We start from the raw sequence: 140,613 nt of genomic DNA, 5'->3' as shown, positions 1-140,613 counted from the left end.
CCTAATTGATATCTATAGGACATTTCACCCCAAAACAATGAATTTCACCTTTTTCTCAAGTGCTCATGGAACCTTCTCCAGGATAGATCACATCCTGGGCCATAAATCTAAACTTGATAAATTCAAAAAAATCGAAATCATTCCAAGCATCTTTTGTGACCATAATGCATTAAGATTAGATCTCAATTACAGGAGAAAAACTACTAAAAATTCCAACATATGGAGGTTGAACAACACACTTCTGAATAACCAACAAATCACAGAAGAAATCAAAAAAGAAATCAAAATATGCATAGAAACTAATGAAAATGAAAACACAACAACCCAAAACCTGTGGGACACTATAAAAGCAGTGCTAAGAGGAAAGTTCATAGCACTACAGGCATACCTCAAGAAACAAGAAAAAAGTCAAATAGATAACCTAACTCTACAACTAAAGCAACTAGAAAAGGAAGAATTGGAGAACCCCAGAGTTAGTAGAAGGAAAGAAATCTTAAAAATTAGGGCAGAAATAAATGCAAAAGAAACAAAAGAGACCATAGCAAAAATCAACAAAGCCAAAAGCTGGTTCTTTGAAAGGATAAATAAAATTGACAAACCACTAGCCAGACTCATCAAGAAGCAAAGAGAGAAAAATCAAATCAATAAAATTAGAAATGAAAATGGAGAGATCACAACAGACAACACAGAAATACAAAGGATCATAAGAGACTACTATCAGCAGTTGTATGCCAATAAAATGGACAACGTGGAAGAAATGGACAAATTCTTACAAAAGTACAATTTTCCAAAACTGAACCAGGAAGAAATAGAAAATCTTAACAGACCCATCACAAGCACGGAAATTGAAACTGTAATCAGAAATCTTCCAGCAAACAAAAGCCCAGGTCCAGACGGCTTCACAGCTGAATTCTACCAAAAATTTCGAGAAGAGCTAACACCTATCCTACTCAAACTCTTCCAGAAAATTGCAGAGGAAGGTAAACTTCCAAACTCATTCTATGAGGCCACCATCACCCTAATACCAAAACCTGACAAAGATGCCACAAAAAAAGAAAACTACAGGCCAATTTCACTGATGAACATAGATGCAAAAATCCTCAACAAAATTCTAGCAATCAGAATCCAACAACACATTAAAAAGATCATACACCATGACCAAGTGGGCTTTATCCCAGGGATGCAAGGATTCTTCAATATCTGCAAATCAATCAATGTAATTCACCACATTAACCAATTGAAAAATAAAAACCATATGATTATCTCAATAGATGCAGAGAAGGCCTTTGACAAAATTCAACATCCATTTATGCTAAAAACTCTCCAGAAAGCAGGAATAGAAGAAACATACCTCAACATAATAAAAGCTATATATGACAAACCCACAGCAAACATTATCCTCAATGGTGAAAAACTGAAAGCATTTCCCCTAAAGTCAGGAACAAGACAAGGGTGTCCACTTTCACCACTACTATTCAACATAGTTCTGGAAGTTTTGGCCACAGCAATCAGAGCAGAAAAAGAAATAAAAGGAATCCAAATTGGAAAAGAAGAAGTAAAACTCTCACTGTTTGCAGATGACATGATCCTCTACATGGAAAACCCTAAAGACTCCACCAGAAAATTACTAGAGCTCATCAATGAATATAGTAAAGTTTCAGGATATAAAATCAACACACAGAAATCCCTTGCATTCCTATACACCAATAATGAGAAAGTAGAAAAAGAAATTAAGGAAACAATTCCATTCACCATTGCAACGAAAAGAATAAAATACTTAGGAATATATCTACCCAAAGAAACTAAAGACCTATATATAGAAAACTATAAAACACTGATGAAAGAAATCAAAGAGGACACTAATAGATGGAGAAATATACCATGTTCATGGATCAGAAGAATCAATATAGTGAACATGAGTATACTACCCAAAGCAATTTACAAATTCAATGCAATCCCTATCAAGCTACCAGCCATATTTTTCACAGAACTAGAACAAATAATTTCAAGATTTGTATGGAAATACAAAAAACCTTGAATTGCCAAAGCAATCTTGAGAAAGAAGAATGGAACTGGAGGAATCAACTTGCCTGACTTCAGGCTCTACTACAAAGCCACAGTCATCAAAACAGTATGGTACTGGCACAAAGACAGAAATATAGATCAATGGAACAAAATAGAAAGCCCAGAGATAAATCCACACACATATGGACACCTTATCTTTGACAAAGGAGGCAAGAATATACAATGGAGTAAAGACAATCTCTTTAACAAGTGGTGCTGGGAAAACTGGTCAACCACTTGTAAAAGAATGAAACTAGATCACTTTCTAACACCGCACACAAAAATAAACTCAAAGTGGATTAAAGATCTAAATGTCAGACCAGAAACTATAAAACTCCTAGAGGAAAACATAGGCAAAACACTCTCAGACATAAATCACAGCAGGATCCTCTATGATCCACCTCCCAGAATTCTGGAAATAAAAGCAAAAATAAACAAATGGGATCTAATTAAAATTAAAAGCTTCTGCACAACAAAGGAAAATATAAGCAAGGTGAAAAGACAGCCTTCTGAATGGGAGAAAATAATAGCAAATGAAGCAACTGACAAACAACTAATCTCAAAAATATACAAGCAACTTATGCAGCTCAACTCTAGAAAAATAAACGACCCAATCAAAAAATGGGCCAAAGAACTAAATAGACATTTCTCCAAAGAAGATATACGGATGGCTAACAAACACATGAAAAGATGCTCAACATCACTCATTATCAGAGAAATGCAAATCAAAACCACAATGAGGTACCACTTCACACCAGTCAGAATGTCTGCGATCCAAAAATCTGCAAGCAATAAATGCTGGAGAGGGTGTGGAGAAAAGGGAACCCTCCTACAGTGTTGGTGGGAATGCAAACTAGTACAACCACTATGGAGAACAGTGTGGAGATTCCTTAAAAAATTGCAAATAGAACTCCCTTATGACCCAGCAATCCCACTGCTGGGCATACACACCAAGGAAACCAGAATTGAAAGAGACACATGTACCCCAATGTTCATCGCAGCACTGTTTATAATAGCCAGGACATGGAAACAACCTAGATGTCCATCAGCAGATGAATGGATAAGAAAGCTGTGGTACATATACACAATGGAGTATTACTCAGCCATTAAAAAGAATTCATTTGATTCAGTTCTGATGAGATGGATGAAACTGGAGCCGATTATACAGAGTGACGTAAGCCAGAAAGAAAAACACCAATACAGTATACTAACACATATATATGGAATTTAGAAAGATGGCAATGACGACCCTGTATGCAAGACAGGAGAAAAGACACAGCTGTGTATAACGGACTTTTGGACTCAGAGGGAGAGGGAGAGGGTGGGATGATTTGGGAGAATGGCATTCTATCATGTATACTATCATGTAAGAATTGAATCGCCAGTCTATGTCTGACGCAGGATACAGCATGCTTGGGGCTGGTGCATGGGGATGACCCACAGAGATGTTATGGGGAGGGAGGTGGGAGGGGGGTTCATGTTTGGGAACACATGTAAGAATTAAAGATTTTAAAATTAAAAAAATAAAAAACTATTAAAAAATAAATAAATAAAAGTAAAGGTTAACTTGTAGAACTGAAAAAAAAAAAAAAGAAAGAAATCTGCTAACCTGGTTCTATAGAAGGTTTATTACGCCCTAAGCTGATAGAATTTTAATGTTAAAATATTACTGGGGTTTAAAATTAAAATTTACTCAATGCCAAAAATAAATAAATAAATAAACTACACGCTCACAGAGCGTATTTCCCAGTTTGGACGCTCGGAGGCGCCAGTACAAACACCGCGCCAGTAGATTTTCTAGAAGATTCGGAAAATATTCCATCACCCGAAGAAAAAATTAAAAACCACACAATCTGATGATGGGAAACATAAAAGCAAGCTGAACAAAACAAAATCAATAAGTATTTGAATTAATTGTCTTCTTAAACTCGTAGGACATCGGTTTCATTCATTGCTGTCTTTAACACCAGGGCTTCCCTGGTGGCTCAGACGGTAGAGAGTCTGCCTGCAGTGTGGGAGAACCGTTTCAACCCCTGCGTCGCCCTGCAGAAGGAAATGGCAACTCACTCCAGTATTCTTGCCTGGAAAATTCCATGGACAGAGGAGCCTGGCAGGCTACAGTCAATGGGGTCGCAAAGACTCAGACACAACTGAGCAACTTCACATTCTTAACATTCCTACAAAATGTCCCTAAGTTGGAAAGTTACTTGTGGGTTAGGAGTGCTCCATTTGCAAGAATTCCTGCAAATACAGGATGAATTATGCTGGATAGTGGTCCTGAATGTAAAGGAAATGAAGAACTTTCATTTTGCGTTCATTTTTACCTTCCAAAAACTTTTTAATAATAATTATTAGAGAATGGACAAAGACTTGAACACCTGTACACGTCACCAAAGACAATACACAAAGAAGGACATGAGAAGATGTACAACATCGTTAGTCATTAGGTAAATGCAAATTAAAGTCACAATGAAATGCCATTACACACCTACCAGAATGGTTCAAATAAAACACTGACAAAATCAAGCATTCACAAGGATGCAGAGTAATCAGAAGTCTCATAGGTTACTGGCGGGAATGCAAAATGGTTTGGAAAAGAGTTTGACAGTTTCTTACAAACTTACATCTACCATATAACCCAATAATCTTAATCCTAGGTATTCACCCTGAAGAAATGAAAGCTGGTGCATATGAGTATTCAGAGCAGCTTTATTTGTAATAGCCAAAAGCAGGAAACAACTTGAATGTCCTCCAACAAACAGCTGTTCATCCACACAATGAAATGCTGCTTGGCATTAAAAAAAAGATCGAACTACTGACAACATGTAATGACCTGGAGGATTCTCTAGGGTATTTGCTGAGTAAAAGAAACCAACCTCAAAGGTCACAAGTCTATACAATATTATTTACATAGCATTGTCAAAATGACAAAATTGTGGGGGTTGTGATTGCCAGATTATGGTTGCCAAGGATTAGGAAAGTGTGGGAGTGTTGATTACAAAGAGGCAGCGTGAGGGAGTTCCTTTGGATGATGGAACAGCGTTGTGTCCTGATTGTGGTGGTGGTTACTTGAATATACACAAGTGACAAAATTTCAGAGTGTTTCAAAGCAGTTGCGTGAATATTAAAATTGGTGGATTCCAAATAAGGTCTTTAGTTAATTAATAGTATCAATGTCAATGTCCCAGTGTTTATAACTGCCTATGATCATGTAACTACACATGATATTTATATGTAAATATATAATGCATTATTGTATTTAAATTCATTATATGTAAACATATGTTGTGGTTGTTGTTTCAGTTGCTAAGCTGTGTCCAACTCTTTGTGACCCATGGACTGTAGCTCCCCAGGCTCCTCCATCCATGGGATTTCCCAGGCAGGAATACTGGAGTGGGTTGCCATTTCCTCCGCCAATGTATATGTATATGTATATATATATATATATATATATATATATATATATAAAAAATGATATAATTGTAACAAGTTTTATTGTAGGAAGCTGAGTGAAGGATACATAGGACCTCTCTGTATTATATTTTTGACTTTCATGTGGGTCTAAAATGATTTCAAAATTAAAAGGTGTAAAAAAAAAATAGTATGTATTTTACTAGCATTTTTTATTTTTGATAGACTGATTCTAGCTTTCAGCCTCTTTTGGTATGCATAACAGTTTCCATGTGCCCAAACAGGTAGACCTATACATTGTATTATCCATTTTTATCTCAATCAATCATCAAAAATAACTCCTGTGACATAAAAGAACACAGGTGGACCCTAATGCCGGCCCAAAAATGTGGGCAGAGACTTATCAACCCCTAAAATGTCTTCTCTCTACGTTAGACACATTGTGAGGAGGAAAGGCAATGACAAAGAAACCAGCAGTGACCAGAAATAGTCAAACAATTTTCAATTGTCAAAAAGCATATTTGTAATAAAGATTTCCATCCATGACCCTTAAGAATGAACTTTGTCCCAGGATACCTTGAAGTATTAGCTAATATCAGTGTTGCTGTTGGGCTTCCCAGGTGACACCAGCAGTAAAGAACACGCTTGCCAACGCAGGACTCACTAGATGTGGATTCGATCCCCGGGTCTGGAAGCTCCCCTAGAGGAGGGCACGGCAACCCACTCCAGTATTCTTGCCTGGAGAATCCCATGGACAGGGAAGCCAGGCAGGCTATACTCCACAACTTTGCAGAGTCAGACATGACTGAAGCAACTTAGCAGGCAGGCAGTGTTACTGTTAGGGTGCTTTGAAGCAACCATGAGTTTATTTCATTCTAATAGCTTCCCTTTTTCACTTAAACTTGGGAGCCCTGTTTTATAATGTTGATAATGCTGCTGCTAAGTTGCTTCAGTCGTGTCCGACTCTGTGCGACCCCACTGACAGTAGCCCACCAGGCTCCGCCATCCCTGGGATTCTCCAGGCAAGAACACTGGAGTGGGTTGCCATTTCCTTCTCCAATGCATGAAAGTGAAGTCACTGACTCGCGTCCAACTCTCAGTGACCCCATGGACTGCAGCCTACCAGGCTCCTCCATCCATGGTATTTTCCAGGCAAGAGTACTGGAGAGGGGTGCCATAGCCTTCTCTGCTTGATAATGCTACTAGTTTTTAAATCTACACATTGTCGGGGGTATGTGCCCAAATATATTTTATCAATAGATATGCAAGTTCAAAATTATTTGGAATATAAAAGATGGTCAAAGTGATTATTCATCATGGAAATGCGAGCCACAACCACAATGAGACACCACTTCATACCACCCATTCACTTCAGTTCAGTCGCTCAGTCGTGTCCAACTCTTTGCGACCCCATGAATCACAGCACGCCACGCCTCCCTGTCCATCACCCACTCCCGGAGTTCACTCAGACTCGTGTCCATTGAGTCTGTGATGCCATCCAGCCATCTCATCCTTGGTCGTCCCCTTCTCCTCCTGCCCCCAATCCCTCCCAGCATCAGAGTCTTTTCCCAAGAGTCAACTCTTCGCATGAGGTGGCCAAAGTACTGCAGTTTCAGCTTTAGCATCATTCCTTCCAAAGAAATCCCAGGGCTGATCTCTTTCAGAATGGACTGGTTGGATCTCCTTGCAGTCCAAGGGACTCTCAAGAGTCTTCTCTAACACCACAGTTCAAAAGCATCAATGCTTCGGTGCTCAGCCTTCTTCACAGTCCAACTCTCACATCCATACATGACCACAGGAAAAACCATAGCCTTGACTAGACGGACCTTAGTCAGCAAAGTAATGTCTCTGCTTTTGAATATGCTATCTAGGTTGGTCATAACTTTTCTTCCAAGGAGTAAGTGTCTTTTAATTTCATGGCCGCAGTCACCATCTGCAGTGATTTTGGAGCCCCCAAAAATAAAGTCTGACGCTGTTTCCACTGTTTCCCCATCTATTTGCCATGAAGTGATGGGACCGGATGCAAGGATCTTTGTTTTCTGAATGTTGAGCTTTAAGCCAACTGTTTCACTCTCCTCTTTCACTTTCATCAAGAGGCTTTTTAGCTCCTCTTCACTTTCTGCCACAAGGGTGGTGTCATCTGCATATCTGAGGTTATTGATATTTCTCCCGGCAAACTTGATTCCAGCTTGCGTTTCTTCCAGTGCAGCGTTTCTCATGATGTACTCTGCATATAAGTTAAATAAGCAGGGTGACAATATATAGCCTTGTCGTACTCCTTTTCCTATTTGGAACCAGTCTATTGTTCCATGTCCAGTTCTAACTGTTGCTTCCTGACCTGCATGCAAGTTTCTCAAGAGGCAGGTCAGGTGTTCTGGTATTCCCATCTCTTTCAGAATTTTCCACAGTTTATTGTGATCCACACAGTCAAAGGTTTTGGCATAGTCAGTAAAGCAGAAATAGATATTTTTCTGGAACTCTCTTGCTTTTTCCATGATCCAGCGGATGTTGTCAATTTGATCTCTGGTTCCTCTGCCTTTTCTAAATCCAGCTTGAACATCAGGAAGTTCTTGGTTCACGTATTGCTGAAGCCTGGCTTGGAGAATTTTGAGCAATACTCTACTAGCATGTGAGATGAGTACAAGTGTGCAGTAGTTTGAGCATTCTTTGGCATTGCCTTTCTTTGGGATTGGAATGAAAACTGACCTTTTCCAGTCCTGTGGCCACTGCTGAGTTTTCCAAATTTGTTGGCATATTGAGTATAGCACTTTCACAGCATCATCTTTCAGGATTTGAAACAGCTCAACTGGAATTCCATCACCTCCACTCTCTTTGTTCATGGTGATGCTTTCTAAGGCCCACTTGACTTCACATGCCAAGATGTCTGGCTCTAGATGAGTGATCACATCATCATGATTATCTGGGTCATGAAGATCTTTTTTGTACAGTTCTTCCATGTATTCTTGCCACCTCTTCTTAATATCTTCTGCTTCTGTTAGGTCCAGACCATTTCTGTCCTTTATTGAGCCCATCTTTGCATGAAATATTCCCTTGGTATCTCTAATTTTCTTGAAGAGATCTCTAGTCTTTCCCATTCTGTTCTTTTCCTCTATTTCTTTGCATTGATCGCTGAAGAAGGCTTTCTTATCTCTTCTTCCTATTCTTTGGAACTCTGCATTCAGATGCTTATATCTTTCCTTTTCTCCTTGGCTTTTCGCTTCTCTTCTTTTCACAGCTATTTGTAAGGCCTCCCCAGACAGCCATTTTGCCTTTTTGTATTTCTTTTCCATGGGGATGGTCTTGATCCCTGTCTCCTGTACAATGTCACGAACCTCATTCCATAGTTCATCAGACACTCTATCTATCAGATCTAGGCCCTTAAATCTATTCTCACTTCCATTGTATAATCATAAGAGATTTGATTTAGGTCACACCTGAATGGTCTAGCGGTTTTCCCTACTTTCTTCAATTTAGTCTGAATTTGGTAATAAAGAGATCATGATACCACCCATTAGGGTGGCTGTAATTTTGTTTAAAATGAGTGTTAGTGAGGATAGGAAGAAATTGGAACTCTTGTGCACTGCCAGTGGAAATAGAAATTGGTACAGCCACTGTGGCATACAAAATTAAAAATAGAATTACCATATGACCCAGCAATTCCACTTATGGGTGTATATATATATATATATATATATATCCAAAGGAAGTGAAAGCAATGTCTTGAAGAGATATGTGTATGCTCATGTTCATAGCAGCATTATTTACAATAGCCAAAATGTGAAAGCAATTGCTACATGAACCAGCAATCCTGGTTCTATGAATGTACCCAAAAGAACTGAAAACAGGGACTCCAACAGATGCCTGTAAGCCAGAGTTCACAGCAGCACCAGTCACAGTAGCCAAAGGTGGAAAGTACCCAAATGTCCATCAACTGCTGAATGGATAAACTATGTGTGGTCCATTCATACAATGCAGTATTTTTCAGACATAAAAAGGAATGTCGCATTGGAACGTGCTACAGTGTAGATGTGGAGAAGGAAATGGCAACTCACTACAGTATTTTTGCCTGGGAAGTCTCATGGACAGAGGATCCTGGCAGGCTACAGCCCATGGGGTTGCAAAGAGCTGGACGGGACTGAGCACGCACACACACGTAACGTAGATGAACCCAAAAACACTATGTTAAGTGAAGGAAGTCGGTTGCAAAAGGTTACACATTGTATGATTCCATTTATGTGAGATGTCCAGAATAGGTAAATCCACAGAGATGGATTCTAGGGTCGGGGGATGGGAAATGGGGATTGACTACTCATAGGTATGAAGTTCCCTTGTAGGAGGGTTAAAGTGCTTGGGAACTGAACAGAGGTGGTGGTTGCCCAACATTATGAGCATGCTAAATGTCATTGAACTGTTTACTTTTTAATGGTTAATTCTTTTTTTTTTTTTTTTGCAAGAAATACAACTTTATTTAGAAAGCTAGGCGTCCTAGAAAATGGCAGGCTAGTGCCCCAGCATGTCATCTTATCTGGGTCTGAATGCCAGTTTCTTTTATAGACAGAAGAGTAGGAGGTGAGGAAAGTGAAAGTGAAAGCGACCTCGCTCAGTCATGTCTGACTCTTTGTGACCCCATGGACTGTAGCCTACCAGGCTCCTCTATCCATGGGATTTTCCAAGCAAGGGTACTGGAGTGGGCTGTCATTTTCTTCTCCATAATGGTTCATTTTTATGTCATGAGAATCTCACCTCAATTAACAAGTAACGTTTGCAGAGAAGGAGAAATCACACATAACACAACTTATATGTCGAATCCAAAAAGAAATGATACCCATGAACTTACTTACAAAACAGAGAGAGACTCATGGACATAGAGAATAAATTTAGGGAACTGATAGTTGCTGGAGGGGGAAGGGTGGTGGGAAGGGATAATTAGGGAGTTTGGGACAGACACACACACACTGCTATATTTAACATGGGTAACCAACAAGGACCTACTCTACAGCACATGGAACTCTGCTCAATCTTATGCGGCAGCCTGGGTGAGGGGAGTTTGGGGGAGAATGGATACACGCATATGTATGGCTGAGGCCCTTCACTGTTCACCTGAGACTGTCACAACCTTGTTAATTGGCTTACTCCAATACAAAATGAAAAGTTGTTTTTAAAAAAAGAAATAATATCTGCAAACCATTGTTCCCAGCAGTGGGAAGGCAAGGACGTATGATAGCGGTCAGACAGGTCCCCTAGAGTGGGGGGAAGTCCTCTGAGCCCAGAACTTGCAGAGTTCCCCCAAAGAGGCCCAGAGTCACCTTGATCCTGAGCTCAGGGGTAAAAGAAAAAGCCCAGAACTAGACGTGGTCGCCCTCTTTCCCAAAGAGACGAGCCAGCAGGGACAGGGTGTGCAGCAGACAATTAGCAGGCACCCTAACAAGACACGGGGGACTGAGCCTGAGGGGTGAGGATGGCCGGTACATTGGGCTCTGCCGGCTTCTCCTGCTCCCTTCTGTGGGGCCAAAGACCTTGCTCCATGTGGCAGGCAACCCAGGAAATTCTCCCAGCAAAAGCTGCGTCACCTCCTGCCAGGCAACTCCAAAGCCAGAGGAGACACCTGCCACAGGTGAGTGGGGAGAGAGGGAAGCAGACAGAAAAAGAAACCAGCAAGACGGGGGCTGTGCCTCTCCAGCCAGGCTGCTGAATGACCTTGGGAAGTGACTTTGCCTCTCTGAGCCTCCGTTCACCAGTCTGGATAACGAGTACAAAAAAATGGGAAGCAAATGTTATGTGGCAGCCTGGATGGGAGGAGACTTTGGGAGAGAATGGATACATGTGTAAGTCTGGCTAAGTCCTTTTGTTGTCCGCTTGAAACTATCACAGTATTGTTAATTGACTATACTCCAATACAAAATAAAAAATTAGGGAAAAAAAAAAAAAGGAAGCATCCTGTGTGCACAAGGCCTGCTAAGAGGTTCCAAATTCTGGGTCCTTCATTGCAGAGTTTTAAGAGCTTTGGAACAAGTTCAGTTCAGTTCACTTGCTCAGTCATGTCCAACTCTTTGCGACTCCATGAACCACAGCACACCAGGCCTCCCTGAACATCTCCAACTCCCAGAGTCCACCCAAACCATGTCCACTGAGACGGTGATGCCATCCAACCATCTCATTCTGTGTCCTCCCCTTCTCCTCTTGCCTTCAGTCTTTCCCAGCATCAGGGTTTTTTCCAGTGAGTCAGCTCTTCACATCAGGTGACCAAAGTATTGGAGTTTCAGCTTCAGCATCAGTCCTTCCAATGAATATTCAGGACTGATTTCCTTTAGGAGCGACTGGTTGGATCTCCTTGCAGTCCAAGGGACTCTCAACAGTCTTCTCCAACACCACAGTTCAAAAGCATCAATTCTTCGGTGCTCAGCTTTCTTTATAGTCCAATTCTCACATCCATACATGACCACTGGAAAAACCATAGCCCTGACTAGATGGACCTTTGTTGGCAAAGTAAAACTGAAGTCGCTCAGTCGTGTCTGACTCTTTGCGACCCTATGGACTGTAGCCTACTACGCTCCTCCGTCCATGGGATTTTCCAGCAAGAGTACTGGAGTGTGTTGCCACTTCCCTCTCCAGAGGATCTTCCTGACCCAGGGATCAAACCCAAGTCTCCCACTCTGTAGGCAGACGCTTTACCCTCTGAGCCACCAGGGAAGTCTGGCAAAGTAATATCTCTGCTTTTTAATATACTGTCTAGGTTGGTCATAACTTTCCCTCCAAGGAGTAAGCGTCTTTTAATTTCATGGCTGCAATCCCCATCTGCAGTGATTTTGGAGACCAGAAAAATAAAATCAGCCACTGTTTCCACTGTTTCCCCATCTATTTCCCATGAAGTGATGGGACCAGATGCCATGATCTTCGTTTTCTGAATGTTGAGCTTTAAGCCGACTTTTTCACTCTCATCTTTCATTTTCATCAAGAGGCTCTTTAGTTTCTCATGTTCTGCCATAGGGATGGTGTCATCTGCATATCTGAGGTGATTGATATTTCTCCCAGCAATCTTGATTCCAGCTCGTGTTTCTTCCAGTCCAGCGTTTCTCATGATGTACTCTGCATAGAAGTTAAATAAGCAGGGTGACAGTATACAGCCTTGATGTACTCCTTTTCCTATTTGGAACCCGTCTGTTGTTCCATGTCCAGTTCTAACTGTTGCTTCCCGACCTGCATACAAGTTTCTAAAGAGGCAGGTCAGGTGGTCTGGTATTCCTATCTCTTTCAGAATATTCCAGTTTATTGTGATCCACACAGTCAAAGGCTTTGGCATAGTCAATAAGGCAGAAATAGATGTTTTTCTGGAACTCTCTTGCTTTTTTGATGATCCATTGGATGTTGACAATTTGATCTCTGGTTCCTCTGCCTTTTCTAAAACCAGCTGGAACATCTGGAAGTTCATGGCTCACGTGTTTGGAGCAAGAGAGACTGTGAAATGCTGGGTAATGGGCTATTCTCTCCAAGCCTCCTCATCCTATAAGAGTGCCTATCTTGGATTAAGCAAGAGGAAACAAGTAGAATACCTTGTCTTGGTGCTGGGTGCAAAAGGAGCATGTGAGAATGTTAGTTGGGCTTTCCCAGTGGCTCAGTGGTAAAGAAACTTCCTACAATACAGGAGACACAGGAGACCTGGGTTGGATCCCTGGGTTGGGAAGATCCCCTGAAGGAGGGCATGGCAACCCACTCCAGTATGCTTGCCTGGAGAATCCCTTGGACAGGGAAGCCTGATAGACTACAGTCCATAGGATTGCAAAGAGTGGGACCCACTGAAGCGACTCAGCACACATGCATGCAAGAAATGTTAGCAAGGGACTCCGTGGCAATCCAGTGGTTAAGAATCCACCCGCCAATGCCGGAGACACGAGTTCAGTCCCCGAGCCAGGAGGATCCCACAGGCTGCAGAGCAGCTACGCCTATGCACCACCACTTCTGAGCCCAAGAGAAGCCACAGCAGTGAGAAGCCCATGAACGGAGCTAGTGAAACCCTATTTACAGCAAGCAACAAGGGCACAGTAAAGATAAACAAATCAATAAAATTTTAAAAGGACTGGTAGCTACTGGTAGCAGAGTGATAGGGACCCAGTGCAGGCTTTTAAGCTAGGGAGAAGCAGGTCATCTCATCCTGGTAGAGGCCATTGCGGAGGCTGAACCCAAAGAGCCAGCCTGGAGCCAAAGTGACCAGAAAAGGGCTGGGTTTGGAATCTAACAGTGACAAGATGAGAATCTGGTAGGGTGCTGGGCAGGAGGGGAGGGGTTGGGAAAAGAGCGGGGCAGGTTAAACTGTCAGTTTGATGCGAGTGGGGTTGAAGGAGACCTGGCTGCCGCCCAAATCTCTGGCCCAAGTGACTGGGTGATCAGCAGGGTCACTGCTAAGCTCGGGTACAGTGAAAGAACAGGACTGAGGGTAGACACTGAGCAGGGTTTGCTACAAGGTTTGTGGGGACCTGGGCACACTCAGCAGAAACGGACACCCAAGAGGTGTGTCTGGACCCTTGGGATGGGAGTTCGAGAGACAGTGATCTTGACCAGAGAATGGGGTGGAATCCATCATTACTTGCTCACTCATCTAGGGCCTCTCTCTCCTAGTGAGTTCCTTGAGGATAGGAGGGGACCATGATAGGTTTCCCAGATGGCTCAGTAGAGAAGAATCAGCCTACCAATGCAGGAGACGCAGGAGACCCTGGTTGGATCTCTGAGTCAGGAAAATCCCCTGGAGGAGGAAGTGGCAACCCACTCCAGCACTCTTACCTGGAGAATCCCCTGGACAGAGAAGCCTGGCAGGCTACAGTCCATGGGGTTGCAAAGAATCAGATACAACTGAGCAACTGAACATGCAGACAGTCATGCGTGTGTGTGTGTGTGTGCATGCGTGCATGTGTGTGTTGCATGTAATATATCAGGCATGCAAAACAAAAAAGCGTAGGTCATAAGTCATGCTGGGATACAGCTATATTCATCACTCACCTTAAGAAGTAGAGCATCCATGTGCAACTCCCTACACCCATGCTCTTGTTTGCCCCCTTCTCCCTCTTCTCCCTCTCTGCTTGTCTGTCTCTCTCTCCCCTCTCCTCTCCCCATCGCTGAAATAACCAACACCCTAATTCAAGTCTCTATCACTCCCATGCACATTTTTCATCTTTACTACACAGGATGTGTCCACCAAAAACATATAGAATTGTGCTGCACGTTTGAAGCTTTACATATACATGGCATTCCCTGGTGGCTCAGATGGTAAAGCATCTGTCTACAATGCGGGAGACCTGGGTTCGATCCCTGGGTTGGGAAGATCCCCTGGAGAAGGAAATAGCAATCCACTCCAATACTATTGCCTGGAAAATCCCACGGACAGAGGAGCCTGGTAGACTACAGTCCATGGGGTCGCAAAGAGTTGGACACAACTGAGCGACTTCACTTCACTTCATACATGCCATTATTCTGCGTGGATTCTTCCGTGATGGTTTCCTCATGCTTGTGACATTCATCCAGGTTGGTGCGAGCTGTCCCACGTTTGCCCCCTTTCTGTGACTTACAGTGTGTGCTAAGCACCAAGTCGTTTCAGTCATGTTCAACTCTTTGCAACACTTTGGACTGTAGCCTGCAGGCTCCTCTGTCCATGGGGTCCTCCAGGCAGTGATACTGGAGTGCATTGCCATGCTGTCCTCCAGGGAATCTTCCCGACCCTGAGACTGAACCCGCGTCTCTTTTCTCCCGCATTGGCAGAGGGGTTCTTTACCACTAGCACCACCTGGGATTTATAGTAGCATCCACCAAATGGGAACATGGTAGCTGATGGATGTACCTCTATCATGAACGGATGCTTCTCTTTCCAAACTTCCTTCAGCATGCCTTAGAGTGCACCTTCAAAATGATTCCTCTGAGGTAGAATTGCAGGTGGAGAGAGGTACTCTGTCTTTGTCACCGTCTCAGAATCACTGGCCACATCTTGGGGAACACCTCAGTGAAGATGTGCAACAAGTGGTCGGTGAATCAACAAAAAAGTGAAATAGGACATGTAGACTCCCAGGGCAGGAGAGGAGAGGAACAGGGCAGCAGGCAGACGGGCTCAAAGGGAAGGTCCCTCCCCAGGTCCAGAGAACACAAGTCATCAGAGGACCAAGGAATGAGCAGTCACTGCACACTGATCTACAGGAGAGAGAAGGATCTGAGATGACTCGTGGAAGCTGGAGCAAAGTCCTGAAGGAAGAGCCTTTGAGGCAGAGAAAACAGCAAGTGCAAAGGGCCTGAGGCAGAACCAGTCTTGGACCAAGAGACCCGTGTGGCTGGGAGACAGCGAACAAATGGAGATGGCGGAGGTCAACAGGGGCTAGACTTCACAGAAGCTGAGAACTTTTTTTAACTTTTTCTTTTTAAGATTCCACATATAAGTGATACCATGCAGTATTTGTCTTTCCCTGTCCAGCTTGTTTCAGTTATCATAAGGTTCTCAAGGTAGATCTATGTTGTTGCAAATGGCAGGATGTCCTTCTTTCTCATAGTTGAATAATATTGCATTGCATATGTGTGTGTATATATATATGTGTGTAAAACACCACATCTTCTTAATCCAGGTCAGGAAGCAACAGTTGGAACTGGACATGGAACAGACTGGTTCCAAATAGGAAAAGGAGTATGTCAAGGCTGTATATTGTCACCCTGCTTATTGAATTTATATGCAGAGTACATCATGTTAAATGCCAGACTGGATGAAGCACAAACTGGAATCAAGATTGCTGGGAGAAACATCAATAACCTCAGATATGCCTCAGGGATTGACCCCATTCCCCTGTATTAGAAGCATGATGTCCCAGCCAGCGGACCTCCAAGTCCCAATTACCCATATTTTTATTTTTAAAACATTTTTTTCTTCTAAAAATATAAATTAAGTGTTATAGTTTCTAGTGAGTCTTACACAGTCACAAAACTGTTCCAGGTTGCCCAGTCTTCTGCAAGTATCAGATGTTCCAAGACTGCTATTCACTGGGAATGTCATTTCTTCTCTGTCCATCCACAAATACAGCAGAGTACTGTTTGCCATATTTGATAAGAACATTACCCATACCCAATAAGAATATTTTTGCCTCTTCATTCTGCATGCTTTCTTTTCATATTTTCTTCTAAGTTTTTGACTTTATAATCATCAGAACATTGCACCTACGAGTTAGGCAAAAACTACAGGGCACAAGCAATCAAAACCAAAGTAAACCTTAACTATTTGAAACCAAGACCAGCCTCAAAAGTCGAAGGTCATGTTTACTCAGACTGAAGAGGAATGAAAGTGGGTCATTTGTAGAGAAGTGGATGGATCTAGAGTCTGTCTTACAGAGTGAAGCAAGTCAGATAGAGAAAAACAAATGTTGGCTATTGTGGCATATATGTGGCATCTAGAAAAACGATGCAGGTGAGCTTAGTTCCAGGGCAGGAATAGAGGTGTAGATGTAGAGAACAGATCCGTGGACACAAGAGGGGAAGGAGAAGATGGGGCAAACTGTCAGAGTAGGATTGACGTATATACACTGCCATGTGAAAAGAGCCAGCTAGTGGGAAGCTGCTGTGTAACACAAGGAGCTCGGCTTAGCTCTCTGTAACCATCTAGAGGGGTGGCATGGGGTGGGGGGTCGCGAGTGGGAGGGACGCGGGGAGGGGGCGTATATGTATACATAGAGCTGATCCCCAGGTGGCGCTAGTGGTAAAGAATATACCTGTCAATGCAGGAGATGCAAGAGACACGGGTTCAATCCCTAGGTTGGGAAGCTCCTGTGGAGGAAGGCATGGCAACCCACTCCAGTATTTTTCTTTATTTTATGCTTATTTAATTGAAAGATAATTGCTTTACAGAATCGTGTTTGTTTCTGCCAAACATCAACATGAATCAGCCATAGGTATACATATGTCCCCTCCCTCTTGACACTCCAGTATTCTTACCTGGAGAATCCCATGGACAGAGGAGCCTGGTAGGCCACAGTCCATAGCATCGCAAAGAGTTGGACACAACTGAAGTGACTCAGCACACACGCATAGCAGAGTCACTTCTTTGTACAGCAGAAACTCATACAATCTTGTAAAGCAGTTATACTCCAATAAAATAAATACCAATAAATACAAAAAATGAAGATAATGATAAATGGGTACATCTTGTATAGCACAAAGCATGTTCTAAGCACACAACACACTGCTTGCAGTTGTTGTTGCTGTCTAGTCACTAAGCTGTGTCTGATGTTTTGTGACCCCATGGACTGTAGTCTGCCTGGCTCTTCTGCCCGTGGGATTATCCCAGTAAGAATACTGGAATGGGTGGCCATTTCCACCTCCAGGGGATCTTCCCAACCCAGGGATTGAACCCGCCTCTCCTGCAGCTCCTGCATGGTAGATGGGTTCTTCTCCACTGAGCCATCTTAATTTGAGTTCTCCCCAAAGCAGATTCTGAATCAAGAACTTGAGTGCAAATATTTATTTGGAAAATAATTCCAGAAGACTCAGTGAGTGTTTGGGGTAAGAAGGTGTGGATGAATAGGGATCCTTGTGAGAGCACACCCCAGAGCTGCCTCACTCAGAAGGGATAAAGTTGGGACACTCACCCAACAAGCCCAGTCCCTCACTAGCCAAAAGTCCTTCTTGGGATGCCAACTGCCAGCACGTCCTCGTTACACCGTGTGCAGGTTAACCCTGCTCCAGTGATCAGATAAAGCCTTGGTGCACAGAGACACGGGTGGGAGAGGTAAGAGATGGTCAGTGTGCTTAGGAGCTGTCCACCAAGTTGTGAGTGACACCCTGCAGGTGGGCTGTGAAGAATGAATGGTGTGTTTACTGATGGAAATGATCCAGCAAATGGGTGGGGGGATTCAGCGGCAGGAAAGAGTGGGAAGAAGTGATGAACAGCTGAACTAAGGAGAGGGGATGAGATCCAGGGTGCAAAAGAGGGGCTGGCCTTGACCAGGACCCGGGACAGCTCCTCTGTTTCCTTTCTGATTGATTCAGGATGGCTGAAACTGGGGCTAATCTCACCCTGGTCTCTGAGTTCCTGCTCCTGGGCCTCTCGGAGGACCCCAAGCAACAGCAGCTGCTGTTCATCCTCTTCCTGAGCATGTACCTGGTCACGCAGCTGGGGAACCTGTCCATTATCCTGGCCATCGCCAATGACGTCCAGCTCCACACGCCCATGTACTTCTTCCTGGCCAACCTGGCCTTCGTGGACATTTGCTTCACCTCCACCACTATCCCCAAGATGCTGGCCAACCACGTGTCAGGACACAAAGGGATTCCTTATGCTGGCTGCCTGGCCCAGATGTTCTTCTTCATCTGGTTCGCCGGCATCGACAGCTTCCTGCTGACCGCCATGGCCTATGACCGCTATGTGGCCATCTGTCACCCTCTACACTATGCCCTGTCTGTGACACCACAGCTCTGTAGCCTCCTGGTGGCAGCGTCCTGGACTGCAGCCTTGGGGAATGCCCTGACCCACACAGTATTACTGACCCGTCTCTCATTCTGCACCCACAACCGGATCCCCAGTTTCTTCTGTGACCTGAGCCCTCTGCTGAAGCTCGCCTGCTCTGACACCTTTCTCAACAATGCTATGTTATACACTGTGGGCGCCCTGCCTATCATCGCCCCCTTTGTGGGCATCTTGGTCTCCTACACGCACATCTTTGCTGCCGTGTTGAGGATCCCGTCCACGAGGGGCAAGTGGAAGGCTTTCTCTACCTGTGGCTCTCATCTCTCTGTGGTGTCCCTGTTCTACGGCACCATCATTGGGGTTTATTTCAGCCCCATGTCCTCCCACACAGCCCAGAAGGACACAGCTGCTGCAGTGATGTACACTGTGGTTACTCCCATGCTGAACCCCTTCATCTACAGCCTACGCAACAGCGACATGAAGGGCGCCTTGGGGGCCCTCATCAGCAGGAGGCCACTTTTTATTCAGTGACCACAGCATTGCGACTTCTGAGTGTCCAATTCAGCACCCATCTGTCCTGAACTTTCCTGCACAGTCCCAATCTTAGATAGTTCCTACATTTCACTCTTGGTTCATTGGTTTATTACTTTATCCTTCCAACAGATATTTATTGAACATCTGTTACATGTTACTATTGGTTGGTTACTATTTAAACTCTTTCAAGAGTCTGGCAAGGGACAAACAAACTCTCCAACCTTGTGGCGCTTAAAATGAAGTCTAAAGAATGCATCATGGTTAAAAGGAGGTGCTCTAGAAACCAGAGAGACCAGGATTCAAGTGCTACTTTGTGTTAAGGTCAGGTTAAGCTGCTGTAACACAGAGGCACCAAGGCAAAAACTCAAAGGGTGTAAAGTTTTGCAGATTCTCGGATTTTTTAGCAATAGAGTTCCTTCAAAAAACAGCAGACATTTGGTCTAGTACTTCTAGTTGCTAGGAACCATATACAGTTTTTTTTTTCCTAGCCAAACTTCTTAAGTCTATTTAATTTACAGTATTTGGTTTCTTGAACTACCTACATCTTTGTCGTTCTCTGTTAATAGTCATTTGAAATAATAGCCTCGGGGATGAGGCAAAATTCCTATTTAAACTGTTTGAGAGAAGAGAAAGTTGCTGGCTCTTCTGATCATGTGGTATTGCTGACTTTCAAAACTGGCTTGTTCTTGGGCCAGATCACCTCTTTCCTGCGATTCCTTGAGGCAAGCAGCAAGGAGCAGCCAGCTTATGGTGGTGTTCTCACTCTTCCCAATCACTTCGAGAATCACAGACTCAGTAGGCCTACGGTCTACGTTTCCGGTAGGTTACACCAGGTGACGACATTGCCAAACACTGGTCTCTGGCATAACAAGGCTCACCAGCTTTCCAGTCTGCAATCTCTGTGTCCTTGCCCCCGGGTCACTAGACGAGTGCAACTAATTTTTTATTTCTGTGATTAGAACACTCCACTTCTGATACTAATTTTTGTATTAGTTAGGATGCATAGCCTATTTGCTATATTAGGGTTTCTATAACAAAATACCACAAACTGTCAACACATGGCTTAAATAAAAGAACTTTATTGTCTTGCACCTCTGGAGACCCTCAGTCTGAAATCAAGGCACTGGCAGGTGGCTTTCTTCTGCGGCTTAAGCCAGCATCTCTTCCATGCCTCTCTCCCCACCTGGTGGTTCACTAGCTCTCTTTGGTGTCCCTGCCCTGTAGATACCTGCTTTCATCTTTACGTGTCGTTTTCCCTGTGTGCGTGTCCGTCTCTAAATATTCTCTCTTGATAAGGACACCAGTTACTCTGGATTAGGAATCTGTTGTACTCTAATATGAGCTCACCTTAACCCTTATATCTGCATGCATGGGCGCTCAGGCACTCTGTCATGACTGACTCTTTGTGACCCCCTGGACTGTAGCCCGCCAGGCTCCTCTATCCATGCAATCTTCCAGGCAAGAATACTGGAGTGGGGTGTCGTTTCCTACTTCAGGGGATCTTCCCTACCCAGGGATCGAACACGCATCCCCTGTGTCTCCTGCATTGCAGCCAGATTCTTTACCGCTGAGCCTTCAGGGAAGCCCCTTTATATCTGCAACAGTCTTCTTTCCAAATAAGGTCACATTCTGAAATATTGAGGATTAGGATTTCAACAGATGAAAATGGGAAATGGACATAATTCAATCTACGACATCTGCTAAAAACAAACCAAAAAATGACAAAAAGTAATGACTCAAACAAAATAGTTTATTTCTGTCTCGTGCAACAGTCAGAATTCTAGGTCAGTGGCTGATTCTGCTCCTTTCAAGCTCAGAAACCCAGGTTCTTTAGATCTTATTTCTTGCCTATTTCCCAGGACAGTATTATTGTCTGTAACATTGAAGCTGTGAACCCTAGGTATCAGGGGAGACAAGCCCATTATCTTGAAGCGCCCTGTACTTCTCACGTTCCACGCTGGGTTATGAAAGCGAAAGTGTCAGTCACTCAGTCGTGTTGACTCTTTGCAACCCCATGGACTGTAGCCCACCATGCTCCTCTGTCCACAGGATTCTCCAGGTAAGAATAATGGAGTGGGTAGCCATTCCCTCCTCCAGGGGATCTTCCCAGCCCAGGGATCAAACCCAAGCCTCCTGCATTGCAAGCAGATTCCTTACCATCTGAACCCCCAGGGGTAGCTGCAAAACAAGTAGGAAGGTTCTTTACCTCTGAGCCACCAGGGGAGCCCAGGGCTGTACATCAAAATGATGTGTGGTTGACAGTTACATAATCCCGATATGTGTTATCATAGTGGGTCTTGTGACCCCTGATAAGATCAAGAAGGAATGCAATCTTTTAAGGAGTTGTCTAATTAATGCTAGGAGTGTGTTGCTCTCTACAACTGAGCAGGTCCTCCTATCAGTGGGGAGGTTTGGTGTATAACACACAGTTGCGTTACACAGGTACACAGTCACAGTTAAGGGGAGAGAGGAGGTCAAAGGGCAGAGATGACTTTTTATGTTTAAATTTTTATTGTCTTGTCATAAAATATGAATTTTACTTCACATCACATTTCAAAAGAAGACTCTGAAGAGTCCCTTGGACTGCAAGGAGATCCAACCAGTCGCTTCTAAAAGAAATCAGTCCCGAATACTCACTGAAAGGACTGATGCTGAAACGGAAGCTCCAATACTTTGGCCACCTGACCCAAAGAACTGATTCATTGGAAAAGACCCTGATGCTGAGAAAGATCAAAGGCAGGAGGAGAAGGGGACAGCAGAGGATAAGATGGTTGGAGAGCATCACCAACTTGATGGACGTGAGTGTGAGCAAGCTCCAGGAGTTGGTGATGGATGTGGAAGCCTGGCGTGTTGCAGTCCATGGGGTTGCAAAGAGTTGGACATGACTGAACTGAACATTTCATGGAAGGAGCTATCCTTCTTGGGAACTCTACAGCCATCATCGTCTGATTCCTCTGGTGTGGTTTAGGGACCTGGGCATTACTTTAAGGCTCAAACAGGCATAAGCTCAGTACATGGTTTCAAGATAATTCTCTGCAACACTCAGCAGGCTATTTGCTCCCAGGCAATAGCCATACCCAAAGCTTTTTCCTGGCCAAAGTATTTGTATTGCTTGATTTACCCAGGTCTGTTTATCACCTGGTGGCTGGACCAGCCCTTGTGGTTCTTATGATTGCAAGACACACCTTAGCAACAACCACTGGGCAACTTTGTAAAAATAAGATTTCTTGCTCACAGGTCCTCAAGGGTATAGGATGCACTAGGGGCCACATAGCGAAATCACAGGTAGAGAGACAGCACAGACATGGTGCTCTGCCTTTATCAGAGTCCAAGGAGGAGGATGCCAGAGGTTTTTCAAGTTCACTCTTTATTGTCTAAATTAAAACCTAAGAATGAGGGCACAGGAAGGGAGAAGTGGGGCTACTCAAGCGGTCAGTTATCAAGGTTACCCAGAACTTTCGGAAAGGAGAGCTTCATGGAGCTGATACCCACCAAGGTTGTTAGCCTTTCCCAATCAATAGAAACTTAAAGAAAAGGGAATAGAAATTCAGGCAAGGCTTTACTGGGGCTCCTGCTGTAGCAAAGAGGGGCGAGAACAAGTAACAGTTTCCCTTGCTTGCTCAATCCCTTCATAGGTGAGCTTGCTTGGGAGCTTGCTCTTTGTAGAGGGTGCAGGAAGAGGTGCACCCAGTGGCTGGCCAGAGGGGTGGCTTAGGTGGTTTGCCCACCCTTTGGTGGTGTTGAGTGCAGGGGGCATGCACAGTGCCCTGGCTTTGCTCCTGACACCCACTTTTTGCTCCGGGCTCTTCAGAAGTGGCAGTGGGGGTTCTTTGGTCTTTTTGTACTTCTGTTCATTTGCTGCAGCTGTGCTTCCCTGCAGTCGTTCTTAACCCCATATAGCTTTGTTTGCTCTAGGAGAGGTGTGTCCAGTTGCAAACATTGCCCGCTGCAGCAAAGGGTCCCAGGCCCCAGCCTGTCTCAGGGCAGCCTTATTCCTCCTCTGGTTGTTTATCTTAGTAACTGTGTCATACAGTTGCCAAGTTATTCAAGATGGATGAATTACTATCAGGCATAGAAAAAGAGGAAAAAAAGCATGCCATTTGTGACAATATGGGCCTTGAGGCCATTATGCTAAGTGAAATAAGTCAGACAGGGAAAGAAAATACCATTTGATCTCCCTTATACAATTATGCAATATTGGGAACTTCCCTGGTGGTCCAGTGGCTAAGACTCACGCAGGGTCCCAATGCAGGGGACCAGGGTTCAATCCCTAGCCAGGGAACTAGGTTCTTCATACTGAAACTAAGACTTGATGCAGTCAAATAAAGAAATAAATATTTTTTTAAATTAAAAAAAAATCAACAAAATGAACTCATAGATACAGAGAACAGATTGATGTTTACCAGAGGCATGGAGTGAGTGGTAGGGAAAATGGATAAAAGTGGTCAAAAGGTACAAACTTCCAGTTCTAAAATAATTAAGTCATGAGATATAATGTACAGCATGTTTCATATAGTTAATAATACTGTAGAGTATATTTGAAAGTGGCTAAGAAAGTAGATCTTGAAAAGTTCTTTTCAAAAAAAAATTTTGTAAGTATGTCTGGTGATGGTTGGGTCTTTTTGCTTGTTTTTATTCTAGCTGATCATGTTAGTTTCAAGTATACCACAAAATGATTCCATTATACACGTATATGTATGTTACGTATCTGTTATGAGGTAGGAGATAGATGGGCTCCAGGTTGGACACTTACAATCAGCCAGTCTCCTCCTTGTATTTCCTGAGGCAAGAGATAGGCGGGCTCCAGTTGAGGAATTTACAACCAGCCCCTTGTTTGCTTTCAGAAATGGAAGTAACAACAGAAACAGGGTAAATAGCCAGTAAAGAATCTTTACGGGTCTCCTGCAAACATCTCAAGCAAATAATTATGGCAAAGATAAAGAGAGGGAAAAAAACCTGGTCTGAGTAAAGGATAAGGGAGACACACAAGGGCTCCTTGGAGTCAAAAGTCAGGGGATAACTCCAGACCATGAAGAGTCTTGCTCCTCCCAGAAGCCTTCACTTCAAGATCCCTCTTAGCTGAGGGGCGTGTGTGTGCCCCAGGAGAGGGTCCCAGGGTAGAGCAGGTGTGGAAGAAGAAACCAGATAACCAGCCTGAAGGAAGACAAAGACCAGAAGAACCGACCTATATAAATGGCTTAACCGCCCCTTTGCTGTGCGCCTCCTCACCAAGGGGAATGCCCCCACCCTTTCCGTCTGGCTGTGCATCTCTGCCTTGCTTCTGTCTCAGCTAAACAAGCTCTTTCTCTCTGTGCTCTCCCACTTGTTGTGCTGCTGCTGCTGCTGCTGCTAAGTCGCTTCAGTCGTGCCCGACTCTGTGCGACCCCATAGAGGGCAGCCCACCAGGCTCCCCCGTCCCTGGGATTCTCCAGGCAAGAACACTGGAGTGGGGTGCCATTTCCTTCTGTGCTATGTCTCTAATAATAAACTTTGTATCTGCATTCACAGTTCTGCCTCCACGATAAATGCATTTGGGGACAAATATGCAGAGAAAATTGTCTTTTAGCTTGTAGCCTTTGCTGGTCTGGTGGCTAGGATTCCCGGTTCTCGTCCAGACTACCCAGGTTCAATTCCTGGGCAGGGAATTAAGATCTTGCTTCATGCCACTCCTCCCTGCTGCCTCATTGAGATCAGTAATACATGTATATCTATATTGTTTTAATTCTTTTCCATTATAGTTTATGGGGATGGTTGTTAACTAGACTTATTGTGGTGGTCATTTGGTAATACATACAAATATGAAATCATGATGTGCACCTGAGTGTCACCTAGGATATGTTATTTCACCCTCTAAGCTCCGGTTGTCTCACATATAAAATAAGGGTAATAACACCTAGTGTACAGGGATGTTGCTGCTGCTGCTGCCAAGTCGCTTCAGTCATGTCCGACTCTGTGAGACCCCGTAGACGGCTGCCCACCAGGCTCCCCCGTCCCCGGGATTCTCCAGGCAAGAACACTGGAGTGGGTTGCCATTTCCTTCTCCAATGCATGAAAGTAAAAAGTGAAAGTAAAGTTGCTCAGTCGTGTCCGACTCTTCACAACCCCATGGACCGCAGCCTACCAGGCTCCTCCATCCATGGATTTTCCAGGCAAGAGTACTGGAGTGGGATACTGTTAGGAGGAGTGAATGAGATAATATGGTTCATGAATGACAGGCAAGCAAGGTGATTTTAGGTGTGGAATGAGGACTTTCTTGGAAGTCCAACGGTTAAGACTCCACACTTCCACTGCAGGGAGCAAAGGCTTGATCCCTGGTAGAGGAACTAACATCCCACGTGCTATGCATCTTGGCCAAAAAAAAATTTTTTTTAATTTTTTAAAAGTGTGAAAGAGATAAACATATTTTACTTAAATGTAAATCAGGAGAAAACACAATTGGCACCTAGAGCCTGCACTATGTTGAGGCCAAAGAAGTTATGTGAGATTATTTTTAATTGTCATATGGTAATAATATGGTGGTGGTTTAGTCACTAAGTCGTGTCCGACTCTTGCGACCCCGTAGATTGTAGCCCACCAGGCTCCTCTGTCCATGGGATTCTCCAGGCAAGAGTACTGGAGTGGGTTGCCATTTTCTTCTTTGGGGTATCTTCCCAACCCGGGAATCACACCCAGGTCTTCTGCCTTGCAGGCAGATTCTTTACCAACTGAGCTACAAGAGGAAATCAAAACAATGTAAACAAGTGTTTTACAACCACAGTCCCAACAAAGAATACCTAAAAAGACAAATTTCATTCCCTTCTCAACAGTTTGTCACTTCACTAATCATTTCTAGTTGGAGACACTTTTTTTTAAAACTTTTTGAAAGACGTGTTTGTTGAAATGGGATTTGCATTCAGTAAAACTTGGTTGAAGTTTGACAAATGCAGTCATCATCATAGTTAAAATGTAGAACAATTCTTCAGCCCTATAAACTTAAAAAAAATATTCACATCCTAAAAGCTGAGAACTACATTTTACTGGGTGTGAGTTTTTAAGATAGCATCTCAAGTAACCCTGAGAGAACTGCTGTGAAGAAGCGAGGGGGGAGCCAGGATATATAGAAGCTTTGCAGTGACGGATAGGTAGTCTGAACATCAAACGGTTATTGTTGATGAAAGAAAACCAGGCATGTCAACTTAAGGAACTTAGAGCTTTTCTTTGTATGGGAAGATGCAAGAGCCTGAGCTCACTGAAGTCATTCATTTGATAAACACCTTAGCTATCGAGGGCCAGGATCTTGGGTTTTCACATCCTGAGTTCCTCAGGGCTCACCGTAGGGAGTGGCTGCGGTCTGATGGCTGCTAGATGGCAGCTATTCTTTCCTTCCTGAGTTCCCTTAGAGCTCACCAGATCATGTTGGAGGGCTGTAATTGCTGATGACTGTGACATCCTTTGTTTACCGATATGGCAGGCAATATTCCATTTATAAGCCCCCCCCAACCCCCACCCCAAAACCCTATGCAACCAACTCTTCCCTGCTTCTTAGGAATCCAAAGAATTTTTGACAAATCCCTGATTTGTCAAAGGCATCAAGTTTAATCATTAAACTGATCTACTACAGAAAAAAAAATTGTAAGCACAAAAAACAAGTTTTTAAAAGGATCCTTTGAAACATACAATCCTTAGCATAGTCAAAAGAATGGAATTTAAATATAACCTTTGTAAATTAAAGCAGGTGACAGACTTGTCTTAAGACAGTGGTGGGATAAATAGCTAATCTAGTTATTGCATCCTTCTTCAGGCTGGGGTTGGTTGGTAGAGAAACTATTTTAACTAATGGAGTTGAATTCTACAGAAATTCTCTCAGGGACAGATACACATTCTTAGATATTTGGCACCTTCTCAAAAGTTCACCCTGCTACCACCGTGAAAGGACAAATGATAACAAGCGGGGTCCTGTGGGGTTCCTGGGCACGAAACCTTTCTGCTTACAGGAAATAGCCTTCATTCAGCCTCCAGCACCTTCCCCGAGGTCCAAGGTGCAGATTCAATCTGTTTCTAATTAGGGAAGAGAGGAGAGGCAAGACCAGAGAGAAATAGTCAAGAGAAACTACAGTACAGCTTTGGGGAAAGGCCCTGTCTCTCCATCAGTGGATACACACACAGTATCTTTGAGCTGCTTTGCAGATACTGAAATGCCCTCCAGGTGGGAGAAGTTAAGAATGGTTTGCTGCTCACAAGCACATAGACCCCAGACCAGTTGGAACCTGAAGGTTGATGATGCTGAGTTCTACTTACCTAACCCCCAACCAATCAGAAAAATGTGCACACAAGCTGATCACACCCTCTTTGAACCATTACTGTAAAACTTCTCATTATCCTCTCCAAGTTGGGACACATGATTTTGAGGGCACTAGCTTGCTATGGCCCCCTTTGTGTGGCAAAGCAATAAAGCTGTTCTTTTCTATTTCGCCCAAAACTCTGTCTCCAAGATTTAATTCAGTATGGGCTTACAGAGGCCAGAATTGGCTTTACAAAGAAAGCAAATCATCTATTCTATATATATCGCTCATCACATCTTGAGATACACCTCATCTCCTTGGAAAGCTTCTTTCAAGCACCAGCCTTGAAGTTTGTCAGCATCTTAAAATTAGACTAAATCAAGTTACAAGCCGCTGCCGAAAAAGATCTAGCTGAAGCTGTTATGTTAAGCTTTGTTTTAACGTTATTGAAGTGTGAAGGTGAAGGTGAAGGTGAAGTGGCTCAGTCGTGTCCAACTCTTTGCGACCCCGTGGACTGTAACTTACTAGGCTTCTCCGTCCATGGGATTCTCCAGGCAAGAATACTGGAGTGGATTGCCATTTCCTTCTCCAGGGGATCTTCCAGACCCAGGGATCGAACCCGGGTCTCCCACACTGGAGGCAAACGCTTTAACCTCTGAGCCACCAGGGAAGCCGTTGACTTATAATCCTGTGTTCAGTTCAGCTCAGTTCAGTTCAGTCACTCAGTCGTGTCCGACTCTTTGCGACCCCATGAATTGCAACATGCCAGGCCTCTCTGTCCATCACCAACTCCCGGAGTTCACTCAGACTCAAGTCCATCGAGTCAGTGATGCCATCCAGCCATCTCATCCTCTGTCGTCCCCTTCTTCTCCTGCCCCCAATCCCTCCCAGCATCAAAGTCTTTCCCAATGAGTCAACCCTTCGCATGAGGTGGCCAAAATACTGGAGTTTCAGCTTTAGCATCATTCCTTCCAAAGAAATCCCAGGGCTGATCTCCTTCAGAATGGACTAGTTGGATCTCCTTGCAGTCCAAGGGACTCTCAAGAGTCTTCTCAACACCACAGTTCAAAAGCATCAGTTCTTCGGCATTCAGCCTTCTTCACAGTCCAACTCTCACATCCATACATGACCACAGGAAAAACCATAGCCTTGACTAGACGGACCTTACTCGGCAAAGTAATGTCTCTGCTTTTCAACATACTATCGAGGTTGGTCATAACTTTTCTTCCAAGGAGTAAGCATCTTTTAATTTCATGGCTGCAGTCACCATCTGCAGTGATTTTGGAGCCCCAAAAAATAAAGTCTGACACTGTTTCCACTGTTTCCCCATCTATTTCCCATGAAGTGATGGGACCCGATGCCATGATCTTCGTTTTCTGAATGTTGAGCTTTAAGCCAACTGTTTCACTCTCCTCTTTCACTTTCATCAAGAGGCTTTTTAATTCCTCATCACTTTCTGCCATAAGGGTGGTGTCATCTGCATATCTGAGGTTATTGATATTTCTCCCAGCAATCTTGATTCCAGCTTGTGCTTCTTCCAGTCCAGCGTTTCTCATGATGTACTCTGCATAGAAGTTAAATAAGCAGGGTGACAGTATACAGCCTTGACGTACTCCTTTTCCTATTTGGAACCAGTCTGTTGTTCCATGTCCAGTTCTAACTGTTGCTTCCTGACCTGCATACAGATTTCTCAAGAGGCAGGTCAGGTGTTCTGGTATTCCCATCTCTTTCAGAATTTTCCACAGTTTATTGTGATCCACACAGTCAAAGGCTTTGGCATAGTCAATAAAGCAGAAATAGATGTTTTTCTGGAACTCTCTTGCTTTTTCCATGATCCAGCAGATGTTGTCAATTTGATCTCTGGTTCCTCTGCCTTTTCTAAAACCAGCTTGAACATCTGGAAGTTCACGGTTCACGTATTGCTGAAGCCTGGCTTGGAGAATTTTGAGCATTACTTTACTAGCGTGTGAGATGAGTGCAATTGTGTAGTAGTTTGAGCATTCTTTGGCATTGCCTTTCTTTGGGACCGGAATGAAAACTGACCTTTTTCAGTCCTGTGGCCACTGCTGAGTTTTCCAAATTTGCTGGCATATTGAGTGCAGCACTTTCACAGCATCAGCTTTCAGGATTTGAAATAGCTCTACTGGAATTCCATCAGTTGCTGTCATATAGCAAAGTAATTCAGTTATGCTTATATATATTCTTTTTCATGTTCTTTTCCATTATGGCTTATCACAGGGTATTGAATATAGTTTGCTGTGCTGTGCAGCAAGACCTTGTTGTTTATCCATTCTTTATATAACCTTTACCTCTCCTGACTCTCCATCCATCCTTGCCCCACTCCTCCCTCTTGGAAACCACAAGCCTGTTCCTACATCTGTGGCTCTATTTCTGAAAAGTTCATTTATGTTAAAATTTAGGTTCCACATATAAGTGATATCATATGTTTTTTGTCTTTCTGACTTAATTCACTTAGTATAATCATCTCTAGGTCTACCCTTGGCATTATTCTATTCTTTTTATGGCTGAGTAGTGTTTTAATATTCTAGTTAGAGACACTTTGGAGCAGAACAGAATTACTTCCATTAAGCATCATCCATCCCAGTTGGTTTTTTTTTTACTTTGTTTTAGAATGACTCCCTCTTCATCATCTAATACAAGGTTTTTGTGGTGCTGGAAAAGACTCTTGAGAGTCCCTTAGACTGCAAGAAGGTCAAACCAGTCAATCCTAAAGGAAATCAACCCTCAACATTCATTGGAAGGACTGATATGGAAGCTGAAGCTCCAATACTTTGGCCACACTGATGCATAGAACCAACTCATTTTAAAAAGACTCTGATGCTGGGAAAGTTCGAAAGCAAGAGGAGAAGCAGATGACAGAGGTTGAGATGGCTGAGTGGCATCACTGACTCAATGGACGTGAGTTTGAGCAAACTCCTGAAGATAGTGAAGGACAGGGAAGCCTGGCGTGCTGCAGTCCATGAGGTTGCCAAGAATTGGACACAACTTGGCAACTGAACAACAGCAAAGGTTTCTATACTCGTCAAAACCAATGCCACAGCCCTCTGTCTGTACACTCACTTGCTCATAAAGTCACACATGTACCTGAGACCTCTTTTGAAGATGATGCGCTGCGCCGTCACTTTCTGCGGGTTTTGGCTCTGACCGCAGCACACGATGGGCTTCCCTGGTGGCTGAGACAGTAAAGAATCCCCCTGCAATTTAGGAGACTAGGGTTCAATCCCTGGGTTGGGAAGATCCCCTAGAGAAGGGAATGGCTACCCACTCCAGTATTCTTGCCGGGGGAATTCCATGGACAGAGAGGAGCCTGGCAGGTAACAGTGCATGGGGTCACAGGGTCAGACACGACTGAGCAACTAAGACACACACAAAAGCAGTACATGATAGTTTAGCTCAGTTCAGTCGCTCAGTCGTGTCCGACTCTTTGTGACCCCTTGAATCGCAGCATGCCAGGCCTCCCTGTCCATCACCATCTCCCAGAGTTCACTCAGACTCATGTCCATCGAGTCAGTGATGCCATCCAGCCATTTCATCCTCGGTCGTCCCCTTCTCCTCCTGCCTCCAATCCCTCCCAGCATCAGAGTCTTTTCCAATGAGTCAACTCTTCGCATGAGGTGGCCAAAAGTACTGGAATTTCAGCTTTAGCATCAGTCCTTCCAAAGAAATCCTAGGGCTGATCTCCTTCAGAATGGACTAGTTGGATCTCCTTGCAGTCCAAGGGACTCTCAAGAGTCTTCTCCAGCACCACAGTTCAAAAGCATCAATTCTTCGGCATTCAGCCTTCTTCACAGTCCAACTCTCACATCCATACTTGACCACAGGAAAAACCATAGCCTTGACTAGATGGACCTTACTCGGCAAAGTAATGTCTCTGCTTTTGAATATGCTATCTAGGCTGGTCATAACTTTTCTTCCAAGGAGTAAGTGTCTTTTAATTTCATGGCTGCAGTCACCATCTGCAGTGATTTTGGAGCCCAAAAAAATAAAGTCTGACACTGTTTCCACTGTTTCCCCATCTATTTCCCATGAAGTGATGGGACCCGATGCCATGATCTTCGTTTTCTGAATGTTGAGCTTTAAGCCAACTTTTTCACTCTCCTCTTTCACTTTCATCAAGAGGCTTTTGAGTTCCTCTTCACTTTCTGCCATAAGGGTGGTGTCATCTGCATATCTGAGGTTATTGATATTTCTCCCGGCAATCTTCCAGCTTGTGTTTCTTCCAGTCCAGCGTTTCTCATGATGTACTCTGCATAGAAGTTAAATAAGCAGGATGACAATATACAGCCTTGATGTACTCCTTTTCATATTTGGAACCAGCCCGCAAAGACTAACCCACGTGAGTGTTTCTTTTTAATGGTAGATTTCAAGAAAAAGAACAGAGAAGGAAATGGCAACTCACTCCAGTATTCCTGCCTGGGAAATCCCATGGACAGAGGGGCCTGGTGGGCTGCTGTCCATAGGGTTGCACAGAGTTGGACACGACTGAAGCGACTTAGCATGCATGCATGCATAAAGAAAAAAATATCAAAGAGGCCTTGCCTGGTGGTCCAACTAAAGCTCAGTCATTCAGTCATGCCCAGCTCTGTGACCCTCTGGACTGTAGCCCACCATTCTCTGCCTGTGAAATTTTCCAGGCAAGAACACTGGGGTGGGTTGCCATTTCCTCCTCCAGAGAAGCCCAGGCACCACAGCATAGAGTAGCTCCCCTTCTGTCAGGGAGAGAAAGCCTACACACAGGAGCAGCCAATAAATTAATAAATAAAATTTTAAAAAATCTTTTAAATAGCAAGGAAGTGATAGTACCTTTGGTAGACAGACATGGCCTTAGCAGCCACTGCTGATGACCCCTCTCTTCAACCCCTTCAGACACTTCCCATCACATGCCAACAGCTTCTGATACAGAGTGTTCTTGTTCTCATGTAGGGCTGACCAGACACACTAGGGTGTTAATGTCCAGATAGTAGCCATCAATCACTGAGGGTCAAGCGTTGGTGGGCGGGGCTTCCCTGGTGGCGCAGGGGTAAAGAATCCGCCTGGTACTGCAGGAGACCCGGGTTGAATCCCTGGTCCAGGAAGATCCCACATGCCGCAGAGCTACTAAGCCTTTTCGCCACAGCTGCTGAGCCCGTGCTCTGGAACCCCAGAGCCACACCTGCCGAAGCCTCCTGTCCTGGAGCCTGTGCTCCGCAACAAGAGAAGCTACTGCAACGAGACGCCCGTGCACGAGGAGGACGAGCCCCCGCTGGTTTCTCTAGCCAAAACTAGAGAAAGCCCAGGCACAGCGATCAAGACCCAGCACGGCCAAAACTAAATTTCAAAAAGTAAATAACTTAAAAAAAGAGTTGGCAAATACTCCCAGCTTCCTGACCCGTCAGCTGGATGACTCTCAGACGTCTTTAGAGCAGATGCCAGAAGTGGTTCAGAAGATCCTGAGTGGAACCAACCCCTGGCTGCCCGCAGACTAGCCTCTCATGAACATGCCTCCTCTCCCTGACTTCTTTCCCCACCCCCTCACCAGACTTCCAGAAACTGTTGCTGGCCAAAATCCTGGCCTTCTCTGCCGGCAGAAGCCAAAGAAAAGAATAGGGAGACAAGAGTTTGGAGGAAATAGAAAGGCACTTTAATCCTCAGCCGGCAGGGAGGGGAACACAGCAGGCTCATGCCTCAAGAGCTGTGCCCTCTTCCATCCCTGAGGCCTCTAGGGGCTTATGTAAGGCAAGGGCTTGCCGTAGGAGTCAGTGAAGAGGGAAAAAGGTGATAGGACCTTGACCGCTTCCTCTTGCCTTGTTTCAAAGACAGTCATAAACTGGCATCAGTAACCCAGTAACTGAGCCTGGCAGTTCAGGGCCTCTGCACCTTCTTTCTGATATGTAAAGGGTGTTGCAAGGGTAAACACCAGAGAGGGGATGTACTTAGCACAGAGTCAAAGGGAAAAAATGTGAATTGTAGCTCCTGTACAGTTGGGGGACAGAAAAGCAAACATGGTTACAGATATGCAGAGTTAGGAGCAGTTAAAGCAAAAAAAAACTAGGAATGTTCAAGGCTGCTTCTTTGTTCTCAGGAAAGGGAAAGAGAAAAACTCATTCCTCTTTTTTGCCTTTCACTGCAACAGAACCACCTCCCACACATCCTTACTTTGGGTCTCCTTTGGGAGAAACCCAGAGTAAGGCATGGACAAAAGCGTAGAGGTGACGTGGGAATGACTGAAGTTTGTAAACCCTGAAACAGCGCGTGGAAAACACTCGGTGCCGGGTGCATAATGAACACTCCACTGATGCTATTAGTTGCTTTGTTGTTAATTTTTAAAATTGGGATAAAACACACAAAACGTAAGATTGACCATCTTTATCTTTTGTAAGTGTACCGTTAAGGAAGGTTAAGTATCTTCATGTTATTGTGCAGCCATCACCACCAACCATCTCCAAAACTCTTTTCATCTTGCGAAACTGGGACTGTCTCCATCAAAACCTTGCTCCTCATTTCCACCCCTTAGCCCCTGGCACCCACCATTCTGCTTCCTTCCATCTCTGAGAATTTGACTATCTAGGAGCCTCGTGGGCTTCCAACACGGCGCAGGAGTAAATCCACTCGCCAGTGCAGGAGATACAAGAGACCTGAGTTTGACCCCTTGGTCGGGAAGAGCGTCTGGAGTAGGAAATGGCAACTCACTCCACATTCTTGCCTGGAAAATTCCAGGACAGAGGAGCCTGGCGGGCTACAGTCCATGGGTCACAAAGAGTCAGACACGACCGACTGACGGAGTGCGCGCACACACACACAGGGACCTTTTATAAGATGAATCAGGGATTTCCCTGGAGCTCCAGTGGCTAAGACTGTTTCCACTGCAGGAACCCAGGTTCAATCCTTGGTCAGAGAACCAAGATCCTTCATGAATCATACCATACTTCTCCTTTCTTTGACTGGCTTATTTCACCTTAGCATAATGTCCTCAAGTGTCATTTACATTGCAGCAAGTGTCAGAATTCCCTTCCCTTTTTAAGGGTGTGGCTTCCACTGTGTGGACGAACCACGTTTTGTTCATCCATCCATTCATCAGTGGTCACTAGGGTTGTCCCCACCACTTAGGCCTTGTGCATCACGCCGCCATGAAAGTGGGTGTACAGTTCTATTGTTACTTTTTATCACTTACCCATTAACTCATTCATTCATTCAAAGTTCCAGGACTTCCAACATGCCCGTGTTCAAACTGAGAGTGTTGTAAGTATTCCATATAATTGGGGAGTAAAACAAACAAACTAACCCCCAAAAAACAGACCCCCTAAGACAAACGAAGGCAGCTTTTCAGTGGTAAAGAATCCGCCTGCCGATGCAGAAGACACGGGTTCGATCCCCGATCTGGGAAGATCCCACAGGCCTCAGAGCAACTAAGTCAGTGTGCCACAACTATTGAGCCTGTGCCCTAGGGCCTGGGAACCACAACTCCTGAACCCTCATGCCTGAAGTCTGTGCTCCACAACAAGAGAAGCCACCACAACGAGAAGCCTGAGCATCACAAAGAAGAATAGCCCTGCTCGTGGCACCTAGAGAAAAGCTGACACCACAACGAAGACCCAGCACAACCAAAACTAAATAAATATATTTTTTTTAAGAAGGCAGATTTGCTTGATGCCCCAATGTCAGGCCTTCCTAAAAGGAGTGATTCTCAACGAGCAGGAGGATTTAGCCCACCGTGGCTCAGACAGTAAAGAATCTGCCTCCAATGCAGGAGACAAGGGTTCGATCCCTGGATTGGGAGGATCCCCTGGAGAAGGGAGTGGCTACCCACTCCAGAATTCTTGCCTGGAGAATCCCATGGACAGAGAGGATCCTGGCAGGCTACAGTCCATGGGGTCGCAAAGGGTTGGACACAACTGAAGCAATTTAGCATGCGTGAAACACGCACACATGCAACACGCACGCACAAGGAACATTGCCAATGCATGGAAACATTTTGTGTTGTTAGTCCTGGGGGTGAGGGGCTAATGGCACCCAGTGGGTGGAATCCAGGGATGCTACTCAACATCCCACAGTGCACAGGATAGACTTATACTATAAAGAATTCCAGTCCAAAATGTGAATAGCACCAAGACTAGGAAACCAACCTTAAAGGATGACATGTGTTAACTCTTTACCACCCCATTCTTCATGAGGTCAGAAAGACAGCAGCAGAGGTGCTTAGACAGGCTAAATCCAGGATCCCAGGTGAGACATCTTGATGTCAGGTAACATCACAGAGAGAGAGTAAATAGGTATCTAGAAATGTAAAGGGTCTGAGACTTTACTTACAAGCTCACAGTTTTTTTTTGTTTCAGTTTTTGAGACTTGGTAATTTATAAAGTACCATATAGGCTTCCCTGGTGAAAGCGAAGTCGCTCGGTCGTGTCCAACTCTTTGCAACCCCATGGACTGTAGCCTACCAGGCTCCTCCGTCCATGGGATTTTCCAGGCAAGAGTACTGGAGTGGGTTGCCATTTCCTTCTCCTGGTGACTCAGTAGTAAAGAATCCATCTGCCAAGGTAGGAGACTCAAGTTCAATCCCTGGGTCAGGAAGATCCCCTGGAGGAGGAAATAGCAACCCTCTCAAGTATTCAGTTCAGTTCAGTTCAGTTCAGTTGCTCAGTCGTGTCTGACTCTTTGCGACCCCATGAATCGCAGCACGCCAGGCCTCCCTGTCCATCACCATCTCCCGGAGTTCACTCAGACTCACATCCATCGAGTCCGTGATGCCATCCAGCCATCTCATCCTCTGTCGTCCCCTTCTCCTCCTGCCCCCAATCCCTCCCAGCATCAGAGTCTTTTCCAGTGAGTCAACTCTTCGCATGAGGTGGCCAATACTCAAGAATACTCAAGTATTCACCCCCAGGGAAATCCCATGGACAGAGGAACCTGCAGGCTACAGTCCATGAGATTGCAAAAGAGTTTGATCTTCCAGACCCAGGGATTGAACCCGCATCTCCTACGTCTCCTGCATTGCAGGTGGATTCCTTCACTGCTGAGCCACCAGGGAAGCCCCATATAATTATGCATGTATCTTCCTAATCTTGACTATATGTGTCTTTTAAAATTGCTCACTTATTGAATTTTATTTTGAATTATATTGTAAATATTATGAATATATTTCCTTTAACTTTATTGATTATTTAATCTTTATTTTCCTTTTTTTTTCCCCAAAAAGCTTAAGCTTTTTATTTAACCTGCCAGTTTCATGGATGTTGACAGAAGACATAAGACTCCAGGGTCAGAGATCAAGGACTTTTATTTCTCACAGCACAGTAGGCGGCATGAACTTCATGTTTTTGCTTTTCCCTTCAAGTGCCCAACAGGGACGGCCCAGGTGCACACTGGGTTTGCACCATGGCTGAGTAACTCTGAGTTTAGAAACGTCTGTCTTTTCTGTGGACTATGAACAAACCTGTCCTACATTTATGTCAGAAGGAAGCATTAACCTTATTATATGGACAGCAAACAAACCTGCTCTCTGCTCCAGAGCAAGAAATCCTGTCTTCCAGGGCTGTTTGCTCTACAAACATCCTTGAAGATAGCCAGAAGGCAAGCCATCCACATCCTTGCTCACAAGCTGTATAGAAATACCTGGGACTCACAGAGGATCCTCTCCCGATAGCGGTAGCTCTGATACCCAATGGGCAATGGTTGTTGTCTGTGAAGGTAATTTGGGCTGGACACCAAGCATATGAGGTGGCTCTTCAGTATAGGTGATCAGCATGGAAACTCTGCAGTCAGACAAGCCTAAGTTCAAATGTTGCTTCTGCCGCTTTTCAGCTGTGTGACCTTGAGCAACTCTCTTGCCCTCTCTGTGCTCCAGTTTCTCCTGATGTAAAAATGGGACTAATAGCAGCCCCTATCATAGGTTTATTGTGAAAATTAATATATGAGCTTATATATGTGAGGCACTCAGCGCAGGCAGATTGAGGGCCATGTCAGTGTTCACTGTAATTATGATTCATTATTATGACGATGCCTTAACGCTTGTGGTCATGCCTGTTTTTCAGCATTTGTGGGCAAGCTCTGTAACCCACACAGTTCCCTTAGAATCAGTCTCCAAGAATTTGGGGAGGACCCAGAGCCCTTTGCTCCCTCCTCCCCATACTGGCTCCTCCCCCAGTGATTCTTAATGAACAAGGGAGCGGGCCCGAAGCAGTGTTGGTTTTAGAGCCCAGGGAAATCAGACAGACTCAAATTCAGATCCTGACTTTGGGATGTGAAAGCTGAGCAGCTTCTCTGCTGAGGGGACTCCAAGTACACACCGCACAAGGCTCTCAGTGAAGGGTGAATGAGTCCTCCATTTCTGCCCACCCCACCCCCACATGCTGGACACGACCCACTCAGCACACGCTCTGGGTCGTCTTTAGCCAGCCGTCATTTCAGTCATTAACATTTTCATGTTACTATTGAACGAGCAAGACTCCATCGGATGCAACCTAAGAACATCTTTGCTCTTTTCCTTCAGTAGTCCCTAAATTCAGTCTAGCCTCTCACTCTCTCTGTGTGTCTCAAACTCCAGCAGAGATCTTGGGAGGAGCAGGGGCAACCCCTTTACAGTCCTCCTTCAGACCTCACCTCTACCGCCACCTCCTCAGGGAAGCCTTCCCTGATTTCCACCCAAAACTAACCAAGGTTTCAAAAAGACACATGTCTCTCTATGTTCATCAGAGCACTACTTACAGTAGCCAGGACATGGAAGCAACCTAAATGTCCAAAGGCAGATGAATGGATGAAGATGTGGTCCATATATATACAATGGAATAGCACTCATCTATGAAAAGGAATGACATCGGGTCATTTGTAGAAGATGTGGCTGGACCTAGTGTCTGTCAAACAAAGGGAAGTAAGTCAGAAAGAGAAAAATAAATATTGCATAGTAACAGATGTATGTGGAATCTAGAAAAATGGCACAGATGAATCTATTTCCAGGGCAGGAACAGAGACACACAAACAGACAGGTGGACAGGGTGGGAGGAGAGAGTGGGATGAATTGGGAGATTAGAACTGACATAGATACACTACCATGTGTGCAATAGACAGTGGGAAGCTGCTATAAACCACAGGAAGCTCAGTCCGGCGCTCTGTGATGGCCTAGATCGGTGAGATGGGGGGCAGGGCAGCCGGGTTCAAGAGGGAGGGGATATACGTATACATATAGCAAATTCACTTCACTGCACAGCAGAAACTAACAGAGCATTGTAAAGCAATTATTCTCCAGTTCTAAAGAAAAAAGAATGAGAAAAAACTAATCAGGTTCCTACACCAAGGGCTTCCTTCTCCCAGCACTTATGCAGGGGCAGAGAAGCAAGGGAAGGGTCTTTCTGCAGCTGCTGAAGCTGGAGGTGGCCCACACAAAGGCCAGATAGAAGGCTGGCATATCAGCACACCCAGGGGCTGCCTTCAACTGATGAGGACGGGAATTGGATAAATGCTTCACCTCCTTCCCCTGTTGGGTCCTCAAACTCCAAAAGGCATGCTCTCTGCTTCCCTCTAGAGGTCCATTGTGGGACTGTGCCCCAATCTCAAGAGTGGTAACTGGCTTCCCCATAAAGGAGACTTTATCAGCCTCCTTCCTTTCTGTCCACTTTCCCACCCCTTATCTGTGCGTCTTTGCATAACCTCCCAAATAAAGTAATTGCTCTTGACTTTTTGTCTCAGAATCCGCTTCTGGGGAATCCCAACCTAAGACAGAAGTTTGCCCTATCCTACCTAACAAATTCGGCAATGGTTTGCAGATATTGGTCTCTCCCCACTGGGCTGAGTCATGTCCTTGTCTCCAAACCCTGCACAGTGCCTGCATGTAGTAGGTGCTCAATAAGCGACCCCGAGTCTCAGGGATGTGGGGTCACCAGGTGGTAGCATGGAGCGCTGCCCCCACCCCGGTCCTCAGGACCCCCAGTTGGAGAGTGAGGTTCAAGAAGGGAGCTCACTCCTTCTAAGCTACAAATGTCAGGTTTCATCCACCTCATGCCCCAGGCCACACAGTCTGGAGAGCTGGACCACGGCCTCCAGGGGCCAGGAACCCCAGATGACCCTTCCGGCCCTGCCCAGGACTTCTGGGGTGTCCCTGGGGCAGATACACAGAGAACATGTAAGTCCAGTCTTAAGACTGCAGGGCAGGGGCCAGGGCTGGGCTCTAACACCATTCCTGACCGCCTTGTCCCTTCCTTGGCATCGGATTCCACCTGCGGGAGCTCCCTGAACAAGTGGCTCTTCCAGGGACAAGGGTCTACCCTACAAGGCCATGGAGCAAGCCAGCGTCTCCTGGGGGAAGGATCCCTTTTTGAAGTCGGTGGTGTCAGGACTTAGCCTCAGCACCTGCGATGAGGCTGGGTCCCAGGGTCTCCCTGGGGGACATCAGGGGTGTAGAGAGCTGAACTCTGATGACCTGCCCTGAGACAGTCAGAGGATGGGAGCTGGGGCATTTGAAGATACAGTGGAAGGTTAGGGTCTTAGGACTTCAGAGTCAGTGGGATCCAGTGACTCACAAGCTCGAGGACCCTGCATGGGCCACTCTGGGCCTCAGGTTCCTTTTCTATAAAACGGGAATAAAAACAGTCCTCTACTTCTTAAGGTTCGGGGAGGCTGACATGTACACACTGCTGTATTTGAAATGGATAACCAGCAGGGACTGGCTGTGTGGCAAGGGGAACTCTGCCCAATATTATGTAACAACCTAAGTGGGGAAAGGAATTTTTTTTAATTTAATTAATTATTTATTTATGGCTGTGCTGGGTGATTGTTGCTGAGGGCTTTCTCTCATTGTGGCGAGTGGGGGCTACTCTCTAGCTGCAGGGGCACAGGCTCCGTGAGGCGGCTTCCTCCGTTGCGCAGCACAGGCTCTAGGCGTGTGGGCTTGGTAGCTGCAGCTTATGGGCTTAGTTGCCCCACAGCATGTGGGCTCTTCCCAGACCAAGGACTGAACCTGTGTCTCCTGCACTAGCAGGTGGATTCTTAACCACTGGACCATCAGGGAAGTCCAGGGGAAAGAATTTGCTAAAGAACCGATACATGTATATGTATAACTGAATCACTTTGTGGTACAGCTGAAACTAACACAACACTGCTAATCAACTCCAACATAAAACAAAAAGCCAAATTCTACAATTCTTAAAAAAAAAAAAAAGTCAGTTCCCTAACTCTTAAGGTTCAGGGAGGTTTCAGTGAGACACTGTGAGTCTGATGCTGAGTATGGCGTCCGGCACGTGGTGTACAATTAATGAGCGGTATTCCGTGCTTTATCTAGTGTCTGTCAATCGCTACTCAATTTTTCAAGATGCAATTATGACGGTATGCTTCTATCATAAGGGAAAGCATTCGGCACAGCCAGGACATAGGGCTGGGTGAGATAAGGGAGGTGGATGAAGAGAGTTGGGGAGGGGTCTGGGTTGAGCATCTCAGCTCCTGAACATGGGGAGAAACGTGTCTTTGGAGCATGAGAAAAGTTCTAGAATATTCTGTGTGCTACCATTTTGGCCTTTGTGCCAATGGGGGTGGGGGGTGTATGCAGGGAAGATGGTCTCACCCTGATTTCACCATGACAAAGAAAAGAAAGCTGGTTTAAGGGGCAGTGAAGGAATCAGGAGGTGGCAGAGAAGTGCTGGGGACTCTAGATATTAGCCTGACCCCCACACTCCCCAGTGGTGCTGCCTACTGCCCCATGCCTTTATTTCACTTCCTCTGCAGTCCTTACCTCTGCTCAATCCCATATAGAAGTCTTGATGCTGGGCTGGCGGTCCAGAGCTCTGTCTAGAGTACAGGAGGGCTTCCTGGAGGAAGGGGCCATCTGATCTGGGCTTTGCAGGATGAATAGAAGTTTCCTAGTTAGAGATGTGTCTGCGTGTGAATGTATGAGTGAGTGCATGACTGTACAGAGGGAACTGCTCATTTGAATTAATAAGGACTTCCTGATCTTCCAGGGGTGCATTCAGAGGGCCACAGACAAGACTCAGGCAACAGGACTGCCCCAAAGCTGCTCACAGTCCAAAACAGATGATCAAATAATAACAATAATAAATGCCCTGCTGGGGAAGCAGTGGAGGAGCTGAGTTGAGTCGGGGGAGAGCCAGGGGTGGGAGTGGGCAGGAGTCCTGAGTGAGAGGCTGAGGAGGTAAGCCACTTCCTGTCCCTGCCAGTGCTGGAGAGCCGTGGCCAGATTCTGAGCAGGGGAGGGAGAGGGCGAGAGTCAAGGAAGGCGTTCAGAGTCTGGTCTGGGCCTGCCGTGGCCTCCCAGAGATTCCTAGAGAAAGACAGCCCGGGTCCATCTAGCCCTGGTGAGTCAGATCCACAGGGGCAGGTGAGATGACAGAGAGAGAGAGAGTCGGAGAGAAAGAGACGGGGGGTGGGCGGGGAGAGACAAAGAGATGCAGAGAAAGTCCAAGGAGGGAGAGACCCAAAGAGACGGGGAGACAGGAAGAGGAAAACGGAGAAAGACACAGAGAGACAGAAAGACACAGAGACAAAACGAGATGGAGAGAGACACAAAGGCAGGAGAGGGAGACACAAGAGACAGTCACCAAAAGGAAGACGAAAGACAAACGCAAGGAGACAGACTGGGCAGACAGACGTGGGAGTTATCCAGGGAGGCCTCCAGGGGTGGCAGAAGACGGGGTGCAGCCCTGATCCCCAGTACCTGGAGGGACCCGGAAGGAGCGGGGAGAAGGGAGAACAGGAGCCTCCTCTGCCCACCTCACTCCAACTCTTACCCACCCACCAGCCCTCTTCAGCCCACCCAACCACAGATGGGAAAACTGAGGCCGGTACACAGGCCAGCCTCATCCTCCTGGGCCAGCCCTGTGCCCGCTTGCCCACACGGGACCTGTATCACCAGGTTAAAAATGGAAATGGGTCTGGCTTTTTTTTTTTTTCCCTTTGAGAAAATCCTAGGCCCAAATAAGGCGAGGGCTGCAGGGAGGCCGGTGAGCTGGCCAAGTCCTCCTGAGCAAGCAAGCAAGTGGCGGCTGGCCCAGGCGGCCTGCGTTTGGGCCTCCTCCAAGACTCACCCCGCAGCAGGGCGGCGCACCCCAGGAGCCTATAAGGGCCTCTCCGCCGCCCTGGCTGCTCACTCGACGCCACAGCCGCCGCAGCCCCTCTGCACCCACCGCCCCCCACCACCCAGCCATGGAGGCCATCAAGAAGAAAATGCAGATGCTGAAGCTGGACAAGGAGAACGCCATCGACCGGGCCGAGCAGGCGGAGTCGGATAAGAAAGCTGCCGAGGAGAAGTGCAAGCAGGTGATGTACCTGCGCTGGGCCGCGCCAAGGCTGCCCCGCACCCTCTCTGAGCTGGTGAAGTTCTGGGGTGGAGGGTGGGAATCTCAGGAAACCTTAGGACTTGGGAGACCGGGGCTGAGACAGGCGGTGATGCTCTGGCTAAGAGAGAGTAAGGGGACTATAGTCTTCCCTGGAGGGGTTCCTGGGCTGGGAGAGAGGGGGCCGACTGCACCCACTTCCAGCAAGGCCAGTGGAAGCAAAGCGAGTGAGAGAGAGAGTGGGAAAGCGTGTAAGAAAGGGAGGGGCATTTGTGTGGGCTGCTTGTGTGTGTGTGTGCAAAGACGAGAGTCTGAGGAGGTGTGTTGGGGTGAGGGGATCACCATGCGGGGTGTGTTAGAAGGGGTGGCTTAGGGCTGCTGTGTGTATGTGAAAGGTATTTGTGTGCGTCTGAGCATTTGTGTGTCTACATGTGTTGTGTGTGTTCTGGCTGTGTGGAGACCTGAAGGTGGCTGAGAATATGTGCCGAGGAAGGCCTGAGTGTGTAGCTGTTGACAGTGGGTGTGAAAAAGTATGGATGTGTTTGCGAGTATTGATGGTGGTATTGCCCTGGGTTTTACCAACAGGGGAAGAGACTAGCTGTGTGTTCTTGTGAAAATGTTGACATGATGTTGATGAAATTGTGTGTGTCAGGATGAGTGTGTGTGTGTTGAGGTGACTGCATCTGGGCTGGCATGGGTGCGTGTGTGTTTGTCAGGGTATGTGTGTGCCTATTGCATGGTTGTGTTTAAGTTGGGGTATCTGTGTGTGAGCGTGGGTGACAGAGTGGGAAGTGTGGCCGAAGGTATGGGTGTGTGGTGGGGCAGCTGTGACTGGCTGCAACAGCAGCTGATGAGGGTTTGGGGACTGGGGTGGGTAGAGATTTCAGGGTGAACTTGAGAATCTCAATGTGTCTCTGAGAGTGCCCTTGCTGTGAGCCTGGCAGGGGAAGGTGGGGTGACTCTGGCAGGCAGAGGCCCTGGATTCAGAGCTTTGGGGATAAGATTCCCAGGAGCCAGGACAACAGGGGTCCATCAGAGAGCCAATGGAAGGGAGCTGGGCTGGACAGTCCCAAGACCTTGACTTGGGGCAGAGAACAGGAGTTAGTTGTCTGGGGTCTGGGTGGTCAGAGCAGCCAGTAAGAGGAGGGAAGGGAGTCTTGATCCCTCCCACAGTAGCCTGCCCCACCTGGGGTCAACTGCCAGGCCCTGGGGAGCTTCAGGGTCTCTGATAAGCCCCAGGAGACGCCCAGGATGGTGACACCAAGTGCCCAGCCCTGCCCATCCTGGGCGCCAGGCCAGCTCAACAGGTAAAAGTGCAGGCTCTGAGCTCAGATTGGCCAGGTTCACAGTTCAGGCATTGGGCATGCTTGCTGCATGCTAGGTCACCTCAGTTGTGTCTGACTCTTTGTGACCCTGTGGACTGTAGCCCAACAGGCTCCTCTGTCCGTGGGATTCTCCAGGCAAGAACACTGAAGTGGGTTGCCATGCCCTCCTCCAGGGGCTTCTTCCTAACCCAGGGCTCAAACCCAGGTTTCCTGCATCGCAGGCAGATGCTTTGCCGCTGGGCCACCAGGGAAGCTGGCTTCACCTCTCTGTGCTTCTGTGGCTACATGTGTGAAATGAGGAAGTGACAGTGCCGCTTCCCTTACCACCACGGGAGGACTAGAGGTGACGAGGCAGGTGGAGCCCTTGGCGTGGTACCCAGCGCACTGTGAGTGCTCCAGTAACTCAGGATTTTTTCCTACCCCACCCTACTTCCCCTTTGGGCTCCCCATCCCCCAGTGTCCCGGAGCTACCCTAAGTGCGCCATAACATATCCGCACAGGACAGCCCCACCCTCAATGCTCCCTGCCACAAACCCTCCTCCCTCCCTGGCAAACACAAACGCCCATCCTGTGCTGGCCCTGAGCTGCGGCCTCCATCCATCATTTAGCACTTACCATGAGGGCTTTGCGGCAAGGCATGGCAACCCACTCCAGTATTCTTGCCTGGAGAATCCCCATGGACAGAGGAGCCTGGCGGGCTACATTCCATGGGGTTGCAAAGAGTTGGACACGACTGAGCGACTAAGCGTTCAGCATGAGGGCTTTAGCCAGGGATTCAGATAAAAGCAATTTAATGGCTCTAACTCGCACTAAAGTGTGAGTGACTGATATAGCATATTCTACCAAAGCAGTTGTTGTTCAGTTGCTCGGTCCTGTATGACTCTTTTGTGACCCCATGGACTACAGCCCGCCAGGCTCCTCTGTCCATGGGATTTTCCAGGCAAGAATACTGGAGTGGGCTGTCATTTCCTTCTCCAGGGGATCTTCCCAACTCAGGGATCAAACCCAAATCACCTGAATCGCAGGAGAATTTTTTACCACCGAATCACGAGGGAAGCCCCAGGGCAGGCACAATTCCAAAAGGGAAGGCTCCTCCAAGCATCCCACCAGCTGCACGGCCAAGGAGGTGGGGATAGGGTCTCTGATCTCTAATTGGATTTTCATTCTGGTTTGTTTGTTTGTTTGTTTGTTTTGCCCAAAGCTGCCTACTAGGGTGGTTCACGCATGCGTGCTCAGTTATGTCCAACTCTTTGCTACCCCATGGACTTGCACTCACATCCAGTCCAGATCATCTAACTCTGTAACCAGGGCACGTTGCTGCTGCTCTTTCACTGAGCTCCTTCAGTGTTCTCATCTGAGAAATGGGGGCAAATGATGCCTTCTGATAGAGGGTACGTAAGATGCCAGAGGTGCAAAGCAGAAGCCTGAGCCCTATAGAGCAGATAGCCCATTCTGCCTGGGAACAAAGGCAGGAGATCACGAAAGGCTAAGCTTATTCGGAGTGCCTTATGCTTCAGGAGGCCAGAGAGAATGGGTCTTGGGCCAGCCTGACCCTCAGGGATCCTGCAGCAAAGCCCCCATTCCAAACCCTCTCTGCCCAGTATGGGAATGGGCCGGGCCTCCCTGGCCTGCTTCCTGCCCACGCCCCTCGCAGGGCAGTGACATCAGCCCCAACTGGCCTTTGACCCCACATCCTGCCTCAGCCCAGCCCAAAGGCTCCATTTGCAGGGACTAAGGTCTGCCGTCCACGACATTCCTGGCCATTTTACAGGCAGAGAAACTGAGGCTCCAAGAAGGAAGTGACTTGAGGGAGACCTTGGAGAGCCAGTGCGAGGCTCAGCCTCCCCAGCAAGACACCACACATCCTAGGTGCTTTGTGTGTGTGCAGTTCAGAGGGACAGGAACCTGACCCGTGTCAGCTTTATTTTTTCAGACCTGGCTCCAACCACTGAGGGACTTGCAATTGTATCATTGATTCATTCTGCAAACTTCCCCCGGGGTTCCATGGTGAACATTGAGCCCAGTTCTGTGCTGGGCGATACTGGAGCCCAGAGTGACACAGGCCTGTTTCACTAAGGGCTCCAGCAGCCCCAGGGGGTGTGCAGTGCTTAGTCACTCAGCCGAATCCGACTCTTTGCAACCATTTGAACTGTAGCCACCAGGTTTCTCTGTCCAGGGGATTCTCCAGGCAAGAATACTGGAGAATTTCCTCCTCCAGGGGATTTTCCCAACCCAGGGATTGAACCCACATCTCCTGGGTCTCCTGGACTGCAGGTGGATTCTTTACCAGCTGAGCCATCGGGAAAATCCCTAAGGGAGACAGCGCCAAACACAGAGGCGTTCCCCTGCCCCAGGGGTCAGGGTGGGGCCAGAGGGTGGGACAGGGACTAGGGGCCCGGTGCAACAGTGCAGACCACCCAGGGGAGGGACCTGGGTGGGGAGGTCAAAAGGAGGAGGGCTTGCTGGGCCGTGCGCACAGCCTAGCCTAGAGGTCAAGCAAACCAGCTTTGAAGTCAGTCTGACAAGGGTTCAAATGCCCTCTCTGAAGGGCCTCAGGCAGGTCCCATTTTCATTTAGGGACTGTTTACCCTTTTGAGCTTCCCTGGTGGCTCAGATGGTAAAGTGTCTGCCTGCAACGCGGGAGACTTGGGTTCGATCCCTGGGTTGGGGAGATCTCCTAGAGAAGGAAATGGCAACCCACTCCAATACTCTTGCCTGGAGAATCCCACAGACGGAAGAGTTTGGTGGGCCATAGTCCATGGGGTTGCAAAGAGTCGGAGACGACTTCACTTTCACTTTCCCCTTTTGTGACACTGGCATTCTAACTGCTTCATAGCCCCCTGCCCAACTTATCACAGTCCCCACCCTTTATTGTCCAGAAAAAGTCATCAAAAACAATCTTGACACCCACCAAATGAGCCGGACGCTGTAGAATCTGCCCTCAGTCTTTCCTGTTAAGAGCATTGCGCCTGGCACACAGCACCAAGGAAATGCTGCTATAGAAAAAAATTCTTTTGGCCACCACAGGCAGGACCTTAGTTGCCTGACCAGGGATCGAACCCATGCCCTGCAGTGGAAGCACAGAGTCTGGACCGCTGGACTGTCAGGGGAAGTCCTAGCACCTAGGAAATGCTGCACTGTACAGGGCTGGAAGGAAGTCAGGTGGATGTTGGGTCAGGCTGACCTGTTTCTTTAAGGAAACTGGCTCATTTTCTCCGTGACAGCGGATGTTCAAAAGCAGCTGCCAGGGTGCTGGGAGACCACCAGGTCAAGGCTTCCATTTTGCAGATGACGACAGAGACCAGAAAGGGGGACAGGGTCAGACAACGGGGATTTGGAGCCTTCCGGGCTCCTTGCCTAGATGTCAAGGTCAGGGTTGGTGAACCCTGTTGTAGGCGGAAGCTGCAGCCACCCTCCTCCTCCTCAGATCCCCCACCCCTTTTCCATTCCTCAGCTCATCAGTAAGACTCTCAGAAGTCCTGGGAATGGGAGGCTGGAATAGCAGCCCTTTTAAGAATCTGCATGTGCACACACACGCATATGTGAAACACGTACACAACACACACAGCACCTGGCACATTTTGCACATCGTCTCAGGACTGAACAGGAGCAAGCCACGGGAGGCTGCAGAAAAGTAGGTCGGTTAGGAGGGCTTGTTCAGATGCGGATGCAAATCCAGTGCTGTGTGGTCCACGGACAGTCACTCCACCTCTCTGGGCTTCCTGCTATGAGGAAGGAGGAGGAGGATGCAGGGCCCAAGAGGGCTGCCTGCTCACCTCGGCAGCATGGATAGGACCAGGGCTCAGACCACCTGAGACATAAAGTCAGACCAAGACTTGAGCGGGACTGAGCACCCCAGCCCAAAGTTAGGGGCAGGAAGGGGAGGTGCAGAGGGAAGGAAGGTGACAGAGAAGCTTTCTGAGTTGACCCTTGACTGGTGTGGTGGGGGGGTGATGGAAAGGTTAAGGGGTCTTTGTAGTCCATAGGACTTCTCAAACTGGGAGTGCCGGGAGGGGGCAAGGCTCTCTGGATAAATGAAAAGGACTGAAAATTTGGGGAGTGCTGGGGACATTTTTATTAAACACAAGCCAGACTGCAAGAACTGAAAAGCCCTAACCTGAATCTTCCAAGAAAGTGATCTTTAAGGAGTAGCTCTCTTCCAGTAAGCTTCACACAGTCCCAGGAGTGGGGGACAGGGGCAGGGGTTGAGCCTTTCAAACCTTCAGGGTATTTTGTGAGAACCACTCTCTTGGGCAATAGGGAACCATGGCAGGTTCTCCCCAGAGGTAGGGTCTGGCTGCCAATGTTGGGAAGGTTGATGGTCCAGGCCAGAGTATGACACTCCCCTGGGGAGGCTGCAAAATTGAACCCGAGTTTCTAGAAAACGTGTCAGGACTTGTTCCTCAAAAGCTGTGATAGATTCTGCAAGAGTACTGGGGGGCCCCCCAAAAAAGATAAACACAGCTGGTTCCAGGACAAGGGAAGGGTGTGAAAGCCGTGTTAATAGGTATGAGTGTTGCATTTAGTGAGTGGGGCAGAACATTTTTCTCCCTGTTTCACAGATCAGGAAACGTGGATTCTTGTGAGTGTGGAGGGCGCGTCTGCACCGCGAGGACGGGGCCCCCTAGGCTGATGCGTCTCCCGATCTGTCCCCAGGTGGAGGAGGAACTGACCCACCTCCAGAAGAAGCTTAAGGGGACCGAGGACGAGCTGGACAAATACTCCGAGAACCTGAAAGACGCGCAGGAGAAGCTGGAGCTGACAGAGAAGAAAGCCTCCGACGTACGTGCCCAGTAACGGGGGCGCCCGCGGCCGGGCCGGGCCGGGCAGGAGCCCGGGGGCCGGGCGGGCGGGAAGCGCTCGAGGAAGAGGAGGAGGAAGAGAAGGCGGTGCCTCCCGGCGCTTTCTCCAAATAAGTCCCGAAAAGGGGCACTTTCCAGCAGCTGCGGCCAGCGGTGCCGACGTCAGGCCCTCCCCCAGCGGTGCTGACGTCGGCTGCCCGGCCGGGTGACCTCATCGCCCCGACGGCGGCCGGGCCGGGGGCGGGGAGAGGCGGGGGCGGCCCGGGTGCAGGCAAAGGCTCGGGGGCCGGGGCGCGGCAGCTGCAGCTCTTGCCGGAGCCGAGCCGAACCGAGCGCCCGCCGCTGCCCGCCGCCCGCTGCGTGCGCCTCCGCGCCATGGCTGGCCTCAACTCCCTGGAGGCGGTGAAACGCAAGATCCAGGCCCTGCAGCAGCAAGCAGATGAGGCGGAGGACCGCGCGCAGGGCCTGCAGCGCGAGCTGGACGGCGAGCGCGAGCGGCGCGAGAAAGTGAGAGCCCGCGCCCTGGCCCCGCGCGCCCGGGCTCCCGCACCCCCGGCCCCGCCGTCACCCTCCTTTCTTCCCTTTTCCCGGGGCCACCCGCTTCTCGCGCTCCCCGCCCGCCATCCGCTGTCGCCCCCTCCCGATCCCACTTTCGCACCCTCGGACCCCAGCGCTCCGGATCGCGGACCGGCTGCAGAGACCCCATCCTCCACCGCCATTCTCCTTCCCGGGCCCGGGACCGGGGGAGGGGGCGCCGCATCCGGGTCGGGCGGGGCTGGTGGAGCGGGAAATGGGGGAGATGTAAGGGGCGGGGGTGCGCGATCCAGGAGTGGGGAGTGGAGGTAGGGGGCACCCTGCTGCCTTCCGACTCGCCGCCGCCGGCGCCTGGGTCCGGGCGGGAGAGGGCGGGGAGCTGCGGCTCCACCTAGGAGCGGGAAGTGAGAGTGAAAACGTTGAGCTTCCATTGTCTGGGGTTGGACCGGCCGATACTGGGGGTGGGGGTGGGGGCGCCGCACTTTCTCGCCACCTCCAGGGCTTCCCGGTTCCTGCCGAACTTTCCCAGCTGTTCCCAGGGGCGCGGCGGCGACGTGTCTGCTCCAGGCGGGGGGCGGAAGTTCAGTTCCCGAGCCGCCGGCCTTTCCCTCCCCAGCTGGTCCCCTGCGGGAACGAGGGCCGCGGGACCCTGCCTGGCTCGCGAAGCCCCTTGGAATGTTAGCTCGGGGCCCTCGACCCACGGTCGTTTTGTGTGCGGCCGCTACAAAATGCGAGGCCTGGGGCTGAATGGGGGCAGGGGGGCTCACCGCCCTCTCTCCGTCCCTTGATGACCCTTGGGACGGGACAGGTGGTGGCCACCTCTGGAACTGGAGAGAGATCTGTATTCCAGTCCCATCCCATCCCATCCCACTTGGTACTTGACTCCTAGGAGGAGCGTGTCTCCAAAGTCGGGGTGACAATAATGCCCCCCCCCCCTCCCGTAGGATTGCTGGGAGGGACTGTGGAGGAAAACCTCTCTGCCTGGCACCTACTAGGTGCTCTATTCTTGCGCTTTTCTCCCCGCATTCTACCCTTAGAGAGGCTCACAGCCTAGTGGGGGCAAGGGGAGTCAGACAGATAAGGCTGATTACCATGGCGGGTGGCGGGGGTTTGTGTTCTGTTAACTGGGAGCATGACAGAAAGAACCAGCCAGTGGGATAAGCTTCAATATGGAGGCTGAGCAGTCTTAGAATAAGTAAGAGTTTGCTGGGACAAGAGACTGCAAAGACTCAGAAAGAAAGTTGGGGGAAGAGTGTGGAGGCCCAGGGTCTCGGAAAGCTGGAGTGTTGAGACTCACGGTGGGACCCCAGAAGTGGAAAAGATGCCCAGGCAGAGGGCACTGCTGTGGGGATCGATAGATCTGGGTAAGAACCGCCCCCCACGTCCCCAAAGACTTGTTTCCGTGCTGGCTGGAGTCAAAGCCTTTAATCCTGCAAGGGCTGCCTTGGCGTGAAGAGCCCTTAGAAACCTGGTGTAAGCCTCCCAACAGTAGCTGGTTTGGCCTCTTTCACACACGTAACCGGCATAACCCTCCCTCTGATCTCATCCCAAGCCATCTCGCTGGAGGACAATTACTCCTGCTTAAAAATGGCCCTCAGCTTGGAGCCAAGACTCAGGAATGGGACCATCCAGTTGGGAGGAAAGATGTTTTTGGAAAAGTTTCGAACTTCTTAAAAAGTTCACTTTTCAAAGCATGCTTCTCTTGGTCAGGAAAAGGGGAGAAAGCCTTAAGAAAGTTCCTGGTTAGAAGGAATGAAGCCCAGGGGGGAGGGGAGGCCTTTTTCAGGCTCTTGTAGAGAAAGCCAAGAGCCGGCGTGTGGCAGACTTCTGGGTCTGCCTCCCGACAGCTGGTTTAGATTTTTGTGTGATTAACCGACATCTTCCTGTTGCTTTGCCACATGTATCTAGCAAGCCTCTTTTACCTTATAAGGAAAATCCTTTGTAGCGTGTAGAAGCTTTGATTGCAGGAAGGGGTGGAGCCCAAAATGACTAGCAGTGACTAGCAGTTTTTCAAGAATATATATATATATGTATATCTGTACATAGAAGAATGTATCTCAGAACTATTTCCGTTCCAGATAGTTGAAAATGTGCCAAAAGCATGGTTGTCGGGATTCAGAATCCTCCATAAAAGGAGGGGCACTTTTAAAAAACACAAAACCTCCTCATGAATCAGGCTCCGCCGTGTGATCTGAAAAATCAGTGCCTTGACTACTGATGGGTGTGAGGTTTCTTTTTGGGGTGACAAAGCTTTTGGAATTAGATGGTGGTGTTGGTTACACAATTTTGTGAGTGTACTAAAAAAAACGTTGAGGGGAGGAGTCCATTCCTGCCCCAGTTGCTGAAGGAGTGAAGATTCATCTAATTTTAAGAAGAAAAAGCACCCACTCTTTGGAAGGAGTGGGTGACATTTCTTAAAATAGCTCATCAGTGGTTTAAATGGATTCTCCAAACTGGTGTTCCGAAGGAAGCTGCGACCCGAAACACCTGGGGGAATTTCCTCTCCTTCCGCAATTAGGATAGTGGAGCTGAGAAAAGTTTCCTGAGTCTGTGTTTTTTCAGCAACTCTGGCCTCATTCTGTTACTCCACTAATTTTTTACAGCCCTCCCCCATTCGGAGATTCTTTGTCTTGTTCTGAAGAAGCCAGGGTGACTATACTTCTCCTGTCGGTTGGGCCCTGTTTTAACCAGTTCCCAGTATTCCTAAGTGTGAGGCCTCAAAGCCCCCACAGGACCCGAGGGTGTAGATCTGGCAATGGAAGAACCCTGGTCTAGGGCTCAAGAATCTGTTCCCTGCCAGCTGTGGGACACTGAAAAAGACTGTTTCACCTCTCCTGCATCTCTCAGTTTTCCCAACTGTAAAATGGGTGAAATCCACGAGGATTAAATGGGGGAGAAATCACGGCAGCAAGAGCTGCCCTTTGTGGGGCTTCCCACATGCCAGCTGCAATGCCACACCCTTGCATTACAGTCCCCAGAAAGGTATGAAGGAAACAGCCCCTGGGATAGGCTCAAAGCAAGCAGGGAGGCTGCCTGCTCCGTGCCACATGGCCGAACGCAGGCGGAGCAAGGATTCTGACCAGTAGGTTTTGATCCTTGAATTGTTGCTCTTATGCATGCCAACGTATTTATTACCTTCCTTGTAGGTGAAAAGCCAGTAAAACCGTTCCGCCATCTCTCTGTGCCTGTAACCAAATTTGCTTTGCTTTCTTGTATCATTTTGTCCCTACATCTCTCAGCCAGCCTTGATTAAGGATGGAGTTCCATCAGGCTGCCCCTACTCAGCACCCCAACCCCCCACTGCCCCCACTGTACGGTCAGCGTATAACTGAGGCGTCTAGAGTCTTGCATTTGTCTTACCGTTCAGGTGGCTAGGAGCAGACCTTACATGACAGTGAGCCCATTGATTGGTGGCCTTGCTCTCTAGAAGTCCCATGGAGAGGCCAGCACCATCCTCTTGGAAGATACAGCTTACTTCTCTCTCTGTCCCGTATTGACTTGAGTGTTGTGCTCACTCGTGTTCAACTCTTTGCAACCCCATGGGCTGTAGCCCGCCAGGCTCCTCTGTCCATGGGGATTCTCCAGGCAAGAATACTGGAGCGGGTTGCCATTTCCTCCTCCAGGGGATCTTCCTGACCCAGGATTGAACCCACGTCTCTTGCATCTCCTGCATTGGCAGATGGATTCTTTACCACTAGCGCCACACCAGGGAAGCCCGTAATGACTTCATAGCCTGTCCTATTGTGGGGAGTGTTCACTGACATTTGGCGGAAAAGATCATATGGAAAATTCACATTGTCCAGAAGAGACAGTCTGAATTCCTTACCGCCTGGATTCCTGGGTGGGCTTTGGCGGGGGAAGCGTGTTAGCTGGAGAAAAGCGCACTGTGTGAGTGGAAGGCTGGCTGAGCTATTTCCTTCTTAACCTGGTTCCACCTCTGACCTCCCTAGGCCGAAGGTGATGTGGCAGCTCTCAATCGACGCATCCAGCTCGTTGAGGAGGAGTTGGACAGGGCTCAGGAACGACTGGCCACAGCCCTGCAGAAGCTGGAGGAGGCAGAAAAGGCTGCAGATGAGAGTGAGAGGTAAGGGCACTTTGAGCCCGGTGGCATGAGCGTTTACTGCAGGGACAATGGGGTCCTGCCATACTGCCAACCTCCCGGAGCTGGGGTGAGAGTCAGTGAGGTCCCAAGGACACACGTGTGTACACATACATACAGATGGGCAACCATACCTTGTAAACCATCATGCTATGTGTGGAGGCATTTGACGTGGCGGTTATGAAGGAAAACTACCACCAGACAGAGGAAGGCAAAAAACGGGCAGATGTAAGGCTGTAGCTGTGACTGTCGCCGGCAGCCAGTCTGCAGAGCGCTGTGTCTCCTGTTCTGTCTGAAAGTCACTGTGCGTCTGGTTGTCAGCATTCTCAAGACATTGGTTTCCAGGGTGATATGAGGGGATGAAAACTGGGAATGGGCTGTCTGCATGAATGATTATTAGCAGTGCTTCAGGCTTTGGATCACTGGACTGTGTATCAGGGACATGCACAAACCACTCCGATTAATGTATTTGCAACTGATAGCACTGCTTACCTCCAGGGCATTCTGCTGCCTCCAGCAGGGTGCTGTGTCCTTAAGCAGCACGCCTTGGTGCGGGCTCTGGAGGACTCTGGGCAGATTGTGTAATTCACAGAAGTGGCCGTTTCTGTGTGATGGTCAGTGGGTTCCTTGTGTGGTGGTGGTGCGGGCTGGGCCAGTGGTCCTCACATGTCTGCCACAGCATCACACCAGAAATCTCACTGGACTCATCTACCGTAGTTTCCAAGTTTGCCAGGGGGTGCTAGAACCCGCCTCCCAATGCAACCGATGCAGATTCGATCCCTGGGTCGGGAAGGTCCCCTGGAGGAGAGCATGGCAACCCCACTCTAGGATTCTTGCCTGGAGAATCTCATGGACAGAGGAGCCTGGCAGGCTACAGTCCATGGGGTCGCAAAGAGTGGGCCCCGACTGAAGCAACTTGGCACTCATGCACCATAGTTCTCTGGTACAAACTTCTCCCAAGGATCCATTCCTGATGTTTCTGTCAAACCCTTACACTGGAGGGGCTAAAACAACTGGACAATCTTGGAGACTGACTTTTGGAGTTGTCTAAGTGGGAAGTTTCTTTGCTGTACAGAAGAATGGCCCTTAGGGAGGCCGCAGCCACTTCATAGAGTGAGAGGGCGGTAGCTCAGGGCAGCCACGTGGAAGTCTGAAGGATCCAGTCACAAGTTGCTCACGGCTATGCCAGGGGCCTCAGCTAGGTGCTTCCCTTGTTCACCGTCAGACCGGCCTGGCCGGGTGTCTCACTCACTTCTCGCACCTCCCCAGGTCAGAAGGCCCCTCGCTTGTTGGTATCATGTTACCAGTAGCCTTTGATGGCACCCTTGTTAGAGACTGCTGTTTAGGTGGAAAGAATTCTGTACTTGGGAGCTGAAGAATCTAGATTGAAGTCCTCCCACTGCCATTTACTATGGGGCCTTGAGGTAGTCCCTTTGATCGCTCCTTGACCGCAGAGGATTTTCCAAGCTTGCTGATCTCAGGGCCTGGTACAGGCATGCATGCTCAGTTGTATCCAGCTCTTTGTGACCCCATGGACTGTGTAACCCGCCAGGCTCCTCTGTCCATAGAATTTTTCAGGCAAGAATAATGGAGTGGGTTGCTGTTTCCTATACTAGGGGATCTTCCCAACCCAGGGATCGAACCCAAGTCTCTTGTGCCTCCTGCATTGGCAGGCAGATTCTTTACCACTGTGCCACCTGGAAAGCCCATACGGGCCTGGAGAGTGTTTTGATAGTTAGCTGAGAAGGGCAGTGACGGTCCGAATGGAAGTGTTTATTAGAAGTGTAATAATGGTCCTCTGCTGTGGGCAGGCCTGATACACACTGATACATTATACTCAGTTGGCCTCTTCTTTGGAGATATCTGAGTTTACCGTGTCCACTCCACACAGTGCAGGCCACAGTAAGCTCCATTTCATGGTCAGAAGTTGTAGGGCACTTGCAGCTGTTCCCAGGACACTGTCCTTCTCCCCAGTGGATGTATCCACTTCAGTTCAGGCCTTCCTCACCCATCACTTTGTGGATATCTGCCTCTTACCTGCTCTTCCCACTGAAGTGCCAGCCATCATTCTGCTTTCCATTCACGCTTGTTTTTGAAACCTTCCTGTGGGACCCTGTTCCCTCGGTGCAAAACCCTTAGCCTGTCATTCAAGCGGCCTATGGTGCAACCACCCTGACTTCCCTGCCATATTCTTTCATTCCTCTGGGGCTTTCTTTTTTTTTGTACTTTTTATTTTGTATTGGGGTATAGCCAATTCACAATGTTGTGATAGTTTCAAGTGGATAGCCAAGGGACTCAGCCCTACATATACATGAATCCATTTTCCCCCAAACCCCTCTCCCTTCCAGGCTACCACATAACATTGAGCAGAGTTCCCTGTGCTATACAAAAGGTCCTTGTTAGTTATCCATTTAAAATCTAGCAGTGTGTGTATGTCCATCCCAGACTCCCAAACTATCCCTTCCCCCCCAGCAACATAAGTTTGTTTTATAAGTCTGTGAGTCTCTTTCTGTTTTATAAGTTGATTTGTATCACTTCTTTTTAGATTCCACATATAAGGGGTGTCATACAGTATTTCTCCTTTTCTGTCTGACTTCGGCTTCCCTTGTGACTCAGCTGGTAAAGAATCCACCTGCAATGTGGGATACCTGGGTTTGATCCCTGGGTTGGGAAGATCCCCTGGAGAAGGGAAAAGCTACCCACTCCAGTATTCTGGCCTAGAGAATTCCATGGACTGTGTAGTCCATGGGGTCACAAAGAGTCGGACACGACTGAGCGACTTTCACATCTGTCTGACTTACTTCACTGAATATGCCAACCACTAGGTCCATCTATCTTGCTGCAAACGGCATTATTTCATCCTTTTTAAAGGCTGAGTAATATTCCATTGTATGTGTATACCACATGTTCTTTATCCATTCTCTGAGGCTTTCTTGTATAGCTCTCTCTCTCACTGAAGAATACCTTTCCTCTCCTTGTTCGCTTGTGGACTCTCTTCTGGGAAGCCCCTTGTGACATACAGACACACCCTCCCTACCCTACTCCCCACCCCAATGCAGCAGAATTCATCGTTCCACAGCCAGGCCAGCCCAGACCTTTGATCAGATCCTGGTAACTGTTGGCGTACAAGTCCCCCTCGTTACTAGTTAGTGAGAGACTATAGGCGTGTGGACTCCAGAGCCACATCAACAGGGTTTGAATCCCAGCTCTGCCTCTTACTGGCTTTGTAACTGGAAACAAGTTACTTAGCTCCTCTATGCCTCAGTTTCTTCCTCTGTAAAATGGGGGTACTGTACCTATTTCTAGGGACGGGGGTTGTAACATTTAAAAATGGTGCCTGGCGTCCAGCAAAGATGCACGTGAGTGTGAGCAGCTCTAGTCTCTTTGGAGTGTGGTTCTTGGTAGGTGTCAGTGAAGTGTTTAGATGAGCAGATGCCTGGAGGTGCGCGGTGAGGTGGTGATGTGTGTTTGACAAGTTCTGCCCCTCGCAGGGGGATGAAGGTGATAGAAAACCGCGCCATGAAAGATGAGGAGAAGATGGAGATTCAGGAGATGCAGCTTAAAGAGGCCAAGCACATCGCCGAGGAGGCCGACCGCAAATACGAGGAGGTGAGTGGCGGGGCGTGGGGCTGGTGGATGGCAGTAGCAGGAAGCGGGGAAGAAATGGACCTGTGATAGGGAAAACCCTGGGGCCGCCTAAAGGAAGCTCTTGGTCAGCTCAGCTGTCCTGCATCCACATCTGTTTTTTTCTGAAGACAGCCACTTGGCTAGGAAACCGTATCTTCCATGATGCCAGAAGTCCTGGGAAATTCTGTGACACTCAGACAAGTGGGGACTTAGACCTAAAGGGGAAACAAAGTGATCAGATCCCCTTTCTTTGTCCTCCAGCTAGGCGTTAGGCTAAAATGGGGACTTGTGGTCCCCGGCCATGGGTCTTCAGACCACGAAAGCTCAGTTCTCCTTCTGCCTGCCCCCATGGCCTCGTCTCTTCCTTCCCCTTCCTGGGGCCCACAGGAGAGAATTTAGGTTTGGAAATTAGACTTGGAGCAGCAGCAGAAAGCCCCAAGGTTGCTGGATGTGGCCTTGCTGTTTGCACCGGGTAGGGATGGGGTATCCTATTAGATGTGGCTCTTGGGGGTGTCTTAATTGATCCTTCCTGTTCCTGCAGGTAGCTCGTAAGTTGGTCATCCTGGAGGGTGAGCTAGAGAGGGCAGAGGAGCGTGCCGAGGTGTCCGAACTGTGAGTGGCAGAGCGGGGTTGGGTTGGTGCCCAGCTCAGCTCTGGATATGGTGGATGCGGGTTGGTAGGGGAGCTGGGAGGGAGTAAGTTATGTTGGGAATTGATATTGACCAGGGCCTCTGGTCAAGTGGATGGGTGTCTGGGACTCATCCATCAGTCTCTCCTCTTTGCTTCCCTGGCTGACAAAGAGTGACCAGGCAAATGTTTATTCTCACCACCCTGGGAAGTACCGCCCACGTATTGACTCTCGCCACAAAGGTATTGGGAAATACAAATGTCGGGCAGTAGCCAAGAAGCCCAGAAGTCCCATTTTCCCAGAGAGGCATCCTTAGGAGGCTGTGCCTTCTTAAGGGAGCACTGAGGGCAGTCTGCCGTGTCTGTGTCTAAATGCCTTGTTCTTGATGTCATTGTTTGGCTAGGACACATTCTTGGTGGCGAGGAAAGGTGACAAGCTTGACCAGAGTCCCCATAAGCTCCCCTCCCCCCCGCCACCTCAAAACCCCAAAAGCCTCTCCCCTCAGACTCGGGTGAGGAATCAAGCTCCCCAGAGCATTCCTGCAGTGCTGAGAGAGATCTGGTTTCCAAAATCCGTTCCAGGCCTGCTTCCTGGTGTGTCTGGTGTAAACTCGGATTGCCGTCTCCCAGCCTCCTGCACTGCATCTCATTCTTAAACACCTTCCGGAGTCAGCCTCATCAATCGTGGATTTCACAAGTCCCTGTTGCCTCAGACTTGGCAGGAGCCCAAATCCCAAGAGCTTTACAAACCTCCCAAATACTCCTCGGCCTGCCGCGCCTTTGCCTGGCACGATGGGGTTTTGACGAGTACACAGCACTGTGTCTCAGAGAAAGCCATTAACATTTTTCCCCACATTCCTTCTGGGGGCCCCTGACAGTGCGGACTCCTCCTTTTGAAAACTTATTTTAGGAGACTGCAGTTTGTGCAAAAAGATAAGACACCAAAAATCCTCTTTTGTCTTTGGGCAGAAAATGTGGTGACCTGGAAGAAGAACTCAAGAATGTCACTAACAACCTGAAGTCACTAGAGGCTGCATCTGAAAAGGTTGGTGGTTGGCTTGAGCTGGAGGGTGATTTGCTGGACTTTTTTCTTCCCCCAAGGAATGCAGGAGCATGCCAGCGTAGCGGGGATCTGACCTGTATTTGCTAACCGTAGCTTTGGTACCCAGCAGCCAGGTTTTTTCCTCCTATAGAAAAGGGTGTCCGATGGCTAGATTTCCCTCTTTCATAGGGTCTTAATGCCAGCTTTTATCTCAACCTCTTACGAAGGAGGACTTCTTTATCTATTTATTTATTTTGGCCATACCAGGCAGCATGTGGGATCTTAGTTTCCCGACCAGGGATCAAACCTATACTCCCTGTAGTGGAAGCGAGGCCTCTTAACCTCTGGACCACCAGGGAAGTCCCCTGAAGATGAATTTAGAATCTGAGATCGAGACCTGGTCAGGCTCATATTAGGGAATTCGGAGCCTCATCATATAAATACAGAGTCTACAGAGCCTCTCTCTCAACTGAATCCCCGGGTTCCTCCAGAAATACTTTCTAGAAGGTGGAGCAGCAGTCACAGTTGGAGTTGGGCTTTTTTGTTGCTGCTGAAGCAGTACCCAAAGCAGTCATTACAGGAGAGAGTATTAGTCATTACCGGAGAGAGAACGCACAGGCCCTTCCGTGACCTTCCTTCCCTCCCCTCCCAACCTCTGCTGTTGAGTTCCCCTTTCTCAGCCCTTCCTCACTCCCTCCTCCTACTCCCCTCCAGTTGCATTGAACTTCAGTCTCACAGACATTCCGTGTTGGTCACTTCCAGGGCTTTCTTTGAACCTTCTGTCCAGTCAGCCTGGAGTGGCTGCTGCCTTTTCTCTCTGCTTGGCAACCCCCTGGTCACCCCTCCCGGACTGCTCATCTAGGTTAGGGATTTCTCAGCTGCATAGCCCCACCTACTTCTTTCCCTATCATGAGGGTTGATCACATTTATTATAATTAATGGCATGCCTTCCTTGCTAGATTGCAGAGACTGGGACTCTGTTGGTCTCGTTTAGAGCTGTGTCATTAGTCCCAGCATGGTAGCTGGCGGGTATTTCATGCTGGGATAGTTGGTGAGTAAATGTGGGTATGCCAGAGACTGACAAAGTAATTAGGGTGTGGTAGGGCTTCCACAGAAGGACTTCGGAAAGCTGGGAAAGGTGTCGCAAGGAGGTGACCTTAGAAAAGACCGTAGAGGCTTCCCTGGTGGCTCACTGGTAAAGAATCCGCCTGCCAGTGCGGGAGACAAGAGTTTGACCCCTGATCTGGGAAGATTGCACATGCAGCTACGTTTATGCACCACAGCTACTGAGCCTGCGCTCTAGAGTCAGGAGCTGCAAGTACTGAAGCCTGAGCACCCCAGAGGCTGTGCTCTGCAACACAAGAAGTCACCGCAGTAAGAAGCCTGTGCAGTGTACCTAGAGAGCAGCCCTCCTCACTTGCTACAACTGGAGAAAGCCCTCACAGCAAGGAAGACCTGGCACAGCCAAAAATAAATAAATAAAATTATTAGGGGGGGAGAAAACTATAGAGCAGGATGCCGGCCAGGAGCTCATTCCAGAATCAGGTTCCAGTTGTGGCTTGGTCAGGTGGTAGCCATGTGACCCTTGACTAATTAGAAAGCTTCTGTGACTCTTTCCTAATCTGTACACTGGGATTGGTGCTAACCACACAGTTGGCAGATGATAAACGTTGGCTAATACTCACCTGTGTTGAGCCTTAAAAGACAAACCTACCTTCTGACAGACAGCAATGAGGAATGGGACATTCCATGCCTGGGGGCCCAGACACAGGCAAGGGCTGGGACACCACAGAGTGCTCAGAAGAGGGTTAGGAAGTGGTGGGAAGCTGGAGGGAAGCAGGGTTGGAAACAGACTGGGCCAGCTGCTGTGGAGGGCCTTGAGAGGCATGTTTCCATTCATTCATCTGCCTTCGTCTTCATCACACGTATATCTCGAGTTGTCAGCTCAGGTCTTGAGATCAGGCCCATCCCACAGGGATCCCCTCCCAGACTCTCTGTTTCCCACACATTTCCTCTGCCTGGAAAGGTGCCTGTCTCTACTTTGCTTCTTAGGCAGGTTCATAGCTTCAAGCATGTGCTTTTCTCCAAGCATCGGGGAATGTGCGTTCTCTTGTGCTTTCCTCCCGCTCCGTCCATTTTAAAAAGTAGTGTTTTGATCTCTCCCGCAGTATTCTGAAAAGGAGGACAAATACGAAGAAGAAATTAAACTTCTGTCCGACAAACTGAAAGAGGTGAGTGTGAGTCCCACCCAGCTGGCTCAGGATTCTCCTGGGGTTGGTCTTGCAGCAGTCCTGGTGACTCCTTCCTTCTGCCCTAGGCTGAGACCCGTGCCGAATTTGCAGAGAGAACAGTTGCAAAACTGGAAAAGACAATTGATGACCTGGAAGGTATGAAATCACCATCTAATTGTGTTTGCTCTGTCTCCCCCTTACACGACACATCCACAGTCGGGGGAAATCTAGAAAGGCTGGTTTGGGCTTCATCCACGTCAGGAGAGCAGAGTGATGTCACTTCTGGAAGTCTGGAGCCCTGGGACGGGACAGTGCAAAATCAGATTCAAACTAGGGTTGCCATTTTTCCAGAACTAAAATATTTCTGCATAATTAACTCCATATGTAAGTACAGAGATCCAAATATGGCTGATTTTTTAGCTCTTTAGAGTTTCTTTCAATTTGCTCATTTCTGAGATGCTTCGCATTTTTTAAATGCCTTGCATTTTTTATGGAAACTCTCTCCCAGAGAGCGCAAAGCTTATCACAATATGAGAAAATGGAAATGTAGAGACTGTAGAGACCTGAATAAAGACTCCAGTCTGTGAGTCTGGTGCCCACGTATCCCAGAATTTCTTGACTTTAAAAAAAAATTCTGTCCTGTGCTCTTCGTGGAGTAACCCGGAAATTCCAGAATCCTGGAATTTCAGTTCTCCCAAACTGCCTGTCCCACCCAGAAAGGATACAGAACTCGTTCTTCAGACCGTATGTCCCAGTGTTTGGTTTGGGAAGTGAGGTTTCCATATAAGGCAAAATGCCCCCATTCCAAAGTATGACCTTTGGACTGGATGACATCACTGAAAGTCAAATAACCTGGGATGGGAGATTGGCGGGGAGAAGCTCTCACCATTTCCAGTCGCCACTCTTTCTAAAGTTTCACTATGGCTAATCCCCTGCAGAGCTTCACTCCACTTAGAAATCACCTCGTAGGGCTTACGTTTTCTCGTTTGTTTCACGTGAGACGTAACCCTGTCCTAGCTCGTGCTTTGGTCTCTCAGTTGTTTTCTTCCGCTCAACGTGTGGCTCTCCATTCCAACCCTCGCATTCTACCCCCCGTACCTCTTCTGAACTCTCTCCTTGGGGCCCTCTGCCCTCCAGACAAGCTGTACGGTCGGATACTCACATACAAAGCTGTCAGCGAGGAGCTGGCCCATGCTTTCACCGACACGACCTCTCTCTGAGAGGCGGCTGGGGTGCCACCCTCTGTCCTTGCAATACTGAAGCCTGCCTTCTCACTGTGGTGCCTCCACTCCTGTGGGCTTCTAGAAGCTCCAGTTTCCTGCCTCCTGGTTTGATCTTTCAAGCCTTCTGCTGCTGTCTCTGTGACTGTGTGACTGAAATAAAGACAGGCCATCCTCATCTTCATGCCCTCTCATTTCTATTTTCTCCACTTGCTGCCTTTGAGCTGTAGCCTGAGGCCCTTGGCCGTGATTGCAACCAAAAGTGAGTGGTTCACATGAAGAGCTGGTTTCAAAAAGAAGAAAATTATGCTCATGTGATTCTTTTCTGACAACATAAAGACAAAAGCCAACTCGGCCTGAGCTCTCAAATGTATTAGCTAACTGTATCTGCATGCCACTAGCAGTTTTCCCTTACATAGAAATTGTTTTCAATGGAGACACATCCAACCTCTTGAGCAGCTTAAGAGAGTCAGCAGAACATGCAAAAACCAGCAGGCTTATCTCTAAACAGAAGCTACCTTGGGATGGAACTTCATCTGCGGATTCAGACAGCGGCAATGGCATTTTGGTCTCCTTAGTCCTTTTCTCTTGTTTTCTCTGTTTTACTTGAAGAATGGTGTCTGGGGTTCCCGATGTCTTCACTGTTCACGAAGCACCTCTTCAGCTCCCACTTCTGGGAGGCAGCTCACCAGAGAAGCTCACCCCTATTCCCTACCCTTAGAAAACAACTCAGCAAGGAATTAAAGGGCGTCCCGTAGCAGGGCAAGGGAATGGAAGCTGCTAGAATGCCGAACAAAGGAAGTGAGGTGATTCTTGAGTTCCAAAGCAACTCTCCTGAGCAACACGTATCTCCCCTCATGGGTAACTAGAACCAGGAGCTTTGGTTTAGTGAGGGCTCATGAAGTTTGTGCGGAGAAGGCAATGGCACCCCACTCCAATACTCTTGCCTGGAAAATCCCACGGACGGAGGAGCCTAGTAGGCTGCAGACCATGGGGTTGCTAAGAGTCAGAAATGACTGAGCGACTTCACTTTCACTTTTCACTTTCATGCATTGGAGAAGGAAATGGCAACCCACTCCAGTGTTCTTGCCTGGAGAATCCCAGGGACAAGGGAGCCTGGTGGGCTGCCGTCTATGGGGTCGCACAGAGTCAGACACGACTGAAGTAACTTAGCAGCAGCAGCAGCAGCATGAAGTTTGTGGGTGGGTGTTAAAAACCTCTAGCAACCAAAAGCTCATCAGTTTCCCCAAGAGAATCCACAAATTTCAAATAATCTATCTGGTCCTCCCCTGTACCCCACCACCACCACCACCTCAAATTGTCCCAGAAACACTGACGTTTTGAAGTCCAAGCCACCTTCTAGATTGCTCCTTGAACCTGAAAGTGGCATGAGAACCTCTGAGTAGATCATTTATTTTTGGTCACCATAACTTATTCCTCATCTAGTAATTTTTTATTCAGGTGGGAACCTTTGTCACAATTCTTTATGTTCATTCCTGCAAAATAGAACTTTACTAAACTACCCACACCCTTCCACCCCCAACTTTGCTCTGTTCCTGGCTTCCCCCCTGAACTTCTGCATAAACCACTCCCCTCACATATTGCCATGAGTGTGACCCTGGAAAGATTAAACGGTGTAGGGGTGGGTGTTTTTTGTTTGCTCTCTCCAGGTATTTGTTCCTGGGATTTTTCCAGACATATGTAGCCTCCACCCTTTGAAATAACTGCAGCCCTGCCTATTCAGTCATTCCAGCTAAGCGCAAGGTGGAACTTCAGAGACCAGGGCTATGCTGGATCTACTGCCTGTTGACAGTGTGATGGGGTGGGTGGAGGGAGGGCTTTGCTGTCACCTTTGTCAAGGGCAAGTAACACTTTAAGGGACTCTTACTTTCTCTCAGACCTAAGAACAAAGTAGATGCCAGGGAATCCAAGTAGCAAGGTGAAGTGAGGTTGGGATTTGGAGTTGGGATACCTTGTTTTGCACCCCAGCTCTGCCATTTGAGCTGTCTAGCCCTTTTCTGCCAAAATAAAAGTGATAGCTGAGTTCTTGAGGAATAAATGTGATAACTGAGAACAAATGGGTTTGCATACAGTAGGCACTCAGTTACTGTGTTAATCCAGACTCGACGGGCCCAGGTCACTATTCTCTGACAGAATCCTCCCAGACCATAAGTCACTAGTTTTTTCTTAAAGTATCACATCGCATGAAAGCTGCAGTGGTTGTAGTTGAAAGGTGGCCATCTTTTGCAGTCGGTTTCTTTCTGAATATTTCCAAGCTGATCACATCACATTTTATGAGACATTTTGCTTTCCTCTGGTATTTTAATGAGCCTTGGCCTAGTCCCTTATCAGCTATCACTCCTTGCAAACCAGTTTTCTCTCCTGCTCTGTCATGCATCGCTCTGGGTGGCATCTTAGAGTTTTGCTGATTTGTTTAGTTTGGGAGGGGTTGTTTGTTTTTCCGTTTGTTTCATCAGCTCAGCCATTTAATAACATACTGCGGAGTGGGACACGACTGAAGCAACTTAGCAGCAGCAGCAGTCTGGCTTAAATTTCAGTCATTCTGCATTTACCTGGAGTTTGACTGCTGTGGACCCATAAATGGACATATAGGAACAGTAACACAATTATTCCTGGCATTTGAACAGCTATTCTCAGAAGCTCCAAAGGAAAGATGGGTTACAGGATTATATTTCCCTTCCATAAGCTCAAGGACTAACCAGCACTGGAGAGAAAACATATTAACACGTCCATATCTCAGACTAAAAGCTTATGTTTGCATAGCGTTTCCTAAGTTCTGAAGCATTCCTCATTTGTTTCTCATAATAACCCTCTGCCACACAATGGTGTTACCCTCATTTAACAGATGGGGAAACTGAGACCTAGAAAGTTTAAATGACTTAGGTTAAGTGGCATTTACTTCACGGGGCTTAAATCCAGGTGTTCTGCCTCTAGGATTGCCAGATTTAGCATATTAAAATAGAAGACACCCAGTTAATTTTAATTTCAGACAGGCAATGAATAAATTCTGAGCATACGTGTATTTCAGGTAACATTTGCAATACGCTTCCATCAAAATTTTTATTTATATGAAATTCAAATTTAACCGAGCACCCTGTATTTCATTTTCCAACCCTATCTAACTCCCAGATTTGGTATGTAGTATCTAGAAGTCCATGGTGTTCTGCTATGATTAGAATGCAGAGTACTTTCTCTGTTCTTTCACTCTGACAATGTGGAGTTTAAAAACTGCCCCCCCCCCTTAATAAAGGTGCTTATCAATTTGTTTTTCCCTCATTCTTAATTTTCACCAGAAAAACTTGCCCAGGCCAAAGAAGAGAACGTGGGCTTACATCAGACACTGGATCAGACACTAAACGAACTAAACTGTATATAACCGAAACCGGAGAGTCTTGTTCCAACAGAAGCTCCAGAGCGCCGTGTCTTTCTCTTCTCTTGTAAGAAGTTTCTTTTGTTATTGCCTCTTCGCTTTGCTGGAAATGTCAAGCAAATTATGAATTCATGACCAAATATTTTGTATCAGAGAAGCTTTGAGCACCAATTAATCTGTTCCTTCCTGTTTTTCAAAATGACACGTTTTTTCAGCTCTATTTTTATCCTTAAATTGCATATATTCCTAAGGTAGGCAGGGTATTTCCTATTGAGCATACATACTCTCTTTTAAGACTGAGGGCATTTGGTTCCTGGGAGAATAGACAACCCCACACTTTCAAAAACACAGATTCTGATGTCTAGTCATGGGTCAGTTTAAAAGGTTGGAGAATGTCCACCATTGGTCATGTGGTAGGAGGCCAGGGATCATCACATTAAAATGGGTGGGGATTTTCCATCCAGACCAAAAAGGGGGGGTGGGGTTACTGTGGGAAGTCATAAACCATGGAGAGGTTAACTTGATCATCCCGGCTGTTTTCCGCACTCCGCCGTGCAGAACAGAACAGACATCCTCTGAGCAGTCAGCATGAGAATGCTTAGAAAAGAGTCATAATAATTAGCCGAATGTGTTTTGACTAGATCCTTGATATGCTCTTCTATATGTTTCTTTCAATCTAAAGTTCTCTGAGGAGCTGACGTTTTATTCCAATAATGATCCGTGCTTATCTGCTCTGATAGGAGGCCATCCACTCAGGAGGAGCGAATGTTGGAGCAGTCAGTCCTATTCAGAGAAGCAGTCTTTTTCAGAACCATCAGTAACTGAGCAAGACTGTTTTTCTGTGAACAAATATTAGGCAGAATGGCCCTCTCAGACAGCAAAGTAAAAACCAAAAAATTGGCGTAACTTCATCTCTATACTCGAGAGAATGGCAAATTGGAGATTTACTTATCTAGAATTTTAATTCCTTCTTCAGGACCAAGTTAATGAAAGACCAAGAAACTCCTGATTAAACTGGATATGGAGTATTTTGTACACAGGGCTGCACATAATGTGTTGTATTTTGTTATATTTCTGCTTTCTCCATTAACATCTCAGAGCTGAAACATTCCACATTCCCCAGCAGTGTGGGGGCCAACTCAAGTTTACAATTCTGACTCAAAAAATCACCCTGCTTCTAGCTTATCTGAATCCTCTGCCCCTCACTCCTATTTATTAAGCGCCACACTACCCAGGAGATACACTAGCAAATTGTGCAATTGAATAAAACCCACACTTTCCATTTAGATTCTTGCAACTGTATCATATGTAATAGTATCACTTTTTCTACATTTTGGTCAAATAAATTTTTACATAAACTCCAATTTGTGTGAATTTTAGAATGTGTGGGGACATAACACAGCATTTTGGTTCAGCCAATGTGAATGGGAAAATGCCAACAATTCAACAAATGTTATTTATTTGCTGTTTACATGACTACCTGATATAAGGATTATGATCTCTATATTACAGGGGAGAGCTCTTTGCCTTAGTAACTCACACCTCTGGTCCGCTGTCATCTCCAATCCTGCCTGCACCAGACTAAAAGGATGAGAAAGGTTTTAATAGTAAGATAGCAGCAGGAAAGATGGTCCCTGTCGCTTGAGTCAGGAAAGCACAAGGCCGGCCTGAATAAGGTTTTCTCTCTGTTGACACATATAAAGGAAGGGTGTAGGAAAGCTGGAAGGTAGGCAGGGTCCACGTTGATGAGAGCCTGAACTTAATTTGGTCAGGAGTGGAGAGCCACTGATCAGTAACCAATAAATTGAAGAAATTCCTTAGTCATTACTTAGGAACATCCACTTAGCATTCATTGTCAGAGGACTAGAGTGAGGGTAGACTAGAGGCAGGAAGATCGGCTAGGACAATATTTCAGTTAACCCAGGATATAGTGCTTGCCATAAAAGAAGAAGAAGGGAGAAGTGATATGAAGGAAAGTAACTGAAGACTTAGTTTATCGGTTGGCAGGAACTTAAAGAAGAACATAAAGGAGAAGACCCTTGAGAGTCCCTTGGACTGCAGGGAGATCCAACCAGTCCATCCTAAAGATCAGTCCTGGGTGTTCCTTGGAAGGACTGATGCTGAAGCTGAAACTTCAATACTTTGGCCAGCTGATGCAAAGAGCTGACTCATTTGAAAAGACTCTGATGCTGGGAGGGGTTGAGGGCAGGAGGAGAAGGGGACGACAGAGGATGAGATGGTTGGATGGCATCACCAACTCCATGGACATGGGTTTGGGTGGACTCCGGGAGTTGGTGATGGACAGGGAGGTGTGGCGTGCTGCGGTTCATGAGGTCGCAAAGAATCGGACACGACTGAGCGACTGAACTGAACTGGAAGAAGAAAAGGTCCAAGATGACTGCAGTTTCACTACCTGAATTGCTTTGATATTTGCTCTAAGATCTGATCTTGAGGAAGGAGAATAGGGAATCAAAAGGAGAAACGAAAGCCTTTAAGACATTAAGGCAAACAATGTTTCTGTCACCTAGTACAATCAAAAACAACAGTTCCGCTGACACTGAGCTTGTTAAGCTGGTAGATCGAATGCAGTATAATGCAGTCCTCTAAGTGCCCGACCACTTCTAGACTGAAGTTCCTCATCTCCCCCTCCCCCCTTGGGCTGTAATCTAATCTCAGTACACTGTTTTAGTCATCCTGGTGCCTCAGCACTTAACACAACTAATGTTTGTTAAACTGACCTGTCTCAGCTCTTGGGGAGTACCCAATCCCATGAAGTGTGAGTGGGACAGAAGGTGAGGTTAGGACCAGATTGTGAGGACTTTATCCTGCCGATAGACCATGGATGGATATGGGATAAATGTTTTAGACTAAGCACACTGAAGGGCAGAATCTGGATTAGACAATGATCGGGGAGACTAGTGGAGAGATGTGATCTGACAAGCAACAGAGATAGACAAGATTTAAGAGCCATTTAGAACCTCTAAAAACCAGGCTGTGAAGGATGAAAAAGTATCAAAGCAACTTAGGTCTCACTCAGAAGATAGCTCAAGCTAGTATGAGTAGAAGATGACAAGTTCGGTTGTGGATATGATGAGTTTGAGGTATCTTTAACAGATGCAAAGGCAGATACCCAAAAAGTAGTTGGGACGTGGAGGGATGGCTCAGCTCTGGGCTAGAAAATCACCCAGCATGGAGATAATAGGAGCCAAGGAAGTGAATAAGATCACCCCGCAAGCAGGAACAGAGAGAGAACCATGAGGAACAGCAATATCTAAGAGACAAGCAAACCCCCCCCCCCCCCCCCCCCCCGCAAGGACTGCAATGGACTCTGAGAAGCAGCACCCAGAGAAGAGGTGGTGTGGGTAATAAAAAGAAACGGGGAAATAAAATGGGAACAGTACAAAGAAGAGGACCACCGGAGAATGTGGTCAATAGTAGCAAACAACACAGGCAGAAACCTGCGAAGTGGCCAATGGCTCTGGCTGAAGCTCTTCCTAACCATACGAAGATTAGCAGAAAAATGTGCTGCAGTGGGTGGAAGAGGTAGGGGCCATCTTTCATAAGTTCCTTGGGCAAGTCTCTAGGCATGATACCCCTAGAGCGACACCTAGCGGTACCCATGCAAAGTGGTATGTGAGTGAGTGAAGTCGCTTAGTCGTGTCCGACTCTTTGCGCCCCCGTTCACTGTAGCCCGCCAGGCTCCTCTGTCCATGGGATTCTCCAGGCAAGAATACTGGAGTGGGTTGCCGTTTCCTTCTCCAGGGGTTCTTCCCAACCCAAGGATCGAACCCGGGTCTCCTGCATTGCAGGCAGACGCTTCATCCTCTGAGCCGCCAGGGTAGCCCTGCAAGTGGTCGCATGGCTCATCTCAACGATGCAGGAAAACATCGTGATCAAGACCGCAGCCTCCAGACTTCCCTGGCGATCCAGTGGTCAAGGATCTGCACTCCCACTGCAGAGGCATAGCCAGTCAGGGATCCAGGGTCTACACACGCAACATGTACGTGTGTGTAAGTTGCTCAAGTCATGTCGACTCTGTGCAAGCCCATGGACTGTAGCCCTCCAGGCTCCTCTGTCCACGGGGATTCTCCGGGCAAGAATACTGGAGTGGGTTGTTATTTCCTCCTCCAGGGGATCTTCCCCAGCCAGCGATCGAACTCAGGTCTCCCGCATTGCAGGCAGATTCTTTACCGTTTGAGCAAAATGGTGGAGACCAAAAAAAAGAAAAAATAGACCTCAACCTCTGAAGCTGGTCCCTTTGAGTTTAAAATCCAGCCTACCTGGTTAAGACCCTGGGAAAGTCACTTAACCTATTTGGCCTCAGTTTCCTCATCATAATACCTACCTCAGTGGGTTGGAGTGGGGATAAAGTGAAAGTGAAGTCGCTCAGTCGTGTCCGACTCTTTGCGACCCCAAGGACTGTAGCCCACCAGGCTCCTCTGTCCATGGGATTTTCCAGGCAAGAGTACTGGAGTGGATTGCCATTTCCTTCTCCAGGGGATCTTCCCGACCCAGGGATTGAACCCGGGTCTCCCACATTGTAGACGGACGCTTTACCATCTGAGCCACCAGGGAAGTCGGGGTGGGGATAAAACACTATGTAAATACTGACAACACTGGCAGGCACAGAGCCAACGCCTGTTAAGTATTCCCTATAATTCACACTGTGCTAACTCCTTCAGAGGGTTCCGAAGCCCCCAGGTGCGCCTCAAAGAGCTGATTGGTTTGCCGCGGGCGAGGCTCCGGGGTAAGACTTGGATAACTTCTAAACAGGTTTGTGGGCCGGTCCTGAGGAGGCCTGCAGGCCTCAGGGCGCAGCTTGGTGAATGAGGTCTGGGTATCTCTAGGTAGGTCTCCTGGCCAGCGCCGAGGTCCCTCAGCAGGTCTCCAGGGGACCTCGCTTCGACTATCACTGCGCCCCTGTTCTCCTTTGCTCTTTGGCTCCCCTGGAACGACGCCGACGTCTCCACACCGCACCATCACAGCCACGCTGCCTCCCAGCACTTGTCCGGGTACCAACTGAGGCTGCGCGGGTCTTGGAGCGCGGGCGCCAGAGACCCCACGCGCGTGCGCCCTCTGCTGGCACCAACGGTCTTCCCGGCGCGCGTGCGCACAAGCTCCAGACCAGCCCCTGGTTTGAGGGCGCGCGAAGCCGTTGACCAAGCTCTCGGCTTATCCCCATCCCATCGTGGGGCGGGGTCGCCCCAGAGTCGAGGGAAGAAGGCGGGGACAGGGGATGCCACGCCTCCTCCCTGTCCGTATTTGAAGCTCCTTGACGTCTCACCACTGGCCAATCGCAGCCCGCCTTATCCTGAGCGCCGGCCAATGAGCGGCGTGTTTGGGTCGCTTCCGGCTCTGCGCCCAGTTCGCCCCTTCCCCACGTCTTCCCGAGGCGGGCGGGGGTGCGGGGGCTGGCGTCGGCCGCGGTGACGCGGGTCGGGCCAGGAGCCAATCGGGGGCGGGATCGGCGCTGATGGACGGGGCTAGCGGCCAGTGGAGACGCGCTAGCAGCACTTCCCGTCGGGGAGAGAGTGTAATATGGCGAAGACCTACGATTACCTGTTCAAGCTGCTGCTGATCGGGGACTCGGGGGTGGGGAAGACCTGTGTCCTGTTCCGCTTCTCCGAGGACGCCTTCAACTCCACTTTCATCTCCACCATAGGTAGCGGGGCTGGGGAGCGGCTGGGGGCGCGCGAGGCCCGGGCCGGGCGCGCCCCTGAGGAGCTGGGGCTGAGGGAGCGGCCGGGCGGGATGGACCAGGGATCTCAGAGGATCTAAGGGAGGCGTAGGGTTAAAGAGCAGTCGCCTGCATCAGCGTTTGGGGGTTCCCCGGACATGGGAGGGAGTGGGGACCAGGTGCCCATTTTGCAGATGGGAAGACTGAGGCCCCAACCCTCAGCCTGCTCAGGGAGTATATGTCCTGGTTGAGGTCTTGGCCCCCGTCGTCTTGTTCTGTCTTTGCAGCAGCCCTTGAAGCAGTTTTTGGTTTCCTCGTCTTACTAATTGGAAACAGGCATGGAGAATTTGTCCATGGGGAAAGGACAGCAACAAGTGACATCTGACCTTATTACGCATTTACTGTGTGCCAGGCGCTTTATGGTGCATTATCACACTTCCGAATGCTCTCTATTAAGTGCTGTTACTAGTTCATTGCACAGATGAGGAATTTGAGGCTCACAGAGCACACTAGACTTGCCTGTGGTCACACCGTCTACAGGTGGCAAAAATGGTATTTGTTCCCAGATACGTATGAAAATCCCATGGACGAAGGAGCCTGATAGGTTACAGTCCAATGGGGTTGCAAAGAGTCGAACAGGACTGAGCGGCTTCACTTTATGTCTGAACCCAGAAATCAAGGCTCAACCATCCCAGAGAGATGTGAGCACTCACCCCCAGGACAAGCACAGCTGATCTATCTCAAAGCCAGGACTCCAACCCAGACATCTCTTCTTTCCTCTGGAATATTCAGGGGTTGCACCCCTCTCCCTGACCTGTTTCCCCCGTGGATGAATTTCTTCTAGAAGGAATGGTGAGAGGGAGTCCAGAGACTTTCCCTGCCCGTGCCCAGCCTTCCATCCCACTCGAGGGTGACAGAAATGGCGATTGATAGCTGTCTGCTCTGGGACCTGTCATCTCGAGGCGGATGCCAGATAAAAGCTTCAGTGAGAAACCAAAATCAGCCGCTGCCACTGACAGCCCTGACTTCCCTATCGCTCGGCCCAGGACACTGGTTGTCACTTTGCAGAACAGCCCTTGCCTGCAGGGCCAACCCACATTGTGGTGGAACAGAGTTGTTGCTTCTCAGTTCTGACATCCATGAAAGTGGAGCTGGCTTCTCCCCACCCCACAAAAATGACCGTTGTCCACATGAAAAGGTTTGACCTGAAAGTAACATCCGTCAAGCCCATGGCCTGTAAATTATGCAGCCTTGCTGTGGGGTGGGGAACTGGGAGAAAGATCACTAAGCCCAGGGGTTGGGGAAAAAAACCTAGGAAATGGGCTTTGCTTTACCCATGTGTGCCCGATCTCCCTAATCCCCATAGTGAGCTGCCGATTCCATCTTTGCCTTCCTCCAGAGCTGCACTTTGCAAGACTCTTAGCTGCCAAATGGAAAGAGAATTGGACTGGCACTCATCATTCTGATGTCCAGGTGCTGTTTGCCCTTGAACAAGCACTTCACCTCTCCGAGCCCTGTCTATTCAGTTTAGGAGTGGTGTCTCTGTTTTGGCCAGCACCTGGATGGTGGAGGATCAGAGCTGTACAATGAATAGCGGGCTTTCACCATTGTCAGTGGCCATCTAGAGGAAGCAGTGTCTCCTACCTTGACAGCATCCTTCCCTGGACACAGGTCCTTCTGATTCCTCTCCTTCACTATCACCAAGGTCAGACTTTGGGGTTTACCTTTGCATCCCCACCAATCAGGAAGTGGTATTCACTCCTGGTAGACTGTGGCTTGCTCTCAGCCCAGACCTCGGTTTCCCAGAGTCAGAACCTTCCTAGTGAGAATTTGGGGGTTGAGTTTTTTGTTTGCTTCTTAGTTCTTGATGGGAAAACCCAATCTAGTCTCTGAGGAGGCCAGCCTCCACCTACAGGTGAGGATGTCACTTGGGCAAGGTCATCTAAGGCGGTGGACGTGGCACTTAAACCCAGAATCCCGCCCCCGCACCCCAGGATCCTTATTACATGTGTAGCCTTCCTGCTGGCCTCTATTTTCTAGGAAAATTTAATTCCGCATGTCCTTGAAGTTATGGCCTCGTAACTCTTAGGCCTTGTAAAGTTTACACTTCCTAATTAAACTTTGTGTCTTAGTAAAACCCAAGAGGCAGCTAGAGTGGTGCTTTGGGTTCTGTCGATTGGACAGTGCTTCTTGATTTCATACATTCATTCCCGTGTATGTGGGCTTTGCTGGTGGCTCAGAAAGTAAAGAATCTGCCTTCAATGCAGGAGACCTGGGTTTGATCCCTGGATGGGGAAGGTCCTCTGGAGAAGGGAATGGCAACCCACTCCAGTATTCTTGCCTGGAGAATCCCGTGAACACAGGAGCCTGGAGGGCTACAGTCCATAGGGTCGCAAAGAACTGGACACGACTGAGCGACTCACGCACGCACGCGCGCACACACGCATGTATAACAGGAGTAAGGGATGTTTTAGGAAGACTTTAAGAATGCTTTAAGAAGCCACTTGCATGTGGCTTAGTCCTGAAATACAGCCTAATGCATAGATGCGATTGGCACTGAGCGTACCTCTGTATTTTCTTTATAGATTGGGGATTAAGTGGCTGTTCATTTTCTGCCCAGGTTAACTTTTGCCAAAGCCTGCTCCCATAAGCTCCATCGATCATTTGTGGTGTGAACTTGGCCCCGTGGCTCCTGGAGTTAGCTCTCCCCAGCCTGGCTCAACCCCTGGCTTCTCCTTAGAGCCCCATTCATTCATTCCTTCAGGGAGGTGGATGATGTACGTGAAAGTGCTTGCCAACCCACGCAGGACCACGTAGATCTATTGCTCTTCATTTTTTTTCACGCAGCCATCTTTTCCCCACTGCCTGCTGCGCACCAGGCATCTGGCTTAGTGTCGGAACTGGAGGGGTGACTTGGATGGATCAGGAGGAAGCGGAACTGTTAACTAACTAGGCCTGCAGTCAGAGTTTGTGTGCAGGACTGGGTGATCAGCTTCTAGCAAATACGTACTCAACCCCTGCTGCACTTGGTCACTGGAGATGCAATCATAAATAAAAGAGCACCTGCCCTCCTGGAGCTTTTATTCTAAAGGCCAGTACTCAGATGCAGGCTTACCTTCCCTCTCGTCCACAGGACAGCTCCTAAGGCAGGCAAGGATGGAATTAGCGTTCCCCTGTGGGGTTCTAGGCTTCCCAGGTGGCTCAGTGGTTAAAGAATGCGCCTGCCAGTGCAGGAGACGCAAGAGACCCAGCTTCAGTCTCTGAGTCAGGAAGATCCCCTGGAGAAGGAAATAGTAACCTACTCCTGTATTCTTGCCTGGAGAATCCCTAAGAGGTATTCTAGCAGGCTACAGTCCGTGGGGTCAGAAAGAGTCTGACCCCAACTGAACAGCTGAGCACACGCGCATGAACCCTAGGTTCTAAGGAGTCAAGCTAGGCCTCAATCTCAAAGGTTCACAGGCGGAGATTAAAAAAATATATATATTGATTGATTGATTTGGGTGTACCAGGGCTTAATTGCAGCATGTGAACTCTTAGTTGCTGTGTGTGGGATCTAGTTCCCTGACCAGAGATCGAACCTGGGTCCCCTGCATTGGGAGTGCAGTCTCAGCCACAGGACTCCAGGGAAATCCCCACAGGTAGAGACTGAGAATAAACTCTTAGGGGCAAAGACTGCACTTAGCTATTACTCCTCCACACAGGCCATTCAGATCATCACGTTTTGCTCCTAGCTTCATGGAGTGAATAAACAATGTGAGGGATAATACATGAAGAAGAGGAAGCAGGTTGGAGGAAAGAGGATGGTTAGGAAGGCTCCTCGAGGAGGTGACTGGAACAGAGACCTGAGTGAAGAGAGAGGGGAGCCAGGTGGCCATGGAATGAAAGAACATTCCCGGAGGGGAAAGAGCAGACCTAAAAGCCTTGTGGCTGAAACATGCTTGGGTGGTGTGGCCAGAGAGGAGGCTGAGAGCCATGGGTGCTGAGGGGGCCAGGTTAGAGCACCTGGGCTACTGTCTTCACTTTATTCCGGGGCCAAGGAGTCAGTGGGAAGCCACTGAAAGGTGTTGGGGGAAATTTTTTAAACAGTCTTGCTTTGGGGAGTTCCCTGGTGGTCTGGTGGTTAGGATCCCAGGCTTTCATTGCTGTGGCTCATTTCAATCCCTGGTCGGGAAACTGAGATCCTGCACGTCATACGGCATGGCCAAAAAAAAAAAAAAGTTTTATTGACATATAATTCAACTCACCCATTTAAAGTGTATAAGTCAGTGGCTTCAGACCCATTTACAGAGTTGTGCAGCCATCATCACAGTCAATTTGAGAACATTTTCATTATGACAGAAAGACAGCCAACACCCGCTGGTCAGACTTATTCCCCCACACCCATGGGCAACCAATAGTCTCCTTTCTGTTGCTCTGGATTTGCCTTTTCTGGTTGTTTCATATGACTGGAATTGTATACTAGGTGACCTTTCCTGTCTGGCTTCTCTCATCCAGTGTCATATTTCCAGAGTTCATCTGCATAGCAGCGTGTGTCAAGGTTCCATTTCTTTTTATGGCTGAGTAATATTCCTCTGTAGGGACGGACTACGTTTTGTTTGTCCACTCATGTGCTGATGAACACACTGGAAGGTTTGGAGCTGAGGTTAGCTCAGTGACATGGTTGAGTGTGTGTTTGGGAAGCTAGGGAGGGGATTGAGGGAACAGTGGTGGGAGAGCCTGGAGGGCAGTTAAGAAGGCTGAGAGGTTGCCCTGATGCGGGGGAAAGGGGCCTAGGGCCGGAGGGTGGGAGAGAAGGAGGGCAGGGTCAGGAAGGCTTCTTGGGAGGGGGCTTTTCAGCAGGTTTTGTCAAGCTAACAGGCAGGCGGGTGGGGGCCACTCACAGGGAAGGAACTACACGTGTAAATGCCAGCACTTCGTCTGCATCGGGCACATCTCGGGCCCAGCGCCCGTGTGCGCGGAGGGCCAGGTACAGGTGGCGGGAAGTAGGGGGCTCTGGCACCCACTCCATGAGGCCGCTGACCAGGGAAGGGAAGAGAGCAAGGCTCTGGCACCTGGGCTGTCTGGGTTTGCCTGCCAGCCCTGCGCCTCACCAGCTTCCTTCTTTGCAGCTCCGTTCTGTCCTCTGAGCCTTAGCCTCCCCTTCTGTGAGAGGAGAAAGTTCATCAGGCGCCTCCAGATTTGTTTGAGGAGTTTAGAGGTCCTGCATGCCCAAGCGCCAGCAGGGCCCTTGAGGCCGCGGCAGCTGTTCTTGCACAGGCTGGCAGCACCTGCCGTAGATGCAGCTTGGGAAAGAAGCTGACGGTGTTGTGCCTTTTTTCTTTTCTCTCAGGAATTGACTTTAAAATTAGGACCATAGAGCTCGATGGCAAGAGAATTAAGCTACAGATATGGTAAGCATTGTGGCCTTCATCAGTCCCTCCACCAGCAAGTGCTTTGAGCTAGAAGCCCCTGGTTCCCCGCCACCCACACCCCCCAACCCCACGCCCCCCGACCACGGCCCTCATCTCTTTGTGCCTAGCCCAAACACTTTGGGCCTTCTTCAGAAGCCCCAGGTGAAGGGACTTCCCCAGTGGTCCAGTGGTTAAGACTGCACTTCCACTGCACGGGGCATGGGCTCGATCCCTGGTCAGGGGACTAAGATCCCACGTGCCCAGAAACGTGAATGTTAGTCGCTCAGTCGTGTCTGACTCTTTGCGACCCCGTGGACTACTGCCCATGAGGCTTCTCTGTCCATGGAATTCTCCAGGCAAGAATACTGGAGTGGGTTGCCATTCCCTTCTCCAGGGGATCTTCCCGACCCAGGGTTGAACCCAAGTCTCCTGCATTGCAGGCAGATTCTTTACCATCTGAGCCACTAGGGAAGCCCCATATCCCCAGGTATATGGCCAGAAAAAGAAAGGAGGAGCCAACAGAAGCCCCAGGAACAGTGCTCTGCTGGTTGGTGGGGCTTAGAGTCGGTGTCCACCCCCTCTGAGGACATAGCCACCAGACCCAGTTCACATGTGGGCACACACTGCGCCTCAGAGCAGCCCGCTCCCCTTGAGCTCACAGAGAACCCTCGTGGCAGCAGTGAAGGCCACCAAAATAGCAGGATACCTCTGCCCGGCCTCTCCATGAGCCCATCAGCTTGATGAGGGAGGCCTAACATCACTTCCTCTTTTCTCTCCTGGGGACACCCGGGCCTCACTTCCTAACATGCAGACCTGAAACCCCAGAACCGAAAACGAGCTGAGGCCAGGCCCAACAGGGAGATCTGTTTCTGTTCGGCTCACCTGGGACTGACTTCCTGTGCTCCATAAAATCAGAATTTGTGAGTCCCCATCATGGATTGTGGTCTGTAGGCCACCACCCTAGGAAGGCTGGGCTCAGGTGGTCAGATGTAGGAGGGCCTCGGCCTGCAGCCCCATCACTCGCAGGGGAAACGCAAACCCTGAACCACACAGAGAGAGGTCACATTGGGGAGGGCAACTCGGTCCTTCCAGTCCAGGCACGTGCCTGTGTGTGGGATGGGGCCTGTGAGATGGGCTGTGGAGCCCCCTCCCTGCAGCTCCTCTCCCCAGCTCAAGTCTCAGATGCTGAGCGCTGCCCCACCCACCTAGCGGGTCCCCTCAACTTCAGGGGTCTCTACCTCTGAGGCCAACTTCAGAACTGAAATCTGGGTGTGGCCTAACTGATCCTCCTGAGCTCGGGAGGCAGCCAGTCTCTGGCCGCCTCGTAAGTTACAGGCTGTTCAAGTTCCTCTATTTTACAACACGTTGGCTCCCTGCAGCCTCAGGGCCCAAGTTCAAAGGGACACTGCACCAGCAAGCAGAAGCTTTGCTTTCTTTTCCTCCCCTCCTCCTGCTTCTGCTCTTAGCGGTCACAGTGGGGTTAACGACTCTTAAAACTTCTCTAGAACAGTCGTAAAATAACCGATCATAACTGCTAGCGTCACCTGCTATTGGCGGCCAAAAGTCAGCATGGCCCCAAACCAGGTGTGTCTGTCTGGTCCGGACATGCCGAGCCCTGAGCAGAGGGTGGTGCAGGGTCGCAGGAGGAGCTCTGGGCCCAGAGACAAAAGCTGTGGTCTTGCCCTGGCTCTGCCACTGGCCAGTTGTCACCTTCAAACAGAATACTGAATACCCTCCGTGCCAGAAGCTGGGCTGGGCAGGGGTATGTCTGACCTAGGTGTCGCCACCATACCCACAAGGAAGGCCTTTCCCCTGGGGTCTCCACCAAGAATGGTGAGCAGGGAGCTGCTTCCTGAGCTTCTCGGGGCTCCCCTAACTCAGCCCACCAACGAGGGCTGTGTCCCCCTGCCACCTGCCCAGCCCCTTCCACACACCTGGCCCCAGATTTTCGCAGATAATACCACCCAGCCTTGGCTCTTCTGTGGCCCAGAAACCCTGGGGGAAATCCCCAGGAAGACAGGGTATGGAAGAGGAGCCATTCTGGCATATCCCCAGCCAGGAGACGTCAGACAGCTGCCCTGGCCGTGGTTCTGTCTCTAATGATGGGGGCCAGTGCCCCACAGCAGAGTAGTGAATCAGGAGATGATGACCCATGAGAAAGCTGGCTGTCCGTCCTGGGTAAATGCCCCTCGTTACCACTGTGACGATTGCTCTTGTTCTGCATCACCACTGATATCCCTTCTTCGCCTTCTCATCATTAGGGACACAGCTGGTCAGGAGCGGTTTCGGACGATCACGACGGCCTACTACAGGGGTGCAATGGTATGTATTGGTTTGCGTGGGGTTTGGGGCTTTTTTTTTTTTCAAGTCAAATGAACATCTCGTCCTTAGACACTGATACCTGGAAGTTTCTGAAGAGCCCATGGTCTGGCTCCTCGGGGGTCCTTGGTCCCAGGTTAGTTTTAGGAAAAGGCTCTGTGCCCCACCTCCACCCCCTTGTCCATGCATCCCCTTCCAGCTCCAGAGACAATGCAGGGTTCAAGGAAACCTAATTCCCCAGGAGTGAAGGAAGACACAGGAAGCCGGTTCTTCCAGGTGAGGTCAGGTAAATCGGAGCTGGCATGCCCCAACGCTGAGGAGCGCCCACATGGCCCGCGTCAGTCTCTGTGGAATTTGCTACTGAAAACTTGAAGATCTTTCAGGAGCTGACTTGCTCTGGGTTGTTGTCTGTTATATCTGTTTCCTGGGCCTGAGGCAGGATGAGGCGATTGGGGGGACTCACTCTTCATCCGTCAAATACTTTCACCAAGCACCTTCTCCAGGCCAGGCCCCAATCAGATGCAGAGGGCAACCTGTCCTGGGCCAGGGTCCTGTCCTCACAATCCGCAAACAGGTCCCACACCTATGAGGAGTGTATACAAAGCAGGGTACCCAGGGGCTGCGGGGAGTGGGAGGAAGGTCCCCAAGACCTACTCAGCCACCTGGGTCGCTCTCTGAGCGCGTTCTCCTTACTTGGAAAGTGGTATAGAGAACAGGAATGTCCCAGGCAGTTGTGAGCATAGATGGCCAGTTCCCCGTTTCCAGCTCCAGCTTTGCCCCATCAGTCAGCTGCTTAGACCTGTTTCCTCCACTAGGCCGAAAGCTCCAAGAGGGCTGGGCTGCCTCTGGGTTCCCAGCACATGCCCAATGCCTGGGACCAAACTGAGGGTGCTAGGAGCTTGGGAAGTGCCGGCAGACAGCAGCAATGAATAGAAGCATTAAGTATTTAGAGCATCCCGCACAGCATCTGAACATAATAGAAACTCAATCATGTGGGATGCAACCGTAGTGCTCCTCATTAAAATTAATTTACTAATTTTCCCCTCACCTTGCTGTGCTGTGGTACAGCGAGGTCTTGGGGCACTTGGGTCCTGGGGGCGCTTTTGATGTGTGGCCTCAGGCAGACCCTGTCCCTCTCTGGGCTGAAATAATACCCCCACCCACCATCCACTTGCCCCATTCGCCAAACCCTTCTCTGCAGCTGGCAGGGGGCCTAGATCTTGACCATAAAGCCCTGAGTGTAAGTGCCATGATCGTCCCCATTTTACAGATGAGGAGCCTGAGGCTCGGCACCATTTCAGGCCCTGCTTAAATTCACACAGAACATAAATGTCTGGGCTGGTAGTGAGTGACTGGCTCTTCCCAGCCCTCATGTCCTCAGCGAGCTCCCGACGAGGCAGGACTGAGCCATCTGTGAGACCCTGTCCAGTCCCAAGGTGACCATGTCCTCCCAGACCTACGCTAACTCTTACAGAAGCTTCCAGCTGAGTGTGGCCATTTGAATCTAAATCTGTTAACGCTGGCGACCCAGGCCCTCAGTCCCGCCTGCCGCACTTCCGGTGCCCCAGAGCCTTGTACAGCCAGGGGTGACCATAAAAGATAGGGCAGGGAACGTTGCCACTGCTGCAGCCCCGTCATCACCTTCTCTTTGTCCTTGTGGCACTAGACCCTTGGGTCCAAAGTTTGGGGAGCATCGGACATCCGGTGTCCAGTTGTAAGCTTGCAGTCAGATCTGGGGCGCTGTGCCCTAACAGGCCAGGAAGATGCTCACTTGGAGCCTTGAGGGGAGCATCAGGGAGGACCAGAGATAGAGTGAGCCTGTGTTTTGGGTTTCCCTGGTGACTTAGCGGTGGAGAATCCACCTGCCAATGTAGGAGACGCAGGTTCAAGCCCTTGGTCGGGAAGATGCCCTGGAGAAGGAAATGGCAACCCACTTCTTACACGAAAGACTTTTACCTTCTGTGGGAATGTAAGCAGGTCTTGCCTGGGAAATCCCATGGACAGAGGAGCCTGGCGGGTTGCAGTCCATGGGGTCGGAAGAGTCACATATGACGGAGCAACAACAGTTGCTTTCCAGGGTCTCCTGTGCCTTCCTGATAGAGTTGTATTCATATCCCCCGGCCCCCCTCCCCGCCAAGCCCCTGGAGGTAAAAATCTGGACCTTGGAACCTTGCATCCATGGCACCAACCTAGCAGTGGTGGCAGCAGAATCCTAGGCCACCAAGGGGCCAGTCCCTGAATAAACGGGCAGAAAGGCCTCCCAGGCCTGTGGGGTTTCTTGCCCCGTGGGTAGAGGCCCCAGTGATGCCCGATTCAGAGTGTCCACCCACCAGTCGTCTTCTCACGCTCACCTTGGCTGGAGCGTGGCACACTTCACAGCCACCAAGAGCTCCTCCAAGCCTTCTGTCCGCAGTCTCCATCTAGTCTCCGCAAGAGACCACTGAGCGAGGGTTGCCAGGTGGCATTTTTGAGAAGTCGTGGCTGTGGCGGGCTATATGGCCACTTAGGTAGCCTCACACTCACGACGGGGATTGGGCATTGCAGCGGCTTGCTTGCCCTCTCTGTGGTTTTGTCACAGCCTCGCCCTGTGGTTATCTGCCCAGCACACATGGCCCGCGTTCTTACTCTGCAAATTCAGGCAGCCTTAGAGACATCTTGGCCAGCACCAGAGCTTGTGAACAGAGGGTTTAGGCCCCTGGAGCAGGTGGTTGTTGTTTAGTTACTAAGTCGTGTCTGACTCTTTGCAACCCCATGGGCTGTAGCCCACCAGGCTCCTCTGTCCATGGGATTCTCCAGGCAGGAATACTGGAGTGGGTTGCCATTTCCTTCTCCAGGGGATATTCCCAGCCCAGGGATCAAACCCACGCCCCTGCGTTGCGTTGCAGGCAGATTCTGACCCCCCAGGGAAGCATGTAAGGTGAGGGAATGGAGTATGCTGGGCCTTGGCAGGACAGCTGGGGCCGTGTGCCTCGGAACCCAGGGGCCGAGCCACACAAGGGCCAGATATCCTGTTGCAGGCTGGCTCACCACGTGCCCTGTGGGGATGTCCAGGGCCGCAGGGGTCCTGTCACGGGGTGGTCCTGAGCACTCCTTGATCCTGTGGAGGGTCCAGGGAGTTCCTGTCATCAGCTCCATCAGAGCTGGGTTGGAATCGTAAAGGCCACCACTCTCTGCACTTCAGTTTCCTCTTTTATCAAATGGGGTATTTGTCCTTCTCGGTGATGGCAGATTGTAGGCTCAAGCGGAGGCGGGTTCACTTTGCAGCTGTTTCAGAACCCATGGACCATCTCCCAGTGGCTCACACGTTGGTTACAGAACCACAGAGGCCTCAGCATTGCCTGCCTCAGCGCTTGAAGCCAGCCCAATAATGGTGGGGTTGCCGGAAGGCACATGGGCATCAGGGTTTGTCCCCCTAGGCTTAGACCCCAGTTGTGTCCTTTACTTTCTTGTGTGTCTGGAGAGAGGGACCTAGCCCCCCTCCCCCCGCCGCCACTTGCAGCCTCAGGGTCCCCATTCTCACAGTGGGCACAGTGGGGCACCCAACCCAAGCCTGTGGGCCTCAGGGAGACCCTATTACAGTGCCCAGCTCATGGTGGGCCCTAGACGAGGGGTGATGCCGGGATGAGCAGAAGAGGCAGCCCTGGCTGAGTCTAGGAGGCCACTCGGCAGGGCGCGGGGTGAGAGGGGGTGGAAGAGGCCGAGCACCGCCGGGGGGGCAAGCGGGGGAGCACGGTGCGCATCAGGATCACGGGGCGCAGCCTGTAGAGCAGGGGCTGCAGGGGGCGAGGTTGGGGGGCCAGCCACTGGGACCTCGCTGGCTGCCAAGACGTGCGGGCTTGTGTTTCTCCCGCCGCAGGGCTCCTCTGTGAGCATGAGGGTAGTAGTGTCCGGCCTTCTGGAGGAAGGGTCACACCGGTGGCCAAGCAACAGGACTAGAGCCGGGGCCACCAGGGAGAGGCTGGTGCCGGAGCTCAGCAGGAGGAAGGGGCTGGGAGGGCGTCCTCTCAGGGCCCCTGCTGCCCACCTTGCTGGGTCCTCCCGCCGGAGAGAGCTCGCAGCTTGTCCAGAGCCTGTGTGTCTGTCTCCCCCTGCTCAGGGCATCATGCTGGTCTACGACATCACCAACGAGAAGTCCTTTGATAACATCCGGAACTGGATTCGGAACATTGAAGAGGTAAGTCTCCAGGAGCGCCCTGGTTTACCCGTGAGATCCCTGAGCACAGAGGCACCTCGAAGTAGCTCGCTAGGAACAAAGAGGGACGGAAATTCACACAGTCAACCCTGGAAACCACCCACGCGTGGCTTTGTCACAGAGCAGCCCCGAGAGGCCATTCCACCAGCCGGGTTTGTCTGTTTTTTAACCCCGAGATCATGGAAGAAGGAGACCCAGGCTCCATGAGCATTCTGCTTTCTAAAGAAGGAAGGGTCTCCAAGTGGCGTGACCTTTGTACTTGGAGGGTGTGGTGAGGGCGTGTCAGGCCGGACTTTGAGCTGCCACAGAGCGGGCTGTGAGCTGGGAGGAGGGACCCATGCTCAGGCCAACCGTGCTGGCCCCGCAGCAGCCCATGGGAGGAGACCTAGAACCCCAAGGGAAGAGAACCCCAGGCCCCCCTTCCCGCCCCACCAGTCCCAAAACCAGAGTGGTCGTCATCCTGCTCTCCAAAGAGCTTGCCCTCACCCCCAAAGCCTCCCCCAATGACAAACTTGTGGCTTTTGATGACTCATCGGGCGAGGCTTCCGATCTGAGAACTTCATGCACCTGTGAAGCTAGGGCTGAAGGTCCCAGCACGGTCGGCACCTGTGGACAGGTGCTCTGGGCTGAGGACCCCACGTGTGCTGGCAGGAGGGGGCCTTACACCAGTCTCTGGAAGTTCTCCGTTCCGACCAGTGGGCAAGAGAGCCTTCCAGTTAGTAGGACATTTGGGAGCAGCAGAGGGCGTTTTTCTGAAGCCATATCTAAGCTACAGCAAGAAGAACCTTTTCTTTTTTTAAAAAAAGTGTATTTACTTATTTATCTGAAGTAATAACATTAAACCTGTTCTTTGCGCAAATGAAAAAGCGCACACACTTTTTGAAAAAGAACTATATCTTTGAGAACAGAAAGGTTCTGTTTGCTTTAGTCACCTCAGACCCACCTTATATAAAAATAAGAAACATTATCACTTCATTTATAACACCAAAAGGGAGACCGAGGATCAGAGTGGTGAAAAGCTACACTGTCAGTGGGTGGCAGAGCTGAGATTCAGGCCCTCCTCTGCTTTTCTGATGTCTCTGATTTAAAGCAAGTGGCCATGAAGTCAGCCCACCTTTTTTCCCTCCTTGAGAAACTAGATAAGCTCGATCATGGGTCTGGATAACTTTCCACTTCCTGTGCTTTGAAACCCTCCTGTAGATAGCTTGCACACTGGTGTATCTCTAAGGGCCTCTCATGGCCTAACCCTTCAGGAAGTGAGGCCCACTGTGGGGTGTAGAGGAGAGAGGGAAGAAGGAACCTCCCATAGGCATGAAGTGAAAGTGAAAGTCACTCAGTCCTGTCTGACTCTTTGCGACCCCATGGACTGTAGCCTGCCAGGCTCCTCTGTCCGTGGAATTCTCCAGGCCAGAATTCTGGAGTAAGTAGCTGTTCCCTTCTCCAGGGGATCTTCCCAACCCAGGAATTGAATGCAGATCTCCCACTTTGCAGGCGGATCCTTTATGGTTTGAGCCACCAGGGAAGCCCAAGAACACTGGAGTGGGTAGCCTATCCCTTCTCCAGCAGATCTTCCCGACCCAGGAATCGAACCAGGGTCTCCTGCTTTGCAGGCAGATTCTTTACCAGCTGAGCTACCAGGGCAGCCCTTTCAGGCATGAGGGCAGAGTTACGGAAACGCCCTTAAGGCACAGCACCCAGCGCTGGTGACTGCCAAGGGCTAGGACCACCCCGGGCACAGCCTGTGTCTGGAGCCCAAAACAAGAGAGCTGGCTAGAGCAGCGGCTGATGCCTCCAGCCCAGGAGCCAGGGAAGGAGAGAGGCGAGCAGGGGTCAGGACCCCAACCTCACTTGCCTCCCATAGGCCAGACACCGCCAGGAGTCCAAGGACAAGCACGGTAGCCTGGTTGATGCAGCCCATAGAGAAGGCATCCTTGACCGCCAGAAAGCGTGCGCTTGGCCGGGGTGGCAGGCAGAACCCTGCGCTCGGCCCTGGCACTGGCTCCCAGACACGGGACAGGCCCCGCAGCCTCTCTGAGCTCCAGCTTGCCCTGTGTTCAGGGTGTGTCTAGCCGTCCGGGCCACGCTGCTCTGACCTTGGGCACGGGTTGGCAGCGGGCCTACGGTCCAGTCTGCCTTAGCCCTCCCCTTCGCCCCGCCCCGCCCCTCCCCAGCACGCCTCTGCAGATGTCGAGAAGATGATCCTTGGGAACAAGTGCGATGTGAACGACAAGAGACAGGTGTCCAAGGAGCGGGGAGAAAAGGTGGGTGTGGTGGGCACTGCCAGGTGCCAGGGGCAGAGGGAGCTCAGGGTCTAGAGTCCCCTGCACGGAGGCCAGCCCTGCCCTGCCCCACATGGGCCCCCTGGTGCGGCTGGGGGGCAGGCTTGGAAGGGGAGAATCCCTCACCATCTTTACGAACAAAGATGACCCACCCTCGCGGGATGCTAGGCGTAGCTAAGGCACACAGTGGAGTCGGATGTCAGTGGGCATGTGCCGTGGGAAGGGAAGGGGGGATGCACGTGCCTAGCCAGGCTTCAGCCTAAAGATTGAAGGCAGCGAGGGCTTCCTGGTGTGCCTTGCTGCCCCACCCAGCGTCGCATGGGTCCCCGTGAGGCCGGAGGGGCAGAGAGCAGAGCCATGGTTTGAGCCAGGCCCCACGACCCTCCTGCCAGGGACGCTCACCACCTGCTCTCCACCGGGGGCTGGAGGGCGTAGGCCCCCTCACTGTTACCCACTTAGCGTGCTGTGTGGGGGTCAGGGCACCCAGCAGCTGATGGTCACATATGTGTCTCCCTCCCTCCCAGCTGGCCCTGGACTATGGAATCAAGTTCATGGAGACAAGCGCAAAGGCCAACATCAACGTGGAGAACGTGAGTCCCAGGCTCGCGGCACCAGCCCATTTGGGCCAAGGGTCAGATAGCACCCTCCAAAGAGGCTGTCTCAGGGACTGGCCACAGGCTCCCGCGGCCTCTAGACTGAGGACCGTGAGGTTCTCCTTGAGCAGCACCACGTGCCAGGCCCCTTGCAAGGCCCAAGCAGTCTGGGGAATCGCCTCCTTGTTCTGACACCAGCAGGGGCCAGTCCCAGCTGGGTACCTGGGACAGGATCTCACTGGCTCTCGGGCCGCGCTGGGGAGCAGGCGCGGTTTTGTGGGTGGGGGACCGAGGCGCAGAGAGTCCTCCAGCGGCCGGCACCCAGGCCCGCCTCCAGATGTGCGCTTTCATTCGCAGCGCCCGCCTATCCAGAGCAGGGGCCCTGCCGAGACCTGGCCCCAAGCAGGCCTTCGTCTCCGCTCCACCAGCCCTGTAGCCCCCCTGCCTTCTGCTGCATTACGCCACTTCTGAGGTCTTTCCAGAATGGATCTTCCACACCACTCCCGACCTTAGCCACCTACAAGAGGCACAGAAAGCCGTGCCTAGCTAGCCCAGCCAGTGTGTGTCGCCCATGACTCAGGCCTCACCCATCTCTCTCTGTCCCTGGCCCCCTGGGCCGTGCCCTCCTCCAAGCCTTTACCGTGGTCCTGCCCCCCTTCCCTTTCCTGTTAGGGACGAGCCCGTGCGGCCCCTCCCCCAGGAGGCCTGTGCCATCCCCCAAGCCCTTAGGCCCACCACTTTGGGCATCCCTAGCACCCCAAGACCCTCTCCACAGCAGAACTTGACCACATCAGCGTGTCTTCGGTGAGACTCTGTCTCTCCCCAGACCAGGAGTCCCTCAACAAATCGTGCTAAGGCTGATTCATCCCTGTATTAGGCCCGGGGCAGGGCTGGTACCAGAGTGGGGTTTGGAAGTGTTGCCCAGATGAGGGAAGGGAAGAAATAAATGGTCAGGAGACTGGGACCAGCAGCAGCCTGGGGTCAGGTCAGCTCGAGCCTTCACCCATCCTGGGAAGATGAACCTTTGACCCTACCTACCAGGCCTTTGGGGGCAGCGACCCAAAATGAAGCTTGTTTGGCCAGGGAGCCAGCCTCTTGTCTTTCTGCCCTGCCTCTGACTGTTAGAAGCAGGGCAGAGCAGGCAGACAGAGCACGGGGGTCGAGGATGAGAGCTCGAGGAGTCAGTGAGCCACTGGCTGCCTTGGGACAAGTCACGTGGCCCCTCCAAGCCTCAGTTTCCTGTCTAACCAGTCAAGGGTGATCCCACCTCCAGGGTCATTGGCTCAGGGGAAGTGGTGGTCTGGGTGAGCGGGGGTATCCCTGCAGCCACAGGAGATAGATGAGGATGGACGGGTGAGCCCCATGCCTGGGTCTCTGTCCTAACACCGTTACCCCCACTGGCTCCACCGTTGAGCCACACGCATCGCTTGGCAGGGGCCAGGAACCAGCCAGCCCCCATCTGCCTCCCACTCCCAGGGTGCTAACTGTGTGCTTATTCCACAGGCATTTTACACTCTCGCCAGAGACATCAAAGCAAAAATGGATAAAAAATTGGTGAGTGGGTGTCCCTATTGGAACCGGCCAGCATCGCCACCAGTGGTCAGGGCCCTGCTTCTGAGGGCTGCACTTAGGAAGCAGGGCCGAATTAGCAGGTGGGGTGGGGGCATCCACCCTGAGCTTGCTCATCAGCTTCATCTTTTTTTTTTTTTAAGAATGACATAGTTGTTTTGTTGTTTTTAATTTGTTTATTTTACTGTTTATTTGGCTGCACTGGGTCTTTGTTGCAGAGTCGGGGGCTACTCTAAATTATGGTGCGCTGGCTTCTCATTAGAGTCGGGGGCTTCTCTTGTTGTGGATCACGGGCTCTAGGCTCGAGGGCTTCCGTAGTTGTAACGAGCGGGCTCAGTAGTGGTGCACGGGCTTCGTTGCTCCACAGCATGTGGGATCTTCCCAGATGGAAGATCGAAGCCATGTCCCCTGCGTTGGCGGGCGGATTTGTATCACTGTGCCATGAGGGAAGTCCATCGTGAGCTTCATCTTTCCTCTGGCCCAGAGCTACTCAGTAGCACCCACTGCTCACTAACCCCACCAGCTGGCTGGGGACACAGGGCCCTTTCCTCCCCTCTCAGGAGCCAAGCACGCAGGAAGATGGAGGGCCTTCTGCAGAAAAACCCGCCAGGCAGGCTTAGAACCACAGTCTACCCAGTAGCAAGGCCCCCAAGCAAGGCTTGTGTCTTGACAGCTGCTGGTTTTCCATCCTGACAAGTCTGGCAGGTTGATAGCCTTTTTCCTTCCAGCCTCTGTCTGCAAGTTGTGGCAACCTTCAGTGCATCCCAGGGCTCTGAGGCTTCTAAGAGGTCCTGCCTGAGTCCCTCCTCATAGACCCTTTCACTCATCTCCAGCTTGTTGGTTTACCACACGAGCAGTTTCGTAGTCCCAAGCATTCGGCATCACTAGCGCTTTCTTGGTGGAGTCTGAACACTGAACTGTGTTCTGGGCATGTTTAGCACCTACATGCTGCCGTGAGCCTTGCTCCAGGGCCTCTGTTCCAGGAACCATTCTTTTTCTGCCGAGTGATGCTTCCTGTTGTCTGATACAAGAGCTTGAAGCACTCTCTTTATGACCCATTCTACATCTGGTCATTAATTCTAAGATGCTGTGAATTGAATTGCAGGGCACATGATGGATTGAGTAGCAGCCCTTTAGCCAAAACAGGAAACAGTCTGTGTAAGCCAGCGTACTTTTAGAAAAATTTTCTTACAGTTGCAATTTTCTTAGAATTCTTTTCTCTTCAATATAACCATAAAATTTTGATTCTCAACCGTCGTTCTGGCTCACTTGGGCCCACTGGGAGTTACACTGGGCATCATGACAACACTTTATGCTTTTTTTTTACTTTGTTGTACGATTATTATTTTTTATTTCGGCTGTGTTGGATCTTTGTTGTGGCATGCGGGCTTTCTCTAGTTTCAGCGCGTAGGCTTCTCGTACGAAGCGTGAGCTCTGGAGTACACAGGCTTAGTTGTCCCATGGCATGTGGGATCTTAGTTCCCTTACCAGGGATCAAACCCACGTTCCCTGCATGGGAAGGTGGATTCCTAACTGCTGGCCCACCAGGAATGTCCCTGCCTGTGCTTTTCATACAGGCCTGTTGGTTGCCCCCTTCTGAGGCATAGATTATGAGATGCTGATGCTCAGCGATAATCTGTGTAATTTCTTTTTTTTTTTTTAACTAAGTTGCAAATCACCAACAGTGAAACTCTGTCCAGTTCTTACTACCTTTGTTTATGTTCAGAGTGGCAGTCCCGGATCATCTCCTGTCAGTCTTTTTATTTTTTTTTAATGTAATTGAAATGGGACAGTGTATAAGTTGGGCATTGTTATAACATTCAGCAGTTACTGTTGAATAAATTCAGATTTTACCTGAGAACTGGAAGGTGAGAAGAAATTAGTCAAAGAAACAGCACTACACCCTTCCAAACATGTCAGGAAAAATAGGATTTCAGATGTCGGGCTGGCAGGGGCCAGATCAGAGGCTTCAAATGCTGGGCAGCAGCACTGATGGGTTTTCAGAAGGGCTCGAGTTTGGGGCGTGCCTCATCTGCAGCAGGGCGGAGGGTGAACCGTGGGGAGAGGTGGGAGCCAGAGCCTTGCCACAGGGACAGGGAGGCCTGTGGGTGTGAGTGGCAACAGGACCTGGAACGCAGCACCTCCACATCCCAAGAGGCAGAGCCTCTCGCTGCCCCTCAGCTGCCTCTCTGATAGGAGATGGAAAGGAGGAAAGGATGGGTGACTGGAAAAAAGAAAATGGGAGAGAAGAGCATGAGATGGGTGAATCAGTGGTTGGAAAGATGTTGGAAAGGGGTGGATGGGTGGATGAATGAGTGATGGAAGGAACACCCGGTTAGAAGGAGCGATGGATGGCTAGTGGATGAAAAGCACATCTGTGGGTGTTTGAAATTTGAGTTGTCAGTTGGAGGGGACAGCTGGAAGGATTGATGGATGATAAGAGGGGATGGTTGGGATGGTTGGTGGGAAGGAGATGGATGGAAAGAAGGAAGGGGGTATATCGATGACGGATGGGAGGGAGTGGGTGGGTGGATGGAAGGGGATGGATGGATGGTTGGATGGAAGGAAGGAAGGAGACGGGTGGATGGTAGGTTGGAAGGTGACAGATGGATACACTGGCTGGTTGATGGAGGGACGTAGAGCTCATGTTGCTTGGCTGTAACCCCAGGAAACCCCTTGTGATTTCAGGAAGGCAACAGCCCCCAGGGGAGCAACCAAGGAGTCAAAATCACCCCAGACCAGCAGAAGAGGAGCAGCTTCTTCCGATGTGTTCTTCTGTGAGGAGTGCCGCCTTACTCTGAGCCTCGCTCGGCCCAGCTGACTGTGCCTGTCCTGAGTGAGCCCCTCACTCAGCTGGGGCCCTCCCCCCTCCAGCACCCCCCGCCACGCCGTGGCCACTGGGCCCACGGCCACCAGAACACAATCGAGAAATTGTTTATTTTAGCAACTGCTCTTTTTCAACTCTGGAGATGGAATGAGTGGAAGGAACCTGCTGTCTTTCCTGCGACGTCTGCTGAATGGTTCCACACCGTGTGTAACTAGAGAGAGGGAGAGAGATGGAGTCGCAGCGCGGCCGTCAGTAGCAGCCCACGCAGCAGGTCGCCACCTCTGGGCCTCGACAGCCAGAGCCCCACTGGGAAGCCCGTCCACCATCCACGTCCCCCTGCGGCAGAAGCGAGGCCCCCCAGAGGCTGGCGATCACTCCCGGAGCGCCCGGCTCTGCACGCTGAGCGCGATGACCCACGTCAGGCCAGGAAGCACCTGCCCTGCCCATCCGATGCCCGCTGTCACCTCTTCTCTCAGTTTCTGGACAAGGGACAGAAACCATTATCCCCACCCCCGCCCCATTCCCCTCATCCCATCTCATTTTAACTGTCAAACCAAAGGGAAGCACAAATTAAGGAAATCCTGAGGAAAGAAGCAGCATGGCGTGGCCTTTCCTGTTTACAGCCAGGTTTGGCCCCCTGGTCCAACCGGGCCTCGGGCTCGGCCGGTAGGTTTCTCCCGCAGCCCCCACCTGAGCACCGAGGGGTCACGTGTGTGCCTCGGGGGCCCCACTCAAACACCGTCTCCACTCGGCCTGCCCTCCGCGGGGGTGCCCGCTCCCCCTCCTCCCGTCGTCTCCAAATTGGACGTTCTTTCTAGAGATTTTTATTTTTCCAGATCCGTAGTGTCAGGAGGTGATTCCGTCTTTGATTCACAATGGCAGGCCCAGGTGATCTATCAGGAACATACACACACCCTTCCTGTGCCGAGAGCTCAGGGTGGCCTGCGGGGCCTGGCTGCAGAGCAGTCTGGGTGGGTTTTCAACTGCCGTCGTCGCCCACTGCTGTTTCAACAGCTCAAGTTCCCGGAGAGACGGCAGTCAGGACCAGGTCACCAGGTCAGAGGGGTGTCACCAGGGAGCCTTTCTCTTTCTTTTTTGAATTAAAACCAGCATACCAGCAATAGTCTGCTCTCCCCTGGAAATCTCTTTAACCTGCTCTGTTTACGTCGATAAATGCACTTACAGAAAACAAACAAATTAAAGCTCATTTCAAAGCTAACGGATCTTTATGTCCGCATTTTCCGTGTAGGTACACGGATGTGGCCAGACGTTGGGTTCACAGGACACCTGCTATTTAAAACGCAGCCCAGGTCAGCAGGGGCCTCAGGTCTGGATGGGATCAAAGTGGAGGCGGCAGGTTAACCCAAGCTGGAGGAGAAGGTAGCCCCAAGCTCTGAGGAGGTGACACAGTTATAAGAAGACTGACTTGGGAAACTAAGCTTTCCAGCACCCCCAGACACACACACAGATACAGCATAGGGAAACAGGACGCTCGCCGCCAGCATCATGCCCGCTGCTGAACCCAGTGGGTCCACATTGACCCTAGCGTGCCGCCACGCTTCTCTTGGGCCTTGCTGACACCTGTTTTGCCAAGCTGAGCACTCCACTGTGAGCCTCCTCCTCTACCTATCAGGAGATCCTGCTTCAGACCCACCACTCAACCAGGGGCTGAGCCTCAGTTCCCTCATCTGCAAAAGGGACATTGTCATGGTCTCCACCTCGCAGGATGGCTCTGAAAAGCCCATGAGAGGGCACATCCCCGGCCAGCTGCTAAGACCTCAGTTGTCATCTGATTCATGACCATTAGCATCGTTACTCATCTCCCAAGAGAAAAGCTCATCTCTTGTTTTACATCTTGTCTAACAGAGACGGGTCATCCAGGTTAACAGCTTTGAGCTGTAAAGTATTTGCTCCATAATGCCCCAAGTTTTCACTGGTCACTCCCAGCCAGGTCAGGTGGGATCCTTAAGCTCCTCAGTCCCACCTTGTATCAGCCTCTTGCTCAGAGAGTCATGATTTTTCCTTGTTTCTAAAGACCGTCTCCCCCCTGTACCGAGACACATGATACCTTGGCTCTTTTTAGGAACAGCTTTTGTTGTTCAGTCACTCAGTTGTGTCCGAGTCTGTGACCCCGTGGACTGTAGTACGCCAGGCTTCCCTCCCTTCATCTCCCGGAGTTTGCTCAAACTCAACGTCCACTGAGTTGGTGATGCCATCCAACCATCTCATCTGCCGTTCCCCTCTGCCTTCAGTCTCCCAGCATCAGTGTCTTTCCCAATAACAGCTCTAGTGAGATGTAATTCATACACACAGCATTCACCCACCACAGTGTGCAGTTCAGTAGTTCTGACTAGTCACAACCATCACCACAGTCAGTTTTGGAATATTTTTATCACCTACTACCCGTCAGCAGTCACTCCCCATTCCTCAGCCCCCAGCAACCACTAATCTGCTTTCTGTCTCTATGGATTTGCCTGTCCTGAACATTTCATATAAATAGAATTGTACACGGTGAGACCTGCATCTGGCTGCTTTCACTCAGCATAGAGTTTTGGGGATCAGTCATGCACTTCACGCCTTTTTACAGCTGGGTAATATCCTGCTGTGTGAATGGACCGCATCTTTTCTGCGTTCACCCGTTGACGGATGTGTGGGTTGTCTCCACCTTTTGGATACTTTGCCTGTCTGCTACGCAAGCCTGCCAAGTTTGTTCCTCTCCCAGGACATTTCCCCTGCTGTCCTCTCTTCTGCCAGCCTCTCCCGCGTGTGGACTTGCATGGCATCAGTCTCCTCATGGACCATAATGAGCTCCAGCAGGACAAGAACAGAATCTCTTTGGCCTTCTTTACCAGCATCTAGCGTGATGCCCACAGGTGGGGCTCACCAGTGTCTGTGGAATGAACGAATGAATGATAGAATGGAGGCATTGGAGCACGAATGTGAGAACCGTGAAGCCACGTGAAGCCCAGAGTTGACAGAGCCTAGTTGACAGGGCTTCCTCAGCCCTGACGTCCACAGCCCAGTGTGTCCCAGGGCTGAGACTCCCTTGTGGCCACTGCTACCGGGGAGCCACGCCACACGGGGTCCACTGAATGTCACACCAGCTGAGGCCTCCAGTGAGGATCCCAGATCCTAGAGTAAGGGGCTGACTTAAGCGGGTGGACAGGACTCTTAGAGCCCCCAGCCCTACTGTCTCCCTGCTGGTGCCCTTCTGGAATGTTCCTCTGAGGGCCATGTGTCTATTCACAGGTTCAAAGACTGGTCACCAAGAGGTGGGGGTGATTCTGTTGTGACAGCCTCAGGGGAGGACTTGGCCTGTGAAAGAACACACCCCCACGCAGTCAGCATCATCAGGGTGGCGCCCTTTGTGGTGGGGCCTCAGAGAGGTGGCCTGGAGACTGAAAAACATCTTGTTTCTCGAGACTGAGCTTCATGTAAATGAGGTCCCCGATGGTCAGATTTTGTGTGATAAAGGTCTGTTGGTCGATTCTGTCCCTCCCCAACAGCATTGCTCCTCTCCCCAAGGCTGGGAGCACATCCACCGGGCCGGGGAAGGCATAGAGGATCCAAGAGATGAAGTGGGGAGGCCAAGCTCGCCTCTCCCTCAGCCAGGAACAGAGGCTGAAGAGTCCCCGTGTTCCTCTTGGTTGAACGTCGTGCTGCGTGCTGCCAGGTTGTCTCAGCTTATCATGTGGCTAGGGAGGGCTGACCCTGTGCCCACTTCACAGATGCACAAACCGAAGGGAGTCTGAGTGACTCACGCAAAGCCACACAGTGAGTGAGTGAGTGAGCGCACCCCCTGTTCGAGCATGATGGGCTCCAGGACCAGCACCCCCAACCCCCGTCACAACCCCTGGTGCGAGGGGCCAGCGGGGGGCTGGAGCAATCCCCCTGGAGCCTTCAGTTGGGGGTGGGGGTTGCGGGGAGGCAGCTATCTAGACCAGCTGTACCAGGGCGATAGGTCGCAGGGAGGCCGCAGCTCAGCCGCAGGGATCTGGGCCGTTTCTGTCTGAGAAGGTCGGAGGAAGTGGTTTTGCCGGGGAGGGGTGAGGCGGCCAGCACACATGGAGCTAGCTGACCCGTTAGCCGGGTTCCCACCCTCGGGGCCCCCAGTGTGTGTGGGATGCCCTCAAAATATCTTAGTTCTGTTTGTTTTTTTTAATCAGAAAAAAAAAATGGGTACAATAATAATGAAGATATAAAATGTATCCAGCCTGGGCTGCTTTGGTCTTGCTGTCAAGGCAGACATACAGTAGAATGTTACATGGGTGCTTTGCTTGCTGCTTACAGAGGAAGGTAATGGAGCCCTGCTTACAGTGAGGCCTTTGCCTGTTCAGGCTCAGTCCTGCTGCCCCAGGCCCTTGGCTTCTGCTGTTCTCACCCCGCCCTCACCCAGAGCATTCTTTCCACACAACAGTCCCCCAGTCGACTCCAACCTGCCCCTCCCTAGCCCTTCCTCCAGATCAGTTTGGCCTCCTCTGGGGGTTCTTGCAACACCAGCTCCCCCTTCCTAATAGGCTGTCCACTTTAAAACGACGACATGAATCATTTCTCTCTCCTCGTCATTGCTTGCCAGGTTATCAGTGCTGGGTGGGCAGGGCCTATGCCTGTCTTGGGGTCACCTCTGTGTCCTCTGAGGATCTAGCACACAATAGGTGTTCAGTAAAAACCTGTCAAGGTCTGGGCTTCCCTGGTGGCACAGTGGATAGGAATCCGCCTGCCATTGCAGGGGACACGGGTTCGATCCCTGCTCTGGGAAGATCCCACATGCTGAGAACCCGCGAGGCCCAAGAGCTACAACTACCAAGCCCACGCACTGCAGCTGTGGAAGCCTGCGCACCCTGGAGCCCATGCTCTGCAACAGGAGAAGCCGAAATGAAGAGCAGCCCCAGCTCACCGCGACTGGAGAAAACCCATGGGCAGCAACAAAGACCCAGCCAAAAAAATAGTAAAAAAGGGAAAAAGACTTGTCAAGGTCTGGATGGAGGAAGGGTGTCCATCCACCTGCACACAGTGCAGCGGCTCAGCTGGCCCCGCAGACGGGGGCCCGAAGGTGGGGGTGGGGCCAGATGGTGTCCTAGTCCCCGCCCAGGGCTCACCTACTTAAGGAAACAGGAACCACTTGGGGCAGAGTGCCCCGCCCTGCTGACGTGCAGACCCTAAACCGAAACCCAAGGCTCCTGTAGTTGACGAGGCACAGCCAGAGTGAGGGCCTTGGGCCCCGCAGGGTCTCCCAGGTACGTGCCTATTTCTGTGCCCACCCCATGCTAGGTGAGACACACATGGGAACCAGGCTGGACCAGAAGGAGAGCCAGAGCTGGCGGGGTCCAGAGAGGCAGGACGAACCTTCTGGGGGCACTGGTAGGTGACCATTGGAAAACAGAGCTGGAATTTGGAAAAGAGCATCCCTGACAGGGGCACAGCCGGGGCAGAGACATGGAGAGGAGAGAGAGAGCTTGGTCAGTGTGGAGCAGAGGAAGGATGTGGGCAATGAGGAGGTGGGAGAAGCTCCAAAGCCGTGGTCAGGAGCTTAAAACTTAGTATGACTTCACTCATCACCCTGCACCCTCCCTTGTGCCACCCTCTCAGTGCCAGGTGATGCTGGGGACCCAGAAAAATCCCAAAGAACCTAGCCCTGGACCCGATCCCCAAGAGCTCCTAATATGGGAGAGACAGAACCAGACACAGATGTTCTAAGAGGCAAGGCTAAGCCAGAGGCGGGAATGATAGGAAAGATGGAAGACAGAGATGAATGCCAGGGCTTTGTCCTGGAGAAGAGGCAAGAAAGCTGCCTGGAGGAGGGATATTCTTGCTGGGTCTTGAAGGATAAGTAAGAGTTCTCCCAGGTAGCAAAAAGAACAAGCCTGTGAATATTTCCTCATTCTAGGTCACTGCTGAATTCATGAATATTCATCATATGCATACATGCTGACCTCTGTGCTAACTCGGGCAATTACCATCATTAGCCTCAAATGGCAGATGACAATTCAGGCACAGGGAGGTTAAGTGAGATGCTCAAGATCACACAGCCAAGTAGGAGAGCTGCAGTCTGAACCCAGGCGGTCTGGCTCTGATCGGGCTCAGCTGATTTATCACCCTGCTTTATTAAACATTTCTTAATAGATTTGTTTAATTTCACTCACTACAGAGTTTCTTTGGGTTCTTCCCCAGAGGGTGTGCTTGGCATCTGTCTTCTGGCAAGAGAAAGTCAATATTGACTGGGTCGATAAACACACCCTCCCTGTAGAAACAGCTTGGTAACAAAGACCTTCTGAGATATTGAAAAATCAGACCAGTGGGGGATGAGGGAGGGTTGAGCTCTGGCATGGGCACAGAATTAAGGGTAAGAGTGAAGGGTCGTGTGTGGACAACCAAGCAGAGCACAACCCTTTGGCTGGTTTTTCACTGACTTAATACCATTTTGCGAATTGCTGGTGTTTTCTTTCTCTGGTTTCCAGCTCTGTGTCGTTGCCTCATGGAGTCCATTGGTACCTGAGCTTAAAACTGTTGAGAACGTGTGTGAACTTGTCATGCACTTGTCAAGTTATGGCTGTGCCATCTGTAGCCACCACCCTTGGTGACAACAGTGGCGGAAGCAGCTGTTTGGGGCCACATCTCTGTAGTGTTTAAAGAAACCATGGCAACATTTTATGACACCCACTGTGTACCTGCTATTTCATCCATTCACTTATTATTTTGCCATCTCCACATCCCTCCTGGGAAAGAGATGGTTACTAAATTTAATCTTTACATAAATTTGGACTTCTCTGGTGGCTCAGATGGTAAAGAATCTGCCTGCAGTGCAGGAGGCCTGGGTTCGATCCCTGGGTCGGGAAGATCCGCTGGAGAATGGACTGGCTACTCGCTGCAGTATTCTTGCCTGGAATACTGAATTCCATCCAATTGCTGAATTCCATCCAACTCCATGAGACAGAGGAGCTACCGTCCATGGAGTCACAAAGAGCCAGACGTGTCTGAGTGACACAAGCTTGGTTCTTAAACTTAAATGGTGGTAGTTTAGTTGCTCAGTCGTGTCCAACTCTGCAACCCCATGGACTGTAGCCCACCAGGCTCCTCTGTCCATGGGATTTTTCTAGGCAAGAATACTGCAGTGGGTTGCCATTTCCTTCTCCAGGGGATCTACCCTATCCAGGGATTGAACCCGGGTCTCCATGCATTGCAGGTGGATTCTTTACCAACTGAGCCACCAGGGAAGCTCTAAACTTCAGTACATGTATGTATAAAAGGGGCTTTCTAATATTTGTAGTAATGGTACACATAATAAGAATAAAAGGAAAAGGAAGAATCCTTGGGAGGGGGTTTTGGGGGATGAGTCAGTGAATGAATGTGCTTTAAGTGCCAACACATAGTAGGTGCTCAAGAAACAAGTCGATTTCAATCCTGTTGCTCTGTCCAACCTGGAGGACTTCTCAAAGAAGGAGGCACCATGAACTGCATGAATGAAGCGAAGGTGGGAAGTGGACCACACACGACTCTCTTTCCTCCTTCCCATCGCCAGGTCAACCCTCACCCCTGGAAGCCATGACTGAGGCCAGAAGGCTGCCCCCACCACTGCCTCCACGACTGGACTGGTTCGTGCAGACACAGGTGGACCAGCTGACCTGTGAAGGGGTCCCTGAGTGGTTCCATGGTGCCATCTCAAGAGAGTAAGGACACAGCCACGCCTTCCATCCTGCCCTTCACCTTCTTTCCTGGTCTACCCCACCCTAGGCAGGTTTTGACTTTAGGAGCCTGGGCTCAGCTGCGCTACATGAGTTAAGAGAGTTAAATTCTGCCTCCTCCATGGACTCACTATGAGACCTTGGGCAAGTTACTGGACCTCAGCTCTCTCTATACACGTGGCCACCAGAGCAGTCCTGCCAGGGATCTGACAGGCCCCTTCCCCTCACCTCGCTCAGGCAGGGCTGCAACCTCACTGAGTCAGTGATGGTGAAATGCAGCTTCAGAATCTTTCTTAACACAGTGCCCCCCAGGCAGCTGCTCTCAGTCCATTAGGGTTTAGCCAGAATGCACTTTCTACACCCGACTGAGCTCCTAGGACACGAACAAATCCACCTAGTCACCCCCAGAGGCTAACTCTAAATAAACAGCGAAAAGAACATTTATTGCCACATTCTAAATGCAGGAAGTTGAGGAAACCTTGTGAAAGCCACAGAAAGGAGGAATTGGGCATGGTTTCTAAGTTCTGGGGTGCACAGCAGAAGCACAATGTAAGCCTTACGCTGTAATTTTATGTCATTTTAGTAGCTCTATTAAAAGAGGTGAAAGAAGTAGAATTAACGTTAATCATATTTTTTTATTTAAACCAGTATATTCAACATGTAATTAGCCCTAAGTCCTTATAATCTGGCATGTATTATATGCTTTTAGTATATCTCGATTCCTACCAGCCATACTTCAAGTGCTCAGCAGCCACACGTGGCCAGTGGCCTCTGTAGCAGATGTTAGTTACTCAGTCATGTCCGACTCTTTGTGACCCCATGGACTGGAGCCCACCAGGCTCCTCTGTCTGTGGAATTCTCCAGGCAAGAATACTAGAGGGGGTTTCCATTTCCTTTTCCACTGTAGTAGATAGCTCAGGTCCAAAATCCCCCTTCTGTCTCCTAGAAGGCTACCTCTCACTAGGTGTGAACCCAGGATAATAGTAATAATAACAGTGAGCACCTTGTGTGTTCCTACCAGCTGGCAGTTCCCATATTCACACCATGTGCATTTCATCTGTCCTCCCATGGGCCCTGGGAGCTAGGGTTTACTTTCCCCTTAAGGAAGCTGACGGTCAGAAAGGGACTGACCCTCCCCAGGGGTCACACAGTTAATGAAAAACAAATGCATTTAAAACCAAATGCATCTGGGCACTTCCCTGGTGGTCCCATGGCTAAGACTCCGCACTCCCAATGCAGGAGGCCCAGGTTCAATCTCTGGTCAGGGAACTAGATTCCACAAGCCTCAACTAAAGGGTTCTCAGGTCACAACAAAGATGGAAGATCCCACGTGCTGCAACTGAGACTGGCACAGCCAAATAAATATACAAAAATGTTTCTTAAATTTTTTAAAATCAAAAGCATTTGAGAATAGCTCCTGCTTTATTACCTGTGACACCTTGATCCACCCAAAGCTGTCTTTAATTTGCCTTCCAGTTGTTGGGAAGGCAAGCAGGGGCTGTGAGAGATGGTCAAGGTCATCAGAGACTTCCTACCACCTCTGGGAGAACATCCTTGTCTCTGAATATCCCAAGGTCTGAAACAACCAAGAAAAGGAGTGACTTTAAGCTGTTTGTTCACTTGGAAAATGGAAAACCATGTGTGAAATAGATGACCAGTGCAAGTTTGATGGATGAAGCAGGGCACGCTAAGCTGTCGCTGTGTGACAACCTAGAGGGAGAGGGTGGGGAGGGAGGGAGGACCAGTATTCAGGATGGGGACACATGTATATCTATGGCCAGTTCATGTTGATGTACGGCAGAAACATCACAGTACTGTGAAGTAATTATCCTCCAATGGACAGAGGAGCCTGGTGGGCTACAGTCCACGGGGTCGCAAAGAGTCGGACACAGCTGAGCAACTAAATCACCACAATTATCCTCCAGTTAAAATAAATAAAATTTTTAAAAAAGAAAAGAAAAGCACAGACCACTGTGGCTCAGGGGGTGGTGGGGAGGAGTGTGCCACTACTGGATGACTCGTATACCAGATGTCTGACCAGTATGTTTCTCCATCTTTTTCCCGTATTTGCCCTCCAGGGATGCTGAGAACTTGCTGGAGTCACAGCCCCCGGGATCCTTCCTCATCAGGGTCAGTCACAGTCACGTGGGCTACACACTCTCTTACAAGTAAGGCCTGAGGTAGGGGCTGGGGCAGGGGGACTCTGGGGCCTACTTTGAGGGGGCATGGGTGCTTCATACCACAGCTTCTCAGTGAGCAATCGCTATGAGGGTCTGGTAGAATCTAACTGAAGAGTGGGCAGCTGCAGGTGTGGCTGTAGCCAGCAGACTTGGGCTTGGTGGTAACTGAGACTATGTGATAACAGGGATTGCGTGAGACCCAAGAGGAGCTATTGCCTTTTCTCTAACTCCCTCTCCCCAGCCATTTACATGGCAATTCCCTGGACTTCCCCGTGACTCAGTGGTAAAGAATCCGCCTGCCGGTGCAAGAGATCCAAGAGACACAGTCTCAATCCCTGTCTGGGAAGATCCCATATGCCGTGGAGCAGCTAAGCCCGTGTGCCACAGCTATGCTGTAGAGCCCAGGAGCTGCAACTACTGAGCCCCGTAACTCCTGAAGCCCAAGCTCAAGAGCCCGCGCTGTGCAATGAGAGACGCCACGGCAACGAGAAGCCCGGGAACCAAAAGTAGAGAGCAGCCCCCGGTCGCTGCAACTAGAGAAAAGCCTGCCCAGTATAGAAGACCCAGCACAGGCAAAAATAAAATTATTAAATAAGTTAACTTAGAAATAAAACAAATAAATGGCAACTCCCTGACCTCCTTGGGGACATGTTACAGAAAACCAGGGCAGCTCAGCTCCGTTAAGTTTTCAACGCCTGATCCGGCATCTCAGTTAGAGGAGTTAGTAGCACAAACTACTTTTCAAAAGGATTCCAGGCCAAAGGAATTTTTTAAATGGTCCTATTACAGAGTTACCCACAGAGGGAAAAGCTTACGCCTTCAGTCACTTAGGCAGCCCAAGGCTGCCACGTAACATGCTGTGTGATCTTGGACAAGTTACTCACTCTTTCTGTGCCTCCTTCCAAGTCCTCACCGCTAACATAAAAGTGCTAAAGTTAATTCAGAGTCTTGATGTGAGGACTAAACGAGACATAACGAGCACATGCTTGCATTCATGCTAAGTCACTCTAACTGTGTCCGACTCTTTGCAACCCTATGGACCATAGCCTGCCGGGCTCCTCTGTCCATGGAATTTTTCAGACAAGAATACTGGAGTGGCCAGCCAGCGCCCGCGATGACTGCCACTCTCCGCCCCTACCTGAGTGCCGTGCGGGCCACACTGCAGGCTGCCCTCTGCTTGGAGAATTTCTCCTCCCAGGTCGTGGAACGACATAACAAGCCGGAAGTAGAAGTCAGGAGTAGCAAAGAGCTCCTGCTACAACCCGTGACCATCAGCAGGAATGAAACGGAAAAGGTTCTGATTGAAGGTTCCATAAACTCTGTCAGGGTCAGCATTGCTGTGAAACAGGCTGATGAAATCGAGAAGATTCTATGTCACAAGATCATGCGCTTCATGATGATGCGAGCAGAGAACTTCTTTATCCTCAGAAGGAAACCAGTGGAGGGGTATGACATCAGCTTTCTGATCACCAACTTCCACACAGAGCAGATGTATAAGCACAAGTTGGCGGACTTTGTGATCCACTTCATGGAGGAAATTGACAAAGAAATTAGTGAGATGAAGCTGTCTGTCAATGTCCGTGCACGCATTGTGGCTGAGGAGTTCCTCAAGAATTTTTAAACCACCTGGCTGGATCTCGTGGCCTTCCCCCTCAGGATCCCCCGTGTCTCTGTGAAGTCGTCCTGGAGTTAACTTCCCAGAGCAGCAGCGGCGACGACGGCAGTGGTGGCAGCAGTGGAGGGGAGCTGGGTCAGGGTGGGCATTAGATGCGGGAGGGGGGTGGTGTGCTTGCTCGCTGGGCCACAAAGCAGCAGTGGACCTGCCCTGAGGCCACATGTGCCTGGTCAGGCTGGCTTCTGATGTTCAGTCCCCTGAGCCGGGACAGATTTTTTTTTAACGTCTTGAAACTTAAAACTCTGTGCTTGTAGGAGACTGTAACCTTTTTGTCTTTTTTTTTTTTTTTTTAAAAACAATCTCCACCTCCAAAAAAAAAAGAATACTGGAGTGGGTTTCCATGCTCTCCTCCAGGAAGATCTCCTCTAGATCTTCCTGACCCAGGGATTGAACCCGTGTCTCTTATGTCTCCTGCATTGGCAGGCGGGTTCTTTACCACTAGCACCACCTGGGAAGCCCAGTAAGCACACAGTGGCCAACCAAGTAAATGCATTCATTCATTAATAATGAAACATTTATTGAGTACCTATACCAATTTTCATTGTCATTTCTATTGATCAATTGCCCTTGCCAGGCATGGAGCTAAGCTTTTACCTGCAGTAGATTTTTCCACCTTCACAAGAAGGCCTGAGTAGCCTCCCATTATAAAGGGGGAAACTGAGGCACAGTACAGTCACCTGCCACGTGTCACATGGCTAATGAGTGGAGGAGCTTACAAGGGAATCTAGGCAGTGGTCTGTAGCCATGATGCTCCCAGCTCAAAAGCTGGGAGTGGAGCGGGGAGGAGGGGTTGGGTTGGGAACCATATGATGGAGAATGGGATAGCCTAGCTCCAGCCGTGTCCCCACAGAGCTCAGAACTGCTGCCACCACTTCATGGTGAAACTGCTGGATGACGGGAGCTTCATGATCCCTGGGGAAGAGAGGGTCCATGACTCTCTAGATGCTTTGGTCACCTTCTATCAGCAGAAGCCACTGCGGCCACATGGGGACCTGCTGATGCAGCCCTGCCGACAGGTGAGGATTGGGACCCCCCCCAAGGGCCAAGCCCCCCAAACTCTTGCTCCCGCATGCCCCCTCTGCTTCTTGAGATCCCATCATTCTTGCAGTTCCTGTTCCCCTGGGGCCCCGCCCCTCCTGGTCCTTGTTCCCTGGGTCCCCAGGCTGTTTTTTTTTACAGGGATTCATGTACCAGGTATAACCTTGGCTGACCTACCCAAATAGCATATTTCCTTATAAGCCTCAGTGGGTGGGGCCTAGCCCTGAGAAGCTGCTGTGAGAGGGATATATCTCCTTATAAGGATTGATGGGCGTGGCCTAGGCCCCCAGAAGCTGGCTGTGAGTGTGGCATAGTCCTTATAAAGCCCAGAGGGCAAGCCTAGCCCTCAGTCATTGCTGTGGGAAGTTTTATGGGTGGGACAGGACCCCAGCCCATCCCTGTCCCCTTCCTTGGAACTGAGCTATAGGTTCCCTCTGCCCTGCAGAAGGATCCAGTAAATGTGGATTATGAAGATCTCTTCCTTTACTCCAACGCCCTGGCAGAGGAAGCCTCCAGCTCTGCTCTTGGCTTCAGCGAACATCAGATTCCCTCCTCTTATCCCATGGCCCCGCTCAAGGAGGTATGTGACACAAAGATGGCATCTCCGATCTGGAAAGTGGGAGGTGGGGTGGCAGGATGCAGGGGCAGAGGTGACCCACAGCTGCTGGAGGAGAGTTTCTAGAATGAAGATTAGATCCTGCTGTTATTCAAGTCCCTAAGTTGTGTCTGAGGGTGGAGCTTGCCAATGACTTGGAGGTGGAGGGTCAGCAGGGAAGAAGGTCATCATCCTGGTTTGAATCCCCATGCCTGCATGCATGCTCAGTCACTTCTGTCGTGTCTGACTCTTTATGACCCTATGGACTGTAGCCCTCCAGGCTCCTCAGTCCATGGGATTCTCCAGGCAAGAATACTGGAGTGGGTAGTCATTTCCTTCTCTGCCTTCTGCGTGGCCCATGAGCTAAGTGCAACTTTTATGTTTTTCAATGTTTGAAAGAAATCAAAAGAAAAATAGTATTTCATGACCTGTGAAAATCAGGTGAAACCCACATTTCTGTGTCCGTATTTTGGGAACATGGACATGCTGGCTCACTGACTATAATCTCTGGCTGCTTCCCACGATAGCAGAGCTGAGTAATGAAGCACAGACTACTGGATTCTTAAAGCTGAAAACACTGGCTCTCTGAACCTTTATGGGAAAAGTCTGCTGCACACTGGGGGAGATAGTGAAGCCCTTTACTGAGACAGGAAGGATGGGGTGTGGGATCAAGTTTAGGGGGGTCTCTTGGGGTCTTTCTCCATCCGGGGGCATCTGGGTGGGACCTGGGTCCCAATTTCTGGGGGAGATTCAGCACTCTGGTGGGTGAGGTGGCCCCAGGTCTCACCCGTTCTCCATTTCAGGGCTCTGCAAAGCCAGGCCTGCTTCATCGGTCAAAGGAAAGGAAGCTGTCACCAAGGCTGGAAGGTGCATCCATGGAGGGTCCTCTTGAGGAGGCCTGTCAGAAACTCTGGAGGAATCTCAGGATGCTCCCCAAGACGGGCAGGAAGGTCCAGCAGCAGCTGAAATCCCACCTGGGGGCTTTGAGCTCATCATCAGTGACTGGTGGCTCAGAAACTGGGACAGGTGACACAGCCTGGGAAAATAACGTCGACAAGGACCCCTTGGTGGCCACGTCCCTCGCAAGCCCCCCACAGCCCCAAGCTCCAAGAAACAGACAGGGCCCCTCCAGGAAAACCTCAAGGTCGGTTAGCTGGAGCGAGGCAACCTCGAAGGTCAGGGACTGGCACCAGACAGTGGGGAGGTTCCTGTCCTTACAGGCGTCCAAACCAGGCCCAGCAGACTTGAAAGAACCCCAGGACTCTCTCCCTGAGGAGTACCACCCCCCACCACCCTTCGCCCCTGGGTACTGCTAGGTTTGCCCTGGCTCTGGGACCCTCACTGCTGGGGGCTGTTCACGCCTGGGCCTCTTGCTTTCTGCCGCAACCCACTAGCCCTCAGGGACCTGAGAAATGTAATAAAACATTGCTTGGGTCTGGTCCTATGATTGCCAGTGGGGTGACCTGGTCATTTTAATGATAAAAGTGAGGACTTCCCTGATGGTCCAGTGGTTAAGACTCCACACTTCCACTGCAGGGGGCACAGGTTCAATCCCTGGTTGGGGCACTAAGATCCCACCTGCCATGTGGCACAATCAAAAAATAATAGTAATATTACAATCAGTTGTAGCAATGGGGCTAGGACACCTACTGTGCGCCAGGCCTCACACTAGACCCTCCACATTCGTTATTTCTTCCACGCCTCTCAGCAGACCCAGGGACTTCCCTGGTGGCTCAAATGGTCAAGAATCTGCCTGCATGCAGGAGACCTAGGTTCAATCTCTGGGTCAGGAAGATCCCTTGGAGAAGGGCATGGCAGCCCACTCCAGTATTCTTGCCCAGAGAATCCCATGGACGGAAGAGCCTGACAGGGACCAATACTTTCACTTTTTTTCACCTTCTGTGTAGGTCCACCAGGCAGGTTCATTCTGCATATTTTAAAGAAGAGGCAGGGGACTTCCCTGGCAGTCCAGTGGTTAGGATTCTGCTCTCTCACTGCCAAGGGCCCAGGTTTGATCCCTGGTCGGGGAACTAAGATCCCACAAACCTCGAGGTGCAACCAAAAAAAAAAAATTAAATTTAGAAAATAAGAAGACAGGTTCAGAGAGGAGAAGAGGTATGGCCAAAGTCACACGCACGGCTGGGGTGTCAGCACCAGGACCTGAAGCCAGGCCTTTGAACTCTTCCTCCACACCCCCTGCACCTGGTCAGCTGTTCATGCCTTCCCCCTGGGTTTTTGTGCAAATGGAGGAGATGAGACTCAAGGAAAGGTTGGCACAGTACCATTCCTGACATCAGCGGCAGCTTTAGGAGAAGCATAGGAGCCCTTTGCTTTAAGAAGGGAGAGGCAGCCCAGGGCTGTGGTTGGGAGTGGGCTCAGGAGGAAATCTTGGGTTGTGGGACTGTGTGACCTTTGGTGCATCACTAGACCTCTCTGGGCCTGTTTCCTCATCCAGAAAATGAGAAGAGCAATCCCCCTTTTCTCAGGATGAACCAGCAGAATGTGAATAAAACCTAGGCTTTGGCGCACAGTTGGTGCTTAATAAATGGGGATTAGGATGGGAGGGGGCACCCTAGAATTATGCACAGTGGAGGTGTCTGGGAAGGTCCCTGGAGTCTGGTTTCAGTGACAAGAATGATTACTCCTTGGACGGATCAGAGCCATGGAATGGGCCCCCAAGATGACTCTAGGTGGAGTAGAGTGCTGCGCTGTGCTTAGTAGCTCAATTGTATCCAACTCTTTGCGACCCCGTGGACTGTAGCCCACCAGTCTCCTCTGTCCACGGGGATTCTCCAGGCAAGAATGCTGGTGGGTTGCTATGCCCTCCTCCAGGGGATCATCCCACCCCAGGGACTGAACCCAGGTCTCCCACATTGCAGGCGATTCTTTACTGTCTGAGCCACCAGGGAAGCTCAAGAATACTGGAGTGGGTAGCCCATCCCTTCTCCAGGGGATCTTCCTGACTCAGGAATCGAACCAGGGCCTCCTGCATTACCGATAGATTCTTTACCAGCTGAGCTACCAGGGAAGCCCAGGTGGGACAGTGTGCGGCTTCCCAAATCTGCATGGTGTAGAGGTTTGGGATCTGCAGTGAGGTGGGCCTGGGCTCAAGACTGCCCCTGCAAATGACTTCAGGTGTGGCCTTGGGCAAGTCACTCCCCTGTCTCTGAAGGAAGTGGGAGTGCTTCTCTGCCAGCCCTGCTGGGATGTCACAGCAATGCAATGGCAGAATGGCAGGTGCTTCGTGACTATAAAGCACTGTGCCAGCCTCAGGGAGTGACATTCCTGCCCAGAGGCCTCCTCTGGCAGTTCTGATGAATCGACGAGGAGGTGAAGCTTTAGTCTCCTTGAGAAATTCAGGGATTGAGGGGGGAAAGGGGGACTTGAGTCATGTTCCACCCCTGGGGATGCCCTGGGGCGGGACAGCAGGGGCCTCATCTCCTCTGCCCACCAGGTGAGTCACTTCCAGCCCTCACAGTGGAGAGATGTCCAGAGTCAGCCCTTTCCTTGTACAGATGGGAAGATGATGGCCCACAGAGCGTGCAGCCAAGCCAGAATCACACAGTGAGGACAGAGGTGCGATCCCAGGCTGCCTCCCTCTGATCTCCCCGGTTTAGGGGGGAAACACATTTTCCAGGCAGCTGTGACTCAGTGACATGTGTTTATTCCCACAGCCCAGGGAAAGCAGATTTCACAGCAGGATGAGGGGTCACTCCAGCGTCCTCTGGCCCAGCTGCTCCTCCGTGGTGCCCTCAGATGCGGATGTGGAAGGTGCTAGGTGCAAAGAGGAAGGAGTCTGTCAGCAGGCAGAGAGCAGCCTCCCTTCATCCCCCTCCCCAACACTCCCACCGCGAGTCCCCAAGGCAGGCAAGGAGCCATGGCGGGGGCGAGGGCGAGATGGCCCCTTCAATAAACCCTAGGCCATGGTCTTCCTGGCCCCTACAGGGGTTAAGAGCACATCATTTTGGATCAGTGATTACATCCTGGCTCTGCCCCAGACTCTAAGGCTACCTCTCTGGGCCTCAGTTTACTTCCCTATAAAATGAGGATAATGGCAACCTCCTAAAAAGGACTCATTACCTACCAGGTGAGTGCAGCAGTCATTGTCCCTGCCATAGTTTGACCTCAGGCCAAACTACAGGGAGGGAACACAGCCCCACCCATCAGCAGAAAATTGGATTAAAGAGTTATTGAGTGTGGCCCCGCCCACCAGAGCAAGACCTAGTTTTCCCCACAGCCAGTCCCTCCCACTAGGAAGTTTCTCACAAACCTCATCCTCATCCATCAGAGGGCAGACAGAATGAAAACCACAATTACAGAAAACTAACCAAACTGATCACATGGATCACAGCCTTGTCCAACTCAATGAAACTATGAGCCATGCCTCGTGTAGGGCCACCCCAGATAGGTGGGTCTTGGTGGAGAGTTTTGACAAAATGAGATCCACTGAACAAGGGAATGGCAAACCACTTCAGCATTCTTGCCTTGAGAACCCCATGAACAGTATGAAAAGGCAAAAAGATAGGACACTGAAAGATGAACTCCCCAGGTCGGTAGGTGCCCAATATGCTACTGGAAGAGAGTGGAGAAATAGCTCCAGAAAGAATGAAGGGACAGAGCCAAAGCGGTAACAATGCCCAGTCTGGAGGTGAAAGTCAGATGCTGTAACAAACAATATTGGAAAGGAACATGGACTGTTAGATCCACATGTGCTGTGCTGGGCTTAGTCGCTCAGTCGTGGCCGATTCTTTGCAACCCCACGGACTGTAGCCACCAGTCCATGGGGATTCTCCAGGCCAGAATACTGGAGTGGGTTGTCATCCCTCCTCCAGGGGATCTTCCCAACCCAGGGATCGAACCCAGGTCTCCCGCACTGCAGATGGATTCTTTACCATCTGAGACACCAGGGAAGCCCATTAATCAAGTTGAAAGTGGCCAAACAGGAGATGGCAAGACTGAACACTGACATTTGAGAAATCAGTGAACTAAAATGGATGGGAATGGGAGAATTTAATTCCGATGACCATTATATCTATCACTGTGTGCAAGAATCCCTCAAAAAAAAAAAAAGGAGCAGTCCTCATGGTCACAGCAATGCAATGGCAGAATGGCAGGTGCTTCGTGACTATAAAGCGCTGTGCCAGCCTCAGTGAGTGACATTCCTGCCCAGAGGCCTCCTCTGGCAGTTCTGATGAATCAATGAGGAGGTGAAGCTTTAGTCTCCTTGAGAAATTCAGGGATTGAGGGGGGAAAGGGGGACTTGAGTCATGTTCCACCCCTGGGGTTGCCCTGGGTGTCCAAAAGGCAGTACTTGGATGCAATCTCAAAAATGACAGAATGATCTCAGTTTGTTTCCAAGGCAAACCATTCAACATCACAGTAATCCAAGCCTATGCCCCAAGTATGCCCCAATGTCACAGTAATCCAAGCCTGAAGAAGCTAAAGTTGAACAGTTCTATGAAGACATACAAGATCTTCTAGAACTAACACCAAAAAAAGATGTCCTTTTCATCATAGGGGACGGGAATGCAAAAGTAGGGAGTCAAGAGACACCTGGAGTAACAGGCAAGTTCGGCCTTGTACAGAATGAAGCAGGGCAACAGCTAACAGAGTTTTGCCAAGAGAACGCACTGGTCATAGCAAACACCCTCTTCCAACAACACAAGAGACAGCTCTACACATGGACATCACCAGATGGTCAATACAAAATCAGATTGATTATATTCTTTGCAGCCAAAGATGGAAAAGCTCTATACAGTCAGCAAAAAACCAGACCAGGAGCTGACTGTGGCTCAGATCATGAACTGCTTATAACAAAATTCAGAGTAAAATTGAAGAAAGTAGTGAAAACCACTAGGCCATTCATGTATGACCTAAATCAAATCCCCTATGATGACATGGTGGAAGTGACAAATAGATTCAAGGGATTAGATCTGATAGACAGAGTACCTGAAACTATGGATGGAGGTTCGTAACACTGTATGTGAGACAGTGATCAAAACCATCCCCAAGAAAAAGAAATGCAAAAAGGCGAAATGGCTGTCTGAGGAGGCCTTACAAATAGCTGAGAAAAGTAGAGAAGCAAAAGGCAAAGGAGAAAGGAAAGATAAACCCATCTATACTATATGCAGAGTTCCAAGAAAGAGCAAGGAGAGATGAGAAAGCCTTCCTAAGTGAACAATGGAAAGAAAAAGAGGAAAACAATGGAATGGGAAAGACCAGAGGTCTCTCTAAGAAAATTGGAGAAACCAAGGGAACATTTCATGCAAAGATGGGCACAATAAAGGACAGAAATGGTATGGGCCTAATAGAAGCAGAAGATATTAAGAGGTGGCAAGAAAACACAGAAGAACTATACAGAAAAGATCTTAGTGACCTGAATAACCACGATGGTGTGATCACTCACCTAGAGCCAGATATCCTGGAGTGCAAAGTCAAGCAGGCTTCAGGAAGCATCACTGTGAACAAAGCTAGTGGAGGTGATGTACTTCAGCTGAGCTACTTTAAATCCTAAAAGAGCCACACTCAATATGCCAGCAAATTTGGAAGACTCGGCAGTGGCCAAAGGACTGGAAGAGGTCAGTTTTCATTCCATTCCCAAAGAAGGGCAATGCCAAAGAATGTTCAAACTACCACATAATTGCACTCATCTCACATGCTAGCAAAGTCATGTTCAAAATTCTCCAAGCCAGGCTTCAATAGTACGTGAACCGAGAACTTTCAGAAGTACAAGCTGGATTAAGAAAAGGCAGAGGAACCGGAAATCAAATTGCCAACATTCGCTGGATCATAGAAAAAGCAAGCGAGTTCCAGAAAAACACCTGCTTCTGCTTCATTGGCTACTCTAAAGCCTTTGACTGTGTGGATCACAACAAACTGGAAAATTCTTAGAGACAGGAATACCAGACCCCCTTACCTGCCTCCTGAGAAATCTGTATGCAGGTCAAGAAGTAACAGAACCAGACATGAACAATGGTCTAGTTCCAAATTGAGAAAGGAGTACGTCAAGGCTGTATATTGTCACCCTGCTTATTTTAACTTATGTGTAGAGTACGTCATGCAAAATGCCGAGCTGGATAAAGCACAAGCTGGAATCAAGATTGCCGGGAGAAATATCAATAACCTCAGATATTCAGATGACACAACTCTTATGCCTGAAAGAGAAGAGGAACTAAAAAGCCTCTCAATGAAAGAGGAGAGTGGAAAAAGCTGGCTTAAAACCCAACACTCAAAAAACTAAGATCATGCCTCTGGTCCCATCACTTCATGGCAAATAGAATGGGAAACAAAGGAAACAGTGATAGACTTTATTTTCTTGGGCTCGAAAATCACTGCAGACAGTGACATCAGCCACGAAATTAAAAGACACATGCTGCTTTGAAGGGAAGCTATGACAAACCTGGACAGCATATTAAAAAGCATAGACATTGCTTTGCTGAGAAAGGTCTGTATAGTCAAAGCTATGGTTTTTCTGGTAGTCTAGGATGGGACAGCTGGACCATAAAGCAGGCTGAGCCCTGAAGAATTGATGCTTTTGAACTGTGGTATTGGAGAAGACTCTTGAAGAGTCCCTTGAATACCAGGGAGATCAAACCAGTCCATCCTAAAGGAAATCAGTCCTGAATATTCATTGGAAGGACTGATGCTGAAACTGAAGCTCCAATACTTTGGCCACTTGATGCGAAGAGCTGACTCACTGGAAAAGACCCTGTTGCTGGGAAAAACTGAAGGCAGGAGGAGAAGGGGACGACAGAGGACGAGATGGTTGGATGGCATCACGGGCTCAATGGATATGAGTCTGGGCAACCTCCGGGAGATGGTGAATTACAGGGAAGCCTGGCATGCTGCAGTCCATGGAGTCGCAGAGTCAGACACAACTGAGAGACTGAATGACAAAATGGGGGTAAGAGCTATCCCTCTTTAGCTGAACTGTAATGAGTGGAAAGTGTTGGAAGAATGGAAAGAATGGAAAGTGTTCGTCGCTCAGTCATTTCCAACTCTTTGCGACCCCAGGGGTTGTAGCCGCCCAGGCTCCCCTGGCCATGGGATTCTCTAGGCAAGAATACTGGAGTGGGTAACCATTCCCTTCTCCAGGGTATCTTCCCCACCCAAGGATCAAACCCAGGTCTCCTGCACTGCAGGCAGATTCTTTAACATCTGAGCTTCTAGGGAAGCTTGGTGGCTCAGACAGTAATGAGGGCTAAAAAGAGGCAAATACACAGAGCAGGACGCACATCGGGTACTCAGTCAGTGGCAAGGGACTCATCGTGGTGTCATTATTCATGTCTCAGTGGCCACGAGACCAGCCTTGCTTATCCAGGGTAGAGGAAGGAGGTCCTCTGGGCATGAAAGCCACAACAGTAACAGTAGCACACAGTTATTGAGCACCTACTGTGTGCAAGGAACTGCTCTAAATTCTTTCCATGTACTAGCTCAAGGTCAGTCAAACTTCCTTCTGCCAAGGGCCAAATGATTGATATTTACAACTTTGCACAATGATTCAATGTCACCTTAAAGCTCAAAAGTAGCTGTGGACACTGTGAACACAAATAGGCATGGCTGTAGGCCAATAAAACCAGCAATGGACATGGAAATCTGAGTTTTATATCACTTTCATGTGTTGTGGAGTATGTCTTTTTCCCCCCAACCATTTAAAAATGTAAAAACCATTCCAAGCTCATGGGAGATATAAAAACATCTTCTATATATTCCCACCCACCCCCTTTATTAACTCATTTAATCTATGCTGGATCCCCTGGAGAAGGAAATGGCAACCCACTCCAGTATTCTTGCCGGGAAAATCCCTTGGACTGGCAGACTACAGTCCATGGGGTTGCAAAAGAGTCGGACACGATCGAGCGACTGAACAACAACAATCCTCCCTAGAGCGCTGATTCTCCCTAGGGTTGCCAAGTACAGTTGTCCAGTCTGTTCACTGCAAAATGTTCAGGCAAGTGAGGGCTGAAGTTCCAACCATGTTCTACTCACCCAAAGAGCTGTGTCCACCCCCAAGAGGTGTCCCCAGGGTCTCTAATTAGCCCCATTCAAAAGACACAGCCTGAGGCCAGGGAGGTCGGGAAAGTTCCCCAAGGTCACAAATGAAAAAACGGAGGAAATTTCAGAGTCTGTGGATCTAATCCATGAGCGCTCCTTTTGTACATGGGAATGGATTGTGCAGGGTGGCGAGGAATATCACCTGAGGAAGTCTGGTGCCCGAAGGATCATGTTCTGGAAGTCTTCCAGGGACAGCCGCCCATCATGGTCCCCATCGGCTTCATCCAGCACCTTCTCACATATCAGGCTCACCTCCTCAGTGCTCAGCTCCCCCCGAGTCAGCTTAGTCACCGTCTGCTCCAGGTCCCACGCACAGATGTAGTCATCATTGTTAAAGTCTGCAAAGCAGGACAGGTGGGGACATGGAGGTGACCAGACAACAGGGACCAGGCAGGCTGGGCCAGTGGTGAATACATCTTGTCCCCATGTGACAAAGGAAGAAACTGAGGCACTGGAGGGAACCCAAGACCCTGGGCTAACAGCCAGATCTTGCTTTGGAATTGGGTAGGTAACTGCTGGGAGGTCATTCACTCACTCAGGTATTAATGAGCACTTACTATGTGTCAATCTCTGGGGGCCTAGATGGTAAAGAATCTTCCTGCAATGCAGGAGACTCAGGTTCAATCCCCAGGTGGGCAATATCTCCTGGAGAGAATAGCTACCCACTCCAGTATTCTTGCCTGGAGCATCCCATGGACAGAGGACTCTGGCAAGCTGCAGTCCATGGGGTCGCAAAGAGCTGGACACAACGAAGAGACTAACGCTACTACGTGTCAAGAGAGTGATAATTTTTTTCATACATCCCCTCTTTCAGTAAGTATTTACTGAGTGCCTACTTTGTGCCAGGCACTGTGGTAAGTTTTCATTCATTCCTTCAACAAATATTTACTGAACACCTACTATGTGCCAGAGACAGATGGCAAACCAAACACTGTCACTGCTCTTGGGTCTCTTCAGAGAGAAAATCAACAAGATGTGAACAGATGAATGAACAAGAAGTTAAGCAGCAGAAAGTTGAGAGAAATTGCATGCGGCATGGGGAGTGAGGCAGGGACTACTTTGGGCCGAAATATCAAGGTAAGAAGGAACTAGGGGAAAGGTATTCTAGACAAAAGGCACAGCAGAGGCAAAGGCCCAGAGGCAGAAAGGGTTTGATGTGTTGGGGAGACAGCCAGGCCAGTGTAGCTGGATGGAATTAGCAAAGGGATAGAGTGGAGGGGGAGGTACCAAGGTGGGGTGAAGGACAGGGCCAGGCAGGGCCTCAGAGCCCTTGGTGAGACATACGCGATGGCCATGCAGTCCCTAACCCAAGACCTGGGTTCGTTCCCACTTCCCCACCCTGGGGTCTGCACACACACCATAAATTTTAAAAGCGTAGTAGGCTTTGAGGTCACGGGGAGCCATTTCACTCATCACAGAAAACATGTCCAGGAAGTTGTCCAAGGTCATGTGGCCATCCCCATCCTCGGAGAAGACCTGGGCGATCCTCTGACGGAAGGGGTTGTCCTAGAGACAGGAAATCCATCCCTTACCAGGTTTTCTGGGGCTCCGTGTGGTTTCACCGTCAGCCCCCACCTTCCTGGGAACCTCTGAGTACCCTTCACCAAGACTCTCTTCCTCCTATGATCCCTGGAGGGGACTCCAGGCAACTCCAGTCTCCTCCTCTATGGCCTGGGTGCCAGTGAACCCCCGTTCTGGCTTCAGAGGCAGTCACATGACCCCGATGAGGCCAATCAGGGATTTCCATTCACCTGGCAATGGCGATTGCCTCTCGGATGATCATGTGACTCCAGATGGCCAATCAGAGGCTGCCTCGGGAGAGTTTCTAAACAGTTGGGGTGGAGGAACCTCATTTCTGCTTGTTGCAGAGCTGATGGGAGGAAATCTGGGGCAGTTGGTGTTTCCCTTCACTACCTCAAGGGAACAGGGTGGCTGAGACTGAAGACTCTTACTGGGAGAAGCTGAATTATGGAGGGGGATTCCAAAGCACATCACTTTCTGTCCCTCTTGAATGAGGCTTCTGTCCTTGTGATAAAATAATCCCTATTCTCTGTCACCCCACAAGTCCCCTCTAGAGTCACAGACTAGTGTCAAACATCCTGCTGAGAAGAATCTGTCTTTAATGGCTTCTACTATGAAAAAGAAGAACTAATGTTCCTGAGTGGGCTTCCCAGGTGGTGCAAGTGGTAAAGAACTTGCCTGCCGGTGCTGGAGACCTAAGAGACGCAGATTCGATTCCTAGGTTGGGGAGATCCCCTGGAGGAGGACACAGCAACCCACTTCTAGTATTCTTGCCTGGAAAATCCCCATGTACAGAGGAGCCTGGCGGGCTTACAGTCCATAGGGTTGTAAAGAGATGGACATGCCTGAAGAGACTCAGCACGTACTCAGCGCAATGTTCCTAAGTACTTGCCATGTCACAGGCCCTGTGCATTATCTCATCTCATCTTTCCCACAACCCAGAGTTTGAATTGTCTCTCTCATGTCCTAGCTGTGTGATCATAAATAAGTGTCTCAACCTTTCTGAAATTCAGTTTCTTCACCTGTAAAATAGAAATAATTGCAATAGTCACCTCATAGAAATACAACAAGGGACATCCCTTCTATTTTTTCCCATGCCTGCCCCAGGGCCCCGGGCATACCTTCAGCTCAGGCATGCTGCCAATGAGCTCATAGGGCACCTTCACATCAGGGCAGCTAGTATAGTCGAGAGGGACAAGCTGAGGGGCCAGGTCCTGGTAGCGATAGAAGAGCCTGGTATGGGGAGGGAAACAATGAGAAGGTCTGGGAGATGAGTGAGGGTGGGCTTGTCTCTACTCTCTCCCTTTCACAGATGCTCACTCTACAATGAAGGATGCTGAGCCTTCAGCCCTGGGCCCAACCCTCACACACAGGGACACCTTTATCTCCCTAGGGACAAAGCCAAGGTAAAGACAGGACCCCAGGGACTTCCCTGGAGGTCCAGTGATTAAGAATCCACCTGCCAATGCAGGAGACACAGGTTTGGTCCCTGGTCTGGGAAGATCCCACATGCCATGAGGCAACTACTGAGCTCATACACCACAGCCACTGAAGCCCACGCACCTGTGAGCCCATGCCCCCAAGAGAAGCCACCGCAGTGAGAAGCGCACATATCACAACTAGAGAGTAGCCCCTGCTCACCAAAACTGGAGGAACCTCCACAGCAACCAAGACCCAGAGCAGCCAGAAAATCAATTCATTGTTTTTAAAATGTTAAAACAAACAAACAAAGCTAGGGGAAACTGGAGTGGGGAAAGTAGGCCAAGGAGAAGGAAGGACTTCCTGGAGGAGGGGGCATGGGTGCTAGGTGCTGGGCTTTGAAGCACAAATAAGAGCTCACCAGGCAGATGGGGTTGACAGAAAAGAGAGTGCTTAAGGCAAGGTCATCTCACACTGAGCATTCACAGACTCTGAGTGAATCTACGATTTGCTGGACATCATCACACTGTTGGCAAGACCCTCATCCTCACACTTTCCCTCTCTCCCTCCATAATAGGGGTTGCAGTTCCCTCAAGGCACCAGAGACAAAGTCTAATATTCAGGTTTCTCCAAGGGGTAAATGAAAGGCATTTTGCAAAACAGCAAAGGCCATACACACTGCCTAGATGGTGGGGTCAAGTGTCTACTCCAATGCCCTTGCCTGGTGATACTGTACCGTCACTGGAACATGCTGAGCAGTCACCTTGTACAGACCATCCTTGATGAACCAGAGATTCTGAAGTTGTTAGGGATGCCTCAGAGGGGATAGAATCCTCTGGGTCATATGATGGCTAGGAACTGGAAGAGGGGGGTATCTGGAACTTCACCGCTAGGTCCCTTCAGAGAATAGTCTGGGTTTGGGTTTCTATGTGGCCTCAAGTAAGTCCCTCTTCCCCTTTTCCCCCTTTCTGCTCAGTAGGTCTGTGTGAGAAGCAAGAAGCTTGAGACGCACAAAATGTCAGCCTCAAACTCTTTGGGGCCCTACCCATCTACCCAGGGCTCTGAGGTCAGCCTCCCCTGTGTGAGCCTCAGTTTCCCCATCAGTAATCTGATCATGATGGTCAGGGTGACCCTGTGAACTGTCCTCACCAAGACGGTGGGGCTTACTGGTGGAAATTCTGCACATCAATAATGGATGTCCTGCACCCACACAATTGGGACCTTGGCCCTGATCACTCTGCAGTCAAACCCCAGCCAGCTTGGGTTTCACAGGTCAAAGTTCATGGGTCCGGAATCTGGATAATGGCTCCATGGGCTGAGTGATGCTGTAGGATAGCCCCTCCATGCCCGTCTCACTCACACCAGGAACCTGCAGCAGCCTGGGGCCACCTCTTCACCCTCTAACCTTGATGTCAACCCCATTGCCCAGAGCTGGCTCTAGGCTCTGCCCCCTGGGGTCCCAGCCTGTTCTCACTGGGCCTCAGGGGGAAGTTTTGATCCACGTCGCCCCTGCTCACACACTCTCTATGGCTCCCTGCCACCTTTCAGAGAAAGCCCAAGCCCGTCAGCCTAGAGATGTGGCAATAGGACCAGATGGGACTTCTCAGCAGCCTTCCCATCTCTGCATGCATCCACCAACTGAGCACGCGATTCCCCCATTAAGCATCGAGCGCAGTCAAATTGCAAAGCATATAGAAAGTGCCCAGCTCTTCTTCCCTTCCTCCTCAGACTGACCTCATGATTTCCTTTCTCGTGAAGAAGGTGCAGTCCTGTGGAGAGAGATGTTGGCTTAACCCAGACCCTGCCTGATGCGGGGTGGGGTGAGGGGGTGCCTCCTTCCTCTCCCACAACCCATCGCTGCCTGAATCCACACACAGAGCCACCCCAGGACCTCTTGCTGACTGCGCCCCCCCACCCCCCCAGGATGAAGGGATGCTGTCCCCATTTCTTCAGCCAAGAAAACAACCAGGCTGCCAAACCCACCGATGGCTTGGTCCATCATCCCTACCTGATAAGCTTCCAGTTGCTCGTGAGTGAAGACTGTTTGCTTGTTGCCCATAGTGGAGACCTCTGCCTGGACTCTTGAACAGGCTCCCAAAGCCCCCCCGCCCCGATCTCCTCAGGGCCACACTGGTTGCCAGGCTGCTGTTCACCAGTGTCTGGGCAAATCTCCCTGCCCTGGCTGTCACCTGCCCACCCTCCTCATCACCCCCAGCCTGGGTGAGACTCAAGTTACAGCCAAGCTCTCTGGGCAACGGCCTGAGTATATGTCCACAGCCATCAGGGCAAGGAGAAGGGCTTAGGGAGGTCACAGGGCAGCCCTCAGTGGGGAGACCACACTTGCCATCACCAGTGAGACTGGGGGTATGGGGCATCTTTGAGAAACAGGCAGGGTGGGGGAGAGGCTGCCAGCACACTTCAGGCCAAATTCCAGCTCTTTACCCACTAACTGTGTGGTCTTAGGCGGGTCACCTGGCCTCTCTGAGCCTTGTTTGTAAAATGGAAATTATATTAGTACCTACCTCATAGAGTAGTAAAGAATCTGCCTGCCAAAGCAGGAGACTTGGTTTCAATCCCTGGGTTGGAAAGATCCCCTGGAGAAGGAAATGGCAACCCAATCCAGTATTCTTGTCTGGCAAATCCCATGAACAGAGCAGTCTGGTGGGCTATGACCCATGGGGTCGCAAAGATTCGGACAAGATTTAGTGACAAAACAACAATAACATAGAGTTGCTCTGAAGATCTAATGAGATCATTCACTCAACTTCCCCAACCAAAAATAAATATTTTTAACCATTGAATTTAAGCCAATTCTAGACACATGATAGTGAACAAGCTAGAGGAGGTGTGCATTGGAGATGATGATGAGAATGATGTTGTGGCTTGAGAAAAGCTATCTAATGTCTAAGTTTGGGTTAAATTAATACCATAGTTCTTTATTGCAGGACTTGTCAGACCCTTTAATATGTTAATGTGCACCATGTATTCTCAAGGGGTAAATTCAGTAATTTCCCCTACATATTGAATGAATTTCATTCCAAGAGCACGTTCTTAAGTCCAATTCATTCATTAAGTCCAACAAAGTTCGTCGAAGCACTCAACTAATACAATTGGCTTTTTGTACTATTCATACAGTAATAATACTTTTCACACAAATTGCACATAAAAAGCAAACACACAAAATAAAACATTTCAAGTCCTACAGTACAGTACCTTGAAAAGTACAATAGCTGGCATACAGGGGCTGGCATCAAATGAACAGTCAGGAAGAGTAGCCGACTGGAGGAGGGAGAGGAGGTGAGATGTGGTGAAGCTGAAGGACTATCAGCAATAGGAGATGGAGGGCAAGCTGCAATCTCACTCCCATCTGACATCGATGGCACCGATTCTGATTCCTTGCTGGAGTCAGATGCGTGTCCACATCTTTGAGTTTTTAACTTGAAGGTTCATATGTACAGAACTTACTGTACAACGTAGCAGCTGCCAATGTTATTAAGACCCAGAATCCTCTTGGGCAGAAAGTTTGGGAGTCAGTTCCTCCCAGCCTCATACTCCCTGCCCTTCTCACTCAGGATCTAGCCTCCTTCCACTTTCCTCTCCTGCCTATCCACTTCCAGCCCCACACCCTAGACCCCCTGAACCACCCTTGAATCTTCCCCTTCCCTCATCCCTGCTTTCCATGGCATGAACCATCACAGTTCCTCCCACCAGGCTCCTCTGGCCCCTGCCTCAGCTTCCAAATATGTGAAGCCATCTTATAAAGTATGACTATGATCAAGCTTTAAAGAACCCCTGAGGATGACTTTTTTGGGGGAAAAAATGACAATACCAAATATTGACAAGGATATAGAGCAACTGGAACTCTTATACATTGCTCGTGGTGATGCAAAATGGTACAGCCACTCTGGAAAATGAGTTGGCAGGTTTTTTTTATAAAGTTAAACAGACACTTATACATGACTTAGCAATCCCAGTCCTGGGCATTTGCCCAGGGGACATGAAAACCTATGTGTACACAATAACCCACGCGTGCCCACAAAACAGAGACAACATTTGCCAATCACATAACTGGCAAGGGACTGGTCACCAAGCCACATAAAGAACTGTTACAAGTCTACAAAAAAAAAAAGAAGAGGAGAAGGAAATGGCAACCCATTCCATTGCTCTTGCCTGGGAAATCGCATGACAGAAGAGCCTGGCAGACTACAGTCCATGGGGTCGCAAGAGTCAGACACTACTCAGGGACTACACCATCACCACCATCACAATAAAAAGGCAAATAACCCAAGTGAAAAATGGGCGAAGGTTAAGGGGAGGGAGAGATGAATAGGCGAAACACAGGGGATTTTTAGGGCAGTGAAACTACTCTGTATGATACTATAATGAAGAGTCTGCGTCATTACCCTTGCATCATTATACATTTGTCCAAACCCACAGAATGTACAACACCAAGAGTGAATTCTAATTTAAACCGATGGACTCTGACTGATTATGGGTCAACGTAGATTCATTAATTATAACAGATGCACCACTGTGATGGAGGGTGTTGGTAACTGGGGGGGTGGTACATTAGTAGGGCAGGAGATGTAAGGGAAGTCTCTGCACCTTCCTCTCAGTTTTGCTGTGAACTTAAAACTGCTCTAAAAACGTCTATTAAAGCAAAACGAAACAGTTAAAGGATCTGAATAGATGTCTCTCCAAAGAAGATATACAAATGGCCGATAAGCACATGAAAACATGCTCCACATCACTAGTCATTAGATAAATTAAATGCAAATCAAAACCACACTCACTAGGATGGCTATAATAAAAAAAAGGCACACAATAAGCAGTGTTAAGCAGGGTGTAGATATATTGGAACCAGCATACACTGCTGGTGCGTGTTCATGCATGCGTGCTGAGTCATTCAGTCGTGTCCAACTCTTGGTGACCCTCTGGACTATAGCCCGACAGGCTCCTCTGTCCATGGGATCCTCCAGGCAAGAATACTGGAGTGGGTTGCCATGTCCTCCTCCAGGGGATCTTCCTGACCCAGGATTGAACCCATGTCTTCAGTGTCTCTTGCACTGCAGGTGGATTCTATACCACTGCCCCGCTGGGGAAGCCCTCACACTGCTGACGAGAATGCAAAATTATGCAGCCACTTTGGGACACAATCTGGCAGGTCTTTAAAAAGTTAAACTTAGAGTTACTAAATGACCCAGCAATTTTTACTCCTAGGTGAAGAGAATTGAAAATCTATGTCCTCATGAAAACTTGTACGTGAATGTTCACTGCAGCATTATTCAAAATGGACCAAAAGTAGAAACTACACAAATGGCCATCAGTGAGTGGATAAAGAAACCGTGGTCTATCCATACAATGGAATATTATCCAGTCATAATAGGGAATGACGCACTTTGAAAAATAAAAAGACAAATGGATTTCAGAACATTTAAAGGATTTATTGTGCTACTTTCTTAAGTATCAATATATAAATATTATGCATACTGATCAATACAAATATGATACATATGTATGCATGTAAATACAGGTATATATAGTATATACAGGTATATACATCGCGGATGAACCACAGAAACATTATGAAAGTCAGATACAAAAGGCCACATGTTGTATGATCCCATTTATTTGAAATGTCCAGAACAGGCAAATCCACAGAGACAGAAAGCAAGTTCACGGTTGCCAGAGGCTGAGGGAGGGGGCATGGGGAACGACTGTGAATGGCACAGGGCTCCTTTTAAAATGTGTGCTTTAGTTTTGCCTGTGCTGGGTCTTTGTTGCTGTGTGCAGGTTTTCTCTACCTGTGGCAAGTGGGGGCTACTCTTTAGCTGCAGTGTGCAGGCTTCTCACTGAGGAGGCTTCTCTTGCTGCTGCTCTCAGAGTCCAGAGCGCAGGCTCAGGAGTTGTGGCACAAGGGCTTAGCTGCCCCACAGCATGTGGGATTCTCTCGGACCAAGGATTGAACCCGTGTTGCAGAATGTGTCAGAATCCCCATTCTTTTTAAGGCTGAATAATATTCCATGGTATGGATCTACCATGCTTTGGTCATGTATTCATCCACCCATGGAGACTTGGGGGTTCTTTCATTCACCTTTCGGCTATTGTGAATAACACTGCTGTGAACACTGGTGTGCACAGCAGCTAGGGCCTTTGTTCTGTTGCAGGATTCCACATTGTGTTTAATCACCATGTCTCCTTAGGTCCCTGATCATCAGTCTGTCATTTGGGGTTTGGGGGAAGTTTGGTGGGTTTTTTTCATTACTTTGATAGTCTGGATCAAACTAGTCAATCCTAAAGGAAATCAACCCTGAATATTCATTGAAAGGACTGATGCTGATGCTGAAACTCCAATGTTTTGGCCACCTGATGTGATGAGCCAACTCATCGGAAAAGACCCTGATGCTGGGAAAGATTGAAGACAAAACAAGAAGGGGGTGGCAGAAGATGAGGTGGTTGGATGGCATCACCAACTCAATGGACGTGAATTTGAGCAAAGTCCGGGAGATAGTGAACGACAGAGCAGCCTGACGTGCTGCTGTCCATGGGGTTGCAAACAGTCAGACACGACTTAGTTACTCAACAACAACAACAACAACAGTCCTGAAGCATACTAGTCAGATCCTTTGTAGAATGGCCCTCATTTCGATTCATCTGATGCTTTCTTATGATTGGACTGAATTTATGGGTTGGTGGAGGAAAGACCTCAGAGGTGATATACCTAGCTCGTTGGAACTGAACCAAACTTGGGTCTGACCCCCTGCCTGCAGTAAAGCCAATCTAATGACACTGGATTGTTCAGAAGGAAATTTCAGCGTTTATGGCAAGGTGCCCAATGCAGAGCCAAACAAGAAGAATGGGCAGCTCATGTTCAAAGGACCTGAAAACCGTAATGCTTTTCAGGAAAGGGTTTTTAAAAGCAAGGTGAAAGAGCAAGTCACAGGGTGAATGATCAGCTCTTGTACATCCTTTTCATTGGCTGCTGGTGAGGTATCAAGGTGGCTATTTGGGGGAATCTTGATCGTCAACCTTCTGATTCCAACCAGTCTGGGGTTACCTGCTTGTGGGCAGCATACAGTTAACTTCTTCCACCAGCTGGCGGTTTCAATATCTGCTGTGTGTGCTATGCTTAGTCACTCAGTTGTGTCCGACTCTTTGGGACCCCATGGACTGTAGCCCACCAGGCTCCTCTGTCCATGTGGATTCTCCAGGCAAGAACACTGGAGTGAGTTGCCATGCCTTCCTCCAGGAGATCTTCCCAACCCAGGGATCAAACCCAGGTCTCCCGCATTGCAGCCGGATTCTTTACCATCTGAGCCATTAGGGAAACCAAAACAGCTCCATTAGGGCTCGGAATATCATCTATAGTTTTTGAGGAGGAACTAAAGGTCTTTTACTATGTCAATGACTAAACTATTACTATTTTGTTTGCTTGACTGTTTTCCTTTCTTTCTACATTTTCTCACTTCTCTGATTGAGTTCACTCTTCAGAACTTGGGAAAGGCCTAGGACACTAAAACTTTTCCAAGAACAAAAGGTAGAAGAGAAGGGGGTCTGTCTCAGGCAAGGCCCTACAGGGTCCTGCTCAATTTCATTACCATGTCATACCAGGGATTACTTTTTTTTTTCAATGTGGGCCTTTTTTTTTTTTTAAGTCTTTACTGAATTTGTTACAATATTATTTCCGTGTTGTGTTTTGGTAGTTTGGCCATGAGGCAGGTGGGACCTTAGCTCTCCGACCAGGGATCAAAACCGCACCCTGTGCAGTGGGGGATGATGTCTTCACCCCTGGGCCACCAGCGAAGTCCCACCAGGGATTACTCGAGGGCTGTGCCACGTTACCGACAACTTTGTCTTGCTTGGAAGGCACTATTCCCCCGTTTTCCTGCCATACAATATGTGTTTTTCCCCCTTTCCATACCTTAGTCTTTGAAAACAATGCAGATCATCTTAAAGAAATGCTCCTTCCAAGAGTCCTTGATAGCACAGAGGGAGATGTTATGTAATAAAGCAAAGATATTGACAACCTGGAAAAGTTGGAAAGTGATTTCGAAGAATATACTCTGAGGATGAAGACGTTGAGGAAGCCCTAACTGATTCATTGTATTTTCTTTGTTTGTAGACAAAGCAGCAGTTATATGATGGAAATCTTGAGACTCTTTCAGTTCAGTTCAGTTCAGTCGCTCAGTCGTGTCCGACTCTTTGCGACCCCTTGAATCGCAGCATGCCAGGCCTCCCTGTCCATCACCATCTCCCGGAGTTCATTCAGACTCACATCCATCAAGTCCATGATGCCATCCAGCCATCTCATCCTCTGTCGTCCCCTCCTCCTCCTGCCCCCAATCCCTTCCAGCATCAGAGTCTTTTCCAATGAGTCAACTCTTCGCATGAGGTGGCCAAAGTACTGGAGTTTCAGCTTTAGCATCATTCCTTCCAAAGAAATCCCAGGGTTGATCTCCTTCAGAATGGACTGGTTGGCTCTCCTTGCAGTCCAAAGGACCCTCAAGAGTCTTCTCCAACACCACAGTTCAAACGTATCAATTCTTCAGCGCTCAGCCTTCTTCACAGTCCAACTCTCACTTCCATACATGACCACAGGAAAAACCATAGCCTTGACTAGACAGACCTTAGTCGGCAAAGTAATGTCTCTGCTTTTGAACATACTATCTAGGTTGGTCATAACTTTTCTTCCCAGGAGTAAGCGTCTTTTAATTTCATGGCTGCAGTCACCATCTGCAGTGATTTTGGAGCCCCCAAAAATAAAGAGACTCTTTAAGAGGATATAAATTAAGGGGTGGTGGTCTAGTCATTAAGAATCTGCCTTGCAATGCAGAGGACTCAGGTTTGATCCCTGGTGGGGGAACTACGATCCCACAGGCCTCAGAGCAGCCAGGCCCACGCACTGCAACTACTGAAACACACACACTCTGGGGCCTGTGAGCTGCAGCTACTGAGCCAGCCTGCCACCAGTAAAGAGCCCATGCACCACACCAAAAATCCCGCACAACTAAGACCCGAGAAAGCCAAACAAAATACAAATTAAAAGAAATGAAATAAAAAATGTAGGTGATCAAAAGCATTGTGTCATAGTTTATTTGCCACGTTTACCCCCTTAGAACACAAATTATCAATGAAGTTAATACTACCCTCAAGAGGATGAAAATTGGTTCAGGAGAGTGGGGGACAAGAAAACAAATATTTCAATAGGTCACAAAGTGGTCCTCCAAAGCTTAAACCTCCCTGACAAAATCTTTAATTCACTGGTATTAAACTTTCTCTTTAAATTAAATTAAAATGGTCTCTTTAGGAGGTAATAATGGGGAGTAAAGGTTGAGAACATTTTCCTAAGATTTATAAAATAATGCATAATTTTTATGAAAAGGTTTATAAAAATAATCCTCTTATTTGAGAGGATGGCCTCATAGTGGGTGACAAGGGCCAAACACTCAGTATGCACTGGATTACATTTGTGCCTCAGTTTCTATACCTATTAATATAAAATTTGGATGTTAATTAAAATTAAAATTAGGGTTAGGGTTAGGGTTTTATTAATATATAATTAGGATGATCAAACCAGTCAATCCTAAAGGAAATCAGTCCTGAATAGTCATTGGAAGGACTGATGCTGAAGCTGAAACTCCAATACTTTGGCCACCTGATGTGAAGAACTAACTCATCAGAAAAGACCCTGATGCTAGGAAAGATTGAAGGCAGGAGGAGAAGGGGACAACAGAAGATGAGATGAGATGGTTGGATGGCATCACCAGCTCAATGGACATGAGTCTGAGCAAGCTCCAGGAGTTGGTGATAGACAGGGAAGCCTGACATGCTGCAGTGCATGGGGTTGCAGAGAGTTGGACACGACTGAATGACTGAATTGAACTAAGGATGATTTACATAAAAGGGTGAGTGTGAGAGTAAATGAGGTTATCCATATGAATTCATATAAGCATTACCTGTTGTTGTAATCATCATTCTCATTTTATAAAAGAGGGAAGAGAAATTCAAAGAAGTCAGGCCACTTGCTCCAGGGCACACAGACTTGGAAGTGAAAAACAGGGGGCTCCTAAGCCGCTGGGTTGCCTAGGAGAGAACAGATCTTCCCACCTGAGTCTGTCCTGTCCCTCCCTGAGAAGTTGGTGCTACCTGGTTGCTCCCATCCGCTGTCATGGGAAAGCGGTTGCTTGGCGATCTCATCAACTCCAGCTAGCCGAAGGGTGAGCCTATGGCTGGAAATTGGGCAGTCGTTTGCTGCCCCCTGCAGGTAGAATGGGAAAAGGCGGACATCTTGCCCTCTTTCGTCAGGCCCCCTCTAGATTTATGGGAGCTTGCTTCTTGCTTCTTTTCACTTTTTCTCCCTCTCCACACTGCTAATCCCCTCCCAAAAAAGTCCCTGGCACAGTTTGGGCAACAGAAATACAAATTTAAATGTATAAACGCAGCTACTTTTGGACTCAGCAATTCCACTGCTACAGATTCAGTTCAGTTCCAGTTCAGTTCAGTCACTCAGTCGTGTCTGACTCTTTGCGAAGCCACGAACTGCAGCACGCCAGGCCTCCCTGTCCATCACCAACTCCCGGAGTCCACCCAAACTCATGTCCATTGAGTCAGTGATGCCATCCAACCATCTCATCCTCTGTCGTCCCCTTCTTCTCCTGCCCTCAATCCCTCCCAGCATCAGGGTCTTTTCAAATGAGTCAGCTCTTCGCATCAGGTGGCCAAAGTATTAGAGTTTCAGCGTCAACATCAGTCCTTCCAATGAACACCCAGGACTGATCTCCTTTAGGATGGACTGGTTGGATCTCCTTGCAGTCCAAGGGACTCCCAAGAGTCTTCAATACCACAGTTCAAAAGCATCAATTCTTCGGCACTCAGCTTTCTTCACAGTCCAACTCTCACATCCATACATGACTACTGGAAAAACCATAGCCTTGACTAGACAGACCTTTGTTGGCAAAGTAATGTCTCTGCTTATTAATATGCTGTCTAGGTTGGTCATGACTTTCTTTCCAACGAGTAAGTGTCTATCAGCCACTGTTTCCACTATTTCCCCATCTATTTGCCATGAAGTGATGGGACCAGATGCCATGATCTTAGTTTTCTGAATGTTGAGCTTTAAGCCAACTTTTTCACTCTCCTCTTTCACTTTCATCAAGAGGCTCTTTAGTTCTCTTCACTTTCTGCCATAAGGGTTGTGTCATCTGCATATCTGAGGTTATGGATATTTCTCCCAGCAATCTTGATTTCAGCTTGTGCTTCCTCCAGTCCAGCGTTTCTCATGATGTACTCTGCATAGAAGATAAATAAGCAGGGTGACAATATACAGCCTTAACATACTCCTTTTCCTATTTGGAACCAGTCTGTTGTTCCATGTCCAGTTCTAACTGTTGCTTCCTGACCTCAAGAGGCAGGTCAGGTGGTCTGGTATTCCCATCTCTTTCAGAATTTTCCACAGTTTTTTGTGATCCACACAGTCAAAGGCTTTGGCATAGTCAATAAAGCAGAAATAGATATTTTTCTGGAACTCTTTTACTTTTTCCATGATCCAGCGGATGTTGGCAATTTGATCTCTGGTTCCTCTGCCTTTTCTAAAACCAGCTTGAACATCAGGAAGTTCACGGTTCACGTATTGCTGAACCCTGGCTTGGAGAATTTAAAGCATTACTTTACTAGTGTGTGAGATGAGTGCTATTGTGTGGTAGTTTGAGCATTCTTTGGCATTGCCTTTCTTCAGAATTGGAATGAAAACTGACCTTTTCCAGTCCTGTGGCCACTGCTGTGTTTTCCTAATTTGCTGGCCTATTGAAAAATTGGCAAATTTGCTGAAATTGAAGAAAGTGGAGAAAACCACTAGACCATTCAAGTATGACCTAAATCAAATCTCTTATGACTATACAGTAGAAGTGAGAAATAGATTTAAGGGACTAGATCTGATAGACAGAGTGCCTGATGAACTATGGATGGAGGTTCGTGACATTGTGCAGGAGACAGGAATCAAGACCATCCCCAAGAAAAAGAAATGCAAAAAAGCAAAATGGCTGTCTGAGGAGGCCTTACAAATAGCTGCGAAAAGAAGGGAAGCAAAAAGCAAAGGAGAAAAGGAAAGATATTCCCATTTGAATGCAGAGTTCCAAAGAATAGCAAGAAGAGATAAGAAAGCCTTCCTCAGTGATCAATGCAAAGAAATAAAGGAAAACAATAGAATGGGAAAGACTAGAGATCTTTTCAAGAAAATTAGCGATAGCAAGGGAACACTTCATGCAAAGATGGGCTCGATAAAGGACAGAAATAGTAGGGACCTAACAGAAGCAGAAGATATTAAGAAGTGGCAAGAATACACAGAACTGTACAGAAAAGATCTTCATGGCACAGATAATCACGATGGTGTGATCACTGACCTAGAGCCAGACATCCCGGAATATGAAGTCAAGTGGGCCTTAGGAAGCATCACTACAAATAAAGCTAGTGGAGGTGATGGAAATCCAGTTGAGCTATTTCAAATCCTGAAAGACGATGCTGTGAAAGTGCTGCACTCAATATGCCAGCTACAGATTCAGGCCACTTGCAAAAGTCAGGTAAAATTTATGGGCACGTAGATGGTCATTGGGGAGGGACTCAGCCACCAGACATGCAGCTTTGAGAAAGGTGGGGTAGAGGTGTACCTGCTTTCTTGTGAAGAGTTTTGAGACATTTTGATAAATGAAAAATCAGGGACAGAAATAAAAGAACATCACACACACACACACACACACACACACACACACACACACACACACATATGCATATACACACTTTTAGCTTTCCCAGGTGGCTCAGCAGTAAAGTATCTACCTACCGTTTGTGAAATGTAGGTGCCATCCCTGGGTCGGGAAGTTCCCTGAGGGAAGGAAATGGCAACCCACTCCAGTATTCTTGCCTGGGAAATCCCATGGACAGAGGAGCCTGGCGGGCTACAGTTCACGGGGTTGCAAAGAATCGGACATGACTTAGAGACAATACAACAACCAACACACATTTCTGTGCTGTAAAGAATCAAAATGAACGTGTTAATTGGTTTGGAAGGAAACGGGAAGTCTCTACTCTTTTGTTTGTTTTTCTACTCTTGTTTTCCTTTCTCTTTCTTTCTTTTAACCTTTTCTGTACTGCATGGTTTTCTTACATGGAGCATGCGCACATATGTGTGTGTGTGTATATATATATATATTTTTTAATGTTAGAAAAAATTATGGGAGATTTTAGGTTTCATCCCTGTTTTCCTCAGTATTAAAAATTCAACAATAAAATTTTTAACTGAATACATGAAAAGAAAAAAGAAGATAAATCTATAAAAGCAGTCATGATATTCTGATAGAGAAAAGAGTCAAAGAGAAAGCAAGCATGGAGTAAAATCCTGATTTTACTTTTTAAAATTAGAGAGAAGAGATTGAAATAAAGAAATTAACACAGCAACAGATTTTTTTTTCTTCCCTAGATGGGTTCTACTGTCTTCTTTGGGTTTTTCTATATTTTTTAAAATTACATATTCCACAGTTAATGTTTGTGTTATCTTTTGTAATCTGATAAAAAATAAATAGATGCACAACACTGTGAACATATTTAATGCTAATGAGTTGTGCCAAAGAATTGATGCTTTCAAATTGTGGCGCTGGAGAGTCCTTTGCACAGCAAGAAGATCAAACCAGTCAATCTGGAAGGAAATCAACTCTGAGTATTCAATGGAAGGAATGATGCTGAAGCTGAAACTCCAATACTTTGGCCACCTGATGCGAAGAACTGTCTCACTGTAAAAGACTCTGATGCAGGGAAAGATTGAAGGCAGGAGAAGGGGACGACAGAGGATGAGATGGTTGGATGGCATCGTAGACTCCATGCATATGAGTCTAGGCAAGTCTGGGCACTATCTGGGAGATAGTGGCGGGCAGAGAAGGCTGCTGCTGCTGCTAAGTCGCGTCAGTCGTGTCCGACTCTGTGCGACCCCATAGACGGCAGCCCACCAGGCTCCCCCGTCCCTGGGATTCTCCAGGCAAGAACACTGGAGTGGGTTGCCATTTCCTTCTCCAATGCATGAAAGTGAAAAGTGAAAGTCAAGTCGCTCAGTCGTGTCCGACTCTTCGCGACCCCATGGACTGCAGTCAACCAGGCTCCTCCGCCCATGGGATTTTTTAGGCAAGAGTATTGGAGTGGGGTGCCATTGCCTTCTCCGAGAGAAGCCTGGTGTGCTACAGTCCATGAGGTGGCAGAGTCAGACACGACCCAGTGACGGAACAACAAACAACATACACGTTACAATGCTCGTGAAAGATTACAATTTAAATGGGTGCATTTTACTGTCTATAAATTGTAGCGCAATTAAATCGATTTTTTAAAAATATTTTAAATACCACAAAAGTATTTCACATACTATCCTCATTTACCTGAAAAACTAACGATTACTGATACGGTTTACAAAATTAGTTTATCCACTGAACCCTCAAATATGGCAGTGACAGAGAACACAATATCCAAATACGTGCAAACCACTCAAGAAAACGTTGCTGTGCTCTGCTTAGTCGCTCAGTCGTGGCCGACTCTTCGCGACCCCATGGACTGTGGCCCATCAGGCTCCTCTATCCCTCGGGATTCTCCAGGCAAGAATACTGGAGTGGGTTGCCGTGCCCTCCTCCAGTGGATCTTCCCAACCCAGGGATGCAACCCAGGGATGGAACCCAGACGTCCCGCATTGCAGACGGATTCTTTACAGTCTGAGCCACCTGGGAAGCCCCAAGAAAACGCTGAGTTTTAGGAAATACGGGCTCTGTTCAATTGGCTTCCCGGGTCCAGGCGCCCAAGGCGGGGGAAATCGGGGACGGGAGCCAAAGTCGGCAATATTGGCAGGAGACAGGATGCAGATGCCTGGGACGAGCTTGACTCTCCCTGCCAGCCGGCCGGAACCCGGAAGTGTGGCTTAGGTCAAGATTCTAAGACCGCATGCGCACCGCCTAGATGACCAATAAAAACGAAGGGAGGCGGGCGTGGGGGAGGGGCTATCAAGCCGGAAGTGTGGCGTTTCACGACCCGAACTTTACAGGAGGCCATGGAGGCTTACGAGCAGGTCCAAAAGGGGCCCCTGAAGCTGAAAGGCGTCGCAGAGCTCGGAGTGACTAAGCGGTGAGCCCTGAGATCCTAGGAGACCCTGTATTCTCTTCTTTAAGCCTCTCCCTGAGACCTCTGGGTGTTGCCCTCTGATGCGCCGTTATCCACCTCTCCTACCCAACTCATCTTCTAGGAAGAAGAAAAAGAAAGACAAAGACAAGGCGAAACTCCTGGAAGCGATGGGAACGAGCAAAAAGAACGAGGAGGAGAAGCGGCGCGGACTGGACAAGCGGACACCGGCCCAAGCGGCATTCGAGAAGATGCAGGAGAAGCGGGTAAGGCGGGTGGGAAGCCTCGGGATGCCTCTCATCGCGGGTCGGGGTCTCCCTGGATGGATTCCGAGGCAAGACCCGGGACGCACGGGGGAGGGAGAGCGGTAGAAAGGACCTTAATTCCGGGGAGAAGATAGTGCGTGAGTAAGAGAGGAAGAGTTCACGGGGGGCAGGACAAGAAGGTTCTTCGGCCAGAGTGAACCACAAAGGGGAGAGACGGAGACCCAGGTTTAGATTCCAACGCTGTCGCTCATTTGCCCCGTGACACTGGGTCAGTGACTCACCTCTTGGTGCCTCAGTTTCCACAAATATAAGGGTCAGGATAATGCTGTCTCCTGAGAGGGATGGAAACTTTGCATGAGGTGACGTGGATAAATGGCACTTAGTCTGGCATAAAGTCAGTGCTCAGTTGTTCGCAGTTGACGTTAAATGAGCGTACTCACTGCTGTAAGTCACCGCAAAGTGTTTCCGTGACAACGCTGGCAGCTTCAAATATGTTGTATTTTCAAGCTCTGATGAATGAATTCTCTTCATGTTAAATATTTAATAAATTCGGGTGACGGAAGGATAGGTCAGAGTGGGATAGATAAGTTCTGCCCATTATGCTTGGGGGAGGAGTAATCAGTCTAGGTCCCGTGGTTCCCGCGAGATGCTGTTTCCTCCCCCACCTCCCCACTCAAGACAATTCGGCAATGTTTAGAGACTTTCTGTTTAGAGACTTTTTTTTTCCTTTTTTTACAACTTGGGTGTGTTGAGGGGTGGGGAGGGGTGCTGCTAATGCTTGAGACAATGTGTGCACCCCCACCCCCCGCCACCCAACACCCAGCAAAGATTGATCTGGCCCAAAATGTCATTAGTGCCCAGGCTGAGAAACAGTAACCCTGGTCTTGGTGATTTGGTCCAGTAATATCAGCAAAAGTTAACTCATTCCTTCTAGGCCTAATTGAGTCATAGGAGAAAAAAGAGAGAGAGACAACTAACTGGCTTTGACAAGATTGCGTCCCATTCTGTCTCTGCTGCTCTTGATGATGTAACTCTGGGCGAGCTGGCTCACCTCCCACACCTTAATTTCTTCATCTCTATAATGGACTCAAGTCCCAACCTCAAACCTGTAGGTTTGTGGTGAGGATTTAACAAGTGAATGTACTTAAGCTGCTTCCTTAAGGTTCTAGTCAGAGGCAGGGCTGGGATTTTACTGCTGGAGTTGGGATGGGATGGGAGAGAGAGGCTCATACAACTGTCAAAGTGACCAATAATGGCCCCTCAGAGTAGGGCAGTCATAGTGGAAGTAATGGAAGGTATCAGGTTTGGGATAGGTTTCGAAGGAAGAATAGCCAGATAAGCTGATGGGTTGGGTGTGGGTTGGGAAAGAGGAATCAAGGATGATCAAGATTTTTGCTGGGAGAAGCTGGGTGAATGCAGTTACTGGTTTACTGAAATTGGAAGGACTGTAAGTAAAGCAGGTTTCTATAAAGTGGGGGAGCAAGATCTTAGTTTCAGGGACTTCTTGGGCTTCCCAAGTGGCACTAGTGGTAAAGAATTCACTTGCCAATGCAGGAGGCATAGACCCAGTCCCTGGGTCAGGAAGATCCCCTGGAGTAGTAAGTGGCACCCCACTCCAGTATTCTTTATATATTTTTTATATATATATAATTTTATTTATTTTTGGCTGTAATGGGTCTTCATTGCTGTGAGGGCTTTTTGTCTAGTTGTGGCCAGCAGTGGCTACTCTTCCTTGTATTGTGAGGGCTTCTCATTGAAGTGGCTTCTCCTATTGCCCCACTCCAGTGTTCTTGCCTGGAAAATTCCATGGGCAGAGGAGCCTGATGGGCTACAGTCCATGGGGCAACTGAGCAACAGAGCGTGTGCATGCACACACACACACACACACACACACACTCTCTCTCTCTCTCTCTCTCTCTCTCTCTCTCTCTCTCTCTTCTCTCTCTCTCTCCAATGGTTACAAATCTGCCTTCCACTGCAAGGGACGTGGGTTCCATCCATGGTCAGGGAACTAAGATCCACATATCTGGGAGCAGCTAAGCCTGTGTGCAGCAAGGCAGCGTGCATGGCAGTGAAGACCCCGAATGCCGCAACAAAGACCCAGTGCAGCCAAAAAAAGAAAAGATCTTGGTTTTAGAAGTTAAATTTGAGTGCCCATTAAAAATTCAAGTAGAGAATTGTCATGGACATTCTTTGATACCTGAACCTGCAGTTTGGAGGAAAGGTCTGGGTAGTTGTTCTGGGGCTGCATGAGATCCCTCGAGGAGGCATAATGACAGGAGAGGTCTAGGATCAGACCTGTGACGCTCAGAGGGTGGGAGAGAGGAACTTGCAAAGGAGCACAAGCCACAAGGATACCAGGAGAGAGCATGTTCGTAGGAGCTGAGTGGAGAAAGCGTTCCAAGAGGAAGAAGCGGGACTTCCCCGGTGGTCCAGTGGTTAAGCAGCCACGGAACTAAGATCCCACAGGCTGCGGGACAGCTGCACCCAACTGCCACAAGTAGCGAGAAAGACCAAACACCGCCATTAAGAGCCCACCCTCACACAGCCATAAATAAATCTGATTTACCGTGAATTCCTTTAAAAAAATTTTTTTTAATTAGAAGCGATCAACTGCACTCCAAGGCGTTAGTTGGTGTTTGTGATGGGGAGGAGAGGAAGACTGATTTGAGTGGATCCAAATGGGGATGGGGAAAGGCAGAGGTGGAGACAAGGATTTGAAACAAGCCTCAGGAGATTTGCTGTCAAAGGGAATGGAGAAACTTCTCCAGCTGGAGGGGTAGAAGATCAAGGTGAAATTTTTGTTGTTGGAAATGAAGTACTCCTGAGGGTTTTGTTTGACGGAGGAGAGGGGCGTCGGGGAGCAGGTACAGGCAAAGCGAGGACAGTTGGGAAATGCGGATTCCCTCATGAAAGAGTGTTGGATTGAGCACAGTGGGTGTTATAGGCTGGACAGCTCCTAGAAGGAAGGCTCCAGCCTGGAGGAAAGGGTCAAGGCTTGGCATCTCCAGCTCCATCACCCACTCTTCACTCTGGTCCTGGTTTTTTCTTGTCTGTGAAGTGGGGTATGTGACAGCACCCATGATAGCCTGTGAGTTTGGTGCATGGAGTGGGAGGAGGGAGGCCGGAGCCCCGCCAAGTGCCTGGCATTGGCGACAGCTGGCCAAGTCAGCATGGCCTCTTGTGAGGAGACATGGACCCCACTGGGCTCACAGCAGGAAGAGGCAGGGAAGGACAAAGCAGAGACTTGAGAGAGAGGGAGAGTCAGCTAGGTGGACGCCAGCTGGATACAGAGGGAGATGAGGAGGCAGCAGAGGAGACGGCACAGCGGCAGTCTCCAGTATCTCTCGAGCTTCCCTGGGTCGGCTGGATTGAACTGGGTGCTGCTTCTGCTGGCCTCCCCGGGAACCTGGTATAGCCAGATGGCAGCTGGAGCTGGAGCCCCAGCCAGGCTGGAACATCCGAGGTAGCTTCACCATGGTGTGTCTGGTACCTCAGTGCTCCTTCTAGGACATTCCTCCCCACACATCATCTCATGCTCCAGGTCCGTTCTTTCCAGGAAGGTCATCAGACTGCCCGCATGATGACTAGCTTCTAAGACCTCTTCTTCTTATGTTTTCAGCACTGGCACTGAATTCTGTTAGGTAAACTGTGTCACAGGACCAGTCCAGAGCCGGCATGGTAGGGGACTGCACCAGGGCAGCAGTACCAGGCAGCTGGGTTCATTTGCAGGGGAGGTGGGGGAGCACCACAGTGAGCTGGCCAGTGAGTGAGAGCCGGGTGTGGCCCCAGGTCAGTCTGACTCTGTATCCCATGCTTTTAACTCATACCAGGTACCACTGGTGTTAAGCAAGGAGTGGGGTAGGGCACGGGGGTTACAGGATGGATGTTCCAGAATTATGCTTGTCGAGGTGATCTGGATCTTGTAGCCCTCTTGACACTGTCTACCATCACTCAGGAGGCTCAGTGGTAAAGAATCTGCCTCCAGTACAGAAGATACAGGAGACACGGGTTCGATCCCTGGGTTGGGAAGATCCCCTGGACAAGGAAATGGCAACCCACTCCAGTATTCTTGCCTGGAAAAATCCCATAGACAGAGGAGCCTGGTGGGCTACAGTCCATGGGGTCGCAAAGAGCCGGACGCGATTGAGCACACACACAATGACACACTGTCACTCAAGCTCCTACTCTGTGTCGGGCCCTTTACCTTCCTCATTTATCAGCCTTCCTCAGACCTCTTCTGAGACGTTTCTTTTTCTGCAAACTGGGAAAGCAGTCAATTGCCCAAGGATGCAGGAAGCATATATACAGCTCCCACCAGTCTCTCCTTAAGTCAATGGTAGTATGTCTCCCGCCACTCAGACCCAAGGGCAGCTGATGTGAGTTCCTAGTGGTGCATGTTTTGGCCAGGCGTCCCTGTTGGACCCTCCTGAGTGGAGTCGAGGGAGGGGCGGGGTGTATATCCTGAGACCTCCAGCCATACTGAGTGTGAGAGCCAGGCTGGCCCGGGCTCTTGTCTTCCAACCGGTGCTGGCCTGGGCTGCACCAGGCATGTGACTCACCTCCACTTCTCTCCTCCCTTCAGCAAATGGAAAGGATCCTGAAGAAAGCATCCAAAACTCACAAGCAGAGAGTAGAGGTAAGTCACGTGCTGGTGGGGGAGACTGGGCCACGTAGGGGCCAGGCTGGGCCGAGAGGCTGGGAGCCTGGCAGAGGAGCATTGGAGTGCTGGCAGATCTACCCAACCTCCCCAGGGTCAGGGCATCCAGAAGGCCTGGCAGGGTGGATTTGAGAGCGGGTGGGGGTTCACTGAGGAGAGACAGAACGTGGAGAAAGGGGACTGGGCACTGCTGACGTGGCATTTCCCCTCGGCTTTCCCAGGACTTCAACAGACACCTGGACACGCTCACGGAGCACTATGACATTCCCAAAGTCAGCTGGACCAAGTAGCAGGCCCACCCTGGGTACCAAGTGGCATCGAGGAGGAGCAGAAGGCAACGTCGGCTATGTTTGGGGCCTTTGGTATTTTCTAGAAACGTTCTTGTGCACACATCCTTGCGTCTTCTGCTGAGACACTGCTTTTCAAAGCTGTGTGTCCTCATTCTGGAACTTGATTAAAGTAAGACTGTCCTTTTCCTCAGTTTTGATTTCTCAGTAGCACATAGACGAGAGACCTCTTTAGTTTGAAAAGTTTATCCAGAGATGAAGGTTATTTCTGGGTAAGTGCCGTGGAAAAGTGTTCTTAACCCCAAATTGCCTCTGACTCTTCGACAGCCAGCCAGCTGGCTTTGCATGGATAAAACTGACTCCAGAGAACAAAGAGCTGATGTCGTCGCGGCCCTGAGCATGTACATCCCTGTAGAGCCCTGCACGGCCTGCCCTTCTAAGTTCCTTCTAGCTTGGGTCTTGTGCTCTCCTAGGGCCTGGAGAAGCCACTTGGAGCTCTATAGCCTTCAGACTGCTTCCTCAGCCACCTGGCCAGTGAGGCAAGACAGCCTGGGAAACAGAACCAGCACCTAAGGCACCGATGGAGCATATACCTTGTCCCTTTCTGATCCTGTGGCCAGCGTGTAGCTTCTTCTCCCAGCATCCCCATTCCAGACATGGGTCTAGTGGGTGTCACCATGGCAGACATTGCCAGTCAACACAACTTTCTTTGTAGGGGAACCCAGTCAGACACAGCCTGCCATCTTACCCTCAACCCTGGGCTCCAAGCAGCCCCCTGTATTTATTCAGAGTTGGTACATTACACGTTTGGCATTCACCAAGGCAGAGCCCCAGCACAGACGTGCACACAATTGAAAGGAGGGACTCAGGTCCCCATGCTGGAGAGCCAGGATCTTTGAGGGTCTCTGTGTCCGCACCAGATGAGGATCAAGTTGCATTTGCAATTGGGAGAAAGTGTGTTGACAGAGATGCTGAAAGGATAAGAAAGGGAAGAAAAACCAAGTATTGGGTTTGGGGACTGCCACATGTGGAATGCAGAATAAAACAAGCTATTAAATATAAGTCTGAGTAGCTTAATTACAGACTGTTTGACTACCACTAGAAATGTTGCCTCTTGTATTATCACTCACAGAGAATGTCCATACTGCAAAACCACTATCCCTCAATTTGGAAAAAGTAGATGACACATGTTTTCACCTGTGGTTTGCAACCCACCTACGGGAGGTGACGTACTGTCTCATTAGCAGTGGCTCCTTGGGGCAGATTCCCCCATTGACTGGAAGGCGCTTTCAGGCCTTTACCACCCATGAGTCAGCAGCTGGGGTCTTCAAGCATGATGTGGCGGTGCTGTGAAAAGCATGCATTGACTGGGGAAGACAGCTGTTCCAGTTCCCCCTGCCCATCAGACCACTCCAAAACAGAGAGACTGAAAACAGTGGGCTTTCTCTCTCATGATTTTGTGGGTTGACCAAGCTCAGCTGGGAGGTTCTGCTTCATGAGGTATAGTTTATTTCACGTAAGTTACAGTGACTTGCATGGTGCCAGGGGTCTTCCAGAATCTCTCTTCTTGTAACCTATTCCATGGGGCCAACACAAGTCACTGCCAAACCCTCTCTGGGAGGGAACTACACAGGGCATGGACAACCAGGAGATGTGGTTTACTGAGGGCCAACAGTCTACCACCGTGGTTCTCAGAATCTATGGTAGGCTCCCCTGGGGAGCATTAAGAACTGCTGATGCTGGGACTTCCTGGTGGTTCAGAGGTTAAGAATCTGCCCTCCGGTGCAGGAGACATGGGTTCCACCCCTGGTTGGGGAACTAAGATCCCACATGCTTTGGGGCAGCTAAGCCCAAGCGCCACAACTAGAGAAGTGTACGCACCCAACAGCCTATACACTGCAAGAAAGACCTAGGGCAGCAAGAATCAAAAACACGCCGGTGCTTCCTGGGTGGGCTTCCATCGTGAAGGTTTTTCAGAGCTCCCCGGGTGACCCCAGTGTGCAGGAAAGAGAGATTCCGGTTTAGCACAATCAGTATGGTCTTTTTCGAGATGTCACAGAGGTCTGTTCATTGACTGCAGCTTCCCTGGTGGCTCAAACAGTAAAGAATCTGCCTGCAGTGCAGGAGACCCAGTTTCAGTCTCTGGGTCAGGAAGATCCCCTGGAGGAGGTAATGGCAACCAACTGCAGTATTCTTGCCTCGAAAATTCCATGGACAGAGGAGCCTGGCAGGCTACAGTCCATGGGGTCACAAAGAGTCAGACACAACTGAGCAACTATGGTCCTATACATTCACTGCCAAGGATGAAATTCAGGTGTGATTCAAATTCCTCCAAATATGGAGAAAAGCAGGTTACAAGTAATTTATGTGTAGTGTTCAGGGCTTCACTGGTGGCTCAGACAGTAAAGAACACCTGCAATGTAATGTGGGAGACCTGCGTTCAGTCCATCGGTTGGGAAGATCTGGAGAAGGGCATGGCAACCCACTCCAGTATTCTTGCCTGGAAAGTCCCACAAACAGAAGATTGCAAAGAGTCAGACACGACTGAGCAACTAAGCACAGCACACATACTGTGACAGTACTTTTGGCACCTAGAAGTCTGTTTCCTCAAAAGATTTTGTCCTCCTAGCCCTGCTGACACTATTAAACATCTAAAATGCCCAGTTGCCATTGTTTAGTCGCCAGTCCTGTCTGACTCTGCGACCCCATGGACTGCAGCACACCAGGCTTCCCTATCCTTCACTATTTCCTGGAGTTTGCTCAAACTGCTATCCATGGAGTCGATAAAGCCATCCAACCATCTCATCTGCCTCCCCCGTCTCCTCCTGCCTTCAACCTTTCCCTGCATCAGGGAATTGGCTGATGCTGGGAATTTTCCAGTGAATTGGCTCTTCACATCAGGTGGCTGAAGTATCGGAGCTTCAGCATCAGTCCTTCTTATGAAAATTCAGGGTTGATTTCCTTTAGGACTGACTGGTTTGATCTCCCTGCTGTACAAGGGACTTTCAAGAGACTTCCAGCACCGCAGTTCAAAAGCATCAGTTCTTTGGCGCTCAGCCTTCTTTATAGTCCAACTGTCACATCCATATATGACTACTGGAAAAACCATAGCTTTGACTGTATGGACCTTTGTCAGCCCAGAGCAAGCCTGAAAAGGAAATGCTTCAAAATGGGAGGTGTTACCCATTATGGTTTTTCTTTTTGTCTTACGCTTTTGTCATTTCCTCAATTTTTCTTCAGTAAGATATTTGTAATTAGAAAAGAGACATGTTTTTCTAAAACACTGCAATAAATTAGGGAAGAATGAGGCCAGGCAATATAGGATTTCTTAAGACAGTTGGTGCAGACTTTGTCTGCATTGTGCAAGAATTCTTCCAGCCCAGGATTCACTTGATAATCTTTAAAGATTTGTCGTCAAAATCTTGGCTGTCTGCATTACCAGTGCCAAACAGGAATACGGAGACAGTTATGGAGGAGAAAGAAAGACTGGCTTTATTACTTTGCCAGGCAAAGGGGGAGCACAGTCTGCCAGCATCTCAAGAACGGTGTCCCACGCCCCACCACCATCTGCCCCCATGAGCAGGGAAAGGTTACATTGGCTAAGTATGTGATAAGGATCAAGGCAGTAACAGTCCTGTATTTTTTCTTCTGCAGGGTCCTACGTGGTTCATGCTTCTAATCTTGATGAGTCTCTTTCTCGGGTGGTTTTGTTGCTGCTTCTTTGATTAGCAACTCTTCTGCCCTTTGGAACTTAGAGAAGGTCATGGAGGCCAAGAGCTCTGCCTACAAGGAATGGGGGACAAAAGGACCTCCATGCCCCAGGGTCCCACAGGGCCCTGCTCAGCATCAATTCTACTTTTCTCCTCTGGATTTTCTTGTAATTACATCTCTACCCCAAGTATAGTATATATAATCACAGAGTTGCAAAAACTCTCTTTCAAAACCCCAAATGGAGGTAATAGGGAAGATAAAAAGATAAGTGAGAGGCAGGCAGCCTGGGTAAATTGTTCTGACACTGATGGACTGGGCCCAGGGCACTGTGATGGTTCATTGGGATGAAATGCAGGCATTTCTCCAGTGTTCATAAAGCAAAAGAGATATAACTGAATTAGATTAATCAGGAATCACAATCTGTATTACCCACAGTAACTGCTAACTATAGTAATCACATATTTTTGCCTATGTTCAGTGGGGTGTGGTGTTCAAGAGATCAGTTCAGGCAGTAAACTGGCACACTTGTTCATTGACAAGTGCTTACACTGACAGGTGACAGGCACTGTTGATAAGACTCAACTTAGGGCCATTAAGAGAATTGGTCTGACCTCTTTCCAAGTAACCACCCGCTTTGTTGATGTTGTTCAGTCCCCAAGTTATGTCCAACTCTTT

General features: G+C 49.2%; 7 protein-coding genes across 8 annotated transcripts; 6 read left to right on the top strand and 1 right to left on the bottom strand.

Moving 5' to 3' along the window:
- Positions 1-18,478: 18,478 nt before the first annotated feature.
- LOC128051122 (olfactory receptor 1361-like) lies at positions 18,479-19,426 on the top strand. Its single transcript, XM_052643612.1, has one exon. The coding sequence runs from the start codon at positions 18,479-18,481 to the stop codon at positions 19,424-19,426; it is 948 nt and encodes a 315-aa protein (XP_052499572.1).
- Positions 19,427-42,804: 23,378 nt separating this feature from the next.
- TPM4 (tropomyosin 4) lies at positions 42,805-67,219 on the top strand. 2 transcript variants are annotated; one of them, XM_052643981.1, is made up of 9 exons: positions 42,805-42,948; positions 48,947-49,072; positions 53,577-53,710; positions 57,217-57,334; positions 57,894-57,964; positions 58,949-59,024; positions 61,190-61,252; positions 61,339-61,408; positions 65,787-67,219. In XM_052643981.1, the coding sequence occupies exons 1-9, from the start codon at positions 42,835-42,837 to the stop codon at positions 65,867-65,869; spliced, it is 855 nt and encodes a 284-aa protein (XP_052499941.1). In that variant the 5' UTR covers positions 42,805-42,834; the 3' UTR covers positions 65,870-67,219. The 2 variants fall into 2 exon arrangements, with proteins under 2 accessions (XP_052499941.1, XP_052499942.1); XM_052643982.1 differs by lacking the exons at positions 42,805-42,948; positions 48,947-49,072 and adding an exon at positions 49,369-49,599.
- Positions 67,220-71,385: 4,166 nt separating this feature from the next.
- Positions 71,386-91,830, top strand: RAB8A (RAB8A, member RAS oncogene family). Its single transcript, XM_052643182.1, has 8 exons — positions 71,386-71,525; positions 76,870-76,930; positions 79,192-79,252; positions 83,346-83,423; positions 85,613-85,702; positions 86,245-86,310; positions 87,817-87,867; positions 90,571-91,830. Exons 1-8 carry the CDS (start codon positions 71,402-71,404, stop codon positions 90,661-90,663), a joined length of 624 nt encoding a protein of 207 aa, XP_052499142.1. The 5' UTR covers positions 71,386-71,401; the 3' UTR covers positions 90,664-91,830.
- Positions 91,831-95,991: 4,161 nt separating this feature from the next.
- HSH2D (hematopoietic SH2 domain containing) lies at positions 95,992-105,195 on the top strand. Its single transcript, XM_052643608.1, has 6 exons — positions 95,992-96,070; positions 98,229-98,376; positions 100,470-100,559; positions 103,097-103,262; positions 103,730-103,864; positions 104,683-105,195. Exons 1-6 carry the CDS (start codon positions 95,992-95,994, stop codon positions 105,193-105,195), a joined length of 1,131 nt encoding a protein of 376 aa, XP_052499568.1.
- Positions 101,678-102,311, top strand: LOC128051119 (actin-related protein 2/3 complex subunit 4-like). The gene has a single exon (XM_052643609.1). The coding sequence runs from the start codon at positions 101,686-101,688 to the stop codon at positions 102,190-102,192; it is 507 nt and encodes a 168-aa protein (XP_052499569.1). The 5' UTR covers positions 101,678-101,685; the 3' UTR covers positions 102,193-102,311.
- A 2,436-nt stretch (positions 105,196-107,631) lies between the features above and the next one.
- Positions 107,632-117,932, bottom strand: CIB3 (calcium and integrin binding family member 3). Its single transcript, XM_052644172.1, has 6 exons — positions 117,882-117,932; positions 117,608-117,642; positions 115,576-115,687; positions 114,292-114,439; positions 113,076-113,271; positions 107,632-107,653 (listed from the first exon to the last, which is right to left on the bottom strand). Exons 1-6 carry the CDS (start codon positions 117,930-117,932, stop codon positions 107,632-107,634), a joined length of 564 nt encoding a protein of 187 aa, XP_052500132.1.
- Positions 117,933-130,886: 12,954 nt separating this feature from the next.
- FAM32A (family with sequence similarity 32 member A) lies at positions 130,887-137,289 on the top strand. The gene is made up of 4 exons (XM_052643340.1): positions 130,887-131,020; positions 131,139-131,280; positions 135,866-135,919; positions 136,162-137,289. The coding sequence occupies exons 1-4, from the start codon at positions 130,947-130,949 to the stop codon at positions 136,228-136,230; spliced, it is 339 nt and encodes a 112-aa protein (XP_052499300.1). The 5' UTR covers positions 130,887-130,946; the 3' UTR covers positions 136,231-137,289.
- The last annotated feature ends 3,324 nt before the right edge of the window (positions 137,290-140,613 follow it).

The sequence above is a fragment of the Budorcas taxicolor genome, chromosome 7 (assembly GCF_023091745.1).
Source record: "Budorcas taxicolor isolate Tak-1 chromosome 7, Takin1.1, whole genome shotgun sequence".
NCBI classification, from domain to species: Eukaryota; Metazoa; Chordata; class Mammalia; order Artiodactyla; family Bovidae; genus Budorcas; species Budorcas taxicolor.
This window is presented reverse-complemented; position numbering and strand designations above follow the sequence as displayed.

What these genes read in the sequence shown, in the direction of transcription:
- CIB3 (XM_052644172.1), bottom strand. Translation starts at nt 117,932, where the DNA reads ATGGGCAACAAGCAAACAGTCTTCACTCACGAGCAACTGGAAGCTTAT. An exon ending in CTACGCTTTTAAAATTTATG is followed by an intron (nt 113,272 to 114,291) that starts GTGTGTGTGCAG and finishes CCTGCTTTGCAG; the next exon opens with ACTTTAACAATGATGACTAC. An exon ending in CGGGCACCAGACTTCCTCAG is followed by an intron (nt 107,654 to 113,075) that starts GTGATATTCCTC and finishes CTTTGCACCTAG; the next exon opens with CACCTTCCACATCCGCATCT.
- HSH2D (XM_052643608.1), top strand. Translation starts at nt 95,992, where the DNA reads ATGGGAACCAGGCTGGACCAGAAGGAGAGCCAGAGCTGGCGGGGTCCA. An exon ending in CGAACCTTCTGGGGGCACTG is followed by an intron (nt 96,071 to 98,228) that starts GTAGGTGACCAT and finishes TCCCATCGCCAG; the next exon opens with GTCAACCCTCACCCCTGGAA. An exon ending in TGATGCAGCCCTGCCGACAG is followed by an intron (nt 103,263 to 103,729) that starts GTGAGGATTGGG and finishes TCTGCCCTGCAG; the next exon opens with AAGGATCCAGTAAATGTGGA.
- LOC128051122 (XM_052643612.1), top strand. Translation starts at nt 18,479, where the DNA reads ATGGCTGAAACTGGGGCTAATCTCACCCTGGTCTCTGAGTTCCTGCTC.
- RAB8A (XM_052643182.1), top strand. Translation starts at nt 71,402, where the DNA reads ATGGCGAAGACCTACGATTACCTGTTCAAGCTGCTGCTGATCGGGGAC. An exon ending in CCTACTACAGGGGTGCAATG is followed by an intron (nt 79,253 to 83,345) that starts GTATGTATTGGT and finishes CCCCCTGCTCAG; the next exon opens with GGCATCATGCTGGTCTACGA. An exon ending in CCAAGGAGCGGGGAGAAAAG is followed by an intron (nt 85,703 to 86,244) that starts GTGGGTGTGGTG and finishes CCTCCCTCCCAG; the next exon opens with CTGGCCCTGGACTATGGAAT.
- FAM32A (XM_052643340.1), top strand. Translation starts at nt 130,947, where the DNA reads ATGGAGGCTTACGAGCAGGTCCAAAAGGGGCCCCTGAAGCTGAAAGGC. An exon ending in GAGCTCGGAGTGACTAAGCG is followed by an intron (nt 131,021 to 131,138) that starts GTGAGCCCTGAG and finishes CTCATCTTCTAG; the next exon opens with GAAGAAGAAAAAGAAAGACA. An exon ending in AGAAGATGCAGGAGAAGCGG is followed by an intron (nt 131,281 to 135,865) that starts GTAAGGCGGGTG and finishes TCCTCCCTTCAG; the next exon opens with CAAATGGAAAGGATCCTGAA.
- LOC128051119 (XM_052643609.1), top strand. Translation starts at nt 101,686, where the DNA reads ATGACTGCCACTCTCCGCCCCTACCTGAGTGCCGTGCGGGCCACACTG.
- TPM4 (XM_052643981.1), top strand. Translation starts at nt 42,835, where the DNA reads ATGGAGGCCATCAAGAAGAAAATGCAGATGCTGAAGCTGGACAAGGAG. An exon ending in CAGAGAAGAAAGCCTCCGAC is followed by an intron (nt 49,073 to 53,576) that starts GTACGTGCCCAG and finishes TGACCTCCCTAG; the next exon opens with GCCGAAGGTGATGTGGCAGC. An exon ending in GCTGCAGATGAGAGTGAGAG is followed by an intron (nt 53,711 to 57,216) that starts GTAAGGGCACTT and finishes TGCCCCTCGCAG; the next exon opens with GGGGATGAAGGTGATAGAAA.